Source organism: Athene cunicularia, assembly GCF_003259725.1.
Source record: "Athene cunicularia isolate RWA chromosome 6 unlocalized genomic scaffold, athCun1 chr6_part2, whole genome shotgun sequence".
NCBI classification, from domain to species: Eukaryota; Metazoa; Chordata; class Aves; order Strigiformes; family Strigidae; genus Athene; species Athene cunicularia.
The window spans coordinates 6,195,582-6,313,422 of NW_020799106.1; the positions used below are offsets into that span (position 1 = coordinate 6,195,582).

Sequence of the window (117,841 nt, forward strand, 5' to 3'; positions counted from 1 at the left end):
AAAAAAAAAAAAAAAAAAAAAAAAAAAAAAAACCAAAAACCAACGGGGGATGTCTTGGTCCAGCCATTAAACACTGTGTATCTAAATAGGTAAGATTCCCCAGGACTTCTCAAAATCTGTGGTGGTAGATGTATCAGTAAAGATCCAAACCAGAAACACTAAATTCCTACATAGAGAAAACGAGATCGCTGCGTGGCTGACAAAGGCTTAATGATGCAGCACTTTTCAGGGTAGCACACACCCGGGTTTGTTATTTAAAGGAGAGATGTGTGATTCGCCTTTTTCCACTCTAGCAGGTAAGAACGGAAGGTTAGCAGTCGATGTTAGACAGAGAAAAAGGAGGAAAACATTTCCTTCATTATCTTCTAAAATCATTTTCCCTTTTTTTTAAGATACCACCAGAGTAGTAACTGCAAATAATTAAACTGGGAAGTAGATTTTAAATATTGCCACTTATTGTGCAATGTGTCCTCTGACCAGCGTGTGGGGATATGCCCATGTACTTGAAAAGAACATTACATGCCCAGTACAATTTTTACATAGAAAAGTATTTTGGTATAACTGGTCTAGCACATTTAATAAGAAATACATGAAGCATGGAATAACATAGTGTTGCACAAATACCAACTTGTGTAATAGAGAGTTATTTTATTTTAAAGAATCGTTTCAGTCCTAAAATCAGATGACTGGAAGTTAAATAATTCAAATGTGTCTTCATATAAAGTATAATCCATATTTTTATTCCACTTACTACCTATCTTAGCACGTTTTCTGTGCCAGAGGAGCCATATCCTGCCTGTTTTAATGCCCTGAGAAAGCCCCTTCTTTCCTGGGGCTAAAGGTACACAGGCAGCAGGGGAAGGGAGTACCTGCGCTGATGCCACATCACTGCTTGGACTCCCTGCCACTCAGTACTCCCAATTCTGCATTAAAGCTGCCAAAATGTGGCTCTGCAGTTGCAGTGGTCATGAGGACTGCAGGTGAGCATGCTTGCGCCTCAAAATTCCCAATGTCCATTCTAGTACTTGCAGAAAACCCCAGTGGGTGCAAAATCCAGTGGAAACAAGAAATGTAGACCTGGTTAACTTCAGGGAAGGGATATATTCCTTCTAATTTACCCTTAGCACAGAGGGTTTCCTATTACAATTGCACCGTCTCCTTATTGATGGTCAGAACAAGCAGGAAACTATTTTCAGTTGCCTTGCCATTATTAAAATAGCAATGCTTGGCTACTGCCTGGTGACTGCTGTCGGCACAATTGTGTTTTTAAAATTGTACCCCAGCTAATCACCCATTCAGATAATACAAAAATTTAAAAAATCATATGCAGTGCTAACTAATAGATACTTTATGCTTTATTAATGGAAAACATCTTTCAGTTAATATACATGTTTCTGAAGGCTACAGTGTTGTGGCATTAAACTTTCTGTATAGCTAACAACAGAGATGGGCTCTGCTCTCTGCCTCCATTTTCTCCTGGTGACAGTTTGTACATACTTTATAAACATTAATTCCTCATTTTAAACCCCTTTGTTTTACGCTTTGATGTGTCACAGACTACAGAAAATAGAAATGGGTGTCCAGAACAGCTGATAACATGAAATTAGAGATGTCAGAATTTTGCTGTGAGAAATTACTAACCTTTGTGCGAAGGCTTTGTGTAGAATATTCTTGATTAAGACAAAGGAAAGGCTTTAGAATGCCAATAGCCTTACAAACAAGGTATGGCCAGGCCCTTTTATGACATTTCAGTTTTACATTTCATCCTTACATTCTTCACAGTATCAATATTTGGATATTAGTAAGTAATGAAAGTGCCTATGTAGGCAAGACAGAACTCGCACATACACACAGAGTACGTTCCATGTGCTCTGCTACTTCATAGCTGAGCACGTGTCAGTTCTCTCTCTGCCCACCCTGCTCACTGTCATGATTCTGGTTAGCTCAAATGCCAATGTGCTTACCAGTAAGACCAATTATTTATTAACTGGTGGTGATATGGTGGGGGAAAATGAACAGGTTTTGACCTGTTTGTGAAGGTAAATCACTATGTAAATGCTAAATCGACATTATTACAAGTTCTGTGTCTAATTCAAGGCACCTAATTATGGGGGCTGTTTAAGGATAAGCTGAGGAGTCATACCTTCAGATAAGATCAGCAAAACCAAAAACCCAATACCCCACTCCCCTCATCCTCTCAGGCCTCAAAATATAGCTGAAACAGCCAAAAGAATGTAAAGAAAATGGAAAAGATGTAAAGAAAATGGAAAAGCAGTGAAGGGCAAGGATGAATCCTGGGCAGGAAGACTAGAGGGAAGGAAACAAGCTGACCTTTGTGTTAGGTATGAAGCTCTTGTGCTCACAAACTCCTGCGTGGATCCAATATCCCCAGGCCCACACAAATTGCAGCTGGTGCTCTGAGTGAGTACCCCTTATCCTGGCAGTACAGCAGGAGCCACGTAAATGCCCAGGCACCTGCAGGTTGGGGCTGAAGATGCTGAACATTTTTGAGCATCCTACACAGAGGGTTGGGTGCGCAGCCATTTCACCCATGTGGAACGTTCTCTTCCTATTGCTGTGATGTTTCGTGCTATTTCATTAATTTTTCTGGTATAAATAGATCAGCAGGCCAGGTGCTAACAGAACACCAGGAAATTCCCGTGTAATCTTTTGGGGTTTTTGGCTTACGTGTTGGATGCTGAGTCTCCAGTTCCCATGTCATTATACCAGGCTTTTGGTCAGGCCAAAAGTGATCTTTGATTTTTAAGTTGCAATCCTACAGGAACATAATATCAACAATTGAACCTGTTCTGCCCTGCAGAGACCAATTTGAGAACATGCTGAACCTCAGCTTACAAAATAGCAGCTCCAAGTGGTGCCACATGCTGCTGATTCTGACATGACACTATGTCTTTGCATGGCAGGATGATGAAGCACCCTAAAATTAGCCTTCTTACTATTTCGTAAAGAGCAGGCAGAAAGGTAGCAGCCTGCACTGAGGAGAACAAAGAGGCACAGGAGAGCACCAGAACTGAGGCTCACACACAGGCTGGTCACAACACTTCATGGTGAGCACTCTTGGCTTCTTTGCAGATTTCCATGTTGGATTGTTTGGTGTCATTTCTTATCCCAAGCACGGGGTGGCCTGATTGTGAAAGAAAGGTGCTCGTGTAAACAGAGGTGGGGTGGAGGGGTCTGTTGTCTCAGGGGGCTTGGGAGACAGCACAGGGGAAAACTAACTGTAAAAATGACATGGATGATCTCTTTTCTTAGAGGTGTGGTGGGAGCTGGCATTTAATTCACAGAATTAAGTTTGTTATGACTGGAATAGAATTAGGAATGGAAGAAAAATACATGCTGGTATGGAAGCCAGAAATACCATGATAAAGACCCCTCTCTGTTGAGCCAGACTGATTTTTTCCTGATATTCAGCAATCTCTCCACACCACTTCTTGGGTGATAAAGCCATTTACAAGGAGAAAGATTTGAGAGAAAAGAACTTCCAGGCAGTAGGCAGATAGGCATGGAGGTGTTTGGTTATGGGAACAGAAAATAGTGAAGGAAAAGGTCCTAGGCCAGAATAATGCTTGCAAATGGGGAGAAAGAAGAAACTGCAAGGAAACATTTGAATATCAGAGGGAACAATAGGCATGACATGAAATGGATGTTTGGGCTGATTGCTAGGAGAGAAGACACAGCGCGCATCTCTAAGGAAGCAGCCATCAGCTGGTGTAGTAGCCTGTGACACTGTGCCTGAACAACTGTCAGAACATGCTGGTTTCTCTATTCCTATGGCAGGACTCTGCAAGAAAAGCTGGGAAGAAAATAACTCTGAGGCATAAACTGTGACCAGTATGTTCAAACTACACCCAGCTGTTTCTGCTATTAGTTATCGCTCAGAAATACGGGACTGTTCTGCTACAAAGATGTTTCTGTTTACTAAAGATGATTAGACAGTACTCTGGCAGCTTTTGTGATTCAGTTCAAGATAAGACTCATGATTTCACAGGGATTACTGAAACCCAGAGGGACATGATACTGTGGTGAGATCTATTTTGGTGCAGTTAGCAACTGATGGATATTTGGTATAGCATGGACTGAGGTGCGGTGTCAAAGTGTAATGAATCTGTGCCATTTGTACCAACTACAGTACAGGACATCTCTCTTCAAAAAGGGGATTAAATATTCACAGTGGATGAAGGCTCTTGTACAGATGGAAAATTAGATTTCTCTTGCAGAGGTTGTTTAAGGAGCCCCACAGAAATTACATGTGAGCAGTCAGAGCTTGGATTCCTTGGAGAACTGTAACTCTGAATTTCCTATAATGTAAGTCTCAACCTTAAAATTGGAATAAAGGAATTTTTTTTTTTAAATATTATTTTAGACTGGAGACAGAAGGAAAGTGAGCTGTATGAGATGAGCAATCAAATCCTCATATCTGTGTGAAACATGAAATCACTGCTGCTACCTACACAAAATTCCTTTGTAGACAAACCTATTGTCTCCTCATGTTCCCAGAGATTTATGCCAATACTTACTAATACTCCCATTTAGGAAAGAAAAATCTCCACAAACTTGTAATCTTTTAGTTCTGTTTACTGACACTGGAGTTATGCAAAATGCTGACAATCTGGTTGTTGATTTTTTTTAATATGAGTGATTTAGAAGTTTTTATTTCTCTCCAGAAAATCTTGGGACCATGTTTTGGGGATAATGGGGTTTTTTGTTTATTTGGTCTACCAGCATACAAAAAACTGTTCCGATTTAAAACTTCAAGCTTGTAAAGGGGAGGCCAAAGCAACTATATATCATTTGAAAGCAGAAACAGTAGAGCAGCCACCTGTGCCAAACCTCCATTGCATTTAGCTGGCTTTTTTTTCTTGGATAGGAAGGGAGGTAGCAGTGATTCATCACCTATCTGTGACTGATGAAGGCTTTCTTGTCATTAATGTCAACAAACCACTAGGACACCACTAAATATGATCACTGATCCCAATCAGAAATTATCATTTGTGGGGTACTGGATAGTCTCCACTTAACACATTTATTTTCATAAAAGAAGAATACAGGGCAGGGCTACTCCCAGCTTCTGGGCAGGGTTCTAGAGCAGCAAAATTACTCTTATATATAGACACATATTTGAGAGTAGTCCTAGGACTTGGATCCCTGAAGATTCAAGAGAGATCATTCCTGAGACTGTCTCAGGAAAAGACAGAGCATTCCCACAGTATCCAACTGAGACACAGCGGATTCTGTTCGCCCCATGACCCAGTGGACACATTCTAAACCAGATAGATTACCAGCTTGAAACTCCAATTTCATCAGACAACATTTCCACAACATTTTTCAGCCAGTAGACTTGTAAAAAAATGTTGTGCCCAATGTGATAAAACTTCTGCAAATACGAACAATTCAATACAAACAATATTGTGTGCTTATAAGCTCGTAGCAAAGTCAGCCAGGCAAACATAAATATTACAAATTAAATTCCTTTGAGTACTTTTTTTTAATAAAATGAATGAAAAAAAAAAACCCAAACTTATTTGGCCTTATGGCCAAGTGGTTGCTTTGTAATAAACAGTATTAGCATTAAAAATCACTTTTCCTGAGAGGCAACTGACGTGATCTTTATAATTTTTCCTGACCTCTTGTTCAAGTTTGATCCTCTAAATAGCTCATCACCGTTACAAGCCTGTTTGTGTTATCTTCTGGATTTATAATAACAATCAGCATTAAAATAGTCTGTTCATAACTATAATAATCCCTACTGGCTTCCCAACAGAATTATAATAGACATGAACCTAGAAGCATTTTGTTTATAACCATTACAAATTGTCATAATTTCCAGCGAGTTATCTCAGCAATGAGCTCTTAAGAATCTAGTATCTGGGATTACAGTGTCGGCACATTTTCAAGTCAAATTTATGAAAATTGTTGTCTTTTGGCTAAGATTTAGTTTAGAATAGTTAATAGCAATGCGTACAATTCCTACACCATTAGTTCTGCAACTAATTTTGACTGGATACAGAACTCATTATTTGCCCAAGTAACAACAAAACAGGTACTGTTATTATAATATTTTTTTCTGATGTTTTCTAACAAAACCACAGCAAGTTAAAAGAAATACGGTTTGACAAGTAGAATTAAAATGTTTTTTTCAATTAAATGTACGTTTTATTTTATATAATTTAAATTTTGAAGTGAGATTTAAAAGCTCAAGAATTACCAAATACATTTAAGTTTATAGATATATTTCAGGAAACTTAAAATTTTTTTAATATTTGAGAAGTTAAAGATTCAAATACCATGCTTTCCTCTGTCATAATTTCTTTGGACATATAGTGATCAACATAAAAAGAACAAAACCAGAACCTAATAATATATTCACTGTCACATATTTTCGGATGTAAACAGTTGGCTGCATCAAATCCTGCATATCAGGATCTAGACCAGAGAGATCTTCACATCTCTACAAAAAAGCCAAAGGTTTTCTCTTGTGCCACATAAATGGAGAGCAAGTATTTCAGGATTAGGAAGCATACAGTATGTGAAAAGTTTCTTTCCTAAGTTTTTCAAAACCAGGACAGGAAACAATACTTCTTGGAGCGCTGTTATCCCTCCTTAATAGTTTAAATAATAAAATCAAAAGGAGCCCAGCACAGCGAGTAGTTATATCTGAGAAGTGAAGAGTTATTAGAGGCCTCATTTTTGGGAATGAAATTATTCATTGGTTCCTGGATTTAAAGCTTTATTTTCTTGACTAAAGCTGGGAAGACTCTGGAAACTCTTCCCACTGAGTTCTTTCTCTTGGCTGTCCTTGGTCAATAAGTCAAAGCTGTTATTTTCCCTCCTTCTCTTTCCTCTAGGTCAAACCCTCAGATGGGTAAATTGTTTCTCAGTGGAAGTCACTAGAACTAATGCCGATTTAAACTAGCTGAGTCTTGGTGCATTTATATCACAGCTCAAAAGCCCACAACTGAGTGTATCAGGTACAAGAACATACATGTTTATACTGCTTTCATGCAGTGCAGTCAGCAAAGCATTTCACATAAACTCTGTCCATCCCAGCATAATATCTGCAGTCCAGGCTCCCCTTCCTGCTCCAGCCCCCACTTAAACCTCTCTATTTGCTCAGACACCTTAAATCCTATCCAACAGCTCAAGGCACAACAAAACAAATCTGCTTTGTACAGGAGGAATAGTTTTTGTATACCATACCCGTGGGTTATAAACATTATGGTTGAGATGTTCTAAAGTATATCTCTTCAAAATATGTATTCTGATTTTCAAAAACTGGTGAGTAAAGATTTAGGTGACTGCCTCTGGTCACTCAAATGTCAAAATCTTGGTCAATATGAAGTTATATAAACACCCTACATGAGAATATACAACTGGGTCTATACAATCCCTTGGCTTTTCAACAAATATTTAAGAAAATGGAAAGTATATCTTCTTAACTATTTAATTAAAACATAGGCTTAGTCTTCATATCTGATCTTTGAATTTACAAACTAGTGAATATTTCTTTATAAAATAGTTGTTTTCTTGATTTACTCTGTTGTCCTGGTTTAACATTAAGCATATACTTTAAGAGCATTATGTCTGAAATTTAGTTCCAATATCGAGTTTCCGCAGCCCCACACCACCGATTAAGCATGTGCAAAAGGTTTAATTTGGCTTTAAACGGTCTTTACTAATCAGATTAAATGAAAAATACTTACCATAACATTTGCATTTTCTTTCTAAGTGTCACAGTTTGGAGTCTTCCAATATTCTTCCTTTCCTAAAGCAAAACGAAGTGAGACATTTAAAAAAGCATTTCAAAAGTCACCCTAAGCAGAAAGAAAATTCCTTTTTATAACTTGTGTGATAGCACATGGCATTGCTATATGTCACTGATGTAACAGTTGGTCTAAACTTGGCTTGTAATATGCATAGTTTATCGGATCAGAATATATTTTAAATCCTGTGATACATCTTTTGACTCCTTCCATTGACTAAATTAATATTTTGGCTGTTTGAAAATAGATGGTTCTGGAGACTGACTACTTCATAAGCAGAACAACTGGCTTAAACGTGGCCTGGGAAAGTAGACAACTTTTTTGATTACTAGGTGATTTATTTGAAATGAATTAGAGGTCTTAGTTTCCTATTAGAAAAAGTATATCCTCTCTTTCTCTCTCTCTTTCTCTGTCTTATGTACTTGTGAAAAAGTCATGTTTGGCATAGTTAACAACTATGGCTAGTTGGGATGGCCAGTACCCCCTGCTGTTGTTGCTCTGAGGTAATGTTCTGGGTCATGATCCTTACTTCAGCAAGTGAGCTTACGTTATCTGAATATCACTTGTTCTGTAGCTAGACAGAGTGATTCTGATACTGCTGGTGTTTAACAAGCTGGTACTATCAAGTTACTTTAATTCTCATCTCTGTCCCTTCTGAAAGTTTGCTTGTGTTTTGACAAAAAAACCCACCCCTTATTTTAAAATTAATCCTGTCACTAAAGTTGTATCCTAAAAAAAAACCAGTTTTTTTTAAGTTTCATCAGTATCTATAGAACATTTTTTTACAGTGCATCTTCAGATAGTATAGTGCAAGTCAGTTTAAAATTACAATGAAAAAAGCAACATTCAAAGTGGGAAGGTGACTCAGTGGCCTGAGGGAAGGCGTTCCAGACAGATGAGGCAGCATAAGGGAAAGAGTGCCAGAATCATCGGGAGGGGCTGGTAAACTGATCTCAAGTATGCAGAATAAGGTGATATACTAAAGTGCGGGTAAAACAGTAATTATTTCTCAAATCAGCCATCTAACAAGGTTCAAAGTTTGGGAATGATATCCTAGTTGTGTTTTCCTTACAAAATGGCACTGGTTCAATACCAGTTTAAGAGCCATAGAATTTCTGCAGTTGTCTTTCCCGTTGTCTGTAGGATCAGAGAGCTGGGCAGAGCCGATGCTTTCTGAAAGCTGTGCCCAGGGGGTCAGATAACTCTAGCCCTAACCACACCACAGGAGTCCCCTAACCCCACAGGACATTACCGCATTTCATTTGTTGGCACGAAGGCTGCCAGGCTTTTCTGCTGCCACCATGTGTCGGGTGATAGGTTCCCTCTAAGAATGGGTATAATCTCTTCCCCAGCTGTGACCCTTAAGACTGGCCATGTCTCAGTTCATCCCGTTGCACCACTGTAATATACTACACACAGTCTCTTCTTTCTATGGAGTTTGCTTCTGTCATATTTTAGCGAACTGTTATCAGACTACGCTCTGCTGTGACCTAATCTATGCATGTCAAGCTCTCATCTTCGATTAGTTCCTCTAGTCACCTCACTGAACAATCATGCTGCTGTCCCCCAAACTGCTCATCCAAGGCCCACCTAGCTGAGGTGATCCCATGAACGCAAGTTCAGAGATGAGCTGACTGCCGTGCACACTGCTGATAAACCACTGAAACTCGCATCCAAGTGTGCCTGGAAAGCAAGAAGTCTCAAGAAATTCTTTTTAAAAGTTAGACTATCCATGAATGCCCTCTCCTTATTCTTTTCTAGCAACAATCTCTTAAGACATTCTAATTAGAGGTGTATTTAATTTTGGCAACTAAGTTATAGAATGTTCTGTCCTATTAAACATCTGACTAGAGCTGATATTCTCCACAGTTCTAGTTGTCTGTAACAGGCACAAAAGCCTCTGATGCTCAGAACACCAGCCATTCAGCCTGGGTTTGGTTACTCTAAAATCCTAAAGGTCCTGATCTACACTGCCTTTAGGCTGAGCTGTCTCAGGCTCCTGCCAGCTGCTTGTCTCTTTGTGTTTAATTTGCTGAAGGCCTCAGGGTGTCCAATATAAAACAAAGAAATACACTGGAAAGCCGCTATACCTAATATCTGATTAGAAATAAAGATATTGAAGATACCGATACTTTATATGAATGATATATGTTCTTCGTTCAAAAGGCAAGAACCTCTGAGTCTATTTTCCTCATCACCATGCAACTCACATTAATCCAGTTTCCACAAATAATAGCCACACTTCTTTTGTCCTTTTATGCTAAAAGCACTTACAGATGGACTCTCAGTGAAGTCTCTCAGTTCTTTAAGGGTTTTGGAATTTCTTTGTAAGTAGGCTGGATGAAATTCTGCTCTCTGTTCTAGATATGCAATGCCATTTAAGTGATAAGAATAAGGGACTGCACTGTAAATCTCTGTTTGACAAATGTGTAATTTGAAATAGAGTCTGTTTGGTAACAAAATACATCTCACTAGACAGACTCTTAATCCACTTTTAAAAATACAATCCATAATGTGTTGTGTTAATCTCAACCCCAAGTCAAAAGCATTCATGTATATGCCCATGTCTCTGCACAACAGTAAGCAGCTAACAAAAGCAGACACTGTAGATGTCAAGTCTGCTTAATATCAACCATAGAAATAGCTACCATGAGAAAAAACATAAATTTTTATTACAGTACAAATAAAAGGAGAAGTTCAAATCAACAAAATATAAAGTATATAATATGGCTTTCACTTTAGTGATGTTCCCATATTTCCTTTTCCTTTAGATTTAGGTATCAGGATACCTCCAGTGTTTGTACTAGTCCCTCTGACAATCTGTTCTGTTGGTATTAATCGAGGCTATAAACATATTTTTCAGATGTTCTGAGGAAAGGTAAAGAAGCCAATTGGAATGGATAGATCTGTAGCTGCTAGAATCTGATCCTGTTTTATCTGAAGAGCAAATTAGAGAAGCCATGAAAAAGGGGAGAGCAAAACCCAGAGAAGAAGAGCAAAAGTACAAACACAGTGCTTGGCTCAGTGCCCTCTCTTACATATAATCTGAGGAAAACAAGTCCATTGTTGTATCAGCTACAGCAAGATCCGACGGACTGGGTCGGTGCCAACCAGTGCTCTCCTACTTGGAGACCTGAAACAACATAGCAAAATTAGTCTTGTCTGCTAAGCCAGGTTCTTACTAAAAACAAGAGAAGGAAAAACATGAAAGACAAGAAATAAAGTGAGGAAATAAAAAAAAGACAGAGGAGAGGGTCATAGCAGGAATGCAAATCTCACATATCACAGAATGTCCTAAATGAGGTGAAGATGGTAGAATTGGCATTATCAGACTCCCTTTTATGGTCTTTTATTTGAACTAGTCATGCCTTGCTATCAGGACAGCGAAATCCTGTAGAGTCAGAATGGATCCTGCAGTCTCTGGCCATGCTAGGAGTAGTAACCCTAACTCATACCTTTCAATCAAGCTGGGTTTTGGCATCAATGTCAAATCAAGATTCCTCCCGCTTCACTTGCCCAAAGAAAGTCATTAATGGAACAGTACTTCCCCTTGATATTTTGTTCACTAATCAAGCCCAGTTTCTGAGTTATTAATTTTAATCCATTCATTTCATATCTTGTGTTTCTGTTGATTACCAGACATAGTCTCCACCGAGTCATTAAATTTTATAGATAGGAGTCCTTAATAGTATTTTATCTCAAATTTTTCTGTACTGAGTTTTTAATGATTTTTAAAAACAATCTTATATAATAGGTCGCATCAAGCTTTCACTTCCTTGGGCAATTGCCAGTCCCTATAGATCAATATTTGCTGTATGCTCTACAAATCCCTGAAGTTTGGTGGCGCTGGCCCTGGAAGGAAGGCTGACCCAAGCCAAACCCTGCACCCAGAGATGGTGGTGACTTCACAGAGATCCTGCTCAGGCACCTGAGCACTTCCAGGTAGAGCTCGTGCACTCTGTATTTGAACCATAAAGAGAAACTATCCACTTTAAAATTTGAATGCTGGCAAATTAAAGAACACAGTTGCTTCTAGAATGTTGTTTAGATAGCCCATCTTAAAAAAATAATTTCCCCTGCAAAAGGAAGAATTTGGGAGAACCTAATAAAATATTAACTGTACAGGGAACAGTAAAATGGTTGTGAACAGACACTTTTTGCTAACTATTTTGCATTACAGACATCTTTACAGGTTGACCAAGTTCTTTGAAAGGCTAATATTATACAAGATAGTGTACAATGCATAATACTGCATAAGAAAAAAAAAGATCATAGTTTAAAATAAGGACACAGTGTCCTCCATGTTTTTAGGCAGGAAATCCACCTTAAAGAATCTAACGCTTTTACACGTGAGTAACATTTTTTTACAAAAAAGGGATTTTACAAATGCCCTTTTACAATTGCCACCCATAACATTGATTATTTCATGTTCTGGGGATTATCTCCGTGTTTTCAGAAATCTTTAAAACATTTTTCATCTGTACCATTTCTATGCAAGGAAGCAAAATACTGGTATATTTTTACCTATTGATTCATTCCGTCCATAGATGGAACATTGGATGAAACTGTATGAGGACAGTGAGATGAGATTGTGGCTCTGTGTTGATGGCTGAAAGACTGCTTTCATTCCTGTGGTTATAAGTAACTTTTTGGAAAAGTCCTATTGATGTTAGTGACAGAACAATTACCGATTTCATTGGAAACAACGACAGGCCCCATAAATTACTATTATGTTTCATCTAAATAATCAATGAGACTTAAAAATTCTGTAGTAACACTCAAGCAATCTTCACGTGAGCACTGCCCTGTTAAAAGATAAAACCTGTTTGGGGCTGGGTGAAAAAGACATAGGCACTGAAGGAATGTTTCAGCATTATTATTTGTGCCTTCTGCAGAAAAGAGTTATCATTTCTTTCATCCTTCTGATATGTCTCCCCTTCTAAAATTAGAATCTGAGTTAGAATCACACAATACCTGGCAGGCTCATGCTAAGCGATGCACTGCATAATGATATGAATAGAAAATATCCAACTCATATTGCCTTACACAAGGTTTGCAAATCACTATTGAACTAGCTTTACCAGAAACATCCAGAAAATTGCAATTAACACTTTTCCTTATCAAAAGAATAGTGGCCTTAAGAGAATTCATTCAAGTCTATAATCTAAAAGAGAAATAGGGCCTGCCACTGCTGTTCAAATTACTGGACCTTTAAATGTAATATCTCAAGCAGCAACTAATCATTGACACTTCAAGAGAAGACATCATTGCTATTGTCCACGGTTGCACAGGTAGGGAGCAATCCACTGCCCTTGGATAACTAGTATAACTAGGATAACTAGTATAACTAGGCTCATACAACAAAAGGCAAAGTGGATACTTTATAAGTCAACATTCATATTCGACCAGCAAAATGGTTATGGGTCTGCTAAGCCTCTCTCCTGAAGTTACTCCTTCAGCCCATTAGAGCAAACTTGTCTAACGTACTGGCTATTTCATACTCCACGCTAGAAAGAAACGAGTTCAGCCTTGGGGTGAGCAAGACCAGTGCTTGGTGGGAGGCAAACAGAAGTGTGCAGGAACCACGTGCTCCACAGGGCGCCAGAGAGATCCGTAAAATCACTGCCGTGCTAGAACTCGATGGCAAAGAACCTCAAGGAAGCTTTCAAAGAAATGGAACATTTAGTCTCCTGGTTCCAGAATTTTCAATGAAACTTTAAAAAAAATCACAATCTAAAACCCTATCAGAAATCTAGGACCAGTTACAAAGGCAATATTAATATTTTTGACAGTAATTTGGAATTTGATTACAACCACGGGCAAAAATCTCTTCTTGTAGAAAATCTTGCTTAAACATGACGAGATTTTTTTTCCTCCTTTTCCAGTTTTGCCCATCTCCCCACATTTTCTGTTTGTGAGATAGCGATATAAACACCATTGTCCTGTTCTATATAAATGAAGGTCACGTGTGGTAGTCATAAGAACACAAGGATTAGTGTTGCTAGTGCACATATTCATGGGCACTAACAGAGTCTGCTGTTGTATTGTATATTGGGTGTTTCCCAGTCATCACCCAGACAAAATCCAGTAAAACTGGGATGCAAAAGGTAGTTTGTGTGTCTTTCCTCAAAACATTTTCGTAGATATGAAAATTGAAGGCACAAGTGTAATTATTATATGATATTACTGTTTCTTTTGAATGTCTTTTGTAGGCTGGGCTTTAATAAAGTCCATGTGAAACCTGCAATAATGTCTAATAGGCGGTATTTGATTTTCAAATGTATTGCATTCTTCTAAATCAAGAGCAAATTTCTGCTGCATTGTATAGCACCTTCATCAGCTTGATGGCACATACACTTTTGCAAACCCATTTGTGATGGCGTGATAAGAAGTTATGATGACATATTTGATGCCAGCTGTTCTTGCTGCCGGTTGGGGCCCTTTGGATGTGAGCGCCTTTGTCAATCTCAGACAGACAGAGGGTGATGAGTTTGCTGATAATCCAAACACTGATTTGTCATTTCTACCATTTGTGTATCGGTTCCACACAACGCTCCTGGACGTGGTGCTGGTACCTTCCCAACTGTAACTGTCAGAATATGCAGAACTTCTACACAATAATGTATAGTCTAGTTGTACTTAGGTGTCCTTTTAGAGCTCGGAAATTTCCCACTGTTGCTTGAATGACAGTCTTCTTGCTTTTTGTAATGTAGAAGCAGTGCTGCATCATCATTTTCTTGGTTTGTTTGATATTTTTTTGCCAATATGATATACAGAATATATCAACTCTCTCGGGATCTGCCTCAGAACTCTTGCCTATCCCTCGCAGAGGCAGACATGGCAGCAGCAATCTGTATTTGCCCATCAGCCAACACTTTTCATACAGGATCACCACCTGTGATACGCACATCATCGCCCATATCTTTAATCATACTGTGTCCTTTTATTGGTTTAAAAGTTAAGCCGAGAGACTGATGTGCTGTAAAACAGAGGCGAGAGGACGTTAGATTGAGCTTTTCTTACCAGAGACACTGCCATGTGAGGAAGTATCACAAGCTACTCTTGTAGGCAAAGATACCCAAATATATCCAGACCCTGTCAGATGATAGATGCTTATCTGAACATAGGCCAGGCAGTGAGGAGCAGTAGCAGTTTTGGTTATACAGGGGAGGGAACACTCTTTCCACGGTGGCAGGGATTGCTGACAGTGACTGATCAGCTCCACATAACTGTGGCACACTCTGTGACTTGTGCTTCTTAGGCCTCTCTGTGACTTCAACATCTTTTTGTGATTCTGCACATGTTCCTGGACAGGTGCGTCCACAGCATGCAATGAAATAATTGATAAATTTATATTTTCCCTAAAATATCAAGGTATAATGGTTGAATGAGCCAGGAAGCATCACCTGAGGTACAGTACCATTTTACATACTTGCCCCTTAAAGAGTAGCAGCAGAAACTCTCACTACCTGGATCTGCCCACAGGCACACAGATAGCTGCTCTGTGTAAACTGACTGAACTGATCTGGAAGTGGCTTGGTCTAGTCCAGTTGAGCTTAATTAAAATCAGAGTCACTTCACAAACCAGCTGTTAAAACATGTTGCCAGCAAGTTTTTCTTTGTGGAACTGATGCCCTCTTTCCTGTGAGTTGCACTGCTATTGTTCAGCCTGGTGCAGGTTTTTTTTCCTTTCTCAGACTGCCTGAGGCTCAGTCTGGTTCCATGTGTATGGCCACTCAGCTAGCCTCCAGTCTTCTGGTCCTGCCTCCATCCTCCCTCTGCTTCCAGCCTAACTAAATGTCAGCAGCATTGTTCTATGCCTTTTGTTCTAAGGTGGTATTCCTGCTCAGAATACAATTTTGAGGTTTGTCCAGGTGTTTTTCATCACTAGCTACTGTGACAAGTATCTAACTAATCAGGATGCCCTGTAATATATGTCCCAAAGCTTACTGCCAACTTGCAGCTGTCAGCACTATTTCCAGCACTAACCTCTAAAGCCAAAATAAACTTTTACACGAGTAACTGTGAGCTTGAGGTGGCTTGAATTGAAGAATTTCTTATTCTAAATTAATTAATCAAATATATTCTATATACTAGGTACATGATACTGACTTACAGGTACTATGGGTTTAATTGTAACCTTGAAATCACTGCAACTATGGCAAGCCTATGCCCCAGAGAAGTATTCATCTGCTTCAGTTATTCTGGGATAGTAAACTAAGCCTTACTTCTTCTCTGAGCTGTTTAAAAAAAAAGGGTGGTAGATCAATGTTGTAAAGGATAATGACTTGGTTCTTCGGGTGTCTTTTTTTATAATGTTCTAAGGCTTTAAAACCCTCCAATAATGTACTTCAGATGTCTTCTTTCAGCCCCAGCTGGCTGGACAATATGTGTGATATTGAGGGATGCCTTCAGGTCACCTCCAAAAGACAGCACAGACTCCTCATATAATTTTGTGGAGTCCACACAGCTGTCTAATAACTGTTCTCTACTGAACAATGTGTAACCCATCTCATTGCTCAATTAATGGTTCCACCCATGCTATTAATAGGATTGTATTAATTTCATCCTAATATCTAGAAAATCAAGAATTTTCCATGTATGATAAATCCTGAAGGTTTACAATTCTAGTCTGATAATCCTAGTGTCAAATAACAGCCAACCATCCATGTATGAAGTTCCATTTTAAGACTTACTCCTTCTGCTTGGAAAGGTACTTTGAGCTTTGACTGACAAGATCTGGAGAGAATTAGTGCTGATGTAATTTATTCTAGGACACTATGCCTTATCCTAGAAAGACAGATATTCCCTTCTGCTGGCCAGCAAAGACAAAAGGACATAAAGCTAGAGTCTTAAAAAAGTAGAGTCTGCTCAGCAGTCGAAAGCCTCAATTCACCGTCTTCTAAAAAAGTCGACGGAGCAACAACAGTATTTTCATAGGATTTATGCTGCTATTTGCAAACTAGTGAATCTGAAATTCTCTGATGTTGCTCTGTCAAGACAACAGCTCTGCAAAACCTGGCAGATTTACTGTGTATGCTCTGACTTCTTGTGGTTCCTGCAAGTTTTGTCCTTGTACCACCTGCTCTTACAATGGTCAGTCTGTTTGCCACAGTAAAGGCTCGTAATTTTATGGGTTCTCAATGCTGTACTTTCTGCATATCCCTTAGCTCGTTTGTTGCACAGATTATACGGCGATTTTGAAATTCTAGCATCTTATATAAAACTCTCAAAGTGGAAAATTTTGGCATTTTTTTTTTTGGATCAAATTGAATAGTCACTTTGGATTGCTTGATTTTGCCTATCATGCACAAACAGCAGTTCACAGCTCAGCAAGACTCCATGCACATTTTATAATAATGGCATCTCAGCAGAAATCCACATAGATTTACAGTTATTTTATCAGACCCATCAGACTTTATTTTCAGGCTTCAGACATTGTAGCCTACAGATCTACAGGCAGTGTAATGTCCAAGCCACCATAGCGTGTGGTACAGTATCAACTGCAGTCCCTGTCAGCACTCTATGCCGCGCATCTCTTGTTACAGATATTATAAAGAATATATTAATCTCTATTCCAGGTATAAAGTTACATTAGACATCACCCAACTCATAAAATGCCTAATCTGTCCCCAAAAGTGCCTGACCTGCCCCCAAAAGAAGGGCTGACTTCCCTATACAACTTTTCCGTATCACTGAAGAAACCACAAATGAATTGTCACAAGCTATTCTGACAATGATTTTTTTACAAAAAGAGAGAGAAGCAAAATAAAACTTCCTCCAATGCATCCGGAAATTTTTCATAAAAGAATTGCCTTTACCCCTGATTTTTGCATACGGTTATGCTTCATGAAATGCCTTTCTGAAGAACGACATCCCACAGGAGAAGCTCTTCTCTAGCTAAGGCACTCACTGGGTAACATTTTGAGAGAACTGGGAGAAGGTCAACAAGCCAGTGAATTACATCATTAGCTGTGGAAAGGGCTATATATCAATTCCCCATAATAAATGCATAACATTTTAGTAATCTTTTAAAATTGGAATTGTGATGAGCATTTTAAATAAAATAATATATAAAAAATCAAGCAGCATTTTTGGTAAACTGAACTGTTTAGAATCACAGATTGGTTTCTGTTGCTGGTGGACAGGATGAGTAGAAAATAAAATCTAGTCTCTACCTTTTCCGAGTGATGTGGTAAGTTTTAGTCGCTCCAGGTTTTAACCAGTAGTTCAGTTTTACAAGATGAAATTTTGTATAGTAACAGAGTTTCTCTGTGTAATGCTTAAAATATTTTGAAATTATTCCACCTGTGTTTATGTCTCAGTTTTATTTACAGCTAAGTTTCACTTTCCTTTTTTAATTACTTTTCCAACAGTTTATTTCTGTGCATTCAATAACAAGTTTAGAAGTTCTAGCTGTTTGAGGATTTGCAGTTACAGGCCGTCCTTAAGGATTTCTGTATTGTTACACTGTGTTTATTAAATCAAACGCTTCAGAGAAGTCAGGAATGTTTCACTATTAAATCACACGCGTTTGCTGGGTTTGCCTTTGGAGTTGGAAATCTTTTACGTTGTCACCAGCTGATGGGTTTCCCAGTGACTGTAATCTTCACGTTCTGATCAAAACAAAAAGACAATAGCAAAAAGTAGTAATTTTAAAAGGCTGAAGTCTAAACCGGCTGACAAGAGTAACACAATGCCACTACGGTACCTCTTGGATGAATCAGCAAAACCCGCATAAGCATCTATAGGGGACGTTTCCTGAGTGAGGAGAAGGCTCTTGGTGCCCATAGGTGCTGTCAGAGCAGTGGATTCCCTGTCCAATGAGGTGGAATGCTCCGCGGGCACATGGTTTACACTGCTCAAAATAACTTGGGACCTGCAAACTGACAAATGCTATTGCTCCGGTGGTGACAGGTTGTCCAGCTTCTTACAGCCATCCTTATAATAACGAAGGTTAACTTCCCTCACTGTATGGACTCCTAGCTGTTTCTGTTCCTGAGGACTCGAAGAATTCCCTCGCTTCCTTAACTTTAATCTCACACTTCTGGATAATTGTCATCGCTACTAACTGCCAGGGTTGGGCAGCAACATCTGGAGGAATTAAAAAAGGTAATCCCTCAACTTTAGATCAGTCTACATTTTGATTTTGCAGCACAGGTGCAGAAGGGTTTGATAAGCATGTATATTTGAATGCTAATTATTGCTGGTAAGACATCTACAGAGGACAAATAATTTTTAAACTGACTGACTTAAATTATGCTGAGGCATGTGTATTGCAGTGAAAGAGAAACAATGTGGTGCAGCGTTATAAAGGGCTTTGATAGCATTGGTGGGGCGCTCAGAATCCCTCGGAGACAGTCTGACTCCTCCAAACAGTCAACAGAAGATTGTAACGACCTGAAAAGTTCCTTGCCGGGACTGTATGCTTCTTCCTGCTTATTTTACCTCCATGTTCTGAAATATTTACCCTCTAGTATTGAGCCTTAAACGAAGATGCCATAATTTGGATTTCCTTCTTAAGCAAAATCAAACCTAATTTAACGTGACCCCATAGTTAAATACTTTCTATTTATTTATTTATTTATTTTGTCGTGTAAAATGACCCCGGCTGGCTATATTTAGTGCTGGGAGATCTGCTCTCTGGATTAATGTACACAACAGCTGCAGAAACAGTCCTGCTAGAAGGGCATAGCTCTCACCCTTGAGCTCTCACTATCTCCCTTGCTCTCTTTCTCTCTCTCAGAAAAGTATTTGACTGTCAGTAGCAAATGTTTGGCCCAATATATTGCAACATTAAGCAGTAATCAGAAGCCCATCTTAAGTTTTACTAAATAATATGTCAACAATTGACAAGAGAACGGACTAGCTCTTGAGTTTACGTCAATAAAACGTTATACAAACCATGCTAAAGACACCGATTACTTTACCGGTAGTTTTGTTTTGGCCACGAGTTTTACATTTGTGAAGACGCTCTAGAGTTTGAGTGCGGAAACAAAATTAGCAGTGTTAATGGAACAATCTCATAAACCTCAGCTTTGCTCTTCTCCCTCTCCTACACCTCCTGAAGGTTCCTAAGGTCAGGATATTTCTTTCTTTTTGTCTCTTTTTTTTCTTTCAGAAACAGCTAACAAAATTAATAACAAAATTAAACAGCAATAAGAAGTGTGTTAGTTCCTGTAGCTGAGCAGAATGATATTTATATATCAGAAATTATTTATAGTCAATTCAGGAGGTAGTTAATTAGGGTTTGTATTTGACAGACTACCAAAGACAAAGGAGAACTGTGTGCTCTGTGCTGGTTTGCTATTCCTGTGCATTCTTTAGAGATTTTACAGCAGGTCTTGCTTTGGTAGTGAAGGAATGTTTCTTATCAACAGCTGCTAAGAATTAGCAGTCTAGGTATATTTGCGCATAAATACAACATTAAGACGGTTTGTTAAAATTTACACAATACCGTAATGTAAATTGTAATCTAAATCACTAGCAAAAAAAACCCCAAACATCTGTTTGCTTTTCTGTTTAAAACTTAAGTGGTTACAATGTTCTTAGGGCTGACTGATGAAAAAGTATAAAAAAAGATAGAACAATGGACAAAAAGAGACAAGTACAGTGAGAACGTGAAAAAAAAGAAAGGCACAAATGAAAAACCTTGGGGGAAAAATGTAAGCCAGCTTTCTTTTGTACCTAATTGAACCTTGAGTTCCCTTTTTCACTAGGAACCAGGACTTGTATGAAAACTGAATCTCATTTTTAAAACAAAACAGCCCGTAGATTTGAAATTACCAGACAGAAAGATGTACAAATGCCACGTGGTTTGCATACCCCTGCTTTACAGAGCTTTCCTTTGTCCGGTCTGTGCTTGTTCAGTCTGGCTCCACGAGCTGCGGGTTGTGCAGACTCTCTTTATGGCACCTCATGCCGTGCTGTAATTTGTCAGTCTGAGCCCAGGCAATACAGAAATCACTTTTGAACGCCGAGAGCTATGCTGTAGCTTCAGTTCTGAAGGAAAACTTTACAGTAGTCCTCAGCCGCATGCGTTTGTGGGTTTCTGCACTGCTCATGCACGCTGCTAGCAGGAGTACTAGAACTGACCCAGGTTAAATCGTTTGGGTCACAGTCCATGAAAGCGGATTTGCAGTTTTAGCCCTGAAAGGCTTGCAGGATGCTGTGCCTGTGTTCGGACCAGGATGAATTAACACTGTTGCCTGTTAGTTATATTTTCCATTGAGGACTTTTGTAAGTGCCTTCAGCACCAAATTGTGGACCTCCGCTCTATCTTTTGGGGCCTTTCATATAAAGTCACATATGGGCAATCCTTGAATGAAACTGGACCCTATACATTACTTGAATCAATAAAAATTTGTCCTACGTTATAAGCAGTTGAAGTACTACAGCTGCAGAGCTTGTCCTGGCATCTGAGGGCTGGCCTTCCCAGGCCAGTGGGAGAGGAGGATGAAGCAGCATCCCAGGCAGGCCTCAGAGACAGCCATCACCTGTTTTCCTGGTTGACCATCTAATTTAAAAATCGAATTAAATTTATTTCAGTTTCAATTTGACTTTACATGGGGTTTCTTCCAGCTATCGTTTACCTTGCAGTTCAAGGAGATTCACTGAGGAGGCAAAGAGAACTTGAGATATGGGTAAGAAAGGGTGTCAGTTCTCATTTCGAGAACGAAGGGACAATGATAATTATGAAAAAATTGAGACTTTTTGTGATCAGAGTAAACAGAAAAAAGGTCTTTTCATGCTATGATAGTATGAAGGAAATGCTGAAAAAGTTGAAGAGCTTTGAATGTGCTTTTTCACTGTAGAGGAGGTGAATATTTTTCGCGGCTTAGGGTGCCCACTACTGTAACACTGAGGTCACAGGCCAGGGCATGACTCCAAGCGCACACAAGCCTCTTGCAATCTCTTCTGCAGAACGACTTGGAGACAGGATTTATCTCATCCCATTTCTGAGATGATGAATTTCAACTTTTTTTTTTTTTTCTTTTGTGGGCTGTGTGATTATGCTGTCAGCAGGAAAGGGAAGAAACATTAGGGATGAAATGCAGTGGTGATGGAGAACACATTTCACCTCTTACATTCCTAGCACCAGAAGGATAAATATTCAGTGTTTGCTTGCAAAACAGGTGCTCTTAAGGCTCATTAAAGTTGCTTAAAGCAAAATAGGTGCTTTCAAATGCCTGTGGGTGAAATGGTGACCACCTCCAGACAAGAGGAAAAGAGCTGTGTTAAGGGAGACCAACCTCACTACAAAAAGCAGTTTAGATAGATCCTCTGCTACAGAAAACTAGACTTAAATATTCTCAACTTCAAACCACTTGCTCATGGTCTGAGATTATTTCCTTAATGTTCATAAAATATTCATATGTTAAATTATATTTCTGTTAATCCAAATTATTTTTTACTTCAGCATAATATTTTAGCTAAATATAGATTATGTACGACCATATATAGATAATTTAATTCTATATTCCCTTTTTAATGAAAATCCAGATAGCAATTTCAGTTTAAAAGGGATTCAGTAGTTTTACCAGTAAAAGCACCTATCCACTATCACAACTGTTCAAAATATAAAGGCATTGTTCAACTCCCAAGCCATTAAATTTTTTTGTAAATAATGAAATTTCCCCAAAATTCTAAATATTGTATGTTCTATGTTTACCCTTTTTCTTTCTTTCTTTCTTTCTTTCTTTCTTTCTTTCTTTCTTTCTTTCTTTCTTTCTTTCTTTCTTTCTTTCTTTCCCTTTTCCTCCCTTCCCTTCTTTTCTTTTTTTCCCCTCCCTTTTAAAAGGAAAGTTAATCTTTTATAGGTAACACTTCTCAAGGTTTAAGATTCAAGTCTGTAGAGGAAAACTTTGCATTTTGACTGAAAACTGCTTAAAACATTTAACTGCGTGGCATTTACAAATAGAAGAGCTGTGAGGTGGGAGTTAGTACTTCCATTCACAGCTACAAGTAAATCCTGGGCAGCTTAAGTGAAGTTGCTCCAGGTCTATCTTGCAAACTATCTAAGGGCAGAAGCTGGACTATTAGAGGTTTTACTTACAGAAGAGGGTCTGATTCTACTTATTTTTTCTGAACAGAAGCAGTAGTAGCCATACAGCAGTTATAACAGCAATTTAAAAATCCCTTGAACAGCAGACATTTACATTAGAGCAGCACTCTGCGAAGATACATAAAACACCACCATGCCTTTTCACTACTTACAGAATTATGTAAGAGTGAGCAAGAAACAGCTACCAGCCTCTTTTGGTCTCTTTTAGACTTCCAGTCAAGTGAGAGTTTTAAGGTCTGGTATTTATAAAATGGATTAGAGATGGAAGCAAATGCAACATATACTTAAAACATTTCAAAGATTATATTGAAAAATAGATGTTTCCTGAACATGGCCATAACCTTTAGCCTACTTGTTCTTAGAGGGATTTTGTTTCCATCCGAAGTTGTTACGCTCCTGGGCTTGGAGGCTCTCTGCTTTCCATGATTTCATTACATTACTTGGAAACAGCAGTTTAGTTACCTGACTTTCTTGATTCAGGAACGGAATTCAATGCTACTGATGTGTCTAAAACAGAAAAATAAACCACCTTCTTGTATATAGCCTTCTAAATACAATTACTAAAAATATCTTACACCCCCAAACACGCCCAAGACTGCTAACCTTAGTCCTCTGCTCCAGCCTAACCTTCCCTGTGTCTGGAGTCTCAACGTCTGTCTTGCAGCAGCTACAGCTCGTCAACAGGCACTAACAGAGACAGTGACAATGGCAACTGCTAAGTCAGAATTCCTGCAAGCAAGTAAGAATGCGATTGTGATCACTAAATGATGTCTGCAAGACAGATCACTTGTGCCACCTCTCAGCTGGTTTTTCATAGCTGTAATCATACAGTTGAAACATCTGTAGAACTGCTAGGGGTCAACAGCGTATAGGTATGTGCAATTTATGTGCAATTTATGTGCAATTAAATTAACTCGAAAAGGATGTAGCCTCTTATACCTGCTAAACTTTTCAGTTTCCAAACAGAGGTGCTGGGCATACAGGTCCAGAGCCTTGCTGTGCAAAGGTCATGAAGGAGAAAGGAGCAGCAGTTTGCCAGCTGTTCTGATACCGGGGTTTCATACAAAAGCAGTCTCAAGGAAAGTAATGACAGGAACAACATGTACTGACTGAAATTATTCATTTTCAGCTACGACTGAAGGTCAGATAAGATGCTCAAATGCTTTTTGCATTAAATCTGCTATTTGCAGATAACTTTATTATGGTAGAGAGGAGTGTTTGAAAGAAACAGCTTTAGGGCATCAAGCACTGTCTCACCCCAAATAAAACAGGGGATCTGCACTCAGATATATCCAGGATTCCCCTCAGCTACTGCTATTTTCTTAGGAAAAACTCAGATTCTTTCAGTGATGACTCAGCAATGAGCCTAACAAGCCTCAAACAAGAGGAAATGAAAGGGTTGGGTGTCACACTGCACAAGCTTCCCGAGCGGCAATTTTCTTCCTTTCCATGTACAGATTTTCAGGTCAAACCACTTCCAAATCAAACTGTGGAAACTAATTCTACCTTTGTGAATATTTTTTCCTAAAGATCGCTTAGCTAATAAGAGAACATTGCCATAAATATAGGCTCTCGACAACTCAGAGAGCTTGTGCAATTAGTTGGCTAGTGGAAATGAATTAGTAGACTGTTCATGCAATCAGTTTTGTTCGTGACATCTTCTGATGCCTCCCAAGAAAATACGTGCCCAAGGTCACTGCTGTTAGTGTCCCAGAAAAGCAAAAAATGTCACCCTCAATGTACTTTTGTCACCCTCAATGTACTTTTTTGGTGCTGTAGGTAATGAAGCAGTCAAGTAGAGAACTGATGACTGCCGGAGTCAGTCACCCCATTTTCAATCCTAAATAACACCAGTTTAGAACTATTATTTGTAACGAGCATTGCAATTCCTCCCCTCGATACTAGTTCACTATGAGATAGATGGACTCTTCCAGTCTGTAAAATTACTGGTGCTTTCACTGACACCACAGACTGTTGACTACTGTGTTTTTACTAGTTTGTCCTTTTTACTGCAGATAACAGAGTGATCTGCAAAGTTATCTGCACTTATCTGCTCAGATATCTGTAATAACTGTATACGTTTTGCCAGCTCCATGATATGGCAGCAGTGTGCCATGCACTGCCACTCAGCGCCAGCATTCTGTACTGCTGCACCCTGGGGAACCATGGGATGGCTTCTGTGCAGCCACAAAGACACTTTTATTCCAGAGTCCCCACCAGGAAAAATGAAAGGGTATGCTCAAGGCCAATCCCACATCTCAGTCTAAACAATCCAGAAAGTCAGGCAAAGAGAAAGACTGAATTCAAGACCAGATCTTAATTTTGGAGCTTAGATTCCAATTTTGGCGATAGAAAGGCTAAGTTATTATTAATTATCATTAGTCAAACCTGTAATAGCATAGTTGTTCCTCTGGTGATACCTCTTTGCTCACTAGAAAGATGGTTTAAAAGATATTTTAGAAAATATATTGAATTCAGCTTATTACTATCTAACCCAGAGACCATGTCAGGCTGTATGCTTGCTCTCATTTGACAAAAGCTGTTGTTCCCTGACTGAAATCTGAATGACCCAGCCTACCCAGTGCCTCACGCAATCATCAGCCCTCTGTAGTCATTGGAGAGTATAACTCCTTGTAGAAAAAAAAAAAAACAAAAAACCCACACCAACAAAAACCAAAACAAAACAAACAAGAAACTTGATATCTTTCAAGGCATAATTAGTATTTGTAACTGCATTGTCTGGTAGCCCCACAGCAACATTTTCTGAAATTCAACATTTTCTATTTAATTAGAAATATCACATAATTCAAAATATCTTAAAAATTCAGGAGCCAAGCACTCCCTCAAAGTGCTATATTTGACTAGTACCCAACTTCTTCCATACTAAAAATAGAATAAAAAGTTATCTTCTACACAAGCTGAAAATAGAGAAGAGTTAGATATAATATTCTGACACTGGGTGAGCTCTAAAGAAAAGCGACAGCTCTCTAAGGATTACGAATTTGGCATCGGATTCATTCTCATCAATATCTTGCTTCCAAACACCAGAAGGAGCACCCTGCTCCCTTCTACCTCTTCTGCTCCAAGGGCCAGATGAAGGAAGTTGTCCCAGCTCCTCTGCTGGGGAACTGTTTGTTTTCTCCCATCCACATCTGCTCGGCTGCCCTCAGAGGGGCAGAGACAGGGTTGAACCAGCGAGTTGTCCACTCGCTCCCTCTGTGTTCACTCGGGACTGTGACAGACAAGCGAGGTTTGCTCTTCTGTGTATGGCTGTGCTCTCGTCCGAATGGAAGATGCTTGATACAGCTAGCCAAAATGAACCATCAGTACAGGGAACTTTTCGTTTGATACTTTAATTTCCTCAATCCTTTTGTATTATCACCAGCTGTAGGCACCCCTGGTTTTGTTATGTTGCAGTAATTTGCATGCAGTTTTCCTCCTTTTGCTATCGGACAGTGGCTTCTTCACTATAGTTTTTTTGCAAACTAGAATTATAAAGCTATTTTGCCAATCTAAACACATCTTCTTTGAAAGCATCTCCTCATATTGCAGTAACACTCCTTAAGGGAAATAGCAGAAATTATTTCTCACATCAGCAGAAATTTTCTTTTGTTTTACAATGCTTTGTTCAAAAGATGAATAGAAGATAGGCAAGACCCAGAACAAAGTCTCGCATAACCATACTGAACAAACAAACAGTTGCTTTACTATGATTATCTGCAGAAAAGCTGCACTGTGTGATTAACAACCTCTGTTGAAACAGAGAGAGCACTTAAATGAGAAAATCAAGTGCAACAGGGGAAAATGAAACCCTGAATAGTCACAGTCAGATGAATTTCATATCCCCTCTCAACAAAATTTTTGCAGGAGTTCTTTAGCTTCATTTGACTTCTGCAGATTTTGATCGCACAGTATTATTTCCCTACTTGCAACTTCCTCCTTAGAGCATCCAGTGTTCTCTAAAGACCTGCATCATCTTTTTTTTTTCAGCTCTGATGTCCTTTACAGACATTGAGATGAAATGAAGATGTGCTATTCTGAAATGTTTCCGAAAGAGTGGCCAAGACAGGTAGCCAGCTAAATTTTGCAGCCCCGGAAAATATTCACTTCTCCAACTATGTAAAACACAGCCTTATGCTGCAGCATCTTAAGCTACATGAAAATACATACAGCTGGATGTTATAATTTAGCTATAGCCACATGTAGAGAGGTTAGCGTGAACCTGCATCCCCCCCCTGAGAGCCTGTACCTTCTATGACATCCCACTAAAAGCACACACTGCTCTCTTTTTGTAGGCTGTCATCTGCAGAGAAAAGAGCTGGCTGTGCCTCCGCTTCTTCCCTTCTGTTTTTAAGTAGATACAAGGAGGAACACGGGGAGGTAGTCTGAAGCAAAGTTGCCCTACGTTTACAGCTATATTCTAGGTCTGCAGTTCATTCATGTGCAAGGTTTGTCTTCCAGGCTGTAAACTCCTTATGTTAGAATGTATTTAAACTCTTCAGAGATGAAACTGTAGCTTTAGCTGTGACCTTTACAGCACATAGTATGCTATCAGCACATAAACAAGATAATATAACCCCTTAAACACGTTCAGCTTCAGTAAGGTTGCACAGCTGTTTAAGAAGTAAAAGCTGAGCAAGCAGAAGTAGTATCCATAGAGTGGGAACTTGAAGCCTCACGGAGACCTCTTTGTTCTCTGAAGAGGTTAAATTACATACTCTGTCCAGTCATGAAACAGCTCAAACATTATCTCGTGTGGGCTTCTCAAATCAATGTTCTCTTATGTGCCACAGCTTCACTGAAACACTGTGCCAGATAATTTAGCACCGAGGGTTCAACTAGTCTTGCAGAGCCTGGCTCAGTTTGCAGGGACTCACTGGGTGCTTAGAATATAATTTATATGGTATTTTATTTGTCATTTTTCATACAGGCGCCAACTTATCAATATTTGGGTTGGGCGCCTTTGTTGTCTTACTGATTTTGCTTGTTTCATGTTACCAAAATAAACCAAAATCGATAAATCTAAAAAGCCAAATATTTATGTAAGAAAAAGAATTTCAGTATACCAAATTGTGCCTCAGGCAGACAGACAGAGGTCTCAAAATGCACATGAGAATGTGATAGCTTTCTGTTCATTCATTGAAGAAGAATATAAACAGCTTAAATTGAAGCTTTCCTTTTTGTAAATAAGGAAGAAGGGCTGTCACTCACATTCCAGGAAGAAATACTGCAGCAATATGAGATACTACCACTTCATTTGCTTTTTACGGGTCCTTTTCCAGGGAAAACTGTTCCACCAGCAGAGCAGAAAGCCTTCACAGCAGAGATACCTTTGAGAGACGTTTTTTACTTCTCTTTCTCTGGCAACTTAAGCTGTTACATAAAGCTGTGAATGGAAATGGCTGAGGCAAGGGCATGCATGTGCTCTTGGTGCCACATCAGAACAGAACCTTCTCCGGTGCAACAAGTCAGACACCTGGGGGTAGAAATATTTGAAACCATCACAGCAAGACCTGCCAGGCTGTAAATGACGTAGGGGAGAGATACGGTGCACTGCATATACTGAAAGCCATATCCAGTAAATAGTCACGCACTTGTTACGGTATCTGTGAGGTACCAGCTCTCTGACGGGTTGTGAAGAGTATTTGTCTTACTTGAATTCATATTTAAGCCACCTTAAGATGAGTGTGTGAGCGGGATGTCTGATTGCCTCCGCATTCATGACTCTTGTGTAAATAAAAGGGAGATTATGTGCAGTATCAAAAGGGATACTTCAGCTTTGCTTTTTAGGCATGCAGGTTAAGGATGGGCTTTCTGACACTGTCTTCTCATCTGGAGTACATTTTTTTCAGAATCAGGATGACCTAAGAAAATTATTTTGAAAGGCCTGTAGTAAAATGACCTTCATATCAAATAATGACATATTTCTCTACTTACTTTAAATAGCTTGTTAGAAATAATGGTTTATTTAAGAAGGTATAGAACGTTTAGCACAATTATCACTTCCTATAATGCAAGATATTTAAGAATTTTAAATTAAAATCTGTCATTATAGAATATTTTTGTTCTTCTCTCCACTTTTTCCTCCTTTTACCCCTCGAATGCTTTTGAGGGTTTATTTACTTAATACTTCAGTGTCTTTCAAGTTAAATTTACTTAATTTAAAAGTACTGCTATTCTCTCACAACTTTTAGTCCTTGAAATACTCAGCATTTAATCTGTCCGATGAAGTTGTTTCTCAGCTAAGAAACACACATCAGCAGTGATAAAGATTTGACATTGAACCTCAGTTAATAGCTCTGCTGTTGAAGCTTTGCCTGGAACAAAGTATAAATTACCTTGGAGTTGCTTTAGCTATGTAAGGCTCCCAATGGCAGAAAGTGATAAAAGTTGAATTTTGCTGGGTAAAGGCAATATATCTGTCCGAATGTACAGAAGCAGGCCTTTAAAACAAGGCCATACTTACAAGTTGTTATTCAGCACACAGATGCACTTTGAAAACATGTTCTGCTTTTCAGAAGCCTGTAATTTGTGTGCAGTCAAAAAATTTGCTGTTGATAAGGTGTGGTCCTATTTGTCCTTTTTGTTGGCAGCATGCAAGACGACAGTTTAGAATCCTCAACTTCAATATCTCAACTTCTGAGAGAAAGTTATTTAGCTGAAACTAAACATCAAGGGAAGAGTGAAAGAAGCAGATCAGAGCCAACGTCTCATAATTTCCATTACGGCAACGCTTCGGGTGATTCAGATGAGGTAGCTGCCCAAGATGACCTTCCAGATCTCTCCGCCTTTTTGAGCCAAGAAGAGCTAGATGAAAGTGTAAACCTGGCAAGACAAGCTATTGATCAGAATCCACTGGAAACTAAGCAGGATGAGCTTCAGGCACATTCACAGCATCCCCCAGATCAGCTGAAAAACACAGGAAAACACAAACAAATGGCCCAGTCTACAGCCTTGAAAACATCAGACAATGGCCTGCACTCGAACTTTTGTCAGGACCGCCTCAGAAATGCGAAGGGCTCCAAAGGGAGCTCTCAAGATCTAAAGAAACAACACGCCCCTTCTGAATCAGAATCAAAAAAGGAATTCCTAAACAAGGCGGCAGATTTTATTGAGGAGCTCTCGTCACTTTTCAAAGCTCACAACTCTGAAAGAATAAGACCCCGAACATGCAAAAACTACAGGAGCAAAATCGATTCCAAGAATAAGCCTGCTCAAAAAGGCAGCTCTAGCCCACCTAGCACAACAGAAAACAGAGAAAGGCTTGCCATTCCAGTCCCCCAAGACTTGGAAAACAAAGCAGAGAAAACATTTGAACAAACAGATGATCAACAGGCAGCAGACTTGGAATCTATCAATCAATTAACAAGTGCAGAGCTAAAAACAGAGTCAGAATCTGCATCTGTATATTCTGATGAGCCTATTGGACAACCACCGCGCTTTACTCAAAAATTGAAGAGCAGGGAAGTTCCTGAAGGAACCAAAGTGCAATTGGACTGCATTGTGGTAGGAATCCCAGCACCTGAAGTCAGGTAAACATATTCTGCACTTATTTTGTATTTCTGTAATAGTTAGGTGTACGCCTTACTCTTCCCAGATATTTTGATGCGTATGTTTCAGGAATCTGTTGCAGAAGTGTCTTGATCTTGGTAATTAAAATCGATTAAGAAAAAAATCACTTTCTTTAAACCATACAAAAGGTTAGTTATATTTTAAGACAAGATATTTTGGGACACGTTACTTTCTTTGAATATTAGAGAACTGTTTTTAAATACTGTACTTCCATAATTAAAAGAAAGTGCTAACTCCTTAGGAAGAAACGTTAGTTGTGTTTATGGAAATCAAGATTGATTGTGTAAACCAGCTAAAAACACCACTGGGCATGACACCTCACGCTGATGTCTGAAGGTATTGGAGATGAATGAACACAGGATCCTATAAACCAAAAACATCCACGCATGAACAGAAAGGAAAGGAGCTCATTTAAGTTATTACACAGATAATCAGGAGCAGCTCAGTTCTAATTCAGATTCTGACAATGATTCTGCTGTGACCTCAGAAAAAAAACACTTCTGTTTTAAGTAAAGACACCCTTATTAAATGATACTTATTCACGTTGAGTGACTAGCCTGATAATTCTGATGCTTCAGTTTTCACCTATATCTATGGGGATTCTGAAATTTAAATAAGTAACATTTGCAAAGATCGCTGGAGATGAAAGAAAATGTGAAAAAGCTACACTTTATTCATCAGTGACATCAGTGGAATGAGAGACAGATTATTGTAACTTTTAAATTTATCTTGAAAATTCTTAGCTCTCATCAGCATTTCTAAATCTGAATTTGTTCAAATAGAGCTCATTAGTGAAATCTACCTCCCACTTACAGTGGTGGAATTAATTTCTTTTGCTGGGACTGTACCAATCCAGTAGAAAGAAAAACTCTATCCATCTTTTAAAGCCATACTATACATATTTGTATCCTAATATCTGCAGTAGCATAGATACCCTTAGTCTAGATGATTGCCTATCCTTCTGTAGGCTTTTTAGAAATCTGTGTGGCTTTTCTAAATATTGAAAAGAACTATTTGCATCTTCAGCATCTAAGTAGACTCTGAGTTTCACAGATTTCCAATTGTCAACTCATTGTCTTCCTTCTATACTTCGACAAAGCTGAGTACAGCACTCCTACCACTTCTACTGCAGCCAACACCTTTTACCATCTTTCCCACTGAACTAATAGGCACAATCATCAAATGAAAACTATCTCAACGTCCAAAGACAAAAGCTCCAAAGATTTTTGTGGTAAAGAATTTTTGTCTTCCGCTCCCTTGGATTTCTGGCACACTAGCTGCTAACTTTTACAGAAGGAAGAGGCTTTTACAGCACACTATTAACATAGGAACAAGGATCTACAAATGAATGATCTTGTTATGGACAGCCTTGTCATGAAGACAAGAAGTTACCCAGTTCCTAGGATCCCTGAACCGTGACTGCCAGACCATGCTGCCCCACTAGTGCTTTCAGGAGAAACATGTAGGTTCTCAGTCCCTGCCAAGACCTTGACTGTGGTGCCACGCAGGGTCTCTTGGCCGTGACAGGAATGTGAACTTCCAAAGGACTGAATGATTTGTTCATAGAAGAGGAATCTGTTCTAAAGCTGGAGGAAATACCTTGTTTGGGAAGATTATGCTTTCTACTGCGCTTCATGTCTAAAGTCACTGCTTTAATTAATAATTTTGAGGCATTCCCTTGGTGGAGTTTATGCCATTATAAATGTTGTATTATGTTCAGCCTTTAAATTCATAGAGGAATCTGATTTAAAGAGAAAACAATGCCAGAAACTTTGGGGTTTTGACAGAAAAAAGACAGGAAATATCATCCTCCCCTAGATACTAGCAACACTCTCTGAAGCCTTCTCTTGATTATAAAGACTTTGAGACTTCTCCAGGCACTTGCCTTGATAAATCTTTTTGATATTAAAAATGTTGTTAGGATCCCTGGACATGAGAAATAATTTTTTTTTCCTCATCATTCATAGTTTATAATGCAAAGAAAACAACTGAAATAATCTTCTCTCATATATATAGACACGTACACAAACTCTGTCTGGCTTTCTTTGTATTCAGAAAAGGTGAACACTGAATTCCTTGTTCATAGACATATACTCTAGCGCACAACATTAATTTTATGTATTTCTCCAGAAGGCCACAACACCATCCTATGGCACATCATGCCCATGCCGTTGACACATACATAAAACTGACAAGGTGTTCATGCCATCTAAGTTTAGGCGTTTAACAACTATCTGAATTAGAAGCTGACACTATAAAGTCACTGCAGCCTCGCAAGGGCAGATCAAAGAGCCCAGGAACAATGACTCATCCCACGGAATACCCAGGGATGGCCAGGATGCCTACGCACCCAATTCAGGGACTGCTTGATTCCACAGAATTGGATGACAGGTATCTTTGTAACTTGGGTCTCTTTTGTCGCAACAAAACTGAAGCTTTTCCACTGAAATTTCTGTTTCAACATTCGATTTTGTTTATTTTAAATAATAAAATAAGCTACTTATGTGAATGGCAGCCAGTACAGGAGCTGTTGCACTTTTCTAGAATAAGCATCCATCAGACTTTTCCAATGATAATACACTGTGTCAGGCACTGCACCGCTCCAAACAGAAGTGCACACTTGCTTTACTGACTCATGCTTGTAGCCAGATCAGGACCTTAGAGGAGCTAAGACAGAAGTCCAGAACTCACACACACTGATGCCCCAAGGCTAAGGGAAGTAGGGACAGGGAGAAAGACATCCCACAGGGAAAATCAGTCCCAAGCAGTCAAGCTCAAGAGAAAGATAAGGCTCAGCTTTCAGTTTCAAAATTTAAACTAACAAATAAAAGACAAATCTCAAGGGGTAAGTCTGAACTCTCCCCTTGTGTTTTTGTGTGTGTGTGCATGTACATGCTGTATTAAGGAGAAAGCTGGCAATGCTAGCTGTTTGAACAGTTTCCTGATCATAATTGTTTGTTAACAAAACTTTGTCCTGTTCATCCAAAAGTGTTTCAACTCCACCAATGCGTAGGAGTAATATAAAGAAAGGGTGTAAAAATATTCACTTGCCTGAGTGATAAATATTCATGTGGTTCCAGTGATGACGGCCTTTTTAGTCACTGCTACAGCATGAGGAAACCAAAAAATATAACGTACTTTGGGGTATGTGTTCCATTAACCCTGGGGACCACGAGAATGCAGGGGTTTTTTACTAAAAATAGTGATTGCCTTTGATCTGTTGCGCAAAGCTTCCAAAATACTGAAGGAAGCATCTTGTTGGCCATAGCTGTGGAACTGTGTCCAGAACTGGGCTCAGAACTGGCAACTGTCTTGCTTTGAAGGTAACAGTTTTCTGAAGTTCGTGGTGAGTTAGTTCAGTATCTATCTGTGGAGCTGGGCAAGGAGAGAATAATTCTATTAGATAAGCAAGAGGGATGCAAAAATCAGTATTCCCAGGAGTGTACTAACTGGCAAGGTGGCAAGTGATGAAAGAAAGCTTACTGCTGACTTCAGACATGATTTCTTCTTCCCTAATTTAGGTGAATGACCAAGCTCAGTAAACCAGCATTCTTTGGACACACATGCCTGCCTGTGTCCTTTGACTTAAAATGGACTTCCTAACTACAAAAAGGAACCCCAAGTTACTTATAATGCTTGTAATATATACACTTAAAAAGTAGCAGTGGTACTGTGGGAACCCAGAGCGTCGTGAAACAAGATTGCGCAAGCTCTGTAATGTAGTGTCTCAGTCAACACTAGTAGCAATCAGATGGTTAAACTGGTGTAATGGGGATTATAACAGAGAAATTAGAGACAGGAGATTTACAAAGAATCTCATCATAGGAATGGAAAATATGACAGACAGATACCATGTTTGAAAGCAAGATAGTACAAACCAAAATTAATAATGTAAAAAATGGTGTAAATGACATTCATGATGGATCAGGGTCAAAATATCACCGGCAGTGACAAAGCAGTATAATTTACAGGCTTGATAGGTAACTGGCGTATACGAGGGCTCACTGAGGGACAGAAAATTGGATGGTGGAGCAAGTGGGAAACTGGGAACTGGTTTGAAATATCAGTATATGGAAAGCTAAATCCTGCTTGGCTGCATACAGATAGACCTATCCAGCTGGTGGTTAAGATAAGTCAGCCTTGGTGTAACAAGTGCTCCTGTTAGGGGATGCTCGTAAGCCGACCTATCTAGAAAGACGTTTCTATGAAATGTGACCCATTTTTCATGATCTGCTGAATGCAGTGTCATACAAGAGACAAACAAGGATTGATCCTATAGCATGTGGGCTCTAGCTAGCTCCAACATTAACTCACTGTTAAAGAGCACTGCTACAATTATTGATTACTTCACTCTGACTACACTGCTGGTTAGAAACAAGCATTTAAGAGACGTGTGTAGCATATTTCCAAATTGTTAAAGGTTTTGATGACCTCTTTCTCATGCTTCCTTCTACAGCGCAGTTTCTGTATGAGTAATGATAGGTGTGACATTCACTCCTCTCCATGAGGAGAGCACTCCTTATTCCCTCAAGTTCAGAGGTGCCTACATTTTTCCAAACTGTTTGGCACATCACTCCTAAGTTAATTTTACTTATGAATCACATCGCATGGTTTGGCATACACAGCCATCCTGGAAGTGTCATGAGGATTTGATGTTCTAAAAACAGGCTGTATGTCATAAGGTTTCCATGAAAACATTCTTTAACATAGGCACACAAAGCTTAAAAAGTGCATTTTAGTGCTGCTTTGTTTAAGGAGACTGGATCTGCAACTAATCACAGGTTTTTTCGAGACTCGGAAGCCGCATAAGGTTGATTCAGATTTTTTTCTTTCTGGCTGCCAAATGAAAACATTTATCTGTTTTAGTGCTCAAAGTCTAGAGAGCCAAACTTCTCTTACATGCAACTCCAGTCAAGTCAATGGATTAAGAACTAGGATGAATTTGGCACAGTGGATGACACTGCTTGTGCTTAATGTGAACCTGCCTTGTATGATGAAGCTATCGTTACAATTCATGGCAGGAATGAAATGTCAGTGACAGAGAGTATTGCTACTTCAGTCATGCCACGTATCTCAATGTCAGAACTCCCCTTGGAACTGACATTTCATTGCTACCACGTACAACGTTTTGATGGTAAGAATAAAATAAAATGTTAATAAGCAAGGAGTAGATATGGCCATATCAAAGATTTACACGAAGCTTAATGTCACAAGAGAGAATTGTTTTTCATTTATAAGCATTGCAGAGAGATAACACACACACGTCATGCTCTTTTTCTCGGCTTAATCTCAAAATATTTTAAGATTATGGTGAAAATAGCGACTGAAGAACACACTGCATAGGAGAACTAAACACAGGCTTGAAAGAGAAGCTTTAAATCACTTATGTTGCAAATTTTGGATTAGTCAAAGTAAAAAATAATTGCAAAGAGAAGAATTAACTCAATCCTGCTTCACTGTCTGTGACTACTACAACAACTGGAAGAAATAGCTTACATGGTGGTTTTAAATTTGCTTATAGGAAATTAGAATTGTTCCTCACAAAAGCATGCAATGCAGACTTATCTCTACACAAGAACAACAGGTTAACTGGGAAAGTTGATCAGTAGTAACACAAAGATTTCTTATATCTTACTGATAATTATATCACAGCATTTTGAGTAATGTGTTTTGCGTTATGTGTCACTTGACTGAGGAGCCACTTTTGAGGGGACACAAAAATATAGTATCACTGTATTACGTAAGTTATTTTAACGTTCTGAAAAGATGCTGCTGAAAACAAGGAAATTCTAGAACATGGGCATTCTGGTATTTATTTGGTATTTATTATCTGTTTGGTAGTTTTTCATATCTGCTAAAGCTAACGCGTTAAAACAAAGCTACATTATCAGGAAGAGGCATGAGGTAGGTATATAAAAAGACATGAGTAAGTGCCATGACTCACCTCCCAAAGTACACAGTTGCCTACATGAATTACACACCTAAAAGGCAACTTGTACATTCGTATACCAAATTTGTGCTTGTAGTCATACCACAGTGCATGATCCTTAGGTCTTCTCTCCTGAAAATGTGACCATTGACAATTATCACCAATTGCAAATCTTCAAAACAACAGCAGAATAAACCATATTATACAGAGAATAAAAAAAATTCCCCATTCAGGATCACAGGAATCCTATATAATTTCCTGGTCTGGAACTTAAAAACGTTACTAATCAGTTTCAAGGGACCTTTTCAATCAGCCCTGTGCTGCACATTAGCATACTTCTCCCTTGGGACAACATTTCCTCTACTTGTGGTAGAGTTGTTCCTTTCTCCCAGGCACTAGATGTTTATGTTCTGGATACCGAGGACCCTACTACTAGCTATGGTGTCTGTATTTACATGTTTATAAGGACGTGATTGAATAGAAAAGCAAATGTGATGTGTGATTCTGGGGAGCCAGTCAAAAAAAAAAAAACACCACTGCATCTCATTATTAGTGGGTAAAATACGAGATCTGGGAAAGTCATTATGGGTGAAGTCTAAAATAGACTGAAGTAGTTCCTTCTGTTTGAATAGGTTTGTATGAGACAATGTGAAGTTTTCTGACTGGACTGTGATGGAATATGAAGACTATAGCTCTATCAGAAGAAGCTAGAAAGATCATTATTTTTAAAGGAAATGTATTTTGAATGGAAGTGTAAAATAATTCTTTTAAAATAAGGAAGACACAAACAAAAAGCAGACTAAATGTTAGCGAAGAACCATACAGTCTAATCTACTAGAAAATAATGGCAATACTGTGATAGTGAAATCATTTACAAGAAAGGTAGTTTGTAAATAATCATTTTAAGACTAGAGATTTCACCTTTTTAAAAAATTATTTTTAAGTGCAGCTTCACACCTTCTAAAAAAGATGAAAAGGATGGTTAGATACTCTAGAGATATATATGAATATATACATACATGGATGTATTCACTCTGTTCTTATACTCTTCTGTAAGTGCTCTCAGCCACTGTCAAGAGAGCACGCTGGGTTAGGTGGACTTGTAGTCTCAGTCAGAACACCCAGTAAGTTCTGATTTATCTTTTCACATGTGCTAGCTCACCCGGCATCCTAGGATATGTGCTGATGTTATGACTCCCTTTTGTATGGTGGCAGCTGTGCCTTCCATTTCCAAAGGTGCTGCATGCCGTGTGTTTGCTGTCCAGAGCACTGTTTATAGCTGTATTGTGGGAATCACCTTCAACAAGACCCGTTGCGGTTTGAGAAGTAGCATGAATGGCTGCTGAAAGCTATCCTGGAGTGAAGGGCTGTCCTAGACACATTATCCACTGGCAGGATGTACCTCGGAGCATCTCATTTTGCCCACCAGAGTTGTAGAAAACCCAGGAAATTAACTATGGTGAACTTCAGAGGGACAGAGGAATAATCCCTTAATCTTGTGTCTCACGTTGAGTTCCCGCAAACAACTGGGGCAATTTAAGATGCAGCTGAAGCCTCCTGACTGCCCAGTCCCTTCTTTTATGGTTATTAACATTTACCCAAAGTGACAGATAGGAGAATTTGTATGGTTCCGTTATCCTAGATCCACATGTCTGTTGTTCTGGTGCAAACCTATGCTTATTAGACCAGAACTGAGGCAGCTGGGCCTGGGAACACATTTTGCCCTGCCATCCTTCATTCAGAGCAACAATCCCACAGCAAAGAAGTCAGCATCAGGGTTTAACCTTTTAAAGTACTGCTGCCAGATCTGCAGGAGCTTGTCCATCAGAGTCCTGAGGCTCAAATGGAATAGAAAGGAGTAACTTTGGTTGAACTTGTCCACATAAAGCAGTGCCAGTCTCTCGTTGGTAAAAACCCTGCAAGAAGGATGTGGATGTATTTTAGTCAAGCGAAGCTGTCCTTCAGCTGTGAAATGTCAGGGAAGAGAGCGGGGACATTTTATACCCTACTGGCATCCTCATTTAACATGATGATATTTACTACATGACTGTCCATTGCAGTTGGAAATGTTAAGTTCATAAACGTAATTTTCTTAGACCCCTTTTTCAATTCTTGTTACAATGGAGGCTTGTAAAAGGGGACGAGCAAGCAGATGTAGACATGAAGCAAGACTTGTAAGGTCTAGCTCTCTAGCTACAGAGGTTTGCCTTTCTAAAAGGGGAAATTGTGCTAAGCAGTATGATTCATTCGACAGTGCAGGAGCTTCCCCCCACAGCAGGCAGACCTGTACGCTTTCCAAGCTGTACATTCAAGTCAGTTGACTGTACAGCTACAGATTACACTCATGTGCAGCTCGAAGTGGACTGGGGAATACCCTGTCTACTGTAAGAAAGCCGTGCTGGGCAGCTAGGACTGGCGGTGCACAAACAGTGCGGGGTTTACTTCTTAGCTATGTGAGCAGCATTTGAGTTCCGGATCTGTACTCCTTCATACTTCATAGTCCTTTGAGGCTACTTTTTCAATTCTACATTACATTTCTATTAAATTCTGTTTTTCCATTGGTATGGACTGTCTTACAGGTTTAGTCTTTTCCAATATATTAATTTGGGGTGTTCATCATGATCAATTTTAGCACAAACTATTGTATAAAGATGTGCTTCCAAGAGGTGAACACAATTGAATGGTTACACAAATTTATTTATTAACGGTTTTATAAATTATCTTAGATGGAAATCTATCAAAGCACCTTACAGTATGAGCCAGGAAATGCAAATTATTACAATTTATTACTCAAAAACCTATCCTTATCCATTCCACAACTAATCTTATTTGCTGTAATATAATAGCAAATACATTTGCCATTGCTTTGATAGTATTTGTATGCACTCAAAAGCTAGCAGGCACTTTTACCAATTTACCATAAAATATGGATGAAACAATTATTCATTTTTTTAAAAATCAATTGAATAAAAACAGTTGTCAGTATGACAGCCCCCACCCACACATGCATAAGATGCATTGATCAACTACACATAGTTGAGAAAGCAGCAGGAAACAGAAAATACAAATATTTTGGTGGAATTTTATATCTATCTATATTTATGAGAAAAGTTATGGTGAAGATGAATTCAGCTTAGTTTGGCTTTTCAAATTTAGCAAGTTATCTAAAAATACAGGTATTTCTGAGTATTATCTCAAACATTTAAGTCTGGATCCCTATACGTAGTACTACACCTTCTCTACAAAACCGAGGTTATCTTATTAAATTTGAATCTGATTCTGCAAACCCACCTGCTTTTTCTCTTTCTGTTCAGTCTTTTCCATATTAACAAGCAAGGGCAATCAGGCCTGCTCTCCCCCCCTATCAAGTTTTGCTGATAGTGCTGTCATTAACCCATCCTGTGGAGCTGTCTTTTCAGGTGCTGCTTTTACTTTTGCTTGGATTCCTGCATTTTCTATTGAAACAACCCCCCTGAACGCTGAGGGACTTAGGAATGCCTCAGATGAGAGCATGAAGTCTCTAAGCAGCCCAATATATTCTTGGATGTGGGTTTTACTTTTAAACATAGCAATATGATGCAGAACAGAATTCAAGGCCCAGCTGTCCCACTGGCCATGTCCCTCTAAGGAAGCGCTTCTATATTGTAATAGATCACTTCTCTGTCCTCGTGATAAACCTATGCCATCTTTGATAAGAAGCAGATGGTCTTAAATATTTGACAAAACAAAGAGTAACGTTATAGTAAATTTCAGTCACATTCTGAACCAACATGAACTTTGGAATCACAAGTTTGAGGGTAATTTGTTTGCCTAGGGCTCGGGGTTTTTTGCCACAGTTCAAGCCACAACGTAGATCTAAATGTACCTCAAGAGAAACTGAGAGCTGGACTGGTAGCATTCCAAATTCAGAGCTCTTCTACTCTACTGCTGGAATCTGTATATCAAGAAAAATATGTGCTAGAGTCACTTACATAAATTAGTTTGTTTAAATACTGCAGTGAAAGGAACTGTAATTGAATATTATGAAAATCATAAATATTTTATTCCTAAGGCTGTTGATTCGACACTTGCCTGCAGTGCTCCGTCAGAATCAGGCTAAAACACACCCACTGTATCATCAGAGAAACTTTGAACATTGTCATTCTAGCCGTCAAGTTGTTTGCATTAATTAACAGAACTTTTTGCCTTGCAGGTGGTACTGTGAAGGGAAAGAGCTTGAAAACTCACCAGACATTCAAATTATCCAGACGGGCGATCAACACTCACTGGTTATTGTTGAAGCTTTTGAGGAGGATACAGGACGTTACTCGTGCTTTGCTTCAAACATCTATGGAACAGACTCCACTTCTGCAGAGATTTACATAGAAGGTAGTATCAGAATTGTGCAGAAATTGATTGTTGAAATTGGTCATACAGGACCAAGATACAATTGTGTATTTTGTATGTTAACTGTGTAATAGATTTGTCACAAAAAATACATAGCAGAGAGTCAACGCTTTTCATCATTATTTACGTATTTTTTATTTATCTGTAAAATACCCTTCAGGCAAGTGACTGACCTTTACTTATAATTTTATTGTGTTGCTTCTGTTTTCTTTTCCTTATGCTTTTTAATATATCCTGCTTGGCTTAAGAGAGGTCTGTGTTGATTCCCAGACATTTTATATATCTCATTGCAAGATCAAAGTCTAGAAATATTCAGATTCTGATGCCACCTTATATATTTTGTCTGTGGCATTCTACAGAAATATAAGAACCTATACTTTGTGTCTATTTATTATTAAAGCCCTTTTCCCTACAGTCGTTATTATAAATTGAATATAGGATAGCTCCATCCTAACCCATTATTTGGACCTTGTAATCAAAATAAATATGCCAGTGATTTGATATTTTACTTGCACAATAGATGCTGTAAATGAAACAGAATGCATAGCTGCAGATTTAGCTCTGTTTTCTTTCTCCTTATGCTTTTTACTATATCCTACTTGGCTTAAGAGAAGTCTGTTTATTATATTCCTTTTTAACACTTTTTTTGGGTAAGGTTTTAAATTGCATTCATCATTGTGCTAGCAGAATTACAAAATTAAAATAAGCATATAGAATCTTTGGGGGGTTTTTTGTCTTTTTTTCCATTTCTCAGGCATACTGTGAGTAGCATCACTGACAGCAGCAGGACCATTCATAAATTAAAGCACCCACCCTACTTAATACAAAGTTAATTTTGCTCTACTGTTATTCTTCTTTCATATTTCTAACATGACAGTGAAAGGACAAATCCTTTTTTAGTATCTGCACTGCCCCTGACATTATTGGGAGATGTCTGTACTTGCAGGGATTTACTCGTTCTCTAGACTGGGGCCAAGGCCTGCTTCTACCTAACTCGGTGGATGTTGGATGGAAGCCATGGCTGATGGAGATGCTCACTGGCAGGAACTGCAGAGAAAAAGCAAATTCTAAACTCAGTGAAGGCTGAATCAGAAGTGTAAAATGTCTCAGTAAGAGAGCTGTTAGTAAACTGAGCTTGTATCTTCTCCAAACTGTGCTACAAGACACCAGTTTAAGAGTAATAGCTACGATTCCAGGTCTCTTTTTTTTTCCTCCCCCTTTTTTAAAAAAACTGGTAGTATCAGGTGTCTGAGGAAAAAAAAAAAAAAGCTCTTACTTGATTCACAACAGCAATTACAGACTAAATCACATTAGTGGAGCTTAAAAGAGAACCTGAGCAAGACCCAGGCATACGTTCACCTGTGGACGCTGTTTTCCTCATTTCAGTCACACCTCATCCCAAATCTGCCTGACGTCACTAGCAGCTCTGCATCTTACACGGTGTGCAACGTTGGTTCCTTCGCCCTGCAGTGTGAGCTTTTGTTTTGGCATAGCTTCATAGTACATACCCTTAGAATGCTCTAGAGGAAATCTGAATAAAGTTTTCTATCATTCATAGATAAACTTCTCCAAAAACCCCTCTGCAAAGTGATTTTTTTTTTTTTTTCTTGTTCATAGGAGTCTCTTCTTCTGACTCTGAAGGTGAAATCATCAAAGACGAGATGGATCGGTAAGTCTAAAATCAATTACATCTTCCTTATTTCTTATAGTTAAAAAACCCCACAAGTGTAGACATTTCAGTTTCCATTAATATTTTGCAACTTCCAACAAATTAGGGTTTCGTTTGGCATTCGTTTGGATTATTTCTTGTTGGGGGTTTTTTGTGTGTTTGTTTGTTTGCTTTAAAAATAGTGTGGAACAAATACACGTGTGCTTGTGTGTCCTCAACCTTATCTTAGGAATTGAAACTTTAATATTAAATACAAACAGAAGAAGTATGATACCTTAAAGATTAAACTACTAACATTAATTTACTAAAACAGATGCCACTTGACTAGACCCAACTTAAATGCCAATTTAAGCATCTGACTTGGAAAGAGAGTGTAGCAAAATTTCTCACTTGAAAATATGGTATGTCATTAAATTTTTGGCAGAAGGTGGCTGTACATGGATTATTTAGATTTAAGATCAGGAAATTAATACATATGAACTAGAATACACTGAAATGATGGGCCTGGAAGACGACTTAATTATAAAAAGAAAGAAAAGGTGTCAGATGTAATCTAAAACCTAGGAAATAATTTTATTTTTCCTAAATGAAATCCATTCCCTGGGCATTTAGAACATGATCCAGTGCTGTTAAAAGCTATAGCCTTTCAGAATCAAAGTCTTTGTATTAACTGGAAAGGGAGTCAGACTGGTTGAAAACTAAAATAACCAATCTCTTTTTTTTAAACTCCTTTGTATGCATTAATTCAACCCCAAAAGCAACCAGTGCTTTATAAAGAAGGAATTTTAATCAGGTAGACTCATGTATCTATTCCCCCCCCAATTATTTATTAAGGAAGGTTCTCCTCCATTACAAATGTAAATTTCTTTTAAAATGCAAATACAAAACACTGATGTGTGTTTGGCTGAAGACCTCAGGCTGACAGCAAACCCTGTTTTAGGTGATTTTTACTTCAAAGTCACAAAATACTCCAGATTGGGTTTGTTTATGGACTTTGATAATTTTGATAAATTGATGTTTTAATATAAACCTTAAGATCAAGAAGCTCTCAAAGGTTTGGGGACAGATTGCTAAGTTTTTCGTAGTTCTAGCTCATACTTTTCCAAATGTCTCAGGCATTATGTTTTTTTCTTATTAATCTCATTAGATGTTACCGTAGTGTTGACCATGATTCTTATCACTTGATGGCATCTCTAATTTGCTTACCTCATTAAATTGGGAAGTAATGAATTGCATTCTGTAGTTCATAGGAAAAAAAGAAAAAAGAATGCTGCTCTGACATTGTAGTGGGATGTCCTCAAATGATAGAATTATGAAAGATCAGGTATAACCAGAGCATCTTTATTTTTGCTTAGCTCCCAGCTGTCATCACGTGAATATGAACACCTGGAATTACAGAGAATTAATATGAGAATAGGTGAAAAAAAAAAAAGCTGACATTTTAAAAAGTTAAATCAGTGATCACAACTGTATATTCACTCTGAATAAGGCTTCCTCTGATTTGAAGGCTGGCTTTCCTGGGGCACCCGTGGTACATTCCAGAGTGGTTAGTACATACCTCAGACTGAATAAAAAGTCCATCTCTTAATTGTTTCCATTATTCTATTTAGCAATGAAAATAAATAGGGTCAACTCTTTTACTTCCACATAGAAACAACCTAGAAGAAGCGAAGAGGTGCCAATCTGTACACTACCAAAACTGCATGATATGCTGATCAGAAAGCATACCTCTCTATTTTTCAGCAGTAAATTATTGAATCTGTATCCAAGCAGACCATGGTATTTTTGTTACCTTATAGACCCAAATCATCATATAAGCTCAGGGAGCAGTGCAAGAGAGGCTGGCACTGTCCTCTGAGAAATGGCATCACTCCCACATTCTGCCCAGAGCTGGTAACGGCAGCTTTCAAGCCACAATTGGGATAATCCAGGCCATTTATGACATTTGGTGTAACTGAACTAAGTATGAGTGATTAGAGTGGCAAGATATGCAGTCTGATTCTTATAAACTGCAGTTTACATAGGAGTACGGATCAGTTTAGGTAGCTGGAGTTCAATCCCAGAAGTGAGGCTGGGGTTGACGTGTAACGGACAGACATAACTGAGGGACACACACGTAGCTCGAGCTTCCAATTAGAGAACTTGTTTTTGGTTAATATTCCACAGCAAACCAAAGCCAGCCGATACCTCCTTGAATGCAGCATCTCCCGTTGTTAGAACTGCAACCAAGCATCAAGAAACCTCCAAGGCTCCATCTGCCATGGTTCAGCCTGTGTCTGTACCTGTCCAGCCTGTGCCAACACCAGTTAATCAGGTAGGGGAGACAATACGGGGAATTTCAAGGCCCAAAATAAAGCTCCTAAAGAGGTGTTTCTTCGACAGTCTGTGACTCAGAACCCCCAAATTTTCTAGTTTTTGCTTTGCTGTTGAACTTCAGCTTTGAACGTTACAGCCGTACAGTAGCTGGCTCCACAGAAGAGATGTCCTGCCCACTTGCTAACCTTTAGCACCTGGCAAAGGGGAGGGAAGCTTTCATCCCCAGGTTACAGGCACCTCCGCGGCAGTGAGCAGAAGGAGCAGCTGCCGCTCGCTCAGCCAGCGGCGGGAATCCATGAGCGCTCCGGCAGTGCGAGACTGCGTGCCGTGAGGGGCACTCGGGTGTAAGTCACCTCACCGCCCTCTTCACATTGCACACTGACTCATTCACCTTCAATAGAGGCAGCCTATAACTTTTTTTCTTCTCCCTCTCTACAGAACTCACTTGAAATCATTTTCTTTCAATGAGACTTATTTTAAGCTGAATCATTTCACTACTACGTTTACTTTATATGTAGGTAGGCTTATTTACCACATAACATTTTAATGGCTAGATCAAAGTTTATCATTAATGTTAGCATGCATTTGGAGTCCTTTCTGTTGCAAACTATCAGAATATTCGTAACTGTGAATTCTTTCCTAATAGGAAAGAAGAGCCATACTTACTTAAAACAGAAAAGTTAATGAGAAATTCACTTCACACTACATTTTCAGTGTTTACAGCCTAGAATTAGGTGGTAACCAATAAGCAGATAGGGAATAGGTGAAGCAATGCACGAGTACTTTTGACTACAGAGAGAATAGAAGTAAGCCTTGGTGACATGTTGCCATTTTGACAGATGTTGACTAAGTGTGATAGTTATCTCAAAAATTACCACCTTTTAACCTTGTTGACTTATAAGACACCATCCATAAAATCTGGCTGTTTCCTGAGATACTGAATCACTAATTCTGCTGTTCTGGGGCAGCTTCTATTTCACTAAAATGAAAAACTCTGCTAATCAAGTTACATAAGGAAGTTTTCCAGGAAGAGAAAAATTTCATTCGGATGTGACTGAATAAGATCAACAGGATGATATTCCACCTCTGTAAATTGTTTGATTTTGTCAAAGGAGAAGAATTACAGTAGCAATCACACACATGGCTTGACTTAACTTTTCCCTAAAACATCCATAAGTACTTTGCAAGTAAGAATTTTTAAAAGCAGACTACCACCAAGCAGCCTACATCCATTTGCCTTGGTGAAGTATTAATGAAAGAAGTTATAATACACTGCAGCGAAGTTTTCTTTGCCACGATTAACTCAAAAAGGCAATAACAGCATTTTTGTTACTCAGGCACTAACCCATCCAGGAAGATCCCTAGCAGTTGTCTACAATAGAGCACCTTTTATTCACTGCATTAAATATTTTGCTTTGGACTTCACCCACTGAAATCTCTTCCGTGTCATTCCAAAAGTATGTTTCTTCTGTACATGAAAAAATAACCTCTGTACAACATCATCATGTGGTGTTTTGCAATCTACAGGCTCAAAGCCCCACTAACTATTTGCAAGGACTGGATGGAAGACCTATAATTGCTGCTCCTGTATTTACAAAGGTAATTTGTTCAATGACATATTTGAAAACTATACAGGACAATTAATTATATGGAGAGATAATTAAAGTTTTCTATCTATCAAATATTTAAAAAAAAAAAAATATATGCATTTCTCAAGCCATTCAGGGATTTAAGTGGCTTTATGAAATCATACTGAATTAAGTAAGATTGAATTAACTGGTATTACTTCAGTCCAATAGACACTTACTGACTGTCCATTCATTTTCTCTATTAGATGTTGCAGGATATTTCAGCTTCTGAGGGGCAGCTTGTTGTCTTTGAATGTCGGGTGAAAGGAGCTCCTTCCCCAAAGGTTGAATGGTATAGAGAAGGAACACTGATAGAAGATTCTCCAGATTTTAGGATATTGCAGAAAAGTATGTTTCTTGTGTGGAGATATTGTGTCTAATAAAATACAGGCAAGCAACATATTTTCTAACATAGCAACACTCTTACTTTATTATTACAATGGTAAGAACTATATAAGCCATATTTATGGCAATAAATCTGGGTTCCAGAAGCCAAAACTGGATGAATTGAACAGCATACTCCTAGGTAGCATTTGTCTGACATTTCCCAAATCCCCAACTATTGACCTGATTTGCCTTCTGCTTTGATCCTTTTGTCGCTTTAATTTCCTTTTCGAATTCAGCCTTACTTCTGCAGTTTGTTTTTGGTTTTGCACCATGTAGAGTTCCATTGCCTGTAAATCCCTCATCTTGTAGTCAAGTGCTGTTATAACAGTGCTTATGGGCAGCGGATTGGAAATTTATCCACAAAAGTAACCTGGTGTACACATTAGCATGCTTACCCATCCATGTGTGTGCACATGATACATGATAGGCTGTAAACATATACTTCTACTTTAATTTTCAAATTTCTCATAAGTCACTGGAATGCTAAAATTTCTAAAACTCAGTAGAAATTCCTTAAATACCACACTAAATTAAACCTGAATGAAACTATGTTTATCATAACTTGATTTTATGTCTGTAATAGTTTCTGAAATTGTCTTCAAGACACAATAAAGTAGTACTAAGACTGCAAAAAAATACCTCTTGCAGAATTTATTTCCTATTCATAAATTCTCAATAGTGTAAGTGTTCATCTTGTTCAGTGGATTTAACATACCATTGAGTACAAGGCCTGGCTGTCTCCACCACCCTAAACAGAAAATCGGCTCAAAAGGAGTATTCTGTCATATTAAGAAGACCAAGCTTCCTATTTAGTGCTTAAGAAAAAAAAAAAAAAAATGGCAGAAGTAAGTATATTTAACCTACTAATTCTGCTCTTCTTCTTCCCTTTAGAACCACGATCTATGGCTGAACCAGGTGAGGATCATCAAAAGGCTCATACTCTTTTGATTATACAAATGTGGTGATTTAACCTCACAAAATATTAATTATTTAAACTCCATAATTTAATTAACATCATTTCTTCTTTTCCCAATGTTCTGTAGCTACTAGTGAGATGCATTCCACTGTATACTGTTCCATAAATGTATGATTTGAATTCATTCTATCACTTTTGAAGAAAATAATGTTTCCATTCTGCTTTTACCCACTTCTAATTTAGGACCTAAATGTTACCGCCTTATGAGCTAAAGATTAACAAAATTAATGTATGAGGCTCCCCTGTATATCTGAGGTTCAGAAGTACACCAGATGATGTAGGACTGAGCTATTTTTATCTAGTTTACCAGTTAGGGAACATTGCATCAGATGTTTAGCCATGTCAGCCATTCCCTTTGCTCTCTACCAGCGTAATATGAGAGTCTCACATCAGGTGTTCCACCCCTGCTATCAGCAAATCCTGTAAAAGTGGCTGGATTTCCTAATTTCGAGGGTCAGAGCAGAGAGTAGATTACTCCGCATGATTTGAGCAAACGAGCCTTATAGCTTTGGATTCTTCTCCATGAGACAATCACTCTCACCATTATGCTTTTCACTATTAAAACCAAAAAGCTGCCCCTCTTAAGATAGAAAATTACTAAAGTATTAACACTTACGGAATATAAACTTCTGTCACTCTTCTTGACTTATTAAAAGGTTTTTTTATGCCAAAAAGTGTCTTGAAAAAGATTCCCTCTCTCTGTACAATCTCTTACTGAGACTTAGGAATGAATAAATGGAACTGCTATCAGAAGCCACACTGATGCTGTTCCTTTACTGTCCAGTGGCATCACTGCTGAGTAATGTGAAGCAGTTCTTAGAGGGTAACCAGTTGGGTGCAGTTGTCACTGCCTCATCACCTGCTGCTCATTCAGAAGGAATCTGGATTTCCATGCATGCAGTGGTTGGCAAATCTAAGCACTATAAACTAGATACTATAATGCCTTAAACTACTTCTATAATCCTAGTACTATAATAAACTATTATTCTCCTATAGTTGTTAGCAAATAATCTCTTTGTTGTTATTAGATTTTCCTCAGTGATGACATGAAACAATCATGTTTAAGAGTAGTATGGTCTTCTGCAGAAACACCCATTAATCCTGTAGGATTTTAGGAAAGTTTCTTGCAAAATGGTAACAAAATAGTCACTGACTAGTTCAAAAAAATGCTATCAGCCTACGTTTCAATATGCTTTAGATGTTACTCACCCTCCCCATCTCAGCTACCTGGTCGGACAAAAGATTTAAAATCACACCACCAGTATTTATTAACTGGTACCACTGCCTGGACATGTCAGATACTGGTCAGACAGGAATGTCATAACCCCAGATTGACTTTTTAAGACAGAATTTAATTTTTCTCGGTACAATTTTGCTAGCACATTTCTGGTGCCCATTAGTCTTCTTCACAAAGAAGTGAAAAGGCAACTTTCTCTAAGCACAATTAGCACAGTCCCCTCTATCTGCAAATCTGCGCTGGTACTTTTGGAAAACGCCAGCCTATATGTATGTGTTTGGTATTTCTTCACCTAATAGAGCGACTCCACTTGAAGTGTTCCCAGTTAATTATAACTAATGTTCCAATCTGTAGAGGGATAAAAGTACATCTATCTTACTGAGTTGTGAGTGTAGAGTATACTATATTTCCCCAAATTAAATTTAAAGTTCTTCAGAGAGCAAGTCTGTACTTCATGTGATCAGGAAAACATTTTCTAATGTTTTCCAGACACTGCTGACACCTGTTCTTCAGTTTCCTTGGGCATGCTGGAGCACAGAGGGTACCAGTTGCTGCAGACAATGCTGATAACAGCTGCATGCACACAAAGACTGCCAAAACTGATAGTACTGATGAAACTAAAATCAAACTGAGCAAGGTGGAAAACCTCAAGGAAATGTCCCCGAGGGTAGTCAAGGCTTTGTGTGTTTGTTCAATGCATGTTCCCTTCAAGTAATAATACTGCTCTGATGCTTTGCAGAGGAAATTTGTACTCTCGTTATTGCTGAAGTGTTTTCAGAAGATTCTGGCAGTTTCACCTGTACTGCAAGCAATAAATATGGCACAGTATCTAGTATAGCTCATCTAACTGTGAAAGGTAAGAGTTTGTTTTAGTCCTTTGCTTGCTAGTGAATAGAAGCGGAGCAGGTTGCTGCACCGTGCAGTCCAGGCTGCTTGTTGAACATACAGATTGCTGTGTCTTCTCAAAGTGTCCTTCCCCAGCTAGAAATGTGAAAGGACAAGGAACAGTAGGGAATGAATCCCAAACAGCTCTTCCAAAAGCACAGCTCTTGCTGACCTCGAGAGTTGGGCAATAGCCATTTTTTGAATCTCTATGTACCGTCTGGTTTGCTGTTTCAATAACCCATTGGTGCAGAGCCCAACGGAGGAAACCTCAAAACAGATTCTTTCGTACTGCCGACACGATTTATGCTGCCAAGGTGCTAAGCAGTTAGGTGAGCAAAGTACAGAACATAAAAGCATAGTGCACTGTTGACTCCAATTCAGCTCAAGTTCTGGCAGTGTTCTTCATAACTAAGAAGTTAGAGAAGCCTCTGAAAAGAACGTTTATATTTGGAAGATGCGAGTGGAATTCACAGGGACATGGATGAAGACCATTGCTGGATCTTCCAAACTAGAACTGTCTCTTTTTCCCCTGCCTTTACAATATTCCTTTGGTAAGGGAATTTGTTGTTAAACAAATGAGGTCAAACAACTCAGTTCAACAGCTAGAAGGACATCAGAGTGAGTTTTTCCGACTCTAACTTTTGTGATTTCATTTCACTATAATTTATGGTGTTTATGTATCATCAAAAGTTTGATATTTGCTATTTCAGCGTCTGAAGACAGTAGTAATGCTGCTACCCTTCACACAATGAGCTCGATCAACTTAATTACTACTGAAAATCAACCTCCTCCACGTACTCCTTCCCATCATGTCGTAAATCAAACCCCCAAACCTAAACTTGAAGGTGTCCTTGTGAACCACAATGAACCCAGATCGAGTTCCAAGATAGGTCTCCGTGTGCACTTCAAGCTGCCTGAAGATGATAAAGGAAGTGAATCATCATCAGAGGATGGACCTGGCACTACAAACCAAATCAGACCCAACTACTTCCAAGAGAGGATAAATGGGCAGCCAGTGAAAATACCAGAGCCAACATCGCCATCCAAGGAGCCCCCCCCAGTACTGGCTAAACCAAAGCTGTAAGTAAAAGGCATTCTAAGTCTCAGAAGCATCACTGATAATATTTAGTATTCATAGACCAGAACACTATTGCACTAGAGCAAAAAACTCCAGCACAGAACAGTCAGTATCACGTGGTGCTGCCTAATTAACCATACTCTTAGAAAACATACTCTACAGAGCTAGATAAATTTTTTTCTGTATATCCTCCTTGGGGAAAGTGTTCTCCAGTTTTAAAAGGAAAGTGTTTTTCCTTAGAAATTGTGTTTAATTCCTCAGTAATTTCTGCTGCAAACAAACTTGAACAACTTGCTCTCATGCAGGCAAAATAAAAGCAGGTTCTGCAGATACATCTCATTCAATTCTGAGTATGCAATTTTGCCAAAACCAAACATATTATACACGGTATAGGCTAGCAACTGCAGTCCCAAAGGCCATGCCTCATGACTATTATGTCTCACAAACATAATGTCCTCCTAAAACAGATAAAATACTTGGAAATGTTTGATAATGTGAAACCACTTGAACTAAAATGCACCTGCGTGATTAGTGCACTGTGAGCTCAAGGGGAAAATTTAAAAATTAGTGTACTTTTCTTAGAGGACAATTTATGGAATTCACAATGCAGTTCATTAAGAAATATCTTTTCAGCATTTTTGAAACCTCCCAAATCTAGTTGGAAAAAAAAAAAAAAAAAAAAGCATGCAGAGTCCTTCATTTCATTTCTTAAATAGGCAGAAGCTTTAACTAAAGGCTCAGGAAGGACTTTATATAAAGTAATTCATTAGTACTCTTAAGCACGGATGTAATTTCATAGCATAAACATTACAAGTGAGAAGACAGAACTTACATACCATGTAGCAGAGGAAGAACTTGGAGCAGTGGTTTTTCATTTGTTAAGCCCATATTCACAGCCCTATTTACTTTCAGAGCTATAGTGTGTTCCAGGGGGGCAGCAGAAGCAGTATTTAAGTTGCCCAGTGCTTGCATAAAGCAGAACTTCGAACTTCTCTCAACCCCCAGAAGTTGCAAACTTCTCTCAACTCTAACAGAGCGCGTTATTATGCGGATGTATATACAACGGACAAAAAATCAGGACTGCACAACTTCTAACTCTCTAACATTCTGCTTTCTGAAAGCTTGAAATTGCTGTCTATCTACCTGTAATGTGATTTTTGTTTAGTACATTATAGAAACCATAAGTCTGTTAAAAAGAAGTTCTGTTGATTTCATATGTTTGGTTTGTCAGTACCAGTTGTGGTTGGTCTCTACTACATTTTTCCCTTTCTAACAATAGCTATTTAATACTCAACAATTTTCATTTTCCATATCCTCTATGTCCTTTTTGGTTTTGGAAGGGGAAAAGTCAGCTTGTTTTCCATATGCTGTATTTCCATATATATATAGTAACAAAATAAACCACTTGACAAGGCAAAATAATTTTCCCTAATTGCAAAGTAAAAAAGCCCTGAAGACATACACATAAGACAGCATCTAGGAAGCAGCAACTGCATGAAACACAAGTCCTCTCTGAATTATGCACCCCTGCCTGTCCCCAAATATCAACACCACCTAAACTACGTCAGTAGTATCTCTTTTGGTGGATTATTACAACACTTTATTAGCCAAAATGCTGGTTTCAGAACCCGCTTTAATAGGAGCTAAATAACTGCAATCTGGCTTACAAATGCTCATTTGAAATCCAATAAACAAAATCCTACTCTTAAATTACACAAGCAGAGAGGTACTAAGGTAACATGGAGCAGAATTTGACAACGCTATCCCTTAAATATCTTTAAGGAAGATTTATATTTATATTTCATGTGTTAAAATGTACAAATCATCCTCAGAGAGTTTTCAGACACAAAGCGTTTGTGCCTCGGGCAAAGAAGGGAAGAGGAAGGTAAAGTTTATTTTAGTAGCAAAGTAATATTATGCTCATCTCATAACGTTAGAGAATATGTCATGTAGCAGTTTCCCCTAGCTCTTGTTTCCCCTACCTCTTACTGTGTCCCAGGACACAGAATTTTTCTCTCACAGTTCACATAAGGAAATGTAGTTAGGCAGCATATTCAGGGCTCATGACCAATTCTGCTCATCTTTGTTTTATATGCAGCGACCAGACCCAGTTAAAACAGCTCCACAACCAGGTCTTGCTTGAACAACAGCAGGTGCATCAGACACCTACAAGAGAGTCGTCATTCAACACAGTGTTATTGAATTCTGCTACTTCACTCCATCAACAATCCACCTCAACCACGTACAAACAAAGCAAAGCCTCTGCTTCACAAGCATTCAGCTATACCCGGCCTAAGCAGTTCCTACCATCACAAACCACACCGCCTACCAGCTCCTCTTCTAGCTCCTCAGTTACAATATTCAGCAATGTCGCCCAAGGAACTCAAAGAACAAATAACAAGGAAAATTTCACGGGAAATCCTCCACCTGCTCAGTCAAGGTCTTCAGGAGGGTATACAAGCAAAAGTGAGCACTCTCCACCAAGCCCTAAAGAATCCGTGGTGCCTCCATTAACACTCTCTACATCTAGTGCAAAACAGTTTCAGCCGCAGAATGTGACTCCTGCTCCTCTCTCCCCAACTGGCAGGATTCAGAATCCAGTAGCATTCCTTAGTGCTGTTCTTCCTTCACTTCCTACTGTGCCACCAACCAATGTTATGGGACTGCCCAGAAGTACACCAGCCACGTAAGTAGCATAAACCGTATGCGCAGAAGCAGGGACAAGAAATACTCATAAAGGAAACTAAGAAGTATTTCTGTTCAAGGGTTCAGTGGGGAGTTTACTGAAATGCAAGTCATGCATAAAATAGAAAAGCCAGTTACTCATACATCCTGGTCATTTCCTCTAACCTTTACACTCTATTAAGAAAGGAAGGGATAGTAGCTTCTGTGATAAGATACATCAAGGGTAAGATAAATTCAAGACAGAGATGTGATTTTATAAACAGATACAAGAATCTGGGGGCTCAGAGGTTCATAAGACTTCTGGTAGGAGAAAGGAGATTTCATGAACTTGCAGGATAAGTCACTCTAAGACCATTTGCCTACATGGGCTATAAAAAACATTCTTACCTATTGAAAGCAACGAGTAGTTTTAAAAGGTACCTCATAATGTAAGTTCTTTCTTAGTTCATGTAAATCCAAGAAATAACTTACTAGAAAGGTATTTTTCTGGTTGCAATACTTTGTATATTTAAAGTCAGAAAATCTCAGGACACTTAATGGTTCGAACATAAATATTTTAATTGACAGTCAGCATGATTTCTGTGGCAAAAGGGCTACTACCATAGAAGCAAATAAGGATGATGATGTACCAAAAGACCGTGGCCTTAAGAGTTCCTTCTTTACTAGTAGAGTTGAAATTAATATCCCTTTTGTGGAGGAAATGAACCCTGTGTTAGCACAGCTAGCACCAGTAGATTGATACAACTTTTTAACCATAGAACTCCGAATTCTGAACAAGGAAGGAAAATTTCCCCCTTTTACCAATGGTACACTTCAAGGTAGTGATAGGCATCAGTAAGTCACAATCTCCCAACTATCCTGCCGATACTACATCAACCAATCTGTAATTACAACACAAAAGTGTCCCTGTATACGTAACATTCACCACTCTGTGCCAGGAAATCCTGCCTTCAAACCACTACTCCTACTCCATCACTCCTACTCACAGACTTCCTAGTTGCCCAGCACAGCCACATAGTTGCCCTCACCCTGTGCCACATGCCTGGAAGCCTTCATGGCCCTGGCATGCTGGGCAGCCATACATAATAAAGTTATAAGGTTCGTGGTGAAGGGTTTAACTCAACCCAACTCAAGCCTCCAGCCTGCTTTCACAACATTGCAACTGCAAGCAAAAATCAACTGCAACTACTCATCCCCTCCCCCTCCTCCCCTTCAGAGCTGGTGCACAAGTGCTCAAGCACTATTCTCTTTGCACCAATGACACTTAACCCTTGCAAAGTGCTTTACTTCTTCTAACTGCTGTACAAGCACTACCAAATAAATCCTTACAATACGCCTCCCAGGTAGAGTGGTTAAATATTGTTTTCTTCATTTCACCTCTCCTGGGTCCCAGCCCAGAGCTGAATCCCCACATAACTAGAACTCGTTGTGCTGAGATTGAAATCTGGATCTCTACATGGGAGAGAGTCAAGTGAGGGCACAAAAGATCAGGAAGGAACCTGAACAATTCCTGTGCTAACCCGTGAATATCTATTGAAGTTTCAGCTTCCTTTTTTGGCATTATCAATTATAGCAATTCTGGTTACAAAAACTGAGAGATCACCAGGCCTGCAGAACAAAAGGAAGATATCTCGCACAGCAATCATCAGTTACGCCTTTTACCTAGACCCCCTACTATTAAGATCCCAGCTCCTGGTAAACTACTAGAATGTTACACACTCTAGTAGTGTGCTGCTGCTGTGCTTCAGCAGTGCACTCTCACAGTCTCCCTTAAGAATTTAACTATTTTCAGACTTTATTAAAATAAAACAGACCGCATCTATAAAATAAAAATAAAAAGAACTGTTGATGTTAAGTGTCATAAAAGGGTGAGAGAGATGAAAGAAGTAAAAGTTCACGGAAAGAGTAAATTATCAATGAAGATGTGAGATAAGGATCAGTGAGAAACTGTATTAAGTTTTAAATTATTACCTGATACAGTAAAATGTACAAATTGTATACCTATGGTAACACCTATACGCGTTTCTTCAGCATTCATTGTGACATCATTATTCCAGGATAAATATAAACGGGACTTAGATGCTTATTATAATGTTTGTTCTCTTTAAGATGTGTGTCTGTAATTCCCACTGGCATGGGAATGGGATGCACCACTAAAACAGTACCCAAAAAATCAAATCCCATCTTGTGCTTTGGCTTCTACATAAATAAATAATAGGCTCCTCCAGACAAGTGAAGCATAATATACCATATCACACAGATGACAAAAAAAATATATACTGGTTGCTACATGTTAGTATCAGAATTTTCTTTTAATAGCCCGACCCAGAGATTATCAAAGAAAAATCTGAAGCCTCTGCTGTTAGCAACAGATGATTCTATTCGGGAAAGTAAAGCTGCACTTGTAAAAGACCTGGAAAGAAAACTGCAATTCAGAGAGGATGTTAATCAACAAAGTAGTCAGCAGGTAAGAAAATCAAGTGTTATTAAAATAAATTTCACTCATGAACAAGACATATTTGGCTTGTGGAACAAAAGGGGTTTGTGTGGTCGAGCTGCTACCCTACTTTGTGGAGTGAGCTGTTGTGGTAAGTACGTTTGGAATAGCAAACCGAAGCTTTAAATAGGAAGTATGAGGGCATGCAGCTGTAGAGGGTTTACTTGGTGCCTGAGTAGCATTTTTAATTTTTGATCATCTCTATTAGAGGCCGGTAGGAATGTAAAACCTTTTTCTTTTCATGGGAGCTTCTGTATGCTGAATGTCATTTTTTCACTTTACAGGTTGCTCAACTCATTGCACATACACACTGTATATTTTTAAGACAAATTAAGCAGTAAAGTAATCAAACTGTTGAAGAAAAGGTTTCTGGTTTTACTTCGGTTGAACTAAAATGCGGTATTCAATTTTTAGCATTAAACCTATTTTTTTTCCAAATCTCCTGACTTAAAATGACTTGACAGGGACTTGTTGGGAACTTAACAAAGTTTTTGGTAGCTGTTACTGGCATACACCGAACTTTAGGCCTAGTATTATTAGAGTTTAGCAAAATAACAAGCTTAAGGAACAAGTTTAAGGAACAAGTTTAGCAAAATAACAAGTTTAATGAACTAAGTATCAGCTCATTCTTAACTGGAATCAATAAATTAATTAGATCTGGGCAGTGTCTATGAAATAAAAGAAGAAATAAAAAATGAAATCATACTTTGAGGTTGAAATCGCTGTAAATCAGGTCCAACCACCCTTGAATAACAGTGGGTCACGCTAAGGACCGCTAGATAGCTGTTCCGTCCGTAGGGAATTATGCTGCTCTCACCTTGGCCACAGAGCCCTCCATAGCTGTCCCGCCAGCTCAGGCTTAACGCAGCAAATGATGGTTTACCCTGATCTGCTGTCAACAAGGGAACTTTTCACAACGTCCGTGAGCCCTTCTGACAGAGAACATGCAAAGATAAGCGAAAACCCATGGAGTCTCTGGAGCAGATTACCCTCTGTGAACAACTGCAATGTAATCCCTGTTTTTTTTTTTAATTTTGCTGTTGACCTTTCTTTCTGACAGATCACGCTGCCAAAGCACTTTGAGTAAAACAACTGGCAAGCGGTATGTTTTGCAGATGAATCACAAGTGTTACAGTTTGTACTTGCTATGGTAGTAAGACAAATTATTTAGAGAGCTACTGTGAAATACCAGTCAGTCTTCCGAGTTAACTGCATGATAACCCCTTTAGAAACAATGATCACTACTAGTGTCAAAGTTATCTGCTGACAGCAGAAGTTATTTATACATTTATTTGCTATTCTGTATGAGCCCAAACCAAAATCTTGATTCCTAAATCCCCCATACACTGAAAAACTTCAAAGCTGGCACTTCTCTAATTGTTATGGTAATTAGAATGCCAATGGTAATGAACCAGAAAGCAATTTTAGGATTCCTCAGTAAAAGTTCCCTCATCTTCCCCTCAGTTCCCACCTTTAATCACTTCTGATTTTATTCTTTCACATCCAGGAAAACCACTGCTCAGACTGACTCCAGCAAATTCAAGTCTGAGTTTTCTCCTCAGTGAAATCAGTGATTGTTTAAAGGGATGAGAGGATTCATAGTATTTTCCAAAATTCCTGTTGCTTTGCCATTTATAGAACAATCAGCATCATGAGAATAGTGTGTTGGAGTGCTGGATTCACACCCACAGATTTTGTTCTGTTTTTTCCTCTTGTAGCTAACACAAAATTAAAAAGGAAACATTTTCATCCTATATATATCATATCTGCATTAAATTGATTACTAGAACGGTAGTGAAGGGCTTCTTATTCACTTTCTCATAAATATAAATGCAACTCTCCTCTGCGTGAGAGATCACTGCATAATGAATGGAGTACAGCATCCAATAAGAATCTCAAAGTGTTGGCTTCCTTGTATTTTTTACATGCTATTTTAGAAATTCCTTCTCATAAAATGTGTCCTATAGCATATTTTTATTGAGGGAATTGTACTGTAACCCCCTATTTCAATAGCAGCATTTGGTCTCATTTACAGTATCTGCAGAGCGGGTAGGGATCATCCAGAATGAGAGCTGCAGATGACGAGTCTCTGCCTTAAAGTACTGGTATTGTCTTATATTACTATATAAAGTGCAGTAATGAACACGAGTGATTTACATTCTGGCGCTCTATTTATTATCTATCACTGACTTCCATATGAAAAGTGTTTCGCTTACAATTCACGAATTTCCTAAGTGTCAGCATTATGCGCTCAGCATGATATCTAAGTAATCCAGATGTACTCCTTCTGTTTCATCCGGCACATCATTCATCACCAACTATAAAGAAATCCAGAATCAGAACATAGTTGGTAATTTTGCTGATGTTGCATGAGACAGAACAGATTAGTCTCTGGTCTTCTACAGCTATGATAATCATGCGGTGCTGACAGAAATACAAATATGATTTTGCTAAGATTCTAGCTGCCACTTTGATCAAGTACATGCAATAACAAGCCGTCATTTTTACCAGAAAAAAGCACCATACCTGTCATTTATGCAGATGGCAGTATGCTACATTGCCAGGTGAAATTTCACAATTAGAAGTGTTGAAAAAAATGTGGTTCAGTTATACCAAACGTCTTCAGTCAGATTTGCTCAGTTTTTTTCAAACAGAAGATACGCTAAACGAGGGTTCGCTTTACGCATTGCAGGAAGAGGTTAGGACAAATCCCAGGATGCAGGAGATTTAACTCAGTTTCTTCCTTGGCCTGGAGACAGTCGAGTTACGAAGGTAACCCTCAGCTCCCGTAAGGGCAACCTAACTTCTGGCTGGTGGGTATGTGTACTGTTGGTGCTGTCCCAGGATGCACAAATAATTAAGAATTCTTTATCAGCAGGATAAAAATCTGGAAATTCCACCTTTCAAAATAGCTCCCATAACAGGAGACCTGAGCCTTTCTCCCACTTTTCTCCGGCTTAATGAATAAAATTGAACACTTTCAGGCAGTGTGGAACAGGCCCTCCTTTAGCAGGACATTTCTGAGAGCTTAATGGTTACGGTGGTTTGAGGAAGCTGCTAGAATCATTTCTTCCAGTTTGTTTTGGATAAAAGAAACAGAGACAGACTGAGAAAGAGAAAAAGAGAATGACTCTCCTGCCTAGGAACCGGGACAAACACCTGGATCCTTGTCCTTGTTGTGGTGGATGTTTCAGTATTTCGGCAAAGTGAAAGAACAAGGACAAAGAACTTCATTGTCCACTTATCACAAGCCCCATAATGTTTTATTAGCATGGAGCTCAGAGCTTCCTCCTGGGAGTCTGAGGCTGAAATCCTGTGAGACAAGTCTAGTAACCCCAGTGAGCATCTGGGCTACTGCACCATTTGATGAAAGGACAGCACAGCCAGTGTTATCTACACTTCCCAAAATCTGTCAGTCTAGTCCATTGGGCCTTTTATTTTCCTTACAAGTAAAATAACTTAGTAATGTTCGGTCAGAATATGTCACGTAGAAACAAAACGATGCGTAAGACTGCCCAACATCATTCATCTGCAAGAAATAAGTTGCTTCAGGGATACCTCTTCACGGGACATGATAAGTGAAGAAAAGTATTCCTGTTGGATCTGTTGGTTTTTTGATTCCCACCACTGAGAGGAGTGGGGACACAGAGGGAAGGAGAGAGAATCCAAACTAAACAGAAGATTTCAGTCAGAGTAGCCAGGATTAGACTTTAAAGCCAAAGAGTGTTCCAGTTTGGAAACAGACACTGAGATGCGATATATGCCAGTTTCTTAGATAAACTGTTAACTGGATTTAGAAAAACTCTGTCAAAAAAGCCAATCTAGTACTGGGATTAAGTTGGGAAATTTGTCTGGAGTTGGCAATGACTGGCAAAGAGGATTATGACTTTATACAGTATATGAGAATCAACGTTCAAATAAAGTTCCTCTAGCCTTTCTATTTGTGGTAATCTCCATGGGTTACTGCTCTAACATCAGATTATTTTGATGCCAAAAGCTTCTACTAACTTTTAGCATGTATTTCCACTAAAATCTGAATTCTGCTAAAGGCAACAGCAAGATAGGTTTTAACTTCAACAAGTGCAGGATTTTAGAACTCATATTCACACACGAAGGTGCGTAGAAACCTACAGAAATTACTCCAGTCTATCAATTCCCTTATTTGCCAAAAAGGTTCTCAGGGAGCACAATGGCCAGGAGCTCGACTGCTTGACTCGTGATCTAGGAGATCAAGATCCAACTCTCTGTGCTGTCACAGACTTTCTGCGTTACCTTAATGAGTCACTTGGCTTCTTTAGGCCTCAATTTCTCCTACGTAAAACGTAGGTAATAGCCCTGCCCTGAAGGGTGCCTTGCTGTCAGGTGCTCAAAAAACGATGCTGATGGGGCCACATAGAGATAAAATGATGTGAATCCGTACCTCCGACAATACTTGCATGGAGAGAAGGTTTTGTTTGCCACACTGGTCAAATTACAACCATTGAGCAGCACCCGACAGCAAGATTGCCAAGGCGGTGCAGAGGCCAGCAGCTCCCCAGAAGTTGCATTTCACTTCTCCATCCGCCCCAAATTTCCACTAGAACTTGTCTGGGCTTTTTTCTTTTTCTTTTTTTTTTTTTTCCTTTTGAGTTCACTTTCTTCCAGCTCACTCCTGCAGAATAGGTCACTGTGGGCTTGGATGACCGCCAGTGATGGCAGGAGGGACGTGTGGGAGCATATGAATACGAGCAGGGAGGGAAGCGGGGGAACACTGCTGCTAGCACAAGCTGGCAGCTGCACTGCTTCAGCTTCGTTGTCAAATCACACACTGAGTACACTACACGTCTCTGTGGCAATAACGCTGTGCAGCTCACTTACAAGGTGCTACTAAGGACTAGAGAAAAATGGTACAGAACTGCTTAAGGCACATATTCAGCAGCACATTTCCTGGCTTTGCTCTGGCTGGTTTTAATTCTTGTACCCTTCTAGCTATACCCTGACAGTATTAATGCAACCACCGCTGCCTACTCCCTTTTTCCTAAGGCATGTAAGTGAAATATCCAGGTTTCAAAAGTTGCAGTCCACTCAGCATATAGAGAATTATATACAATTATAATATATATGTATTATATATATTATAATCTGTACAGAAAATTTGCACCTCTAGATAAGAGCTTGAATTTTACAGCTTTCTAGCTGGGAGAAGGCACAATCTTAAATATCCGGATACTATATTAAACGAGTGTGTGAATCTCTGTCTGTAAAAATTTCATGTTCCAGGAAAGTTGCCAAAAAGCAGCTGGAACCCTATTTTTTTGACCCAAAACCAGAACTTGAACCTTTATACTCTTTCCCTTAGTCTCCTCAGTATGCTGAACTGAAGCCTAGTTTTAACATTGTACCAGCTGACTTGTTCTTTGTGTGATGCTTTATGAAATACTTGTCTGAACCACAACCGCAAACACTTTGTCCTACTCCACTTATGTAATCACGTTCAGAAATAGTTTTATGGCTTATGTGATAAAAACAGTTCTTCAGAAAGCCATATTAACAACTATTTTCTGTTCTTACTGATCCTAGAAGAAAATCTACCAAACAAGCAAAAAAACCCCCAAGATTATATTCTCTATACAACCGTGTATTTCTAGTTATTTCAGAGATTCCCGTTCTTTATAAGAAGTTTGGTATAACACCTTCAGTATATGTATGTTGGTGTTAAAATTTTCACAGCAATGTTAACTTAGTCTTAACGAAGCAAATTTTTTAAGAAGTTAATATCTTCAGCACATCAGTCAGGCAAAAAATTATACACTGTGTTCACATAAAGCTTTTTCAGTTTTAAAACAGAGGCAGGAAACATTAGGTTAATTACAGTTCGAAAATAATTGCTCTAAGTTTAATTTATGTTAGTTGGTTAGACAACTTAAGACAAACCTGTACCTTTGGAGTAGAGGAAATAAAAGATGTTAATTGTCTCTATCAGCATTGTTTGGTTTCATCTGCAGGCCATCATGGCTACAGCAACCCTACACTATTAATTTCTGATTACATATCACGACTTCTTTCGGACAGCAACGAATCTGAAAAAAAAATCAGTATGAAAATCTGCTGACTCAACTCAACTATATATAAACAATACTGGACTCTCCCATTAGCAAGCAGTATTTCGTTGCAGTTTAACCCCACTTTGTAGCATTTTGTTCTGGAGTCAACACCTTACTCATTCACATGATGCCTTGAAAGTGTCATGGTAATGCCTTCCTAGCCCCATTAGTTCCCTCTGCTAGAGAACACCATTATGATGAAAAACTCACTTCAGGGACCAAGCAATGATTCCTCAATCTTCACCTATACCTTTGAGGATGTATTAGAAGTACAACACTGCCTTTTTAATTTGAAACATTATTCTCATCATGAGAAATTTTCATTTCCAAAACCTGCTTGTTCTGGTTTAACCCGAGCTGACAACTAAGCCCCACACAGCCACTCACTCACTCACTCCCCCCTGGTGGGATGGGGGAGAGAATCAGAAGGGTAAAAGTGAGAAAACTCATGGGTTGATATCAAGACAGTTTAACAGGTAAAGCAAAAGCCATTCAAAGGAATTCATTCAGCCCTTCCCAACGGCAGGCAAGTGCTCAGCCATCTCCGTCGCACGTAACAGTCAATAGTCGCTTGGGAAGACAAACACCCTCACCCCAAACATCCCCCCCTTCCTCCTCCTTCCCCCAGCTCTGTATGCTGAGCAGGACACCACATGGTCTGGGACATCCCTCGGGCCAGTCGGGGTCAGCTGTCCCGGCTGTGCCCCCTCCCAGCTTGTGCACCCCCAGCCTCCTCGCTGGTGGGGTGGGGTGAGGAGCAGAAAAGGCCTTGGCTCTGTGGGGGCACTGCTCAGCAATAGCTAAAACATCCCTCTGTTATCAACACTGTGTCCAGCACAAACCCAAAACATAGCCCCATACTAGCTACTAGGAAGAAAATTATCTATCCCAGACAAAACCAACACACTGCTTTTGACACAGACACCAGAACTAAAGAAAAATTTGATCTAGACATTAGTTACATCATTCTGAAAAAAAAGTCATCACATTCATGCCTTGTAGGTCTAATGCAATGTGCATATAGCTCAATAAATTTGAAGACTATACAACTAAGATAGTCCAGTGGCAGATTTATACACTGCCATAAAAGAATGATGTTAATTGTTGGTAAAGTTCACAGGGAAGTAAATAACTGGTCTGCTGACTTCCAGATAATGCAGATCGAACTGTTTTGGATGTGAGAGAAGATGCAGGCGGAGTGGAAGGAGGGCTCAGTTTCCAGCAGAGAGAGCTCATTCATCAAAATCCTTCCCTCCCTGCTCTGAGCCGCCTGCCTTTTCTCACCATAGCTAATCTTTACTAGAGCTGACCTTACAGCAACCCCTGAAAAATATTTCAGATGAAGAGACCAGTGTACAACATCTACCATTACAGTACCAAAATCAGATATTACCAGGACATGTATTCCACCATGGCAATTTCCAACTTCTTTTACTTTGGGGCTGCCACATTTTGCTCCTTTCACCCCCAAGTCTCACAGACTCCCGTCTCCCTAAAACTCCTTTGTAACCTCTCAGTCTTTGGCCACTCCTGTCCCCTTGGTCTCCCGAAGAAATCAGAAGACTTCAGAAGAAATCAGGTAAAATTTTGTGCTGCTTCTCCATCTTTGCTCCCTGACCTTGGGGAACTACTGGTCAAGACCATGATCAACAGTATGATGGAACGGTTAAATGATCAGGGATGTAAAGTCCCAGTGATCTGGGATATTTGCTGGTCCTTTAATTAACTTTCTGTAAGATTTCAGACAAGACACATTTTCTGAACCTTGTTTTTTCAGCAAATGGTATGTATCTAAGGATAGACTGTGTCCTTATTTACTATTCACCAGTTTCTAAAAATCTATTTATAATGTAAGAATTACACTTTTGGAATTGCATAAGTATTTCTCTTCCAAGCCACAGATCATTTCCTTCCCGTAACAAAGCAACAAACCCCATCATAATAGCACTATCTGACAGATTAAAGTGAGATTCTGAAGCGCCAAGCTTGCCACAAAAGTAGAATAAAACGTAAGTCTGCTTGCAGAGTGTCAGTGCCCTTCAATAGAAGGAGGAACACAAGCTCTGGACTTACAAACTGCATAAATTCAGGTCTGAGCAAACTGATTTGTTTACTTCTACAGGCCTACATATGGTAATATGTGTCCCCACAGGATGGTTTATAATGACTTCAGCGAGACATTATTGCAGCTGTGTATGTTCGTGTAGCTAGGCAGCGACTGCTACCCAAAAAGTCCGTCCAGGTGTATCTTTAGGGCTCCACCCTGCCCAGGATAAACACTGGTTTAGTGTCAAAAACTGAAGCTGGCTGTTGGTGTGAAGCTTCACATGTCACAGCAAGAGACATTTGGCCAAATGCCTCCAGGTCTAGACAAGAGACACCATCATGCAAAACAGCTAAGTAGCAACAGGTTTCTAATTCAGTCACAAGGTGTGAGGCGGAGGCTCATCATCGCATCAAACCATGTGGAAACGGTCGTCTATGTAGGAATACATTGGTTTTTCTTGCATCATCTGTTTAATCTTCTAAGGATTTAAATGTGATATGTTTTGCTTCCTCAGTTAAACCAGGTAGAAATCTGGTCAGGTTTTAACCTGAAGGCAAATTACTCTTTTAGTAGGTATAGTTTTCCTTATTTTATTCTGAATATGTATAGTATTCATTTCTGTAATTAGCAGATGACTAATATTAGAACACAAAATCCTCAAAAATTTGGTATACTTTAAGGACCATTTTTGATCAACAGTGTGCAAGAATATTGTTACTTCACAGGGACTTGAAAAAACGACATGTTTGATTTTTTAGTTTCATTAGTTGCATTCTGCAGACTTAAGGTGCAGTGGGAACCTGTGTCTGCAGACCAAATTCAGACTGTTTCAATACGTCCTGGTTTATGTCGGCTTTTTTATTTTCACTCATTTTAGAATTAGTCTGAAAGCAGAAATAACTGCAACTCCCACAGCACACGACTTGTCCTGTTCAGAACCGTGCCTCTCTCACTCTGCAGGAATACAGGATTTCAAGCTTTGAGCAGAGGCTGATGAACGAAATAGAATTTCGCCTTGAACGTACCCCGGTGGATGAATCAGATGATGAAATCCACCACGAGGAAATCCCTACAGGCAAATACATCGCACCCATCTTTGATAAGAGACTCAAGCATTTTCGGGTAATGGAAGGATCTCCTATTACATTCACTTGCAAAATAGTTGGAATACCTGTTCCCAAGGTAGGTCATTCTCACTGTTAGCAGTAAAGGAATAAAAATCAACTACTTGCTATATTCTATACATCCCTCACTTCTAAGAACGTGGCTCTTAGAGAGAGCTCTGAAACAAACTACTTCCTCCCCACTTTCTAAAATAACAAGATCTGCTCCTGAGCATCTCTCAGCCCTTTGTGGACTGCCTCACAGCCACCTGACTCCAAGAGAAAGAGAACTTCATAAAACCCCTTTTCAGAGAGATGAGAACTGATCTGAGATAAGCAGGGATGTGTCTATAGCCAAGAAAAGAGAACCTGACAGGCCCAGCTATATAAAGGAGATATGCAGCTTTCTGTGTTCAACCTGAAATCGTTCTATTTCACATCGTAACCAATCTGCAGATGTTATAATATTCTAAAATTGTTACTAGAAATTAGTCAACTTATCTTATATTCCTATCTACATTTTTTTTCTAGTCACTATTCCACTACAGAGCAAGTGTTAAGTCACTGGCGGGGGGTGGGTCTGATCACTGCAGGTATACTGGTTCAAGGATGGCAAGCAGATTTCAAAGAAAAACGCACATTTCAAAATGAACAGAGAAGAGGATGGCACATGTTCTTTACATATTGAAGCGTCTACTAATGACGACGATGGCAACTATACAATTATGGCTGCAAACCCACAAGTAAGGTGTTTTATTTTCCTCTACAGGAAAGCTTGTTTCATCTGTTTCTAATGTCGTTAATAGGAACACAGATTGGCCCACCTAGTCTGACATCAGGTGGTGACTGTATCAAAAATCAGTTGCTTCGGAGGATAGGAGAGGAAACCATGCAATGAAGAATGATGAAACCACCCACCTGTTCTTACATATCCCAGTTGCAATCATTAAGGATGTTTTTCACATTAATAACTCCTGCCCTGTCTTCTGAGTCCCCCTTCCGTCGCTGATAGTTACCTTTTAAGATGTGGTGACAAGACAGACATGACATTTTGGGCAGAAAAAAATAGAGCAAGTGGAAACAAAAAGTTACATCTAATTAAGAAGTGTTACCAAACACATGTGTTCTTTATCTAGGATGCAAAGATGTGGTTCTGATAATAGTCCCGTCCCCAGTACCATTCTCCTTCACCCTGTGTGCTAGCTTAGCTGTTTATTTAGCAGTACGCTCAAGGCAGATCAGGCAACTTTTTCCAGTTTAAATTTTTCCTTTTTTCTGAATTATATTTCAGCCCAGCTACTTTTCAGTTTCTGGGTGGCCACATAAACAAGTATGCCAGTACAAAAGTACTAGTACCGGTGGAGACACAGTGGCAGGAATGAACGGGCAGGGACAGGCACTGCTTAAGGTGGTTTACACAGCACCACTGCTCAGTGCATTCCCTCGGCCTTGAAGGGTCTGAGAAACACCCCGCTGGAGACACACAAAGAAACCCCCTCCTCAGCTGCACTCCAATGCACATTAACAGCATTTGCTTTGAAAAAGTAATACTTACACTACAGTTCAGTTACTTTGCAAAAATAAATCCGGATGCACCGTAAATGTTAAATATTTATCCTTTTAAACAAAATGAGCTATTAAGTAACTATTAATTCTGTTTCCATTGTGATTTGCAGGGGAGAATCAGTTGTTCAGGCCACCTGATGGTTCAGAGTATCCCTCTTCGGGGCCGAATATCAACAATTCAGCCTCACAGGTAAAAGGGAAGACAAGTCCTTCAGACCCTCTTTATGCTTCTTACTGAAGGCACTCAAACTAACCTGCTCCTGTACTTCAGCGCACCCTGTACTTCAGTTCTCAGCCATAAAATGGAGATAACTGCAGCAGTTCCCTCCCAACAGGTCACTTCTGGAATGTAATAGTTTTGAAGGTCAGCTTCAAATATGGGGAAGTTTAAGTGTAAGGTGTTATTTCATTTACCTGTTGCAGTGGAGTTAAAGGCAAGGGATGGGTTAACAAGATGAAATTCTGTCAAAAAAAAAAAGCAAAAAGAAGTGGAGGACAGATTGGGAATCCAACAATACTACACGGCATAGTTAATTTGATAATCTTTCTAAATGGAAATAATGCAAGTATTAAATTACAATCAGTCCATTTCTTTCTGCCCTTTTATTCAATTCCAGCTATCTGATCATCCTTTCCCACAATTTCTTCCTTTTTTCAAACATCAGAAAAAAAAAAGTTTGACTTCCAAACCTATACCTGCAATTTTCTGTGTTGCAGAACACGACCTCGGGCGCCAGAAGGAGACAAAGAGACGGTTCAAGAACGCTTTTTCAGGCCATACTTTCTACAGGCTCCAGGTGACATGGTAGCACACGAAGGGCGACTTTGTAGGCTGGATTGTAAGGTACTGACTGTTCCCTCTGTTCATTCTCACTTTCCCTACCTCTCTACATGTACTGCTAAACATGTTCTCATGTTCTTTATTGCATGCGTGAACACCTTCTGTTAAAGTTCTAATGCTTCATTTTAAAAAAAAATATTTCTTATTGCCATTGTCCCTGAGCTGATTCAGGGGATTTCTTTTCAACACATGTTATGTGGAATGAAGAGCGCCCCAGGAATAGAAAGCTTGCTTACAACAAGGTTGTTCAAATTACTAGATATGTTCACCGTGTCCTTTACCCGTGCAAACTCCAGAAGTACATCTGGGAATGACAGGTCCTTCTGCTCCATTATCAGATTCTTGAACATAATCCAGAATAGCACAAAACTATCAGAAAGAAAGGATTCAGCGTGTTGTATTCTGTACAAACAACTGTTCCCATTGTATTAGAGTGAATTACTGAAGATTAATACTCCCTGAAAAGAGGGAACCGAGCCCAGTTCAGTTTATGCTTCCCCAGCATGCACAGATGCAGAAACATCCCCCACTTACAGATTCAAATCCCCACATCAGAGAGCTGTCAGAGGTTAGAGTACACACAGTGAACATCCTGTTATTGAACAGCTTTAAGAAATTCATCCGCTCCAACATATTTTGGCAGTCCCTCTATATCCCAGTAGCACAGCAAAGGTACTAGTGCTGCCACTGACTTCTTCCGTGCTCCAGAATGTCTCCTACCCTGAAGAGGGTAGAAGTTCTGAAGCAGAAGTTAATGCCCTGAAGAAGAACAAGATTCCTTACTACTTAATTTACAATGTAAAGTTTACTAGGGAGCATGCCAAAGAATCTGGTTATTCTTAGCCCTGCTATCCTGGCAGAGCTTGTGAAACCTTAAAGCATGTCTGGTATTGCACAAACCTGGAAGACAGCAGTCCTCGTTCAGGCAAGTTCCACTTCCCTCTTTCTCCGGTTTGTAGAATAGACTTTGGAGAGCAATATTTTGGACATGAGTAAGTACTTCTATCTATTGGAAGGAACTTTATAATACAATCTAATAATCTTTCAAAAAAATACTTAATTTATAGTGTTCTAAAACATGGAAGTTTAACAGCTACAGAGAACTATATCATCCTTCATGAAATTTTATTAAATACAAAGTCATTCGTATAGAACTCTTTTTCTTCTCTATTAAACTAAAAAAAAAAAAAAAAAAAAAGAAAACTAGCAGATTACTAAGAGTCTTTTGTGAATCTGATATATAACCAAGGTTCTTCCTTTCTGACTAAGAGAAATGTAGGCATTTCATGTATTTGTTTTCCTTGGGATTTTGTTGTTTGTTTGGTTTGGTTTTGTCCCTTTTGTAACTAATCAGAAGAAAAACAGAAGCTGAGAAATTTAAAAAAAAAAAAATAATCTTTGTTCTAGATTCTGACATCATTCAGACGGTACCTGAAAAAAAGAGGCTTACCTACGAATTTACTAGAATCGATTTGTCAGTTTGACATTTGTCTCTAGCTGTTTCACTGTCTGTTAGGTGAGTGGGTTACCAACTCCAGACCTGACGTGGCTTCTGAACGGCAAACCTGTGCTACCAGATGGCACCCACAAGATGCTGGTCAGAGAGACTGGAGTTCACTCTCTGCTTATTGATCCTCTCTCCCAAAATGATGCTGGAACTTACACTTGCCTTGCCACTAATAAAGCAGGACAAAATTCATTTAGTCTGGAGCTCACTGTTGTAGGTAAGAATCATTGAAAAGCTTGTCTCAATGCTGAAGTTATTCGTGCATGCTTCTTCGACTTTTCCCTACAGACAAGTATAAATAAATAGTTAATCCAACGATAACAGGAGAGTTCAACAGCTATAAAACTCATCTGATGGAAGGGAATGGATCTGGTGCTCACTCGATAGGTAGACTCCTTTTATTAACAGAGGGCTGGAAGAATTCTGTCTCATCACTTCACTGCTCTTGTCTTGGCAAAATGACATTCTCAACTTTGGCCCCAGAAAATGCTTAGGGTTTGAAGTCATAAAATATGTTGAGGACTCCTAGATTCCAGTTCCAATTTTATGGGTTTAAAAGTATTTTTAAATAGAAGAATACAAATCGGAACACTGTTCTTTATTAAAGCTCTACAAGATGTGAGATATTGAAATTCATGGATCTGGCATTCATTTCCTGCAGTGGCAGTGTGTTTAGACCCATTAGATATGCACACATTCCTTTACGAACATCAGTTCTGTCTATTATTTGCTTTATGTTCCCTTACAGAGGCTATGTCATGGCATTTCACTTCCCTTCCAATATCCCATTAAAAATCCACAACCTATTTTGATATCACAAGAATAATTTTTGGTCTTGTTCTTCCATACTGTTCAAAGCAAAACAATGAATAAAATATCTGTTGCTCGACAACTTTTTTTTTTTTCTTTTTTCTTTTTCCAGCAAAGGAAGTAAAAAAAGCCCCCATGTTTTTGGAGAAGCTTCAGAACTGCGGTGTTCCTGAAGGGTACCCTGTCAGATTAGAGTGCAGAGTTGTGGGAATGCCACCCCCCATATTTTACTGGAAGAAGGATAATGAGACCATCCCATCAAACAGAGAGAGGATGAGGTACTGTATCGCTGTACCCATGCTTGGAGTTTCTTGTGGCTGGGCCAGTGGTTGCCATGAAAACCTGTGTGATAAGTACAGGTGGTCTTCTTAAAACAACACAAAGATTTTAAAAGCTAGCTTCACTGTGAGAACACAATAGAATAAAGGATGGAGCATAATATTCCACTGCTTCAGAGAGCGGTGATAGACCTTTCGGGCCATAGGCCTGCCACAGCATATGCATCTTCTTATGAAAGATATTATGATATGGTATTTTAATGCATTTTAGCAGCTTATTCTCTCTCTAAGCTGTTTTTTTTTCTCCAGTTTAGTTCCAACTATGGATAAATTCAAACTCAGAACAGTTAGAACATGGTTTTGAATGCCCCAGAGCACAGGACAATAGAGAGTTTAACAGATGAGATACAGAGGCTGATAACAAAGTTTGGTCACAAACGTAGGCAAAGAATTTGATCCATGCTTACAAAATTCGAGTTCAGCTCTGGCATTCAAATTCATCACGACTTTTTCGGTTTTGCAAAGGAAGAGCTGATGAAATAATGTGCCTGGTTGTAATTAATGAGAAATTAATTGCTTTCGTTTATTTTTTAAAGATTACTGCTTCAGCATAAATCTGATTCCTAATATTTTGTTTCACTTGGCTCCAACTGATGATTCGATGAAGCCATCGGGTCTCTGAGATCACGAAGTACAGCATTTTCACATGCACACGCTGCAGGCTCTCTGTAAACTCTGCACAGCAGCACTTGTTAGGAACGAGGGAAAGCTTGCCTGTCCCCACCCCGAGACTGCCGTCCTCTCCAAAACCCCCACCTGGCTCTGATCTACAGCCCGTACTCTCTATTCCTCTGCCTCTGGGCAGATTACTCAAGGATTTATTTCAAGTACTGGTACTTTCATGGCATAATGGAATTATGGTTATACACACGCAAGCACTCGTTAACGCAAAATGAATAACTGTCCTAAAATGCCTCATTTCCAGTTGTTTCACAGAAGCTTAGAAAACAAATTTTTTGCTTCAGCTCAGATGAGGACAGACTAAGGGACACCTCCCACACCTCCCAGTGCCAGGGGCTAACCAACATACCTCTGCTGTGTCAGCCTGGCATGACCAGACTGCCTGCCCCCAAGGCCTCTGCACAGATCCGCCTGAGCCATGGGCACACTGTCCTTCTTTGTTCCTAACTTGCCTCACTATTATCTTCCTGCTTGAATCCAAGAGACCTTTTTTTGTATGACGGTATGGACATGCATAAGCTTCTGTACCACTGCACCCACAACATAAAGGAAATTATGCAGTGCAGCGAGCAAAGGGTGAACGTTCCCTTTTATACTAGAGCTGTCAGAAGCACAAAGTGTGCTCTTGACCTGAAATTCTGTGGTTTGATGTTTCATTCTAGTTCGTAAGGAAACAAAATCTCAAGTTTCAGAACTTCCTGCAGCTTCCAAGTATTCTGAGGGTGCTCATCTCCCACCTCTGCCTTTATAATGAGGGAAACACTTGGGTTGATATAAAAGACCAACCACAGCCTAGAAAGCAGAGGAGCCTCTGTTCTCGGATATACTACTGAATAGTTTTCCCTTTAAATTGCAGCCAGAAAGTCTTGGATCACTGAAGAGCAAAGGAAGATTAGGGAATAATGAAGCAGATTTCTTTTAGACTGTTGGCCAAACAAATCTTTAAGATTTTGCCACTCAGTCATTTTCTCGTTTAAAAGGGTGCCGGAAGACAGTTGTGAACAGTATCACTACTTTGTAAGAAAGGCTTTGTATTTTGTTATGTTATTCTTCCAGCTTCTGATCTAGGAAAAAAATATGGTATGATTGTACAACAGCTTTGTGTGGGTTTAGTTCACTGGAATTCAATAAACAATCATAATATTAACACAGACAAAGCAACAGTTCAGCTCACGCGGTCATGCCACGGCTTTGCACAACTGCGAAGAGCAAGAACAGATTTCAGCTACTCTGATCATAGGTTGAGGCTGGACTGAAAGCAAATCTATTGACTATAAATGTCTTGGACTTCTACCTCTTGGAGAATAAAAGTTAGGACTCATCTCTTTCATATTTAATGTACATATTGTAAAATCTCAAAGTCGATACGCTCTTGAGAAATACTAATTCCAAATCACATGTTTTCCCAGCATGCATCAAGATACAACAGGGTATGTCTGTCTCCTCATTCAACCTGCCAAGAAAGCAGATGCTGGCTGGTATACCTTGTCTGCAAAAAATGAAGCTGGTATTGTCTCTTGTACTGCTAGACTTGACATATACGGTAGGTATTGCTTAGTAAATAAAACAAATCCGAATTCATTTTCTTTGACCCGTCCCAGCCCTCACTTAGTTCTTAGTCTGTAAATTTTTGGGTTTGACATGGATTAGAAATTAGTGTCATAGCATGGCCACATCTTAATATGGCCACCAGGAGGAGGTGTGATGATACAGCTAAACAGCCAAATTAGCTCTCCTGCATCAGATTAAAGGCAGGCAAAGAGAAAAAAACAGAGGAGTTTTGCACAATATTCTCTACTCTCATTTTCCGCTTTCCAAATTCCCTAGACACATAAGCATATAATAAACATGAATTCAAACTGAACCTTAACTCTGTTCCCTCCGACACATGCCCGTGCTACAGTCCTGACCTGATATGGAACAATACATTGCACACAAGAAAGTAGATCCCTTCTTCTATGGAGCATGTATGATGCAAATTATGCCTAGTTAATGGAGGCTACTTTGTCAGCACACGGAACGCCCCAGCCCAGCTCAAGAACTACAGCACATCGCTTCATCGCTCTGTATCTATGCAAGATGTAATAGTTAAGAAAATTCATCTAGATTAAGAGTGTACTTTGACCAGTTAAGCGACATAATGAAACAGTAGACATATTCCACAGACTGTTGGGTTATAGTCATACCCTCAAAGAAAAAAAAAAAAAAAAAAAAAAAAAAGAAAAGAAGAAAGAAAACAACACATTTCTAATTTTTTTTTTTTTTTAAATCCACTTAATTATCAGGGATAAAAAGAAGTCACCAAGTGCATCCCTGTCAGTTTTCCGCCACCTTGTGGAGATACCGACAATAGTAATGTAAAGTTCAACAGGAGGCTGGTGAGAGCCTGATTCCATAAAGACCACACACAAAAAAAAAGAATTCCTTAGGTATCTAAATGATGCAAGTGTTCATAATTACATTTTCATATGAAGGATTCAAGGTACAAACAGGAAAAAGATGGAAAGTAAGAAATGCTTCCTGATTCCAACCATATTTTCCAAACACCGCAAGTTTTACACAGCAAAGGGAGTGACAGAAATAGTTTTTCTTTATGCTACTTTGAATGGATGGGATTGGGAGGTTGAAAGCGTGGTCTGATATTTGCAATTACATGTGCAGAGAAAAAAGTACAGTAAACAATGAGTGTGTTGTTCAAATAGAAACAAATTGAGAGCTGCAAGAAAAAATGAGGGGGTTTTTCAATTTTTTCCAGATAGACTGGGTCAAAATTCATCATGGAAAGACACTTCCTATCAATGCTTGTCATGTAGATTGTAGGTGTCCCACACTAATCTAACTTTTACCCTTTCATTTTAATTGCTGACACATATGCTTGTCCAGTTTGGATGCAGACCTGGAGGGTTTGTATGGATAAATACTGGAAAATATCAATTTCCCCTTTCTGAAGTGTTTTGAGAATAATAACTGTTAAGTATTATATAATAGCTAAATATTATTACAAAATCATAATGGTATTTATTCATATGGGAACATGTTGAATGTTACTTTTAAATTACCGAATATCTGTCTTTGGATTACATTTCTTTCAGTAACTTAAAAAATTTAGGAAACGTGTTACTAGTTATAAGTAGTAGAGGGAAATAAAAATTGTAATCACTTCTTTAAAAAAATTCCCCATATTATTACTTTGAAATTAAATACCACCAAAAAAAAAAAAAATAATGGGAAGAAGAGTCCCCCAGAGGATGGAGTAGTACAAAATTAGAGCCATGTCCAGTCTGTTCACCTCTGTTCATGCTATGGTATGTTTTTAGTTTTGATTGTGTGAGCTTTGGAGAAGGCTCCAAAGATTAAATTATTAAATTTTGGACTTAATGAAATCCATGTAAACATTGTCATTGAACTGAACAGGGATGGAATTCCCTCTGTAGACTTCAAAAAAAAATACTCAACATACAAACTATGTCAATGATTTGAAGGACCAGACCGTCAAACAGGGAACAAGACTGCTGTGCGCTCTTCAAGGATGTTGGAAGCGACTTTTCAGCTGTGTGCGTTGATTTCTGTTTCACTGCTAACTTAATTAAAGGTTTACACAGCCTGTTCTGTTTCAGCTCAGTGGCACCATCAGATTCCACAACCAATAAAACTTCGACCTGCTGGCAGCCGGTATGCAAACCTCACCGGTCAAGGACTTGAAATTTTTTCCGCCTTCCCAACTACTGAAAGCCCTATGCTGTTTGCATCCCCAACCCAAAAGGTGGTGGAGAGTGAAGAACTTTGAAAACCAAACAATTGTTCGTTACACCTGCAGAGATACTAGAACTGTGGGGGAGAAAAGAAGAAAAAACAAACACAAAACAACAGGTACAAGTCAAGATGCTCAAGGTTTACAAGCAACTTGTTTGTAATTGTGTACTGCTGCTGCAAGTGTTGCAAGTAACATATCACACAAGACTTTTGCATATTATTTTACTGCAGGATAATCGTGGTATGGAGTGTCGTGCAATAAATTCAGTACTGTGTAGTTTGCTAAGAATTACATAGTAAACATAGTTTTCAGCACCTAAAAGCCAATACCACTTTTACTGCTTGAACTAAAGCTACTGTGCTGTAGCAAACCATGTAAAGGATTGGTGATGCTCAGCTGGAATACTGCCAGTGAAAACGCTGACGTTACGATAACAACAATCCGGAGTGAGGGTAAACAACCAGACTTTGAATGTAATTCCAAAAAACATGCCAGATAATCACAAAGCACAAGTTAGAGAGAAAAGATGTAACTCATTTTTATATATTATTACGCCAGATAATCTTGGAATTTTTGAACTCGACTAGATAAATGTAGCGTTTCATGTAGGTATACCCTATATATTTATATTTGTGTGCGTGTGTACTCCATGAACTGTGTACTCGTGATGTAAGGATTCATAAAGTAAGGCACAGGGCACGTGCATAGGATGCTAACATAGGAAACCAAAATTCCTATTGTCTGAAGCATGTTCTCTAGAGCCCATAGTTGAAATTATTTTCCAGATGTGCTTCATACTTTTTTCTTTACAATGTTAGTGATTCTCTGCCTTTAAACACAGATGTTATCAAGCTTGTAACCAGTTTTTAACTACCGGTCTCTTTTTCCTGATTTTTAACGTGACTAAAAGAAAAGTGCATTTACCATCTTAGCTCATTTTCTTTAACTAACTGAAAAGAAATTATGATCTGGTGGAAATTAAATTTTCACCATCATTTAGGAAATAGTCACAAGTGTGGAGTCTACTACAAAGACAGAAAATTCTGTTAATATACAAAAGTTATGAAGTTAAGCAACAGTTATGTTGAAAGAGCTAAAGCCCCTAATAGTAGCAATAAAAATAAGGCAATTTAATGGACATGCAACAGAAGGTGTTAAGTGACAACACAATGATTAATTTAAATATATTTAGCATCTATAAAGTTGTATTAATACCTCACAGCACTTAGGATCCATGAATATCTAAGGTGATTTCCTGAATCTTTAAATCACTGCTACCCCTCTTCTTTGGACATTGTTTTCAAGCAGTTCTTACTGCTTTCAACATGGCTGGAGAAGGCAACAAAGTCCTGATCAAAGTCACAGAGATGAAAAGAAAAATTAACAGACACTTTCGGTTTAGACCTTGTTTGGATTTTTTTCAAATTTAAAAATGTAACTTTAGAAGATTACATACTCAAAGAAAACAACGAGGCGTTATCTTAAGCGCAACAGGATACTGGATATAGAGAGGGACAGAGATAGCCTCTCCCTGGGTTCCCGGCAGATCCAGCTTATCTTGTCTCTAACTGTTGGTTCCCTGAGGGTTTAGATGAAGTGAATTTCTCGTATTGTTCCAATTCCCACCTGAGTGAAGACCATAAAACAAACCCATCATTATAGCTTTCATGCTTCTGTTTGAAATCTCAGGCCATCCACCCCACATTGAACAAACCAGGAAGCTAAAACACATTCTTCTCCTGAGACACAGACAAGGTGCAGGTATTTCAGTGGGAAAGTAGAAATACCAGTTGTTAGCCGTGCTGTACCCCCTCCCTGGCAAACAAAAGAAAACTAATAGCTATTAAGAACGATGCGCTGATTCAAGTGACTTCAGCTATGGGGTAACTAATGTAAGACACATCGTGGGTCTGATTTTCCAGGATAGAGTACCTTCTGCTTCTCTTATTTTCACTTGGTTTTAGGATGGCTTGGGGATTCCAAAACTAAACCTAGACTGAGTCAGAGTTGGGCAATCCAAAATGTAAAGTTTCCTGTATTAGTAACTAGTCTTGGGAAAATAATCCAAGGAAAGTTATTGGATTTTGCTTGTTTAATCCAGTGCTGTTGGGAAGTGGGAGGAGGGGATATTAAGACACGAGAGATGAAATTCTACTCCCATCTACAGCCCCAGTCTTCCCATTATTTCATGCCAGGACTGAAGATTAGATTTTGATCCAAAGTATTCCAAGTTGTATACCGGTCATCAGGCTTTATATCACAGGCTTAGTCAAGCAATTGTCTGCTGAGAAGTCCCCTGTGGCCCCCTTGTCTGACTATGAGTGAGGGGTTGGACCAGTTCCTTCAGACCTAAGGTTCTGAGGTTCCTTCAGACCTAAATTACTCTGTACTTCCGAAATTATTTCCCTTTCCACTGCCTGTCTGAATATCCTATGTGGATTAGTTACCGATTGACTGAGTAGAAACTAATTCAGGCAAGCACAATCTTTTCCTTTCTGTCTGAGATATAAACTATGAGGCAACTGTAGCGACAAGAGTGATCACTTTAATCAGAGTTCTTTACATAGTTTGGAAGAAAGGAATACTAGTACTATTAGCAAGTATCTGGTTACCAGTGCTGGAATCATTAATATTACTGACAGTAGTAGTGGTTCTCACATTTTACAACGTCAGACAACACAGCCAAAAACTCAGTACAAATTAAAAGACAAAGTGCACAGAGGAAATGTGTAAACCATATCTCTTCAACCTTTTCTCCACTATTTCAGTGTAATGTCTCCAAACTCACATCACTATAACCTGAACTGACAAGCTGAGGATTAAGTGGTACGATGTTTTTTAACATTCAAGTTCAGCTTTAGGAAGTGGGAGGACAAGAAGCTACTTCTGAAAGACTTTTCCCAAAAAAACAAGGATTAATCTTCAGCCATTCAAGAAGGGGCCCCAGAAGTCTCACTGAGAGGTAGGCTACAGAGAGTGGATCACCAAAACCTGTCAGCTGAACTGTAACATTCTCTCCTTGACAGTATTTACTAACAAAAGTATCCCATCACATCTCCCTACACAATGCAGAATCGGTAATTTCAATTATTTTCAGTGCATCTGATATAAACAAAATCAGAATCTGAGCTCAAACGGCCTGTAGTCATTAAATTTTGCTCGTAGTCATTAAATATTGCCACAGGACATCTCTCCTCTGCATATACTGAGCCCATAAAATGAGTATGTAAAGGAAGCTTATGTGAACACGTGTAAATGCTGTTCATTAGTAGTATGGATGTGCTCATCACAAAGAAGACTTGCTAGAAAAAGACACAGAAATCATGTTTGTGTTGTTAACTGACGGAGAAGCCAAGGGAAAAAGGCTTGTGTAAGCAGCAGAGACAACACTGTGTTGTCACAAACCATGGGATGCTGTGAGTTGGTGTCCTCGGAAAGATGGCACTATCTCATCATACTGTGTCGAGACACACTAAAGACTGCAGCTGTGCCCCCTTCCTGAACAGCTTGGCTGTCCACTGCTTTTGTTTAACTGAGTAACTCGTTTGACTTCGAACCAACACAGTATTTCATTTCTTATTCAGGGCAGGCTGCTGCAACAACAAAAATCAATGCTAGAACTTTCACTGAAGTCAGTGTTAGCTATTCTCTTCCACAAGTCCGTTAGATCACCGCAGTGTGGAGCGTAGCACTGTATCAGTGAGATACAGAAATGCTCAGGTCTGTAATCTGGTTGGTTTCTGGTTCAAAATCTTGTGGGTTTATTTAGTTTCCTGTTTCCTCCTGGTCCTGGTTTTGCATACGACCAGAGGCACAGTAACTTTCAAAGAAGAGCAGAAATTATAACTTTTGTATTGCAATTCTAGACTGCAAAAGTTTTATCTTTGCCTTAAAATGTTGGTCCAGCTTGGTGCAAACCCAGTTCTCAGCGGCACCACGTAGCAGTTTGCATTGGTATCACTGGACTTCTTGCTTTAAAACAGCTGGATTGAGTTCCTCTGCTTCCACGTGGGAGGGGGAGCATACATTCTGAAAGCCTCACGTCTCCTCACGTCAGGAGAAGATGAGAGCACACACTTCAAATAGGAAAAGCCAAGTCTATGCAGTCTTTATGTAAATAACTGCCGATCCCAACTGTTTACAGTAATCATAGGTACTTCAAAGCAACAAATCTGCAATAAGAACACCTTTAAGAACTGTGTTCTTAACGCTACCAGGTTTTAAAGTGTTAGTTTCTGGAAGATGTCTTCACACAAAATTATTAGCAAGACCTTAATGAAATATTTCAACTGTTAAATATTGAAGTGAATCATTGTTAATTGCCTTACTATTTCCAACACAACGTTGTCACTTTGAGCCTTAAAATTATATTTTATAATTTTTTTCTTGATTAAAGTTGATATTTTTTATTTTTTGATCCAAAGTCATCCTCACTGGGAAGAAAAATGTTAATGTCAGTTTTAAAGTATATTTTAATTGCATATGAAAGGGAAAAAAAAAAAAAAACCACACCTGCCTGTTCAGTAATGTATTTCCCTTTGTCTCCCCTGAATTTAAATAAATGCTTCAGAGTTGCATACGACTGTGTCCTTCACGTGTTCAAATAATTGTGAGTGTGCAACAAGACCAGAGGTTTCCTCAGAACTTTGCTGTGACAGCCGATTAATGGAATGACATCTTATATTATTTAGAAGAAAATCATAAGATACTGTCAAGTTATACACTAGCCATGCTTCTAGCAGGTAGTTGTGAAATGTAGTTGTTGCTTTTTTAAACAATTCTTAGTATCAATTTCCTTTGGGTTTAAATTGCTTTTTTTTTTTTTTTTAAGTGGTTTGGGTTTTTTTTTTAAAGTGCGCTTTTTTTTTTTTTAAGTGCTTTTTTTTCTGATAAACTCAGCCCCTTCATCAAAGTTTGAAAGAACAAGTTTTCTCAGGGGCACCAGAGCAGAAGCCAAGGAGTCTTTAGGGCAATTTGCATGTTTTAAAGGTCAGTAGACTTGCCAGATTCTCAGTATCTTGGAGAATTAGTATCCAAAGCCTGTGCTTGAGCACTTCTACCTACAGACTACCGTAGCTGAACGGCACTGTGTCTCAAAACTTCATGAGAATCTGTCTACTACTACGCCGGCTGCCCAGCCCACACACTCCCCCTGCAATACCTGTTCACTAGGTCTAGACCAACCCACTGAGAAGTTTCTCTGTGCAGTAAGGCACTGGAGACCTGCTACACAGGACTTACTTTTTCAACCTATAGCTTGGGTTTTTCAATCCAGCACTTGAACAAGCGAAAATTGAATGAGGGAAAAAATCAAACCAACCTACCACAACTGAATTTCGCTCTTCCTTATACATGTCTTCAACTTGAATGATTTAACGTATTCTTTGTATAAGGGTCCATTAGCAGACTTTGGAATTAATTTTTGATGAGCAGCAGATGCAAAGACAACACTTGAAGGAAGCTGGATCTCATAGCTGGGATACAGAAGAGAACAAAGTAAAAAATAAGGATGCATCCCATTACATTTGCTGGTACTAATTTTTCTGCCATGTAACCACATTTCCATTCTTACCTGGCTTGATTTCTATGTAATTCTGTGCCTGCTAGCTCACAGACAATGTTCTTAAGACCATTTTAGCTCAGCTATAGCCCCACGAGCTAAAGCAGCTACTACACATTTTATAATTTCCTCTGAACAACACAAGCTGCTTTTATTAATGCCTTTATCCTTCAAGTCCACTATAGATACAAAGAACCGTTTATCGCATAATACAAAGAAATCTTGGGTCATATGTGCTGTGAATGTAAGTGGAGTTCTCCATTTATATCAGTGGGAAATTCTGCTCAGAGACGGATCACACAATCCATTAGTAGCAGGCAACATTGCAAAGAAATGGAAAAATACTGAAGACATTCTGACTACACACCCCAGGCTGCAGAAAGCCATTCAAAAATGAACTTATTTCTTGGAGTTACATATGCAGACATTTTAAGCAAATTCTGTATAAGATATATTTTGCATGCTAATTTCTGTACAAATGAAAACCAAATTACAAATTAGAAAAATACAGTAGACAATATTAAAATGTGCTCTTTGGTAGAAGATATATTTAAATATTACATGTGAAGTTGCTTTGGTTTTTTTAAAAGCCACAGTTACTTGAAATGTAATTAAAGTTCAAAACATAGATCTTTTTTTTTTTAAAGTGTCCAAGTATCGGGTGAAATCAATGTTTGTTGCAAGGTATCTGTGTAGAGGAAACACTGGACTGCTTCTTCAATGAATAAACATGTCTTTATTGTCAGTGCATTCTTTCTTTCCCTGGGTATTTTGTAAAGATAGAATAGCTGAACATATTTAGTGCAAAAAGAAGAAGTTCTGTAAATTCTTACTGAATTTTAAAAATCTAGATAAATTTCACTCCTGAATGACAGAAATTTGCATTCATATTGTTTAGCTCAAATAGCTGGAAACCTAAGCGTAAGGGTACCCATCTTAAGGCAGAAGCTTGTTTGGGAAAATCAAAAATTTGACTGGAAATCAGATTTTTTTAAACTTGTGCCTAAAGAATCCCATCACAGTAGGGACTTCCACAAAGATTTCACCAGGGAAGTTCTACCTAACAGTGATTAGGAAACTTAGCTAAATAGTAAAAATCTCATGTTTCCCCACGCGAAGGAGTTGTAACGTCATCGACTTTACAGGACTATAACTATGGTTAGTAACATTTTCACTTTTCAGAGTTTGTACTGCAGCACCATTTAGGAATTCCAGCCAAGAACTGAGCTTTACCATGTAAGTGTGTATGGCATAAGATGGACTGTGCCCTAAATACCTTATCAATGGTGAGATGGAAAATAGAAGCCTAAAAACTTGGGAAGAATTAAAGTTGTAAGACTTGCTAATACACAGCCACTGATGACCTCAATACTTAGACAGGAGGAAACCACTTTTCGTTACTAACGCATTTCGGGAACGTGCTACTCTAGTTCTGCTTGCAGCCACTGAAAAGTCACTGCAGTTAAAAATGTCACTCCAGTTCCGAGTTCAAAAATAACTCTGGTCACCTTGTCAAAACAGGGTGATATGATTCAAAGAATCATAGAAGCAGAGTATCTCAAACCCTGCAGTCTGAACCTTTTAGAAGAATGTTAATTTTGCACAAACAGTTCATGAGAACTCCACACTGAATTTCAAGAGCGAAGCGTGCATGTGTGTAGCACGCAACAAACATTGAATGAAGTAAGCATTTCTCATCCCAATGTTTTCACAATAACGCGGTTCTAGAAGTACAATGTACTGATGCTACAAATAGAAGTATTTCAGGTTTCCACTGCTGTTCGGCAGAACAAAACTTTATGAGCAGACAAAACTCAGGCACTAAGAACACATCAAGCTCTAAGCTTTTGTTTCATCCGGAGGCCCACTGGAAACAATATTTAAGGAGAAGGAGCTTCAAATGCCCGTATGAAAAAAGTCCAGTACAGAAGAAGGGTCACAGACATGACGTGACAAGCATCAAACAGCCAGTGGGGAACAAATAGTTGGGAGCAATAATCAAACCCGAATTAAATGGTCAAGTTCACAAAGTGTCACTGAAGTGTTTGCAAAGGAAAGCTATGAAAAGAACCCAGTGACTTCCTGAATACTTGAGTTTGTGAAGTACAAACCAGCATGGATAATATCTGCTTGCCTTCAGAAAAAAATTTTTAATGGTTAGCCTTCCCCCTCGCCCCGATTCACTCCCCAAAAAGCTTTGACAGATCATCAATAGACAGACCGCTGTCTGTACACTACAAAGAATTTCTTGCCTTCAGTACCTATAATAAATTGGAAATCTCAACTTCCAGCTCAACACTGCACCCTACCAAGAAAAAAAAATACTACATTATATAAAATCAGTTTTTCCACTAATAATATTACTAATTATTATCAATAGATAAAGAGACCAGTAAAACAGTCATCTCTCACTAGCACAACCAACTTGAAGAGAATGGGGATTGTAATCTTACCACATTACGCAACAGCAGAGATTGATGCAATGACCTAATTTACAAAGTGTTCACAGGATATTTACTGCACTGAAGTGCTTTTTGGGACTTTGGTTTCAATTCTTAATAATGTTTGGTAACACAACCACAGATATTTTATGTTTTGGGTTGGTTTGTTCCTCTTTATGCTAGCTTACTATCATCTAATCATTCACTTACCCCTTATTTTTATAATTATATCTACCATCATATTCAGTAGTCAGTAAATTACAACCCAACCTACAAAATCAGAAGAGAAATGGGTGTTAAGTACTTTTCTACATAAATTGCATACAAACTGCAATGCCATGTCCCACGAAATCAAATTATATGCCAGTAGTGCAGAAACCCATCAGTACTATTCTTGCACTCTGCTCTGGTATTCATACTTCTGTATTGTATTACCCTTCCCACCCAAGGTTTGGAATGCTTTCTTTCACTAAGCCAAGATTTCCACATCATATAATTGCATGATTTATTTGTATCATATTCCCGTTTCAGGATGGAAAACCCACTACTGTGCTAGCAGTGCAGGTGAGACAACCTCTGCATAAAGTTTACAGCTAATAAATCAGTGTAAGATGGCACATCACCTAATTGTTTAAGGATTGTATTGATTCTTACTGCATACAAAATCTTGTCACTTAATGATGAGTAATATTCAAACAATATTGACTTGGCTATTTGATGGACAGCAATTAATTCTAGTCTCTCTATATAAACTTCTGCAAAGAAATCGGTGAGTAACATGATATTCCCAGAAGGTTGAATCTGCTGTTTGCTGATAAAGATATAAGGTAATTCATAAGAAGCAAAAGCCCAACTTTAATAATTAACACTATTAATTACCTTTAGAGAGGATAAAATATTTATTAAAAAATATTCCTGAATGCCAGTGTTTAAAGGAGAGAGATGCTCAGAATACACCGTGCCTCTTCTACGTGTGTTTAACCCAGCCTGAAAGTCTGTCCCAGCAGCTTTCATCCCGTGGACAGTCCAACTCCCGCCTCGGGAGATGTACTGGTCTGCACAACAGTGACCAAGGGCAAGACGTCAAGAAGGGTTCTGAGAGAAGACAGACAGTAAGGTCAGGTCTTTGTATGCAACTGTTCCGGCAGCAGAGTCCCCCTCCCCCAAAACAGGGCTTAGTTCCTATTGATGCTTCTGTTTTTCATGGAAAGCTGCTTAATTGTTGAAAATAACTCCTATCAAAGCGATTCATTTGTCATTTGAACGAATTCTAAAAGACGAGACATGGCAGCAGCCAGCAGGGAACCCACCAGCCTTCCCTGCTGGAAACCCACCAACAGCTGTTCCGGGCCAGCGGCTCCTTTTCTCCTTCTCCCTCACAGCTTACACTGGCAAGGGCTTGTTTCTGGAAACTCCCCTCAGCAGAAGTACCCTTCAGCTTCAAAGTCTGCCGCCATCTCAACAGACATCAGCAGTCAAACTTTTGCAGCCTCTACATCCCGCTACAAACACATCTGCTTCTCCAGCCGTCCTGCTCCTACTTCTTTTGTGACCTTCCCAACCTTCTTCCCTCTTCTGCCTTTTCCAAGCAGGTCCCTGTATCCTTCACAAGTGACAGAAGCAAACAAACAAAAGGCAAATGAGGGCACCACCAGGGCTGAAATGAGCCCAACTGCTTTGCAAGAATGCTCTGTAACTTTTTACCAAACCCTTATCTTTAAAGGCTGTTTTCCAGAGGGTACATAAACCACACTTCTTGCTCTAAGTGGGAAGCAAGAATCATTTCCCAATTGATTCTTCTGCACATTAAACTGTCAGGACTGCGATGGAAGCAGTGTAACATTTGGGGTAGGAAAGCCACTATAAGTAATTCCTAGAGTAGGAATTTCAGGTAGTTGGTGAGGACATATCATAGAAAACACTTTATTTATAATTTACAAAATCCGTTATTGTTTCCAGATAACATAAAATTAAAAAATAAAATCCAAACGTTTAAATTCTACAAAAATCTAGAAGTTTAGATTATTTTCACGCAAGCATTCTCATTTATGGTATATAATCACACGTGCTTTTACAGCCATTGAAAATTGCTTCCATGACTTGAAACATTCCTTCGATGACTTGAAACCAGCTCTTTTTCGAGCATACAAGAGACACCATAAATTGGATTAAAGCAAACCTACACAACCTTGGAACCCATAGGTCAAACTTACAAAGTTTAAGAAAGTTAGTTCTCTGAGGACTAGAACTCCAATACATTATAAAACTTTTTCCATGGGAGCCATATATGTGAAAACAAACCAAAGAATAACTTTAAAGCTGACATAAAAGTAAAAACGTGGAATGAAGTTAATTTCTAGTGTTATTCCATTCAGCTATACCACCACTGGTCAGTTTGGCCTGTGATCTGTAGAAAACACTGTCACAATTCATCACAGTAAAAAAACAAAACAAACCAAAACAAAAACTTACTTAATGAAATAATCAAATGAACTAGATAAACTAGGAAGGAATTGTCAGAAAGATTTCAAATTAAAAGTATGCTTTCCACCAGCATTGAATATATTCAGTCTTCCTAAATGCATTTTGATATAAAGATCTCAAAGCAAATTTATTTTGTCAAATTAGTATAAGACGCAACCAAGAATGAGCTATTATAATGCCGATATTACCTTATTCAAGTGGATTAACTCTTGCTAATTATTAAATTACACATCTGGCCTGCTGCATATTCTTAGTTCGTAAAAAGTCCTAATTAGCTATTTGAAAGTGTTCAGGGTGATAGCTGAATATTCGCTGGGCGTAAGGATCGCTGTCTGCTGCCACTTTTTGCGCTGTGTAATGGTGGTAGCTCTCCGGATGGAAGTGCTCACAGTGAAGGCTAATCCATTCTCTTTCGGTACTGTATCTTTCTGCTTCGGCAAGTATTCTAGTGAGAGCCATGATATAACTCAGAGCCATCTGAAGGGTCTCATACTTGGACAGCTTCTTATCTTGACCCCACTGTGGAACCACCTTTCGCAAACGATCAAAGGCTGTGTTCAGTCCCTGCATCCGTCTTCTCTCCCTGGCGTTGGCAGCCAGTCTTCTCTTCGCAGCACTCTCCATCCTTTCCGAGCTGCACCTCACGACACAGCCTGGGGCACTTCTGCACTGGATGTCTGATTCGACGCCTGAATCCAAATGACTGGATTTGCAGGTTTTCATATTCGATGCAGCTTCAGTTTCACACGCACAAAGATTACTTTTTTGAAAATTAGGTATCTAAAAAATGGTAGGGAAAGCACTCATGTGAGTAGCCTATGTACTTCTTGAATCTGTTTCCAGGTATCAATGATTGGGATATTTTTCTTAGCATCTAAAAAAAATATAATAAAATAAAAGGTCTTCTGGTTCTTCTGAAAATGTCTGAAAATCGTTTCTTATTGTTTAAAGAAAGAATAATGAGCTTTTAACGTCATATGCTTTCAGTCTTTTAATTTCTTTAAACTCAAAGAGTCAGAAAACAATGAAATCTCCATTCTCAAAATGTATGTTACTGAAGAAAACAGTCCATTTAATTCAAAAAGGATCTGAATGGATTAAAGACACATCAATTCCAAATGAAAGAAGTTCTGATTCAGTTTAGGAGAGTATTTTGAAATGATGAATGGTTGCGATCTGAAGACATTACTCCGTAACAGAAATCTCTCCTTTCTTGACTCCTGCCGGCAAGCAATGATTGTGTCTTACAGACAAGATGAGGCTTTATAGAAACTGCAAAAGCTAAACAGGTGGTAGCAGGTGGGCGGGCGGCACTCTGCTTCCATCCCAGTACCTTCCCACCCTGGGAACTACAGGGGGAAAAAAAAAAAAAACAAAACAGTAAAATCCGAACATTACAGCCTTCATCTGTTGAGAAGTCTTCCAAAGCCGTTCTGTCCAGCCCTAACAACTTGCCATCTGGAGTAGTGTCTGGCTGGCCCCACAAGACTCTGGGCAGTTAAGCAAAAGATCCTTTCAATGGATAATCTGTTGCAAGTCAGGAAAAAAAAAAAATCTCTGTGCATTGTAGTATTTGTACATTAAAACATGTGAAAATTCTCATTAGATGGCATTAAGAAGAAATAACTTCTAATGAAACAGAGGACAATTAGCTTAATGGTATATGGCCAAGAATACTACTGGTTTGCACTGTATGGTACCAAAATAAGTAGACTCAAATTATTAGAAACCCTTCGGCACTCACAATTTGAATATTATATAAAGCACATTGCAGAGAACAGTGTCTTGAGAAAAATGGGAATTATGTATTCATCTGTCAGCAAACCCAATGTCATTAAAATAATTTAAATATATTTAAACAGTTCAAATGTAGCCATGGATTTATCTATAATGATTGCAAAAATATTTAGATAGGTTGTGGTATAGACATACACAGTAATAGGTAAGTATACAAACTGTCTGAAAACTGCCCTTTTTAATATACCATATTAAAGTATATATGTATATTTTATGGGAATTTAAAAAAAAAAAAAAAGTGTCTTTTAGTACTATCCCTAAATAAACAAAGAGAATGAAAGATGTGAATAAAAGAAATCTGTCTCCTGGTAGTAAGGAGTCATTTCTTCTATCAACTTTAATGATGAAGCCACCCTACAGACCCCCTCACCCCATAATCAAAACATCTTTCTTTTACTGTACTTATATTATTAAAACCATTATCCACATAAACTTACAAGGAAATATCATAAAATCATTTTATGATATACACAAAGGGTATATCATGCCATGCAATGATTTCTTATCTGTATTGATTTCAAACTTAATTAAATTGTTACCAGCATTCATAAATTAGTAACTTTTTTCATTAGAGACTGAATACTGTATATTTATTTAGAACTATAGCTCAATTGTTTTCATTATGACTCCAAAACTTGGCGTAGTTGTAAACAGCTGATTAATCCCTAGCAGAAGCAATGACAATGAAATGAGGTTGAATAATCCAAAAACAATAGGATGCAATTGAACACTAATGGACTCCAGCACGACAGATGTTGAACGTAGGCTGTTACGCCCAGTTGCTCTGCTCTTAATATTCTGAATCCTAATGGTCTTGAACAGACATGATAGTAGGGGTAGGGAGTCTCCATTATTCCATTATCAAAATGTATGCCACATCTTCAATTTTTAAAGTACAACTGCATCACTTTTCATTATAAATTTTCAATATCTTGTGCATTGACCTATTCTCCCAAACATAAAGAGCTACTACCACGCATTAAAATGCTACTTTCTGAATGACAATTTCTGATTATTTGTGTGTGTGAGAGAGAGCTGAGCACGGCACCTTTCAGAAAAACCACATAAACTCATGTCTTTCACAGAGGATCAGCAATTAGAACCTGTGAGAGATTTCTTTTTCTGAAGATGCTTCATGGGAAGCATCATATGTGCAGTGAAAAAAAAAAATAAAAATACACCTCTGATCTTTGTGCTATTGCTAGAGCATATTTTAGTGCTACAGCCTTCTGTGCCCAAATAAGTTCGTTAGGTAAACCCTTTGTCTCTTATAGAAGAATCTCAAGGGATTTTTGATGTAAAAGAACACAATAAAATTAAGGTGTTTTGTAAACTAATAGATATTGTGCGTTCTCGTGAGATAGCTATTACACAATTCAGATAATTAATCACTCTTAGCACTGAGTGCTGTTAACTTCATTCCGGAAATATGAAAAGCACCCCTTTAAAATATCATATGGTACAATACAATTTCAATTTGTCAGCAGTTTTCCCATTTTTAACTTATTATCTCCTGCCAGTATGAATTACAATGAAGACTTCAAATATAATGAAAAACACACTGCTTAAAAACTTCGCATTTTACTCCACTAATGCACAGTAACACAGTACATGACAGTGCTGTTAATTTTCCCTTTCTTAATTGATTCACCACCATTATCATGCTTTGACTAACACACTGATATAATCCCAAGAGGGAAGCTGTGATTTATCTCTCTTACTGAATAAATTGCAACTTTACCTTAAATGATTTACTACCAAATCACAGGACAAGGACCCAAATCCATCTGGACTAGTAATGAAATCCTAACAGGATTTTATAGCTTATAGCCAAGGCTAAAAATTGTTCCGTGGCAGACCAAAAATGCCTGCTTTTCGTCACTGGTGATTGTTTAAAGTTTCTGCTTTATGCACAGAAATAAGAAAAGCAAGCATTAAGGTCTTATCCACACCAATTAATTTAGTTCATCTGCACAGCCCACCAGCCATATGTAAATATGTTGTCTCGGGCTTACAAATAAACTGCCTTATCACTCGGTCAATAATACGAAGGGTATCACTGAAATTTTCCCAGGTTTCCTTCACCTGGTTTGATTTCCTCTATATTTCAGCTTGTCTCAGTTATTGCTTATTTAACTCTATTCCCCCCTCCATTTATTTTTAATCATTTCTCAGAGATCTTCTTTAAAATAATTTTTCAAATTATTCTCAAGGTTTTTATAAGTTTAAAAAAAAATTAATATATTCTGATGTGATATACTGCTATAGTGATAAAAACTTCCCCAGATCCCACCTTATATTAATCTTTATTGTACATCAATCATTTCTCAAGAATTTCCCTTTTACTCTTATTTTATTGTCATAAAGTAATCTCAAGCCAGAAGAACATTAGAATCACCAGAAAGTTCTGTGTCTACTCAGTTACTCAGATTTCAATCTTTGAATCTCTATGCAGGTACAAATTCAGTGCTACTCCGTGACGCTAGCAGCATTATTCTTGGTTCACATTTTAACTCTAAAACAGTATCCTTAATCAAAATATTATGGTTTTGTCAGAGAAAAACAAGAGAGACAGGTAAGAATGCTATTTCAGCCATAAACCAAATTATCTTAGCATCTTTAAGTCATCACTGATATTAGGAAAATAAGGGATAGTTTCAGTCCATTAAAGAAATTAACTAGTTTCAGGATTTATGACTACATATAAAAATACATTAAAAACTGCCCGCTAGATATTCAAGTTAATGACTCAGATGTGATTATCACGGCACCCATTCAGAAGAGCTGGATATCTTCCATCTGTACTACTATGGGAAACACTTTTGCTGTGGAAGGACTGTGGACAAATACTGACTTGGAAAGGAAGTGAAAGTAACATTTCTGGTTAAAGTCTAATTCCTCGATACCTTCTCTTCTCTAGTCATACTAAAAATAACATATACAATATATCAAAGTAAGAATCTTACCTCTTCCTCTAGGCAGAACGCACTATTTCATCGCAGGTAGACCCTTTCTAACAGCCTCATCAAGACTTCCCACCACCGTAGTTTATACTGAGCAAGGCTGAAAGACTGGCGTTGCTGTATGCTGCTTAATTAAGAGCAGGTGGGTAACTACCAAAATATGACCATCCTTAAGGGCCCAATTTCTAGTAATATTTGACTCAGCTCACAAGACAGGCTAGAAATCCATAGTGTGCAGAATAATGTGTTTTCCTTCTTTGGTTATTTGCATTGTTGTCCCCGTGATGGCTATAGGACAATCAGAGTAATTCACGGGTGAATGGTGTATCCTGAACTGAAGGGAAATACAGACACTAACTCATACAGGGAAGTTGAACAGCGATCTACTGCAGCGAGATGAGTTTACAACCATTTCACCTAGGGCTTCCCAACCGCATACTGGACACCCTTCTCTACAGGGTGCTTAGAACATTTCATTTTCCTCTTGTCTCTCTTGGCCAAGCTTTTCTTTCTAATAGTTCAGCAAGTCTCCCAACCACACTTCAGGCTCTACTTGCCACACTACCCTCCAGCTATTGCTTCTTCTCAATTTACCCATTTCTCCTTGCCAGTCATCCTTTTCTGTTGACGTTTTCTTTCTTAAGTAGCTTTCCCTCAGGTGAGGCTCAAACAGCAGAGCTTTCCCCAGTGATCCTGCACAGTATGTAACTGCTTTTAAAGCATGCTTCTACAATAGGAGGTCTAAAACCTAAAAAAAAAAAAAAAAAAAAAAAAAAAAAAAGAGTTCATTTTATCATGGTACCAGAGGGACATGCTTTGAACGTTTAACTGTCTAAAATGTTTCTCATCTATGTTATACATTGTGTATGATTACTATTACATACATATATATACACACATACATATACACAAGGCATTTCATTAAAAGAGTTTCCACTTAGAATGACATTGCAACCCATTGCACCACTAAAGCAGCCAAAAAAGCTTTGACATGTCCTTACAAAACTGGCAAATTTTCTGAGTACTTGACATCATATAGGTTATCATGTGCTCAAAAATACAGTGATCTACCAAGCACTATAGCACCTGCACATGCTCAGCCATCTGCAAAAGCTGGCCTGAAGTTTTTCACCAAGGGACCTATAGGCAGCGCAGGACGGGGGACACAGAGTTACCCGGAACAACGTTCACTGTTCAGCTGGCATCGTGCAGGGAAGCTGGGATACTGAAGGAGCACAGCCGGGGAAGTTCTGCTCTACTGCTGAACTACCTAGCCTGGGTAAAACACTGATCCTCTGTTCATCTTTCAAACATGAATTAACTCGTTTGCACTGGCTTCAGTAGCACTGGGTAGTACAAATTACAAATTACAAATTAAAATTATTTGTTAGGCATTACATAGGCATTCTGGCACACATAAGAGCAGAATCCATCTATTTAAAATGTAATTCAGTTTCTTTAACTGTCTTTTATTTTCCTATGTAATCAGTTTCAATGAGGCAAGAGTTTTCCAGAGAGAAGACTTTCCTTTACTATATAGCTAGAGACTTTCTAAAAGCACCACAAACAGATGAGGGAAGGGATCTGGTTCACCCTCCTGACTCCAGACCCGGATTATTGTTATTATGATCTGCGATAGATGTTTTTCTAACCTGTTCTGAAAAACCTCTAACAGGGTAACTAGGAGCACACGTGACAAATTATTATTTTTTAATATACCAGATACCTCAGGATTAGAAAGATGAAGTAGGTGGTTGGGACTTATTTAATCAGCTGCTTTGACCGTATTTGCTCACAGCAGAACGAAGTATAAACTCAGGACTCTTGGATTCAACTCCAGATTCTGGAGGGAGCAGTACTCCAAGGGGATTGGCTGGATGGTCACACTCAAGAGAGTTGCTGTCAATGGCTCGATGTCCCAGTGGGGAGACGTGGGGAGTGCTGTTCCTCAGGGGTGGGTGTTGGGACCAGCGCTGCTTAACATCTTTGTCAGCGACACGGACAGTGGGATCAAGGCACCCTCGGTGAGTTCACCAATGACACCCAGCTGTGTGGTGGGGTCACACACTGGAGGGAAGGGATGGGCCACCCAGAGGGACCTGGGCAGGCTGGAGAGGTGGGACCTGCAAACCTCATGGAGTTCAGCAAGGCTGAGAGCAAGGTCCTGCCCATGGGTCGGGGCAATCCCCAGCACAAATCCAGGCTGGGTGAGCAGTGGGTGGGGGGCAGCCCCAAGGAGAAGGACTTGGGGGTGTTGGTGGATGGAAAACTGACTGTGAGCCAGCAACGTGTGCTCACAGCCCAGAGACCCAACGGTGTGCTGGGCTGCACCCAGAGCAGGGTGGGCAGCAGGGCGATGGGGGGGATTCTCCCCCTCTGCTCCGCTCTGTGAGACCCCCCTGCAGGGCTGGGTCCAGCTCTGGGGCACCAACAGCAGAAGGACACGGACCTGCTCGAGCAGGGGCAGAGGAGGCCACAAAGTTGACTGGGGGGCTGGAGGACACACACCCCCACACACACACTCCTGTGAGGACAGGCTGGGAGAGTTGGGGGTGTTCAGCTGGAGAAGAGAAGGCTGCGGGGAGACCTTAGAGCGGCCCCCAGGGCTGAAAGGGGCTGCAGGAAAGGGGGGAGGGACTCTTGATCAGGGGGTGTAGGGATAGGATAAGGAAAGAGGGCAGATTTAGATTGGATATAAGGAAGAAATTCTTCCCTGTGAGGGGGGTGAGGCCCTGGCACAGGTTGCCCAGAGCAGCTGTAGCTGCCCCCTCCCTGGCAGGGCTCAAGGCCAGGTTGGACGGGGCTTTGGGCAACCTGGGCTGGTGGAAGGTGGCCCTGCCCGTGGCAGGGGGTTGGGACTGGATGAGCTTTCAAGGTCCCTTCCAACCCAAACCAGGCTGTGGTTCTATGTCATAGCAGCTTCTTACAGTCATGGGGTGTTAGGGCTCTCCCCAACTAGCTGTTGAAGATCATTAATTATCAACACGTGAAAAGACAACTACTTTTTATTTTCTCATAAACATTTTTCTCTTAATATATGGGGATTGTCTTCTTGATACACAAGAGGAAATTGAACCTGTCCATACAGTAGTACAGGCTCTTTGTATTATCAATGAACTTACTTTATCACAGCCTAGGGAAGAGACAGCTGTTACACTGTTTAATACTGAGGGGAGAAAGAGGAGTAGAGAAAGGGAGATATAAAAATTACTTCATAGTATCAAAGGAGAGGAATGTAAGAATGTGTTCCCACTGAGTTTCCCAATTACATCATCACAAAAAATCTTACTTAAAATTGAACAAACTGCTTGCACATGCAGATTTTGATCAAGTAGCTTAACATACTTCAGAAACAGAACAACAACAAGAAAATTGCAGCATTTTACCCATTGTTTTAAAAGTTCCCTGTACAATTTATAACTGTCAAAAATTGCACTGAGTCAAAGCACTGTTCCTCTCCCCAGACACCAATGGCTAGTCCCCTTCACTTCTAGTGACTTCTTTTTCTTCACATTGTCACCTCCCACACAACAGGACCAGTAACGGACTCCACAAACATTCAGCTTTCTGTTCCTTTCACCAAAGTGCTGCAAGATTAATTTCCCCATTTTTTCCTACAGTGAAAAGTCACTGTCTATAACTTATTCTTTTCTGTATGAAGAGGCCTGAAGACCCTCAGCCTGAAGCTGATATCTTCCCAGCACCTCTAACCACAGAAAACTAAGGAGACATAAGTGAGTGATAGTCAATCTATCTATGAAACACTACTACTGGTGTATAATTTCTGTACCATAAAGACTTTGCAATCTGCAACCTGCAGCCTGCTTCACTCAAAGTACATAAAGAATTAATGTGCAGGAAAATACAAGTTAGTTTAAGTACGAAAATGAGTGCTAAAATTGTTGAAAATAGAAATACTTCGTGATAAGTAGACAAAAATCAAAACCCATAGAGAATGGTCTCTGTTTTGAGAATCAGAAAAGTGCACAAGAAAGAAGCTCTGTAAGGGGTAAAATACGGTGTCTAATGCCATGAACCTGCAAAGACCTGAGTGTGTTTAATATAAAGCCCTGAGGAATCCCACTGAACTCAGTGGCAGCCTGCTTACAATATTTAAGGTAAACAGCAGCACTTGGAATTTCAGGGAAAAGAGAACAAGCAAAGAAAGACATTGGGGAGAAACAGGGGCCACACAATGAGATATAAGCAGAGATACAGGCAGGAACAGAAAGTGAGAATAAAAGGAAGATGAAAAACAAGGGAAGGTTTCAAGTGGCCTGAGTTGCAACAGTTTACAGGGGCTGGAATCTGTAGTCTATAATATTAGGAGCTCTTTTTTTATCTTCTCAAACCCTTTGACTCATTGTTGTGACATGAAGAAGAGACTGTAACGCACTTTGGAAATGAACTGCAGCTATACATCTGGTTCCTAACCAATTAGGAAGAAGACTCTCAAAACTCCTCATCTCCCAAAACATCATTAATGCTACAATTAATGTTGCTTGCCTAAAACAAAATCACGTACAGATTGTGCCATATAGTTTATCGACTGAAGTAAAAATATATGAAGCAACAATGGAGAGAGTAACGCCAAAGGATGCTGTAAGCTTTTTATAAAATAATTTTTCAGTTCAGAAGGAGTTATTTTCTTGTGCAAACAGGCATAAAATTACTGCCCACTACCGCGCTTCTCATTGATTTCTACTTGGCACAGTTTGCCAGATGCTGTTTGGTCTAAGTGTTGCCTTGACCTCCACTGTGACGCTGGCCCCTTTTTGCTTTGTTGCGCAGTATTTTCCCAGCAGGGAGGTCCCACCCCTCTAATAGTTCAGTTGCAACTTTTGCTAAAGGCTTATAGGTTACCCATATGTTGTACTGGAGGGGCCAGCCTGACTGGAATTAACTCAGAAGTGGCGTCCAGCATTGTGGCTGGAGCTGGCCCAGAGGAGATTATAAATGCCCCAAAACTAATTAAATATTTTGTCTCCTGCTGGTAAACAAAAGCGAATGAGGGCAAAAATATGAAACGCCTGATTTAACTAGGATCCGTAAGTAGCTTCACAACGGCAACCCTGAAGTCAGTGATGCATGATTTAAAAGCCCCTAATGGGTCAAAGCTGTTACACAAATGAGACATTTGTCAATTATCCTTCACTTTATCTACTTGCAAAACTGTTACCTAAATGTACTTACTATCAGTTTTCAGAGTATTTCACAACAGCATTGCTGGGGTAAGAGCGGTGCAGGCCAGATATTTATTTGGAAGCTTTTTTAACTTGCAGATTTGCACTGAAAAAAATACAGAAAATAAATATGACAACCCAAAAGAAATATGTACAAATAGAGACTGACAGTATTTTCATAACATTTTCAAGGATCTGAACTGTCAAATGGTGCTCCATAAAAACGAGATAGAAAAATTCTCTTATTTAATAGCATATTTAGCAACATTTCTAAAAAAATGTTAGCTAAGTGCCTTTTTCAAGGCGCTTCTATTTAAAATATATATATATACAGAATACATATAGAAAAATAGATATAAAGAAATCAGTTAAATTATGTAAATACAGAATAATATATATTTAAAGAAACCAGCTAAAATATTTAAATAATGGCTAAAATGCTTTTGATATATGTCATTCACATTCAAAGTATTCAGTTTTGTAAATTAAAAATCCTCTCTCATGGCATTTTAAATATTGTATGTCCATAAGGGTATACTACATTTTAAAATACACAACTGGAGACTTAACTTCTTTTCTCTTAGTAACGGATAATAGTTACCATGTAAATATTCCATGAAAAGGTTTTAGAATGTTACGTGAAGAAATGTCCCACAAATATCCCATTAGTAAAGAAAATGAGAATTCTAAATAGGTGTTCTATATACTTATTTCTCATACATGCTCAACCTCACACTTTTAGGTAATCCTACTGCAGTTAATGGGACTAATCAATTGTCCAAAGTTAAAAAAAAGTTTAAAAAAGGTCATCCAGGACCTCAGTTCATAACGCTGTTAGCATCAACTGGGAAGTGACTTGTTTAACAAAAGCATAGCATTCACCTCTTCTGGGAGGGCATATGTTAATTCTTTATGTTTTCCATAAGCACAGTTTTACTTACTTTTTAAAAAACCTCTACAATAAGGTTATCTTTACTTGCTGAAATCTGAAACATCGAAAAATGGCAAGGATCAAATTTATGGGTGAAAGAAAAGGAAACCTTAAAACACTTAAAAACCTTAAAACCTTAAAATTGATAGATGCAGACGTATAAATACATATACAAAAAACATATACATCTCAGTTCATTTTTTAGAGTACTTTACCATTAGATTTTTAGTTTAGAATTAAACTGTTATGCAAATTAAGTAATCCACACCCAGCTGAAGTAAAAGTTTACACTATTAACTGTAAGGGCGGATGTTGTAATTAATGCTTCCCAAATTAACTAGGAAATTTTGTGGCTATATTGGTTTGCATCCTGCCATAGACAGATGAGCGCACATGCACACATGCATAGAACACATCTGCTCTTTTGTCCAAATGGACAGCAGGACGCCACAGAGGTTTTTCCATCAAAAGAAATGCAGTTCTAAAAGATTAAGATGTTCTAGTTAGGCACATGGTAACATTTGATGTTTCAAATTTTCAGATCTCCCATGTGTGACATTTCCAAACGATAATGAATTAGATGTGACAGGTATATTCTAAAAGCTACTAGTAAAGCTGGTTGTGAATAAAGGAACACTTAATGCAGTGATTGGATTTAGAAGGCACAAAGGGCAATGTTTCCCATTAGGTACATGAGAATAAAAAGTGATAAACCATGACTAGAAGAGCAAAAAGCTCACTTCACCCAACGTGCATAGAAAAAGGACTGAATATTTCGTATCAAAAAGCTAGTTGTTTCTTTTCATTCCTTATTATTTCAGAGATTTCAAGAATCTCAGATGACAGCATTCTATCAGATTTTAGTGAAGTTTTCTCTTGATTAGCCAAACCTGAGGATTTCTCAGACTTAATATCACAGGGGAAATTTCAAATGAAAAGCTTTTTACAGCAATACAGTCAGCCACTTCTGTCAAACAGGTTTCCCTTTAAATAGACATAAATGACACAATCTTGCTTAATTAATTGCAGACACTGTGGTTTATGTCACCAGCTCCTCACGAACCTTAATTCCTAATTCAAAAAATGCAGTAAAGCAGCTACATTTCTGCTGCAGCTGGTTCATACGCGATTGGGAAGCAAAAAGGTATGTATTATTCTGTTCTTCCTTACAGCTTAAAAAAAAGTGTCTGAGCATAGTAATCTCTATTTTTGTAATTCAGACTCACCGAAAAATATGCATTGAATAAAAGTGCTACGAGTTTAAAGAATTAGGGATGTTCTTAGAGTCAAAGACCAGGAAAAAGTCCCACCCAAGTTCTAGAGCATTAAAAACTCAAGAATGCAAGAAAGCAAGGACTATTTAATCTAACAGACAAACACATTAAAATATCCCATAGCTGGAGGGCAAAGTTTGAATATCAGGAACTGGAAACAGAGTATTTTGCCAAGAAATATGATGGATTCTTCATAACCTTACATGTTTATATTAAATTTGGCTGCCTTTCTACTACGCCTAAATCACAAACTATTGGCTTCAGGGCACAGAGTGCTTTGTGCAATATTACTGTCTGCGATACATGTTCAGGTCATCAGATGATGGCCTGATAGATATGCATCTGTGAAATGCAGAAAAGACTACTAAAGTTTCCTAATAATCCAAGACAGTGACCCAATAAGCATCTGAAACTACAGAGAATTCTGGCAGACTACATGCAGATTAATTTCCCTTACTCTCTGAATCTTTTTCTTTAGGGAAAGTATGTATCTTCTTTATGGTGAGGGGAAGCCATTTATGCATCTCAGACATTCAGAGAATAGAGAAGCTATGAAACTCAAAGTGCTCAGTGAAGAGGAAACAAGCCCATATATTTTACTGGTCTCATTGAAGCCCAGAACTCATCATTGTATATCACTCTGTCTTCCTCTGAATTTTGAGGAGTATGAATGACAAAATAGGAACGTGTATTTCTGTACGGGGAACGCAAGCTTGCATCTATCTTCCCAGAAGGGTTGTTTTTTAGAAAGGGTGTTAATGTATTCTTCCACAAAGGAAAAGGATCTATCAATTAGACTGCTTTCAATACGTTGTTCCTATTCCATAGGTACATACTGGAAGAAGCATGGGAGAAAATTGTCCTAGTTACAAAAAGACCAGCATAATCCATTTCAGCTGTCAATAAGTAAGATGAAAACAGTTAAGAACTGTTAAGAACCTACAGAACTTATGATCTACTGTTTTTTTGGCTGGCAGGGAATGCTAAACTGAAGTAATGAATTCATATTGTACCATTTTAAGGATGAAGATTCCAACTTCTTTTTGTCCACCTCAGAATCCTAGGGCATAGCACAACTTAATCCACACTCCCAGCCAGCAGGGAAATCTAGCAAATTTACACCTCTGGAAGCGCGATTCCCTTCAGAGCTCTTCCTGGATCTCTCTGTACCACATTTTAGTCAGTGCTAGTGCTTGAGACAATCGAATCCTTTGTTAAGAACTTCCAAAATAAAACAGAAGTACCAATTAATCGGTATTCTGACTGGGACTAATTCAAAAGGGTCTTCTAGTACCTTGGGATATGGGGTGTGCTACTTTGGAGAGAATCAATCAGTCAGAGATTGATGAAGGTGTGCTGAGGTCAGGTTTGCAAATACAGAACCATCTGCAGAGTCTCCTGGGTTGGTACCTGCAGCACAGTAATTTACAGGAGCAGGTGTTTCCTTTTAATCTACATTTTTTTTTTCTGCTGAAATTGTAACTTTACTGAGAAAGTGCCTGTACTTTGCTATTAAGAGGATACTTTGTTTATTGATGCTATTAACAGTTAACTGCTGAAAGGTTTCTGAAAGTTGTAGTAACCTTACTCCAAAGAATAAAGGCTGTGATGTTAAATATTCAAGTCAATTAGACATGTATTCAGAAAACTGCTATGCATAAACATATTAAAGACCAAAAGGCTGTTTTTAAAACAGAATTATTTTGTTCAGGAAGGAGCCATTTCCTTCTGAATATGAGTGACTGAAATTATCATGGTCGTTAAGATTATAATTTGCTTATAGCCAGAAATGTTTATGGAGAAAGGAGGCATTCTGAAACAAAAGAAAAATCCAGTAATTCCAGCTGGAATCTCCCACCTGAATTGAGCTTGGTGAGATGGGCACTCTGGGAAGTGCCCTTTGGTTTGGATCCAAAGCATAGCAAAAGATCAGTAGAGAGCACAACTGAATTCAAATTCAGGTTCCTGGCTTTGCTGCACCTCATACTCTGCTCCAGATCTACTATAACCTACATAATCTCTTCTCTAGCCTAACATCTCTAAAACTGACTCCCCGATCATACGAACTATTTTCACATCATTAACTTCAACTAGTGGCAAAACCTGAGGGCATGCCCTTGAGTCTTTTAACTATGCTAACATACACAGGTATTACACCTCCTCTTCCTGCTCCTCACAAACATACTTCACCTCCTTCAAACTCCCTCCTCTTCTCAATTTTAGAAATGCTCTTGAGAATTTTTCTTGGGTCCGCTTAATGTATTTGATCTACCCTGTAATTCTTAACAGGGCAAAACTCATGTACGGGAAAGTGGTTTCTTGGCCACAGAACACTAGAAAGTGGATAAAACTTAGGCATTTATGATTCATGACATTAAAAAACAGGGAATATCCTCCTTCACCAATCAGTGAGGCAAAAACACAAAGTGAACCTCTCACTAACGAAATTAACAGAGTTAAAAATGGTTTGGGTTTTTCTGTTTGTTTGTTTGTTTTTCATATTCTGCTTTAGACATTAAATCTAAACTAAAGGTCTTCATCTAAAACTGACCTGTAATTAAAAAAAAAAAAAACAAAAAAACAACTTCACATTATTTTGACTATCTGGTAATATGTGGGGTTTTGTTATTCTACTTTCCCATTATTTTTGAAAATGTTTAATTATGTTTGTAGTAGATTTTAGGAAATAAAAGGAGGACAGTGACTCAGCAATTTAGAAAAATCCCTTGTTCTGTCTTTTTGTTTAGTCTGGTAATGTAAAGATAGATCTGCTCCTCCGGGAAAACAAAACAAAACAAAACCCATGCAATTTAAAGTCACAATCAAGCTGATTAACTGGTGTATTTTTCAGCTTTTAATTAAACTAATTTAATTTTTACCTGATCCAGCATCACCCTTAATTTTCATTTAGTTTCCCTTTTTAACTCCTGGGAAGGTTCCCTCTGTTTCTGCCATGTTTCCTTGTCCCTCTGATGAATCCTGAGACAAAGAAAGCTTTCCTTTCCCAGAAATAACTGCCTCATCTGTTGCTAATTTCCCTTCATACTCCTTACGAAACACATGGCTCCTTTCTATGACCTCTTGCTGTGTACATATTCATAAAATCTTTTATTTCCACCTTTTGCAAAATTTTCCAATTTTGATAACAACTTTTCAATGTATGTTTTCTGTCTATTCTCATCTAGATGACAGAAAAGAAATGCAAAGTATTTTCATGAATCCTTTAATCACATCTGTTAAATGGCTTATTGCATAAAAACTTGCTTCCCATTTTCTTTTCATCCCTTTTAGCTGTACATTAATTTCCATAGCAACAAACTTAGACTGTTTCTGTTCATTTTTTTTTATTTTATTATTTTGTTTCCTTCCTCATGGCTGTGTGCTTCCTTCCTGACCCCTACACGGGCTATGCCTCCGCAAAGACACACGCCAAAGACGTAAAATGAGCAAACGTGCGTTTAAATTTTCATGTCTCAGCTGTTGGATCTAGCCACAGATTAACTCAAAATTTACAGTGGCCTGGAACTTAATGACCTTCTCTTGGACACACTCACAATAAATAACTCTCCAGTGCACAGGAATTTTTGAATTGTGTTTTCCCTTTACATAATTTGCTCTTCGTTCAACACATCCCCATGCTAACAACCTTAATTAAGAGACCAGCTCAGAACAGTTCTGCAAATCATAGAATCAAAGAATTATTTAGGTTTGAAAAGACCTTAAAGATGATCAAGTCCAACCATTAACGTAGCACAGCCAAGTCCACCACTAAACCATGTCCCTAAGCACCACATCTACACAGCTTTTAAACACCTCCAAGGATCCTCTGCACCAGAAACACTGACTGAAGAGACACTGCATTTTTCCAACCTCCCACTCAGTATCTTCACTTAATTTAACTTTTGATTCGACATTTTAGTTTAATCAAAATAATGCAAATTAGCTATTTTCTTAGAGAAACATTAAATTCCAAACTTCTATGTTAATAACTGTAATATCATACAGGCAGTTCCAGAAAATTCTCTCTTGAACAGAGGTTTTTTTTAATTAATGAGTAAGGCCTAGCAACTTGCATTAAAAAACAGTCCATGGAAAGTCCATGATGATGAAGTCTGCATGAAATTCTACAGCACTCAAAGACTGTATTTAGCATTATAAGGAGCTGAAAATTGTGTTGCATAGGTCAAAGATCACATGGCACTAATGCTTATTTAAATTATAGTAGTCTCTTCACAGAAATCTGCCTTCAAATATTGTTTTCTTTGTACATTTTCCATGCTGACTTTGGCTTTTGGAAATTAACTTGAACATCGCTGCGTTCCACTCTTTCTTCATGTGAAACTCATACAATTTTGAGTCTGAATCCTCATTTCAAGTGTAACTAGACACTTCATGCTAAGGTAACCCTGCAATCAGGATCTTGCTCAAAGATAGTTAAATTAGATTAACTATATACAGCTAATAAAACCAACAGGTAAATCCTTCACATGAAAACATGAAACAAGGCCATAAAAATTCTAAATAATCTTATCTGAAGCTCACACAACCTATTTTTTGCGCTAGGAAAGACAGACAGAATTTGTCAAAACAATTTATTTCCTCCGCTGTTGACTGAAAATGTGCAATGTATTAAAATAAATCTTAGTGAGTAATTAGGATCACCAGGTCAACTACACACATTTCATGAGAATAAAGTTGCTACTCAGAAAATGAGTGCTCTTTTTCTTGCCACTCTCAGCAGCCTTGCTTGTTTTTGCATATGGTTGCATGTTTAATTAGCAATCCTTCTGTAAGTGTCTGCAATTAGCACAATGATGATTAATAAAATAACTCCTTTAAAGCTCCATTTAGGCAGCAGAACTGCACAATCAGGTATAATTAATTCATCATTAATAAATCATGGCTGATTAACTAATCTGTTGATTACAAACACATTACTGCATAGTCTCCCACCTGAGCTCTGGTGATTTTTCTATTGTGAACAGGAATAGGGACAAAGTAGTAGTAAACTATTAAAAAAAATGCATTAAGCAGCAAAGATATTGGTTTGGTCAGGAAATTTAGATAGCAAGTATATTCAAAATTTACTGGGCTTTGTTCGTTATTAGTCCTTTTGAGTAAAAAAGTTATTGTACTGTCTATTTGTTAAATGTGGATGTGTGAACAATTATTGCTTCTTTAGTTCATTTATACTCTTAAGGAAGTGGGTTTTTTCCCCCCAAAGCACCTCGGATTCACTCTTTGCATAAGCCAGTAGGAAGCAGCAAATGCAACAAAACAAGCTTGCAGTATTGCTCCTCAAGAAGATCCAGGTCACTAGCCAGAAAGTGATCAGTCTGCTTTGTGAGAAGGCAAGGTCAAGGTGGCTACTAAATACGCCACAGCAGCATCGCTATTAAGCTGCCTCCATGGCTGTGCCTGGCATCTGATGATGAGTCTGTGTTTATAAGCCACACTTCAGGTCCACAAACTACAGCAGGATTGAACAGGGAAGAAGAACATGCATTTCCATCTGGAGATTCCTTTTGCTTGCCACCTAGCTCTTGAGCTTTGCAGTGCATTTAAATCATATATTCCATATGTTCTGCATAGCGGCCAGAGCTAGAAACTTCCATTTCAAATGAATTCTAGGATTCTCACACTCTTATCTGTCTTCAGCTACTCGGACTTAAGAAAGATGTAAGTTACAATTTATGGTAGAATTCAAAATAGCTGGAAATAGGGGAACTTGGCACAACTGAGTTCCTCATTATTTATAAAGGGCTGACATCCAGCTGTTCCCACAGTATGAAAATACCTCAGAATTCAGAATACTTCATCCTGAAATACTGCAAACAAAAAGAACTAAAGCAGAGCTTAAGACAACACTGATTTGAAAGGGAAAACAGAGCTTTAGCTAGAGTAACTGAAACAGTTCAATATTCCTAAAAAATCCAGAGAAAGACAAGAACACTAAAGAAAAAGTGACAGAGTCTGAAGCAGTACACTTCATGAAGAAAATACAGAAGAAAATTTTAATTTAGAAGCAAATCTTCAGTCTTTGTAAAGTAAATGACACTGCTGTAACCAGTAAAGCTTTCTTCCAGATTTTAACCAGTTTTATGTCACTATGTCAATCTCTTAAATCTTTCTGCTAAAACTTTAATTTAAAATATTGACTAAGCAGCAGTACTATGGGCCACTGCAATACCATTCATCTTTGAAAAATACTGTTTGTAAAAGAGAACCATAAAGCACATTTCTAAACTATTTATATTTTTCATATTTTTAATTCAAGTAAATTAATGAACTTAGGAGCATCATTTCAATATATGGCAGAGAAAAAAAAAAAATTTTAAAGGACTGTAGTCAGATTTCACGAAAGATGACTGAATATGGATAAAGTTTGATTATTTTATCCATCAGAAAGGTTTACAATTTGGAAATAAGGAACAGAATCATTAAACAGCAGAAAAACAAGATAGCTGTCCTCAGACATTTTCTGAGGTCAGTGTACATATGAAGTGGCAAGATGAAAGTGAAGAAAATAATATCAAGGATATTGAAGATTAGAAGTGAGCATATTCAAGCATTTTTTTAAAAAATGGACAATAAGTAATCAAAGACTTTTGAGGACAGTGGTGATTCACTGCCTAGAGCTAAGATATAATCAGCATAATATCAGAAATTTGAAGGTGTGGGAAATTAGTGTCGATTTCTTCAGAAAGTCAGGTTTCCTTTTAATACAATAGCCATTTGCCCCGCAATATCAACTCTTCCATCATTACGCAGCGAAATCTTCAACTCTCCTCCACGGCGGGAACACTGAAAAGCTAAATGGAAACAAGAATCCACAGTTTAAAAAAAAAATCTATCAGAAATTATTTAAAAATCCATTAAAACTCAGGGAAATTAAGTTTCTGTCTCCAGAAAGCAAGCAGCACCAGGGATATCCTGGATGAATTTGTCTTTACAGATGTTTAGCTGAGGGTGTGTATCAGACTAGAATTGGTCTAATGAGTCTGACAAAAACATTAATTAACACAAGTAGTGAAGGATAGTTTGCTGCGATGTAGCCAACCATGTTTCCTTTCCTAAAGAAGTCTTGAATTGTCCCATCCACGGGAGAGACAGTTTCCGTAGGTACGAGTGAAGAACACCAAGTATTACCTGCATAAAAGAGAACCACTTACCGGTACTGAACATCTCAAGTAGGTATTAGGTTCAAAGAATGTGTTTGACTAATGAGTAAGTAAAGCTCAAGAAGGCCGTGGAGAAAGTCTACCAAGAAATAGATACTCCTTCAGCTGCCATAAACTGAGACCAAATTCTTACACATACAGGAACAGCTATTGATTTATATAATCCTGAATATGCCATTTAATCCAGTGGGATAACATTTAAGTAGCAATAGCCTTCTGCTTGTAAATAATTACAGAACTAAATTTTTGCTTAAACTGTTTAGTCATATACAGGTAGGATGATAATGCTCACTTAGCATGCTGAGTCTGTAGACTTGTTTCAGTAGTCCAGTTTTAGTTGTGCAACTACTTGATCAGAAAATGGTCTGGTTCAGATGGCATTTAGCAAAGGTTTGAGTTTCATATAGTGTTGTTTTTGTAAAAGACTGTAAATGGAAAAGAGGCATTCATGTTCAGTCTTCTTACTCAGTGAACTTCCAACTACTACAAAAGTTATTCAAAGCCAAAGGGCATGTTTTTCCTCACAAACTCACAATTTGTAAATTGGGTAGAGGTTGTATTCAGATCCTGACAGAGCACAGGATCTCTAACAGATGGCCTATATACTGTATGCTTTAAAACAATCAGCCACAGCTAAAAAAGCTCAGTCCTGGATACAGCCCCTTTTCTTCGCAATAACTTGGAAAGTTCTCTATAATCTGTTTGAATATATCAAATTCCTTAAGCATGTTTATAAATGTTGTCTTAGAAATGTGAAAACTACATGAAGGGCTGGATACAGAGACAGTTGCTAAATATTGCATTTCTTAGCAATTATGAAAGTCTACACATCCGATATGAGAGATTGTAATTTTTTTTAATACTGCAGAGACTCTTGAAATGAAAAACCGGCAAGGACTGATACTGAACTCTGATTCAACGCTCAGCTTAAATTCAAGGATATGTAAAAAAGTTTTAAGAACAATCATAAAGTATTACACCTTGTAAAAAGACTAGAAAATTCTCTTTGTAGTTGCTGGGTGTGGTCGTTATTTGACAATTTGGTTTAATAAAAGTAGGGAGAGAAGCCAAAACCAGGAAATTATGTCTGATACTTCAGCAAAGATGCAGCTGACCTCCTCCTAGAGGTCACAATACCCCAAGAGATCTGACAATAGATTTAATGTTCCTCATTTTTATATTATTTCATATCTGATCTATTTTGGAACATCTTTCATTTTATGGAAGAAAAAACTTCCTTTATTCTTGCAATAAAAGGTATCAGATATTACAGAAGCTACTGCAAAGCCTTCTAAAAAGTTAAAAGATGCTCTCATTCAGTACTCTTTGGTGATATGGAATCTTCTTGATTGTCAACCATCTTTTCCAAATAATCTCATTAGTAATAGAATTCGTCCTAGTACTACCTGATGCCCCCTCAGTCATGTGTATGTAAGGAAAAGCTACTTCTCAGAAGACTACATGTTGATCAGATGTCAAATTAACTTTTCTGTTTAAATCTCTTCTATGTGATTTCTACCACAACAGAAGTTTGAAAACATAAATACATGAAATAAAAAAAAAAAAAAAGATCTATCTTCTGGGAAGATAGGACTATTTTTTTTCTGATAAACACATTAGAGAAGCTGATTACAGTATCAATTGCCTTTAGTGCCTGAGATAGTTTCTCTAAAAGAGGAAATGGCACTACATACAAAATACATGAAAATGCAAAACAGGTAGAAAGTATCACCTAAAAATACATAGGGAATTTCTGCCTGTTTGATTACTTAAAGAAGCAGTGTCTATAGATAGCATGGAAGTTTCAAATTCCACATTAACATGCGAAAATGTCAAAATCTTCTGAGAAACAGCCAGTCCGTATGGATGCATTACCAAAGACAGTTTCTCCTTTTCAGAAAATACACTGGGATTCTTCCCCTCAACATTATGGAAACTTTCACAGATTTGTGCAATGTTAATGCAAATGTGAGATCTTCAGAATGTTAAACCTTTCCTTCGGTCCATGATGAAGAAGGTCTCAGCCATTGTGGATTACCACCTTGAGCTATGGAGTGCAAACAGATCTTTTAAAGAGCTTATCATTCTTAAGAAAATCCATTTTGAGATTCATTTGACCAAATAAAGGAAGGCTGATAATCAAGGAACCTGTTTGTTTGGAAAAGCATTTACTTTTATGGACGAGGAACCTTATTAGTTCAAGGCTCCAATCTCTGCTCTAAACTAAATGTTGCCAAAGACTTAATTGTTGTCAGGTCCACAAAAGAACTGTAAACTCCTGCCCCCTGCTCCCCCCTAGACAGGGACTAGGCTATTTTATTGCTTCTGTTGTTCTTCCATCCTCTGGTAAAGCACTAGAAACATGAGAAGTAAACAGACACTCAATGCCTCTTTATCTAGTGTTGTCATGTATGAACAGTTTCTCTTGGTTTTTTCCACCAAGTTCTTCAGTTTCTTGCTTAACAACAAATACGTGATCTAATAAGCATATCTCCTTGATTGAAAGAATGCCAATAAATCTAGATGTTCTTTGACTTCAGAGGTCCAGCCATCTTAAATTCCTTTAAGGCTTAATTATTTCAAAGTAAAACTGTAAATAAAATCACAAACAAAATTTGCCCATGCCCATGTATCTTGTCCCCATTCTTATATATTTAAGGTCAGTCAAATTCTTTCTGTTCTTGTAATGTAAGTGACTTCTTTCTTATATTCTTCCTTGCTACCATGTAAAATATCATCACCCTGAGGAAAACTGATCTGCATACCTAAATATAGGTGTATCAGAAACCAGAAAAACCCTGTACCATAAAGCACATTCTGTGTGTAGAATCTGAATGTTAAAAATACGTCACCTCTTCTTAACTAGCTATAATAACACTAACTATTCTAAATCCTAAGTTTCCTAAAGAAGTCATGAAGGGATTAATCTGGAGTAATTCTCAATAAAATTCCAAAATCAGGCAGAAACCGTATGACTTTTTCAGTCTCATCTTAATATACAAGGGGAAAGGAAAACACTGTCCAAATTGTACTGATAAGTACACATCCCGAATGAAAATACCAATACCTTTTCCCAATACCTAAAATGTAAGTCATAAAGACCAAGAAGTAAAGTAAAATTCAGTCAAAACACAAAATCATCATCTGAAGTTCACCAAGCCTCAGTTATGATGAAGGGTCATGAGAACTGAAGTCCAAAGCTGAAATCAAAAACTAACTGCAGAGTTACAATCCAGAACTGATACTTCAGACTCTGCAGGCATGATGTGTCATGTTGGTGGGTAGAAAAGAAAGCAATTTCTTAAAGATTACCTCACACACAAAATATTACATAATGTTCTATTCATATCGAGAAAATGGATAGGGAGTTATTTCTACAGTTTGAGTGTATCAATAATACTACTTTTTATTTTTTATTGAGTAGAGTTACATGAACGTGCAACTTTGCAAGAAAACAGTTTCTCTTACCAAGCATTTCTTTCTTCCCCAGCTGCTCTGACCAGTAGCTGCTTAGAACAGCATGAGCAGATCCTTAAAAGAAATTGGAAAACAGAGTACAGAGTTAAATTAGAATTGCTACTTTATAGAGCAAGCACATTCAAAATGTAAATGCCATAAACAAATCAAGTGCCACAAGTGTTTTTAGGGCAAAAGCACCTAAGAGTTTTCACGGTAGACAGAACTTAAGGCTTTATAATTTCATTTAGTTATGATAAAGCTGTATTACTTCCTCATCCTTTGGCTTCAGTGGAAATTTTGCCTAGGCCAGGGCTTTGTGATTAGCCACAAACTGGCAGGAATTACAAACAGTATCGATTAAATTGAGCCAAAGTACTCATTTGTTTACCAAAAGTGAAGTTTCCTAATAACAGAATCTCAAAATATTAAACTCAAAATATTTATTCATCTAAACATGATGTTATTCAATGAAACATGAACGGCTACCCATCAAAAAATCTGAATAGTCTTTTTGATATTTTTTAAGAACAGTTAGATAGAAGTCACAGAGTAAAACAAAAGTATTTCCTCTCATAACAGTTTTTCACAACAAAACTGAATGCTGTTAAGTATCAGGATGTAACTCAAGGAGATCTTTAAGGTCTCACCACAGCTTCTGAAAACTAAAATACCAATTTCTTGTTTCCTGATCAGCAGATGGCTTAAAAACTTCGGATGACTTCTCAGCTTCATAGCTAGTCACGCTGCTTCAGTCTACATTAGCAGCTAGGGGCAAAGACACTCTGCTGGAAACCCTGCTGTGAAGTAACTATAATTATCAGGGCTCAAGGACACCAGGGCATGTAAACATTATTAAGAAATAATTACAAAAGAAATATAATACAAAGGCCTAACTGTTAAAAGTATACTTCAGCTACACAATAAAAAGATTTGTTTTTATCAAAGAAATTACACTTGAAGATAGAAGACAAGCAACAGTGAGCTATAACAAGCCTAGAAAAATCTCAGAGATTCAGGAACTTCCAGCTTTTCCTACATATCAATACTAGTCTTCCTAGAAGTCCTAAGGAATGAGCTCTGCGATTAGATATGTCTACAAGACTCTGACTCCATCTTTATGTGGAAAATGGGACTGAAAGCTTAAGAAATTGTTATAGCTCATGTGTCTTTGTAAACCTTTCTTTCTGCTAGGAGTGCTGAATAACCACCATTGTTCCAATAAAGAAAGTTTTCTCTTTATTGAGCAAAACTCTTAATGAGCAATTTTGACCAAGTTCTCAGCTGCCTAATAATTAACTTGTAATTAACTGGTACCTAAGCAAATAACATCATTCTGCAGCAATCATCACACCTACTGAGTGAAACATCAAAGGAACAGGCAGAGAACAAGTCTGTTAAATGTCCCTTAATACACAACTAGCCAAGTTCATATTATTCATAGGCCTGAGAAAATCCACAATAAGTGTCATGAAACTAGAGGAGATCTCAGCTGAAGTGCAAAAAAAATACAGGACACAAACAGAAGCGGCTATGAACTTCTGCAACATCTATTCAATACCAAACTAGTCTCTCATTTTTCTCTAACTGGAGTAGTTCAGGGAAAAGATCTGAAAGAGACACAGGAAAATCTGACCTGATGACAGCAAGAATTTTTTCTGAATGAGCTGGCATCAGTCATGAAAGTTCCCAGTTTAATGAGCACACTCCTGCTGTCCATATAAAACAGTAATTTATAAGGACGACTCCAAAGTACAGACTCATGAAGTTTAATAAGAACCTTTTAATTGAACTGAAACAAGAGTTATAGAGTCGCTTATTGCAAAAACACAAACCTGTAACAGGGTCTTCCAGAACTCCATACCAAGGTGCAAAGTATCTGGAGTAGAAATCATGGCCTTTATGTTTTCCACTGGAATTTCCCTTAAGGGTGAGTATGAGTCCTTTCACCTTTCCTGTTTTTTCAGCTGACAAAAAACTTTGTGCGTTCACTTGCAGTTCTTCCAACACAGACCTTGAATATAATCACAGAATTTTAATAGCCTGATATTCTTCATTTTACATGAACTTAAGTATTGAAAAGAAACATAAAACTACAAAATCTTCTTCTGTACAATCCCAAAACAGACATGGTAAAAAGTTAGAGACAAGACTCGCAGAACTGTCCTCCCAATGTCATTTGACAGAAGACTACCTTGATTATTATAACTGAGTGAACAGAGAAAAAAGTTCAAGCCATGCACTTCCTATTTATTTCTGAAAACAGAGCATCCTGGAATATTAGCTACAAAAGAACACACTTTTCTTGCAACTTTTTAATCATTGAAGAAGTATTTCATCACTACAAAATGCAAAGAGTAAGCCCTCCACTTCCTTTCAGAACAAGCAAATAAAAGCATTCAGATCTTCATGGGATTCTAAAGCATTCTACAACAATCTCAAGTCTGTGAAGTTGCAGATACCTCCCTACAAAATAAAGTTTGAAAGAGTAAAAATACTAAGTACTCAGCTGAGGATATTTCCATCTCCCCACTAGCCCAATCTTTAAACATTCGTTAGGCCAAATTTCAAGTGAAAATAATAGTAATTTGGCCTGAGTTAAGAAGCTGTGTTTCAGTAATATATATTCAAATCATACTTGACTTAACCATGAAATTCAGCTCTCTGAGATTAACAAATGCTTTGGAATTATTTGAATTGGAATTTCCTCTCTAAAGCTACTTACGATGCTGTTAAGTCTGTGTAAGCAGATTATAGTCAAATGGGAACAAGAACCCATGGCGTTCTGGCAACGTGCCCTGTCTCGCTACGCTACACAGCTCTGACTTCTTCATTTGAGAAGCAAGACTCCTAATTTCCTGCTAGGTTACTGGACCGTTTTTTTACTCAGATGGCAAAAATACACCATTGTTAAAACTGTTTTCTACACCTCCTTTTCTTGGAGATAGATTTCAGACTGATCTTATTCAGCTTTGCAGGTTCATTAAGCTCACATTAGAAGATAAAATAACTATTTAACACAGGAGTTTAAATTAGAGTTTTTAATGCCCACCTGTTTTAAAACTAGCTAAAAGAGCCTAGTATGTAAGAAATAGAAATTTAACAATCAGATTCAATTTCTGTACACTTTATTTAAAAAAAAAAAAGTATAAGACACCTTTCATAAGCATCACTGAGGCGGACTAAGAGTTTCTTTGTGTCAGGAGAATAACGGAGATCTTGAACAACCATGTCGCCAACGGCTGCCTGGTGGAAAAGTGAAAGGAGACAAAGAAACACATTGTCACTTGAATATGAAATACTATTTCCTTAACATTCGCATTGAACAAATACCCTGCTAGATCAGGGCTTATGCAAGGTCTTTCATGCAGCCCTCAAGTACATGCAAGCAAGAAAAGTAAATGCTCTAAGTGCATGAATGGGTATGGCTGGTGCTAACAGCTCCATGTATGTCAATTCAGGAAAATTCAGGACCTGAAGAGGGCAAGGACATTAGATTGCCCTCACATTCAGACAATAGGCTGAAAATGCCACTGAAATAAATACTGACACTCCAGTCGATGATAGTGAGAGACAAAAGTTCAGCTGCAGCATTTTCCTGAGCTGCATGACTCAGACCTTTAAAGTTTAGTACATCAAGCAATGCCATGCTGTCACTTTTCAGACATTTTAATACACAAAAATAAGTACAGCTCTTATAAGACCACATATAGATACTTTTTTTACCTTTATTAACTCTTCTACTTCCTGAAGTACCTGAAGAAAAAAAAAAAAAAACAACCCACACTGTAAAAAATAGAACATACATATGTATGTATCTATCCAGATATCGACAGACAGATACACTTACATACCCATACAGACATAAACATATACTTCCCTTGAAAGCCTTTAATAATAAAATTTTGACTGACCTGTGGGTAGGTGAAGTAAAGTGGCAAGTCCAGGACAATATGATCCTCCACTTGTCTGGCTTTTAATTCCCCACTCAGCGTCATGAACGTGAGAACTGAATTTATGTTTTCTAGAGAGAAAATATCGCAACATAAGAATTTCAATCTAAATTATTTTAGCTCTTAGAGTAGCTCAGTGTGTTCACAAAAAGTTCATCATGCAGCTAAAATGTAGTAACTACAGTAAAGCTGTATTCTGTGACAAAACTCCAAACTAACTCAAGAAATAATCTTCTGAGGACAATAAACACAGCAAATGCCTGAGTCTTTCCTGCACGTTCCTAGAAAGAATGGGAGATTCCTTTTAACAGAAAGAGCAATATTCCCCATTCATCAAATTCTACTGTACCTCTCCCAGATGACATTTGCATATTTAGGGCTTTTCTTAAACAAGAGTAATAGTAGGGCATCAGAATCCAAGTGTAGGCATCAGACTATAACCTTATAATTACAAAGCAGTTGTAAAGACAATACCTAAGATAGCTCCATATGAGTTCACTAAATGTTCTGAATATTAATTGCCTTTGTTGCATAAAATAGAGATCTTCTTAATTAGAAGTAAATTTTCTAAAAAGTTATAGTAATAACCAGATTGTAAACATACTTTGTACATGAAACAATACAGCAGCTGCTGCAAGTGTAGCATGACCACAAAGAGGAACTTCATTGGCTGGGGTGAACCATCTGAGCCCAAAGCAGGAACCTTGGAAATAAAGTTTATTTAGCGTTATTACGTGGAATAAGTCTAGTTCTTTAACTTATCTCAAAACCTTATACAGAGTAATGACATTTCTGTTAATCAAAATGCATGCTATAATCAGTCTTGGTCTTAAACACACTTTTAGGAACTTATTTTGTACTGATTTTTGGAATAGCTATTGCTTTTGAGTCAGGCCAATAACAGGAGTCTACTATTAACAGACAAAATGCTTATGAAAATATATTTTAAGTGAGTAATTACCATACAAACAGAACTAAAAAGTGTAAAAGAAACAAATGGTAGTTAAAAAAAACCCGAACAAGTCTTGTCAATGCCCCGGTGAAAAAATGGTGCATTAAATAGCCCTATCTAATGAAAACAAATAGAATCCCAACAAAACCTAGTGGATGAAACTAACGGTGGCGGCAGAGCAGCGCTCTGAGGCAGGGGAGACGCAGGACTCAGCTGTGAGCCTGCCCTGTGGCGTCAATGCGCTCCCCCAAGTGGACGTTGAGCCTGAAAGCGAGAGGAAACGGCGTCAGCCATGGCCGGCTGGAGACAGAGAAGCTCGGTGACCCAGGACACCTGCCTGGATGCTTCAGACACACAGCTGCATTCAGACGGAGAAGGCATTTCGTACTCTCACCAATTAATGTATTCCTAAAATAATGCGGATTTTTAAAAATTAAATTAAATGCACTGATCACAAACGCATACTCCTGCAAAAACATACTCTTTGTCCAAGAGCCCTTAATACACCAGTTCACGTTCCAGAAGCAGATGCCAGTCTCATAAATGACATTCTGATGCTCCTGGTCTCCTCTTGTCCCCATCACCCCTCAATACACACTTCTAAGGTGTAGCCCAGTGACTAAACTCCTGTGAAAAAACTATGCCTCTCTTCAGCAGCAGCATGGGTCTGATGTCACAAACTTTACTCCCATCAAAAGCACTTTAATGAAAAAGAAACTGGCATTTTATATGCTGTTGGGTATGAATGACTTGAAAATAAATAAATGTGTTAAGCATATTAGCAAGGTGTTAACATGAAAAATTAAAAGTATTATCACTTCTTGATAAGATATTCTTTACAATAAGATAATTGTAAAACAAATTACAATTTATTAACAATAAGAGTAAGTGCTGATAGTTATTACTTTAAGAAAATCCTCTAATTACAGAGACTGTGTAAAATTCCACTCCCTGAACAAACAATCAAATGATAAAGAACAGTTTCTTTGCATACTGTCCTAGGGTTAGGGTCTCTTTCAGACAGCCAATAACCCCAAAACTGTTTTTCTCTCTTCTATTACATCGTATCAAAGCGAGGGCATGCCAACATGATACCTTAACCTGGAACCTTAAACTGCAGGCTAGTTGGGTTCCAGCCCCTCGGCTCCTGCCACCACAAAACTGCAAAGTGAGCAGATTCAGCAAACTGATTCAGCTGAAAACTAATCCACAGAGCAATTCTGACCAGACTCTTTGTCCAATATTTTCTCTCTTGTCCAGTGTCTCTCCATTTCCCCTTTGATCATACAAACGTGCCCTATCAAAGAACACTAGTGAAGTCACTCCACTCAGACCAAACAAATGAGCAGCGTTTGTTCTGGGCAACTTCAGATTTCCCAGTTTTGTTGGAAAACTGTACTTTCCAGTATTGGCTCCACAGACATCTTATGAGATTTTGTAACAAACACGAGTAATAGCTTACAGTTACACCAGCAATCTTCTGAACAGCCAAGCCAGATTCTACTCACTTTGGAGTCTTGTGCATATGGTATAAGTATGATCCATCTCTATTCCTCTGCTTGTATAATAAGAAATTATCTCAGGAGATTATTAGTAGTAATGGAAGTATTAATTGAAGAATCTTTGCATAGCATTTTAGGGAGATTTTCTGTATGCAACTTGCCTGTTTAGTAAAAGGCACTAAAACAAATGGTCTAATTTATGAATAATAAATGTTTGTATATTGTAAAATGAATTTGATATGCAGCACAAATACTTTAAAGAATCCACGTGCAAACAGCTTATTAACATTATCTTGAGCAAGATACATCACAACTCTGAGACTGTGCTTTGGCTGTCTTACAAATTAGTGTTGTTCCTTATAAATGCACCCACAGGGTCTTCCTATTCCCTTGCAAGAAATTTTGGAGGGTAAAGAGAACCACTCACTTTTGGTAAAGTCATCTCCAGGGTGCAGTTTTCTGATGAAAGCAGTTTCTGACAGGTTCATTTCTGTTGCAATTTTTTGGTGCAAATTTTCAACCAAGTCCTAATGATAAAACAACAAATCTAATTAAAAGCAGGCCAAAAAACACTGAATCAAACTGTCTGTCAAATAAATACAGTCATTTCATTTTCTATTATAATAAACCACCGATTCATTTTTAGTTCAAAACACTTCTGAGAGTAAAAGAAGCTTTAAGCATAAAGCAGGATAACTAGTTCAACTGTTATGATACCTGGGCAGTTCTAATATATGTACTATTAAGTTTACAAATTCTTGGAATACGTGGAAAATAAAATCACCAAAAAACTAAACCCAGTCTTTCTATGAACACAAAACTTTTTTAAAAATCACACTGAGAAGTCATTATTAACATAATCTGAAAATAACTACAAGTCCCTTTCTATGACTCTGAAAAATCCACACCAGCAAGAGGTATGCGGCAATGGCCGAGATGGCTGCTCAGCAGTTAGGGCTGTACCCTCGATAGCGCTCTTTGCGCAACGGGAACAATATGCTAAGTCAGTAGAAGCTGAGAGGAGATAAACTGAAAACCAAAAACGCTGGAGCTCACTCCGTTCTGCTCTAACTGCCTGCAGATTTAAACCAGTGAACGCTGATCCCAGGATACATGAGCTGAAACAAATGTATAAAATTCTACTTCACCCTTGTTCCATTGCTCTTTCCCACCCTTATGCTGACTGGCCATGTTTGAGAATCTGGTCTTTAAAAGACAGAAACAGAAATGAAACAAAGTATTGAGTGCACTTGGTCAGGTTCAACCTTTGACAGATAAAAACTTGCCCTCCTAACTTTACTTATTTCTCTTAATAACTTTAATCTTTTTCAGCCAGTGATCCCATACTACAGATAGGAAACAACCACCGATGCAACAGATCTGCATGTGCAGATTGAATTCTATACAATGAAACAACACTCTAACTTTTTACCATAATAAGCATTTCTCCTCAGAAAACCAGTTCTATCAATTAGATAGTAAAAAGATACTAAACCAGAACAAAGACCAACCAAAATGTTACTAAAAATAATAAAACTTTATTGAACTACTGCCATCCTGTGGTACTTTGAAATACAGGAGGGGCTTGTGCCATTCTGGGTTTTTGTAAAGCATCTGCTGAGACTCTGAAGGGAAAGAACAGAAATATTGCTTCTAGGTGCATCACACTTTCTTGGAGATTAGAATAAAACTACAAATTAGGATCTGCTCTTTAACTGAATCTCAGCTTTAACTCTGACACTGGAGCCTCTAGCCCCAGGTTCTGTAGAAAAAAAACCTTCATAAACCTGAACACTCCAAAAGCAACATGCAAATAAGTTGCCCTCACAATATATTAATAAAGTAAAATTAATATGGAAACGCAATTAAAAGCTCATAGTTTTAAAGTGCATTTTGAGAGGGAGTATCTAGATTTTAGGGGGTCAAAACCACCTCTGAAGGGGGATGTTCTCTTATAACTTCAGCTGATCTGGTAAGTAGAGATCTAGACAAGGCTTAGGAACATTTAGAAAGGATTCACATTGTCAGTATAAGCAACTAGCATTGACTGTTCTACGGACATTTTCATACTCATAATTTTCATCAAGTGTTACTATACAAATAATATAAGGCCTATAAATTTTTAAACCAGTTTAATTAGTTTTTGGTAGACATTGTCAAAAGTGTACCAGTTAGAACCAACTGTTCACAACACCTTGATGAGAACGATGACTACTGTCAATTGCACTAAAACTACCATGCAACTTCGAAGCAATAAAACCCAGCTGTTTAAACTTGGCTAAAGCCGAACATGACACACTAAAGGTGAAAGACTCAGACCCTTTCTCCTTCCATAGAAAGAGAAAAAAAAAAAAAAAAGGGGAAGGAAATCCACACCAAAGCCCACATTTTAACAATTCATTCAAAAACTACTGAGTACTGATTCAGTGTTATCGCATTTCCTTTCCATTTAATTCTGAATCCATGGGTTTAAGAAATTAAGCCGTTTATTTTTGATTCGGTGAGACTAAAACCAGTATGTTCCTTCAAAAAAATTTTAAAAAAAAAAGTAAACCCACAAAAATACAAAACATGTCTTGAATGAAATTGTTCTGACGGGGAAAAAAAAAAAAACAAAACAAAACAACTCTGCTCTGCTAATTTCTCTACTCGGGAGCAACAGCAAACAACGCTTGCAAGAACTTCCGAGTAAAGGAAGCAAAGTCTAGTGCTGTGCTGAGTGCTCAGGCCAAGTACAGAATGGTAAATGCCATTGCAGTCCCTTATAAAATCGGGGGGTTTTTAACTTACATTTTCAAGCAGACAAACTGTCGCAGGATTTCCAGAAAATGGCCGGTTTGTAAATGCATCAACCGTAAAAATTGGAATTTGCATTGTTGTTTGCGCCTATTTAGTCTTAAGCTGTTTTCTGCAAGGTACTTTGTACCTGCTTTATCCCCGAGTGACAGCAGAACTCCGAGTTAATGTTTCCCTAGCGGCAGGAGGCGGCAGCGGCCCCCCTCCCGTCACTTCCGAGCGCGGACATGGACTCAAGACTCCTTCCATGCAGCGCTCGGCACTGATTTAAAAAACTTTAACCTCGCTCTCACGTCGCTGGCTCCCAGCTCCAGGACGCTGTAACGGGCCCGCCCGCCCCGCGCGGGGGCACTGACGGTGCCCGGAGCCGGGTCAGGTTCCCGCGGGTCCCGCCTAGCCGCGGGCTGACTGAGGAGAGGCGGACAGCCATTACGTGCGCGCCCGCGGGTCGCTCTTCCCCTCCCGCCCAAGCCGTGGCCAGGGCCGCCTGAGGACACACACACACACACACACACACGCTGCAGAGCCCGACCGGCCCCGCCATGTAC

At 38.5% G+C, this 117,841-nt stretch overlaps 3 protein-coding genes across 4 annotated transcripts; 1 reads left to right on the plus strand and 2 right to left on the minus strand.

Moving 5' to 3' along the window:
* Positions 1 to 3,007: 3,007 nt before the first annotated feature.
* On the plus strand, positions 3,008 to 75,466 carry MYPN (myopalladin). The gene is made up of 20 exons (XM_026852049.1): positions 3,008 to 3,068; positions 29,439 to 30,377; positions 40,539 to 40,714; positions 42,350 to 42,401; positions 44,568 to 44,715; positions 46,245 to 46,316; positions 46,552 to 46,693; positions 47,624 to 47,647; positions 49,685 to 49,801; positions 50,541 to 50,910; positions 53,007 to 53,594; positions 55,913 to 56,060; positions 65,181 to 65,402; positions 65,917 to 66,066; positions 67,000 to 67,079; positions 67,607 to 67,733; positions 69,247 to 69,454; positions 70,160 to 70,325; positions 72,476 to 72,609; positions 74,684 to 75,466. The coding sequence occupies exons 2-20, from the start codon at positions 29,440 to 29,442 to the stop codon at positions 74,851 to 74,853; spliced, it is 4,032 nt and encodes a 1,343-aa protein (XP_026707850.1). The 5' UTR covers positions 3,008 to 3,068; position 29,439; the 3' UTR covers positions 74,854 to 75,466.
* Positions 75,467 to 85,407: 9,941 nt separating this feature from the next.
* On the minus strand, positions 85,408 to 86,056 carry ATOH7 (atonal bHLH transcription factor 7). Its single transcript, XM_026852050.1, has one exon. It carries the CDS (start codon positions 86,026 to 86,028, stop codon positions 85,573 to 85,575), a length of 456 nt encoding a protein of 151 aa, XP_026707851.1. The 5' UTR covers positions 86,029 to 86,056; the 3' UTR covers positions 85,408 to 85,572.
* A 17,735-nt stretch (positions 86,057 to 103,791) lies between these two features.
* Positions 103,792 to 117,790, minus strand: PBLD (phenazine biosynthesis like protein domain containing). 2 transcript variants are annotated; one of them, XM_026852025.1, is made up of 9 exons: positions 117,424 to 117,790; positions 114,925 to 115,024; positions 112,648 to 112,746; positions 112,005 to 112,114; positions 111,817 to 111,846; positions 111,248 to 111,336; positions 109,926 to 110,104; positions 108,103 to 108,165; positions 103,792 to 104,265 (listed from the first exon to the last, which is right to left on the minus strand). In XM_026852025.1, the coding sequence occupies exons 2-9, from the start codon at positions 114,983 to 114,985 to the stop codon at positions 104,153 to 104,155; spliced, it is 744 nt and encodes a 247-aa protein (XP_026707826.1). In that variant the 5' UTR covers positions 114,986 to 115,024; positions 117,424 to 117,790; the 3' UTR covers positions 103,792 to 104,152. The 2 variants fall into 2 exon arrangements, with proteins under 2 accessions (XP_026707826.1, XP_026707825.1); XM_026852024.1 differs by having other exon boundaries at positions 117,288 to 117,790.
* Positions 117,791 to 117,841: the final 51 nt, after the last annotated feature.

What these genes read in the sequence shown, in the direction of transcription:
- MYPN (XM_026852049.1), top strand. Translation starts at nt 29,440, where the DNA reads ATGCAAGACGACAGTTTAGAATCCTCAACTTCAATATCTCAACTTCTG. An exon ending in TCAACAATTCAGCCTCACAG is followed by an intron (nt 67,080 to 67,606) that starts GTAAAAGGGAAG and finishes TCTGTGTTGCAG; the next exon opens with AACACGACCTCGGGCGCCAG. An exon ending in TTTGTAGGCTGGATTGTAAG is followed by an intron (nt 67,734 to 69,246) that starts GTACTGACTGTT and finishes ACTGTCTGTTAG; the next exon opens with GTGAGTGGGTTACCAACTCC.
- ATOH7 (XM_026852050.1), bottom strand. Translation starts at nt 86,028, where the DNA reads ATGAAAACCTGCAAATCCAGTCATTTGGATTCAGGCGTCGAATCAGAC.
- PBLD (XM_026852024.1), bottom strand. Translation starts at nt 117,371, where the DNA reads ATGCAAATTCCAATTTTTACGGTTGATGCATTTACAAACCGGCCATTT. An exon ending in TGGAGATGACTTTACCAAAA is followed by an intron (nt 112,747 to 114,924) that starts GTGAGTGGTTCT and finishes TTTATTTCCAAG; the next exon opens with GTTCCTGCTTTGGGCTCAGA. An exon ending in TCTGGAAGACCCTGTTACAG is followed by an intron (nt 108,166 to 109,925) that starts GTTTGTGTTTTT and finishes ATTTCTTTTAAG; the next exon opens with GATCTGCTCATGCTGTTCTA.